Source organism: Bombina bombina, chromosome 1 (genome assembly GCF_027579735.1).
Source record: "Bombina bombina isolate aBomBom1 chromosome 1, aBomBom1.pri, whole genome shotgun sequence".
In the NCBI taxonomy this organism is placed as follows: Eukaryota; Metazoa; Chordata; class Amphibia; order Anura; family Bombinatoridae; genus Bombina; species Bombina bombina.
Genome location: NC_069499.1, coordinates 1352122514 through 1352266692, shown reverse-complemented (window position 1 = coordinate 1352266692; position 144179 = coordinate 1352122514). Strand labels below are relative to the sequence as shown.

Genomic DNA, 144179 nt, shown 5'->3' with positions numbered 1-144179 from the left:
ACAACTAAGCAAAACTAATTATAACTAAATAACAAATCAAGTGGAAAATAATACCCTATTACAATGTATGAGAGCAATGCTGCACAAAAAGTTCTCAAGAGGAACGACTGCAGCCAAAAGGCTGCACTCAAAGTCTTATTACTCACACAGTCTCCAGAGGATAGAAGTAGCTTGATATACCTCTTAACTTGAGGGAGCAAGTTGTAGCGCATCCACCATTCACCTTCTTTTCTCCGGTCCGTGCCAGTTCGTGACATAGAAAGTGGAAGCAGTAATCTTTTCACTCTCTTCTCCTTGATTGGTCAGTGTTCCGTACACTCTGTTTCATAGGTTGTAAGGATATCCAGCTGATGAATTTGTAAAGCTGTTGCCCGATACAAGAAACAGTGTAAATATTTGGATTTCCAAAATACAGTTCTGTATTTACATGCCAACAGGGATATGTCCGATCCAACCCTCTCAAGTATTACATTCTTTATAGGGTATACCACTTATTCCCAGAGGCTGTCTGAAACTGGAAACACCAAATACCAAGGGTCTTTTAACTTGTTCTTGTAAAAGTTAATGCTGGTAACGAAAGTCCCATACCAGCACTAGAATAACACACTGAATGCCAATGTACGTTTCACCCCACATCAAAACTGTGTGTCAGGGGCTTCATCAGGGCATAATTGGTTCACCGGAATCTCCTCTTTTATAGCACCTGTTCAGCTTCAGGTGATCTCGATTGAAATTACTTAAGGGGGGTTATACCACCTTAAGAGGATTCCTATACAAAAGCTGCCCATACTTTTAGCAGAAGTTTTAAACATAATGTATCAACATAATTGCTAATGCTTACATTAATTACTATTTCTGCATAATACATTGTTACAAATTTGTTGCTATTCTGTTTAATATGACATACACTCTAACATTACATATATATATGTAGCTACATAATTTCATATATAACTACAAAGGTCAGTTTATAGCAGGTTATAAAAAAGGGAGATTTTATTTACAGAAAACAAGCGTATTCTAGTTTGTCATTCAAGCCACATGGAAATCTAGTTCCCAGCCTAAAAATCCACTTCTTTTTTCTTCTTTTTAGAGTAAAACTTTATTGTTATCACCCTCTTCCAGAGGAGATGCCATTATCAATTACCACAAATCTGAGGGACTGTGCATCACTGTTATGTGCACAAGCAAAATGTCTTGCTACATTAGTATCCCTCAGCTTTGTGATGTCATCCCTATGTTCTTGTACCCGGTCCTTTATGGCTCTTTTGGTTTTCTCCACATAAAAAGCCGGACAAGAACAGCGCATACGGTATATAACCCCCTCAGAATTACAAATAAAAAATAATCTAATGTCATACATTTTGGAGCCATCAACTGAGAACCTTTTAGTGCTATCCATATGCACACAATAGACACAGTGGCCACAGGGGAAACTATCTTTCATCCCTTTATTCTTTCGTAACCAGTCAGAATCTGAGAGTCCCCTTATAAATTGGCTTTTGACTAATCTGTCTTTTAGGCTCTGAGTCTTTTTCACCACCATTACTGGTCCCATGCCTACCACCTCTCCAATTCTCTCATGCATAGTAAGGAGATGCCATTTATTACTCAGAACTGATCTAACGTCCTCCCATTGATTGTTAAAAGTCGTTATAAATCTTATCTGGCCCTGATTTACCTTCTCTTTCTTTTTATACAAGATATCCTCTCTAGAGGCCCCCCTAGCTCTCTAAAATGCTCTTTTTACACAGTTCTTTGAATAGCCTCTCTTGAGAAAACATTCCTTCATCAATGAGGCATAATGATCAAACTTTGTAAGTGATGAACAATTCCTTCTTAGACGCAGGAACTGGCCATACGGAATACCCCTTTTAAGATGGTCCGGATGGCCACTTCCTGCATGCAAGACACTATTGGTCATAGTTTCTTTTCTAAAATTCTCTGTGATTATTGTTTGTCCCTCCTTTTTAATTGTCAAATCAAAAAAAGCTAGTCCTATCTCACTAGTTTCAAAAGTTAGGAAAAGTCCTTAAAGGACCAGTCAACACAGTGGATTTGCATAATCAACAAATGCAAGATAACAAGACAATGCAATAGCACTTAGTCTGAACTTCAAATGAGTAGTAGATTTTTTTTCTGACAATTTTAAAAGTTATGTCTTTTTCCACTCCCCCTGTACCATGTGACAACCATCAGCCAATCACAAATGCATACACGTACCATGTGACAGCCATCAGCCATTTACAAATGCATACACACTTATTCTTGCACATGCTCAGTAGTAGCTGGAGACCCAAAATGTTTAAATAAAAAAAGACTGTGCACATTTTGTTAATGGAAGTAAACTGGAAAGTTGTTTAAAATAGCATGCTGTATCTGAATAATGAAAGTTTAATTTTGATTGAGTTTCCCTTTAAATTCATCCGTTGAGCCCTCCCAAAGGATGAGCACATCATTCACATATCGGACCCACATTTGAATGTGTTCATCACTTAAATCACTGTAGTTCTCAAAAATGTCAAAAACCTCCCAGGCCCCTAAATGTAAGCAGGCATAGGTTGAAGGACATAGAAAACAGACATTACCGGATGTTCAGGGTATAAGAAAAGAAACTCCTTTGGAGTAATTATCCCCCTGCTTTTTGCATCATTTAGAGGTTTAAACAGGGAGATTTGAATCTTACCCAAAGGATTTGTAATTTCTCATACTGGTGCTTATCATTTAATTGGTGTTTCACCTCATTCACATAGAGGCACTCATCTATCAGGACTAATTTGCCGCCCTTATCCGCCGGCTTTATGATCAAGTTCTTTGCAGTACTCAATTTCTTTAAAGCTTTTCTTTCCCTTGGTTTCAAATTGTCACATACCTGTCTCTCTCCAAGTGATTTAATCTCCTTTTCCACTTGTTTGACAAAGATGTTGACCAATGGAACCAGGGAAAGTGAGGGCATGTATGTTGACTTAGGTTTAAATGTCACCTTATCTCTATTTTCCTTGTGGGTGTTTAGAGCCTCTCCTTGCTCATTCTCAGCAAGGAGAGATTCCAGAGTCCTTATGGTTTCTGCATCATCTGTATTCACATTGGAAAGGGGAAATTTTGATTTTTTCATTGTTTGGGATGACAATTTTTCTTGCAAAAAGGTGAAGGTCTTTTATAGCCTCAAATTTGTCTAAATTAGCAGATGGAGAAAAATAAAGGCCTTTTTTCTCAAGAGATCAATATGTGCCAAGTTTAGAGAGAAGGATGACAAGTTTACAATCTGCAATTCCTCATCTTTGGGATTATCTAAAAGCCCCTGTGTGTTCCCCTCCCCCGGGGCCTCCCTCTGTTCGGACCATATTGATCCCTTCTCCCCCTCACTTGTTTTGTTTGATAATGTCTTTCTTTCATTGGCACCCCAAAATGTTCTTGTTCTTTTCCTCCTTCTCCTCCTCCTTTCGGGCCCATAGCAGAGGAGTTTTTTTGAGAAGTATTCGATTCTGAATCTGATGCGTCGGCCCCTGAGTCATACAACCCCTTTTGCGATTTATAGACCTATACCTTGTTATTTTTATAGTCTTCCTGATCCCTCCTAAACTTACGACACTTCCTGGTTTTAATTTCAGTTTTTAATCTAGCTATATTATTGCTAGTTTCCCCATGTACACCCAGATTACGAGTTTTGCGTTATGAGTCAAATAGCAGCGTTCTGGCCCATAACGCATAATTTTCCCTAACGCAGCCATTGCAAGTCTTGTCAGTATAGATGTACCACAAGCCTTTTAGCCTGTAACGCAACGTCAGTACCGCACTCCTAAAAATGACATTTTTTCATGGGATTCCCATAGCGCTGGTATTACGAGTTTTGCGGTGAGGCTAAAAAGCGAGCGTTACAGCCTAAAATGACAAGATCTTTAACGCCATCTAAAGTCATTAGTTATGAGTTTTAGGCAACAAAGCTGTAGCATAAAACTCATAACTTAAGTGTTCTAAAGTACACTAACACCCATAAACTACCTAGTAACCCCTAAACTGAGGCCCTCCCGCATTGCAAACACTATTTTAAAGTTTTTAACCCCTAATTTGCCGCTCCCGACATTGCTGCCACTATAATAAACTTATTAACCCCCTAAACCGCCGCCCTTCCGCATCGCAAACACTATTTAAATATTATTAACCCCTAATCTGTTGTCCGCCCACATCGCCCCCACTTTACTAAAGTTATTAAGCCCTACACTGCCGACACTATAATAAACCTATTAACCCCTAATCCGAAAGCCCCCCACATCGCAATAAACTAATTTAAACTGGTAACCCCTAAACTTAATCATAACCCTAACTTTATATTAAATTAAAACTTACCTGTCAAATAAAAAAAAACTAAGTTTAAACTAACAATTAAACTAATATAATTATTAAACTAAAATTAAACTAACTACCAATTAAATTAAACTAAACTACACATTAAAAAAATCCTAACACTACTCTAAAAATTACAAACTATCTAATTACAAAAAAAAATACTAAGTTACAATAAATAACAAACACTAAATTACAAAAAATAAAAAACATAATTATCCAAAATAAAAAAGTATTACACCTAATCTAATAGCCCTATCAAAATAAAAAAGCCCACCCAAAATAAAAATAAAAACCTAGCCTACAATAAACTACCAATAGCCCTTAAAAGGGCCTTTTGTGGGGCATTGCCCCAAAGATATCAGCTCTTTTACCTGTAAAAAAAACACAAAGACCCCCCAACAGTAAAACCCACTCCCCAAAATAAAAAACCTAATTCTAAAAAAACCTAAGCTACCCATTGCCCTGAAAAAGGCATTTGTATGGGCATTGCCCTTAAAAGGGCATTTATCTCTTTTACTGCCCAGACCCAAAACTAAAAATAAAACCCACCCAATAAACCCTTAAAAAGCCTAACACTAACCCCCTGATGATCCACTTACAGTTTTTTAATTCCCGCTTGAACGATCTTCATCCTAAATCCTAATCCAGGTGGGGAGAAGTCTTCATCCAGGCGGCCTCTTCAATCTTCATCCCGTTGGCTAAGTCCTGATTAATGCGAAGCGGCAAGAAGTCTTCATCCAGACGGCCTCTTCAATTTTCATCCAGGCGGCATCTTTTATCTTGATCCCGGAGGTGCGGAGCACGTCCATCCTGAAGACATCCGGCACGGAGCATCCTCTTCATACGGTCGCCGCCGTACACTGAATCTTCAATGCAAGGGACGCGATTCAAGATGGCGTCCCTTGCAATCGAATTAGCCAATAGAATGAGAGCTGCTTAAATCCTATTGGCTGATTCAAATAGCCAATAGGATTTTAGCAGCCCTAATTCCTATTGGCTGATTAAAAATTTTCAGCCAATCGGAATGCAAGGGACGCCATCTTGAGTCCTTTGCTTTGAAGATTCAGCGTACGGTGGCGACCATATGAAGAGGATGCTCTGTGCCGGATGTCTTCAGGATGGACCCGCTCCGCGCCTTCGGAATCAAGAGAGAAGTGCCGCCGGGATGAAGATTGAAGAGGCCCCCTGGATGAAGACTTCTCGCCGCTTAGATCAGGACTTTGCCGCCGGGATGAAGATTGAAGAGGCCCCCTGGATGAAAACTTCTCGCTGCCTGGATTAGGACTTCAACTCCGGGATGAAGATCGTTCAAGCGGGACTTCAAAAACTGTAAGTGGGGGGGAGGAGCTGGCTGGCACTTAAAATGGTGGCAGGCTTCTAGAGCTCCGAAGTGAGGTTTGCTAATAATCTACCCAGTGGATACCGGAATGTGATCAATGGGGCAATATTGTCTGCATTTGCCCCAAGGACATAAAGAGCTCTCTCAAACCCACATAAGAAGCAATTGTAAGCGGAAACGATCCGCCACAGCAGCAGTCAATGGCCTGCCACGAGGCTCCATTATACCTCTGTGTGACACAATTGCCGGACTCACAAGGCACGCAGCTAGCAAGCTTGTCAGCACTTGTGCCCCTGCGGTTGACCGGGCTTCATCACAGGAATAATCTCTTCTAACAGCACAACGGATCTCCGCGACAGGGATAATAACTGTGCAACGACACAGCGTGGGGATTCTGCCTTACTCACCTGGATCGTGAGTGCTTGGTACATGTAGCGCATTACTGCAGGCCCTATATAGGGGAATATGATTCACACTGACATTAGCAGTACATAAGGTGGACGTTGTTATACTTGTTGCTTTGGGGGGGGGGAATTGACCAACTTAAGGCCTCCTATACCCCACCATAATACCACAGAATGAAGGCCTATTACTAACTGTGCACTATGTTCTTATAACAGGGAGCATTTACCCTCTCTCTTGCCTATAACTTGCAAGCTGCATCAGCATTTTATATGATAATAGGCTGATAGCCTATCCTCACACCGGCTAACATATAGCACTACACCTGAAGACCTAGGCCTTGTTCCTATGACCAATTTTGACCGCAATCTGCAGTCCTATACAACAAGACGCAAGCACCCTAGGAACAATATTACACCCTCATGGCATCCAAGAAAGCACCCAGGTTAGACAAAGCCTGTAAAGGTTCTACAACAACAACCTCCAAGGTACACTCTTTCTTTAAAGCAATAGATAACACTGTTGCTGACACGTCGTCTACACATGAAAAGATACCTTTTATAACCACTGAAGTTGAAACAGCTACGGAAATGGAAACCATGCTCACTAAAGCTGACATACAAGTACTTCCTTCAAAAGAAGACTTTGCCAACTTTATAACTCAGGTGAGCTCAATGATAAAATCAAGTCTCTATGAAGTGAAAAAAGAGATCAACGAATTCGGCAACAGAATAATGCAACTAGAGGAAGATGCGGAGCAGATGAATAAACTCCTGGACCAACAGTCCCACCAAACCTCACATAACTCCACACTCATTCAACAACTCCAAGACCAGGTTGAAGACCTGGATAATAGGAGGAGACAACAAAATATCAGAATTAGGGGTATACTAGAAAACATCAAATCTGCTGAGTTGTTACCTTTTCTCCAAAAAGTATTCAACAAGCTAATGGGTAATGAAGAATCGATTGAATACCACCTAGATAGATATCATCGGGCCCTAAGACCGCCTCCTAAGGACTCAGCTACTCCACGAGATATCATTCTCAAATTCACAAGCTTTAGAGATAAAGAGAATATGCTGTTGATGGCCAGGAAAGAATCTCCTATCACATTTGAGCGCTGTTATCTACAATTCTATGCTGACCTTAGCCAACTAACCTTGTCCAAGAGGCGAGAGGCCAGATTCCTCACATTACACCTAAGGGACCTTGGTTTACCATACCACTGGGGATTCCCCTTTTGCCTTAAAGTAGTTAAAGACAACCTAACAGCCCTATACAGATCACCAAAAGATTTGAACACCTTCTGCTCCCAGTTGGGCATACAGCAACCTGGACTACCACCTAATCATGACTCCCATCAGGATAGCCAGCTGCCGAAACCACAACCTCAGGACTGGACACGAGTTACCCGCAGCAGAAGAAGCAAGGCGCCAGTGAAAAGTCCACAACCCACACCGCCAGAGGGATTTGAGCGGATCACTTGAGAAGGAACTTTCCCCTTCCTTGACAATATTGTTTAGGACTCACAAAATGTATTTCGGTATGTGCTCAGCGTATCTCAGATGCAGCCACTCTTAGCAAAATGTTTTACTTTGTAATGTTAGACAAGAGTGAAAAATCCACAAGTTTCTGTGGCAGGTTTTGCCCAATTTTGATGTAGTTGCAAGTTGAGTAAAATGTGCTAATTAGTTCAACATATTAAAAGCAGCCGCTCAAAGTTTATGATATTCTAGTAAGCTAGAGGAGAATGTTCTTGAATAGGCCCTGAGTATAAATGCTTGCCTTAATTAAGAAATGCATTCCTCCTAGTTAGATGTGACTAAAGCCGACCTGCTACCAAGAGTCGTAGCAGTCACTTTTACCCCCTCCTGCCTTACCCCTAGGGGTAATTAATGGTTAATGTTACAGTTTATGTTGTTTACATTGTTTTATATGTTGAAGTAGTTATATGTGTTCTTTACCATTCCAGATATGGTGTTTTTCTATATCCACCCTCCTCTTTCTTCTCCCTTCTCGGTCCTACTCACAAGCTGCGCAGAATATGACTGCCAGGTAAGCTTGATATTACACTCACCACTATGCCACTTCATTGATACACAAACCTCAAAATCTCAGACTATTGCATCTAATCCCGCAATTAATCTATTCAGTTCAATAGACTTCCCCACATGTTATACCCATGGGTCCCCACACAATTAATATAATCACACAGAATGCCAAGGGCCTAAACTCTCCAACCAAGCAATCAGTGGCCCTTGCCTGCTTTGAAAAATCTAAGGCCGATATAGTTTTTGTGCAGGAGACTCACTTCCCTAGAGAATGTCCACCTACATTTTCTAATAGAGTTTTTCCCATAGGTTACTTTTCCTCTAATGTCAGGAAAATTGGGGTGGGGGGAGATTTTATTCCATAGAGCAGTGCCTTTCCAGCTACATTCTGTAGAGGCAGGTACCAGGGGTAGATGGCTTATCATAACTGGTCTCCTTCATAATCGACCAATTACGTGGGCTAATATATATACACCCAACACCAAGCAAGCTAAATTTTTTCACAACGTTATGCTCTAAATACTTCAAATTCAAAAAGGTCCCTTGATACTTGCAGGGGATTTTAATATTGCGTTCAAACCTGCTATAGACTGTTCCACAGGCCACTGTAGTATTTCTTCTAAAACTCTTTCAGACATGACATATCATATTCACCGCTTAGCTTTGCTCGATACGTGGAGAGTAAAGCATCCAGGGCAACAAAACTATACTTTTTTTTCTAACCCCCACAGAAATTACTCTTGTATAGATTATATCTTCACAGACCATCTTATATACAATTTAATCAGAGATTCAGACATTGAACCAACTTGTTGGTCGGACCATGCTATGGTGTCAATTACATTGAAATGGACAGACACACCCTTATCTCCATGTGTGTGGAGGCTGGATGAATCTCTGCTTAAAAATCACACACTTGCCACACGATTGGCAGAAACAATAGAGGAATATTTTAGCCTTAACAACACAGCAGATATTTCCCCACACACTCTATGGGAGGCTCACAAATCAGTTATTAGAGGGGAGCTTATTAAACACAAGGTGCTTTGCACTAAACAGTATAGGGAAAAGTTTGCAACTGCGCTACAGGCTATACAAAACTTGGAAAACTTACACAAGGCGACCCCCAAGACAATTCTAAGTTGAGACAGGCAAGGAAAGAGCTGAATCACCTATAATATACAGACGCCCAAAATAAAGCACTTTACTTAAAAAAATCATACTTGGCCAAGTCCAACAAAATAGGCCCCTCCCTGGCTAGAATCCTCAAGGAGCGGAAGCTCAACGCATATATCCACAAATTAACGGATGCAGCTGGAAATCACATTGTAGGTAGCTCCCAAATTGCAGACCAATTTAAACAATTCTATAGCAAATTATATAATTTACTGGAACCGCCCTCTGCAGCAATCCCCTCAGCTACCGAACGATACATTTCAGAAGCCAAACTCCCCACCATTTCAAAAGAGCTGGCTGGAGTATTGGATGACCACATTAATACCCGAGAAGTATTCATGGCTATCAAATCTTTACCCTTGCACAAGAGCCCTGGCCCAGATGGCTTTTCTAATTTATATTATAAACATAACACACACTATTGTTGTTACACAATATTCAGGTAGCGCCACATCACATTACAAAAACAGTTGTAAATGAATATGTAAAATCACAGCCTGTAATCAGAAATACATCAATAGTAATAATATGCAATGTGCTCTTAAATGTCCATTCCAAGCACAGAGCGCACTAGCAAGATAACTAAAAGCAGTCTCTAAAACATAAAATATAAAATATAAAAAATAAAAATATAAAAAAAGGAACAGATACTTATATATATCTCTTGAAAAGTTTGTATCCTGTGTGTCCACCATGCAGCTCCCTTCCAAACACTGGTGTGATCTACGTGAAAAGGCAGCAGAAAAAAGGGAATCTGTAGATACAGAAAAAGGTGGAGCGCAGCCAGGGGGACACAGACAAATCTAAGTGCAGATTTATAAAAAGTTACACTTTATTGTTAGAAGTTTAAAAAGATGTACACTTACAGGATTCAACCTCAAACTTATGAGGTATGTAACGGCACAAACGTTATAGTTGTCCACAGAATGAGTGTAGCAGAAATCCACAATCTGTAATACGCTGTGACTCCAGAAATCCCTTATTAAGCTGTAAAACTACACACTGTATGTTGCCCACTAAAAGTGATTGGGGTTCAGATGGTATGCGCTATATATATATATAGCCTTCCCCCAATGTGTAGATGAATAATCAGGGCTGTAGTCACTAAGGGATTATAGTAAAAACCAAATGGAGGTGGTGTCACTGGGGCAGCGGCAGTGCTGTAATTAAGCTGGCTTCAGACCAACCGCTGCACTCCCTTTTTTATATTATAAACAGTTTAAGAACCTGTTGATTCTACACCTTAAATCGTTGTTCTAGTCCATTGATAGCGAGGCATCTTGATCCAAGTATATATTAGAAGCACACATTTCGGTCATACCAAAATCAGATAAAGACCCGACAAAAGTAGAAAATTACAGGCCAATATCCCTACTCAACACTGACCTCAAATTGTATGCTAAAATATTGGCCACATGCCTTAATATGATTCTCCCCCAAATCATACATGTTGACCAAACGGGCTTTATACCGAAAAGAGAGGCACGGGATAACACTATCAGGGTCATACAATTGATTGAACAGTCCAGCCGGTCAAACATACCCTCTATCCTAATCTCGACTGACGCTGAAAAAGCTTTTGACCGGCTGGACTGGAAATTTTTTAGACGTAGCCTTTGGATTTGGATCTAAGATGATTCAAAGAATATTCAGCCTTTACTCATTACCTACTGCAAGGGTTAGAACTAACGGATTTCTGTCGGATAGTTTTGGGATTTGGAATGGCATGAGACAGGGGTGCCCCCTGTCTCCTCTGCTTTTCGCAATCTTAATGGACGTTTTGGCTTCCCACATCAGGAACAACCCTAAAATCTCTGGTCTTCAGTTAGGCCCCAATAATTATAAACTTACCCTCTATGCTGACGATGTGTTAATGGGTGTAAGGGGTGATTAAAAGATATGACGCTCAAAAGCTAATCCCAAAGCAAGTGAACCAACCTCAAAGGTTCACCATTGGATCAAAACAGAAAATAAATAATTGGGATAGCGCTATGAATAGCTGAGAGTTAAAAGAAGGGGGCAAAATAAATATTAGACTATATAATGTTAGATTGTAAGTATATTGGTATAAGGTGGGCGCTGTATAAACAGCGATAATGAATAACTTGGTGATAAATTTATTAAAATCGCAATAAATATTTATAGTTTGGGTAAAATGTTAAAATGAAATTGTCCTAAATAGGGCTTGATGAGTATGATTCTATGGGTATAATCGTATATTCTCAAGGATGGTTAGGTGATCGTGACCATAAAACAACCTATAAAGCCAGTGAAGCCCAAAAAATTATTAGAAGTACATAGTATCAAATAAATTTATTGATTAACACTCAATATATGAAATTAATAGAATTACTAAATGAATAAAAAAAGTGATGCCGGCATCAGTAAAATACAAATACTAAATAACAAACATAAAATCAGCAATATGAAGAAAGTTCATAGGGCAATAGAGTTAAAAAATACAGCAGTGTGTATATATAAAAAGTAACCAGTAAATGTATCACACTAATATCGTAACTTATATATTAGAAACCTGTGTCCTGTTGGTTTTTGCAACAGTATTGTGTAGCAGTTTATATGGTCCGTATATAAGTTTAAATATATTCACTGGTTCCCGATAATAAAAACGACAAAGTTGGGACTGATGTGGAAAGGTGATATCCTCTCCGTGAACCTGCGCTTTCCTGTGCTCCGTCCAGCAGATTGAATAACTGTTCAGCGTTCTCGGTAAGCGGTTAGAATGGTGATCCTCACTGTGTTGATATCAGATCCGGGTTAGAGTTTAGGAGTAATTCCATTCATGTATACCTCTATTTCAAAAGGCTTTGTGTTATCCCAGTAATCGAATAAAGAATAATCACACAAGGTGGGTCTGTGTATGTAGGTCCTGGGGCAGGAATTACACATACAGATGTGTTAACCCTACTCAATTTCCCGTCTGACTCTCTCCCACACCTTTTAAGGGAATTTGAGAGATTTAGTACCCACTCAAACTTCTTAATTAATGCCCAAAAATCAGAAATTCTTAACATTAATATGAAGAAGGAGAACTTTGATGCCCTGTGAGAGTTCTGTCCATATAGATTGCATTATGACAAAATTAAATACTTAGGAATCCACCTTAACCCCTCTAGTAATAAGTTATTTAAATATAATTACCTGCCTCTCCTACATAAAATTAAAAAAAAGATTTTGACACATGGCAACAAAAACCCCTGTCCCGGTGGGGCAGGATACAGTCAGTTAAGATGACCACTCTCCCTCAAATACTTTATATCCTTCAAGCCGTCCCAATTCACTTGCCAATGATTTACCTGAACCAAGTGCAATCATAATTAAATACATTTTTAAACCACGCATTAACAAAAAGATGCTTATGAAACCACTAGGCAAGGGGGGAATGGGTATACCATCAATATCTCAGTACTACAAACTGGTAACACTGCAAAGGGTATCGGAATGGCATGAGTGCACATACACTAAGGCATGGGCCTCTATTGACTCTTTCTTATTAAATTTACCCACGATCGGCCCACTGTGTTGGATCAAACACACATGCAGACCCACCCTAGCTAAAACATCTCTTATGTACGCCCATATTTTTCATACCTGGGACGCGATACATACTAAGGTTAAAGGGATCTCCTCACCAATTTCCCCAATGACACCCATCTCCCTTAACGCAGAATTCACAAGGGGAATCATCTCTGATGAACTCATCTTCAAGGACATGGGTTATACTATATAATTTACTAGTTTGACAATGAATGGGACATTAAAATCACAGTCACAATTATCAGATATTGCCGGGGGGCGTTTTCTCCAAGTGGCTTAAATATGCACAATTAACACATTTAATAGGAATGTCACTCCACAAGTAAGATTATTGAGGGATCTAACAAATTTTGAGCGTCTATGTCACAAGGGTGTACTACCTCGGGGATCACTGTCGATTATGAATAAGATATTAGATGAATCCCTCCTACTCCCACCCTCCTCCTATGACTCACATTGGCAGGCAGACATAGGACTCCCCATCTCTAAAAAGCAATGGCAGAATATATATCATAATACCGCAAAGTCATCTTCCTACCCTAGAATTCTTGAATTAAACCACAAGATATTATTTTGATGGTACCTTACACCTGAAACAATTAAACATATATACCCCAATACTAATGCCTCCTGCTGGAGGGGGTGTGGGTCTCCTGGCACAATGATTCATATATGGTGGCCAAAAATTACATCCCTTTTGGAAAGATATCACAAATCACCTAAAAATTGTTATGGGTAACCAGTTCACATTGCCCCCTATAACCGCACTCCTCAACTTTAAACCAGGCACAATGTGCAAAATGAAGTGGAAAATGCTACAAATTAGCCTTAATAGCGCGTGACTACTTATAGCGCGTAAGTGGAAAGCATCAACTGTCCCCACACTACAGGAATTTTTACACAACACCTCTGAACTCCTCGCTGTGGAGGAAAACTCATACTTTAAGAATGTCAATTTGACATTCTTTCATGATATTCAGTTCTACTGGGAAACTCTACTACGCTCTCCACCACGGATAAGTTACGCACAGTAGTATCTTAGAATACAATTACCCCTTAGCCCAATCGGATCCCCCCCCCTCTTAAACCCACCTGGTCTCCCCCCTTCTTTATCTCTTTCTTACTCTGTAATATTCTTCTTTAGAGGAACACTAACAAGAATTAAATTGTATTATGCTTACTTTTTATATTGTACAATACAACAGCTTTTTATCCACTAAAATAAGCCTCTACTCCGTGAAAAAAGGTAATATATATCCTGAACTTGCCTTAACTGTTAACTTGTGAATCTAGATCACTTTACCAATACCCCGTGATGGATGAACAGCTACATATGATATGGGTAATTGAAGTGAGACTGAACCTACATATAGGTAATATCCACAAGAGACTCTTCCTTTTCTTTTTATCTACACAGACTGATAGGAAATATTGTATAACTTATGATGACGTACGAAATTCTGTGTTCAGATTATATTTTGAATATTGTATTGTAATTATCAATCAATAAAATTTAAATTGGAGCAGGAGCGAGCTGCATTAAGTGTGATGGCGCGGTCGGGCCGGAGCGAGCTGCATTAAGTGTAATGGCGCGGTTGGGCTGGGCTGTTACTAGACAGCTGGCCAGATGCGCTCTGAGGGAAAACTAGACCCGCTCAGTAGAGCACAGAGGGCGGGTCTGGAAAACCCTGTTTGTTTAGAAAAGTTTACCTGATATATTAGTTTTTATAAAGCTAGCACTCATATAATGTTATATAATTCTGCACCATGTGCAGAATTATATAACATTATTTTTTAGGTTTACTGGCCCTTTAAAGGACCAGTCAACACATTAGATTATCAACAAATGCAAGATAACAAGACAATGCAATAGCACTTAGTCTGAACTTCAAATGAGTAGTAGATTTTTTTATAACAACTTTCAAAGTTATGTATATTTCCACTCCCCTTGTACCATGTGATAGCAATCAGCCAATCACAAATGCATATACGTATAGTCTGTGAATTCTTGCACATGCTCAGTAGGATCTGGTGACTCAAAAAGTGTAAATATAAAAGACTGTGCACATTTTTTTTTAATGGAAGTAAATTGGAAAGTTGTTTAAAATTACATACTGTGTCTGAATCATGAAAATTGAATTTAACCTGAGTGTCCCTTTAAGATCTTCATCATTATTCACATTTGCCTCACTATCATTAGCCAAGGAATCTTTAAGTTCGGCCTCCCAGAGATCATCAGATAGAGTGTACGCCATACTTCAAAACCACCAAGGCCAAAACTGGTCGACAGTATATGTATATAAATATAACACCAAAAAACAGAAAAGAGGGAGGTGTTAATACTACTTAAAGTCTAAATCTGGTGCATTCCCTTTAAAAAGTTATATATATTACCAAGGAAAGAAAGAGAACAAAGTGACATAGGGTCCTGTCACTTTAAAGAAAGGGGCAATTGGACACAGGATATATATTAATAAAATGATCAGATTTGGCTCAGCAATCCTGAACAGAACAACAGGACCAACTTATAACACACAACTAAGCAAAACTAATTATAACTAAATAAAAAAGACAAGTGAAAAATAATACCCTATTACAATGTATGAGAGCAATGCTACACAAAAAGTTCTCAAGAGGAGCAACCGCAGCTAAAAGGCTGCACCCAAGGTCTTATTACTCACACAGTCCCCAGAGGATAGCAGTAGCTTGCAAGCTTTAGATCCAGAGATATACCTCTTAACTTGAGGGAGCAAGTTGTAGCGCATCCACCATTCACCTTCTTTTCCCCAGTCCATGCCGGTTTGTGACATAGAAGGTGGGAGTGGAAATCTTTTCACTTTCTTCTCCTTGATTAGTCAGTGTTCCGTACACTCTGTCTCATAGGTTGCAAGGATATCCAGCTGATGAATTTGTACTTCTTTTGCCCGATACAAGAGACAGCGTAAATATTCGGATTTCCAAAATACAGTTCTGTATTTACATGCCAACATGGATATGTCCGATCCAACCCTCTCAAGTATTACATTCTTTGTAGGGTATACCATGGATGTCCAGAAACTCTTCCCAGAGGCTGTCTGAAATTGGAAACACCAAATACCAAGGGTCTTTCAACTTGTTCAGGTAAAAGTTAATGCTGGTAATGAAAGTCCCATACCAGCCTTAGAATAACACATTGAGTGCCAACGTACCTTTCACCCCCACATCAAAACTGTGTGTCAGGGGCTTCATCAGGGCATAATTGGTTCACCGGAACCTCCTCATTTATAGCACCTGTTCAGCTTCAGGTGATCCCGATTGAAATTACTTAAGGGGGGTTATACCACCTTAAGAGGATTTCTATACAAAAGCTGCCCATACTTTTAGCAGAAGTTTTAAACATAATGTATCAACATAATTCCTAATGATTACATTAATTACTATTTCTGCATAATACATTGTTACAAATTTGTTGCTATTCTGTTTAATATGGCATACACTCTAACATTACATATATATATGTAGCTACATCATTTCATATATAACTACAAAGGTCAGTTTATAGCAGGCTAAAAAAAGAAAAGGGAGATTTTATTTACAGAAAACAAGCGTATTCTAGTTTGTCATTCAAGCCACATGGAAATCCAGTTCCCAGCCTACAAATCCACTTTGCTTCTTTTTGAAGTAAAACTTTATTGTTATCACCCTCTTCCAGAGGAGTTGCCATTATCAATTACCATAAATCTGAGGGACTGTGCATCACTGTTATGTGCACAAGCAAAATGTCTTGCTACAATAGTATCCCTCAGCTTTGTGATGTTGTCCCTATGTTCTTGTACCCGGTCCTTTATGGCTCTTTTGGTTTTCCCCACATAAAAAGCCGGACAAGAACAGCGCATACGGTATATAACCCACTCAGATTTACAAATAAAAAATAATCTGATGTCATACATTTTGGAGCCATCAACTGAGAACCTTTTAGTGCTATCCATATGCACACAATAGACACAGTGGCCACAGGGGAAACTATCTTTCATCCCTTTATTCTTTCATAACCAGTCAGAATCTGAGGGTCCGCTTATAAATTGGCTTTTGACTAATCTGTCTTTTAGGCTCTGAGTCTTTTTCACCACCATTGCTGGTCCCATGCCTACCACCTCTCCAATTCTCTCATCCATAGTAAGGAGATGCCATTTATTACTCAGAACTGATCTAACGTCCTCCCACTGATTGTTAAAAGTCGTTATCAATCTTATCTGGCCCTGATTTACCTTCTCTTTCTTTTTATACAAAATATCCTCTCTAGAGGCCCCCCTAGGCCTCTAAAATGCTCTTTTTACACAGTTCTTTGAATAGCCTATTTTGAGAAAACGTTCCGTCATCAATGATGCATGATGATCAAACTTTGTAAGTGATGAAAAATTCCTTCTTAGATGCAGGAACTGGCCATACGGAATACCCCTTTTAAGATGGTCCGGATGGCCATTTCCTGCATGCAATACACTATTGGTCGCAGTTTCTTTTCTAAAATTGTCTGTGACTATTGTTTGTCCTTCCTTTTTAATTGTCAAATCAAGAAAAGCTAGTCATATCTCACTAGTTTCAAAAGTTAGGAAAATGTTCCTATTGTTCTTGTTCAAGATGAATACAAAGTCCTTAAATTCATCCGTTGTGCCCTCCCAAAGGATGAGCACATCGTCCTCATATCGGACCCACATTTGAATGTGTTCATCAGTTATATCACTGTAGTTTTCAAAAATGTCAAAAAGCTCCCAGGCCCCTAAATGTAAGCAGGCATAGGTTGGGGCACAAACTGCCCCCATTGCCGTACCTCTCAATTGGCGATACACTTTACCATCAAACATGAACACATTATTTTCTAGAATGAATTTCAATAGAGATACTACAAAATCTGTGTGTTCTTTGTACTCAGGACCTCTAGTATCTAGAAAACTTTTTATAGCTGCAAGGCCTATGTCATGGGGTATGGAAGAGTATAGACTTTCTACATCCAACAATGCTAGAATTGTGGTCTTACTTACACATATACCATCTAACTTTCTTAGAAGGTCTGATGTGTCCTTTACGTATGATGGAAATGTTGATCTACATACTCACCAATTTTTTCAGTAACACTTCCAATCCCGGAGACTATCGGCTTACATGGAGGGCATTTCATGTTCTTGTGTAATTTAGGAAGGGCAAAGAAAACAGGCATTACCGGATGTTCAGGGCATAAGAAAAGAAACTCCTTTGGAGTAATTATCCCCCTGCTTTTTGCATCGTTTAGCAGTTTAAAGAGGGAGAGTTCAATCTTACCCAAAGGATTTGTATCTAATTTCTCATACTGGTGCTTATCATTTAATTGGCGTTTCACCTCGTTCACATAGAGGCACTCATCCATCAGGACTAAGTTGCCGCCCCTTATCCGCCGGCTTTATGATCAAGTTCTTTGCAGTACTCAATTTCTTTAAAGCTCTTTTTTCCCTTGGTTTCAAATTGTCACTTCCCTGTCTCTCTCCAAGTGATTGAATCTCCTTTTCCACTTGTTTGACAAAGATGTTGACTGATGGAGGGCTAGGGGGGCCTATAGAGAGGATATCTTGTATAAAAACAAAGAGAAGGTAAACGACTTTTAAAAATCAGTGGGAGGATGTTAGATCAGTTCTGAGTAATAACTAGCATCTCCTTTCTATTGATGAGAGAATTGGAGAGGCCGTAGGCATGGGACCAGCAATGGTGGCGAAAAAGACTCAGCGCTTAAAAGACAGACTAGTCAAAAGCCAATTTATAAGGGGACCCTCAGATTCTGACTGGTTACGAAAGAATAAAGGGATCAAAGGTAGTTTCCCCTGAGACCACTGTGTCTATTGTGTGCATATGGATAGCACTAAAAGGTTCTCAGTTGATGGCTCCAAAATGTATGACATCGGATTCTTTTTTAATTGTAATTCTGAGGGGGTTATATACCTTCTGCGCTGTTTTTGTCCGGCTTTTTATGTGGGGGAAAGCAAAAGAGCCATAAAGGACCGGATAATAGATCATAGGGACGACATCACAAAGCTGAGGGATACTAATGTAGCAAGGCATTTTGCTTGTGCACCTAACAGTAATGCACAGTCCCTCCGATTTGTGGTAATTAATAATGGCATCTCCTCTGGAAGAGTAGGTGATAACAATAAAGTTTTACTCCAAAAAGAAGCAAAGTGGATTTTTAGGCTGGGAACTGGATTTCCATGTGGCTTGAATGACAAACTACAATATGCTTGTTTTCTTTAAATAAAATCTCCCCTTTTTATAGCCTGCTATAATCTGACCTTTGTATTTATATATGAAATTATGTAGCTACATATATATGTAATGTTAGAGTGTATGCCATATTAAACAGAATAGCAACAAATTTGTAACAATGTATTATGCAGAAATAGTAATTAATGTAATCACTAGGAATTATGTTGATACATTATGTTTAAAACTTCTGCTAAAAGTATGGGCAGCTTTTGTATAGGAATCCTCTTAAGGTGGTATAACTTCCCTTAAGTTAATTCAATCAAAATCACCTGAAGCTGAACAGGTGCTATAAAAGAGGAGATTCCGGTGAACCAATTATGCCCTGATGAAGCCCCTGACACACAGTTTTGATGTGGGGGTGAAACGTACGTTGGCACTCAGTGTGTTATTCTAATGCTGGTATGGGACGTTCGTTACCAGCATTAACTTTTACCTGAACAAGTTGAAAGACCCTTGGTATTTGGTGTTTCCAGTTTCAGACAGCCTCTGGGAAGAGTTTCCGGACATCTGTGGTATACCCTACAAAGAATGTAATATTTTAGAGGGTTGGATTGGACATATCCCTGTTGGCATGTAAATACAGAACTGTATTTTGGAAATCCGAATATTTACACTGTTTCTTGTATTGGGCAAAAGCTGTACAAATTCATCAGCTGGATATCCTTGCAACCTATGAAACAGAGTGTACGGAACACTAACCAGTCAAGGAGAAGAGAGTGAAAAGATTACCACTCCCACCTTCTATGTCACGAACCGGCACGGACTGGGGAAAAGAAGGTGAGTGGTGGATGCGCTACAACTTGCTCCCTCAAGTTAAGAGGTATACCTCTGGATCTAAAGCTTGCAAGCTACTGCTATCCTCTGGGGACTGTGTGAGTAATAAGACCTTGAGTGCAGCCTTTTGGCTGCGTTCACTCCTCTTTAGGCCTTTTTGTGCAGCATTGCTGTCATACATTGTAATAGGGTAATATTTTTCACTTGTCTTGTTATTTAGTTATAATTAGTTTTGCTTAGTTGTGTGTTATAAGTTGGTACTGTTGTTCTGTTCAGGATTGCTGAGCCAAATCTGATCGATAGTTTCATGAAATAAAACATTTTATTAATATATATCCTGCATGCAATTGTCCCTTTCTTTAAAGTGACAGGACCCTATGTCACTTTGTTCTCTTTCTTTCCTTGGTAATAGATATACTTTGAAAGGAAAACCTATACATAAGAAAATAACCGCTAATTTAAAGTACAGTGAACGGGATACAGCATAATTTGATTTGTATTAGGTGTAATATTAAAGTTTAAACATACGCAGGGTTCTACCTATGTACTTAGTCCTCCATTGCACATTTTTAGATAGCATAGAGCTCTTGTTATTTCTATGGGAAGACATCTCGCCACTTGCAGAGACAGCCCCTGATCTTTGATAATTGCACGAGACTGCAAAGCCAAACGTGTTTTTTTTTATGTTTTTGTGAACAAACTTTTGATTATCAGGCCCTAACACACACAACACTCTGAAAAACTTGGAATATTGGGGGCGGAGCTGACTGATGAAGCGACAAGACGTGTTTTCATTGAGCTCCTGGCTCTCAGAGATACTAATAAGGAATAATGGAGATTTATTCACTAATTTAGACCTTACAAACATGTAACAATATCTCGGTCCTCAACCTCAGTCATAATTTAAGGGAAGCCGCAGCAATAAAACCTAAATTTGAAGATTAGCTACTAGCTTATAGCCTAAGATATCGCCACGTGGCTGGAGTCGACACCAAACATAGCATCCGCCCTCTACATATGCAAATAGCGGTATCATCAAGCCCAGACTATCGAAACCATAATCTGTCTCTCTCTCGGACATGGGTCAATAAAATAGTATACCACACTCTGGACATAAGAATTGATTGGGTGCTACATCTTCAGCCCTAAACGCAATACAAGTGGCAGTCAATTTACTACAATTTACAAGACGTGCATACACATCGAAGATCTTCTCATAATGGAGGCATTAGACGCCTGGGAACGGAGTACCCGGCAGCTTATATCACAGCATATGCACAGCTTGCAATCGAGCATGATGAGCCTACTATATTTTCTCTTACAGACACTGACCCGTGGAGCTACTAATACCAACCCAGAACGGGGAGGCGGAATTTGCATCCCACTTCTATCTACAGCTTGGATGCCACCGGGTACTATTTCCAGCGGCTCAGCAATGCATTCTCGTAGTGGAGACATAGCAGCCTTAAAAATATGGAAAGTATCTTGTTATGTCACTATCTCTACACAGAGTCACAGTTTCAGGCATTCAATCCAGTCCTCACTATTTAGCCCAGCGTAACGGGTCTTCTTTCAAGGGTGGAGACACTCTCTGGGGAAACCTGCACTATCTTACTGAGAATCTCCCTCACGGAGAGAGAACTGCTGCCCTAGACAAAAGATTGGAGACCTGGCTGAACGGCTTTTCCAATGTCAACGATTCTGTGCAGGCTAAAGGGTTGTCACTCATCAACTCTGCTTGGAGGAATTCATATCTAATTCAAGTATGAAGGCCCAATAATTGGCTCCGCACTGAACTTGACTTATTACGAAGTGGGTTAATTATAATAACAGTAGATTCTGCACCCTGAAATAATGGGCAATACACTGGACATTAACAATTACCCCACCTTAACATTCCTTATGCACAACCTTTCCTGTCTCTGATTCCGGATTTGAAAGAAGTTACAGATTTGGGTGGCTAATGAATATGCTCTCCTTTTTGAGTCTGAAAGAGTGCTTTTCCTTTATGTTCAGGGACTTACTTCTTCAGCTTACCCAATGGAAGGAGTTTGATAACCGTCACTGTTGATATTATGCATGCTAACCTGAGTTTTATATTTAAAATGTATTTATAGGTTTAATAGATATATGTTAAATATTTTCTCTAGACATTTAAATCTCTGCTGGTTTCATAATATGGCTTTATATTATATATGGGTTCAGACTATGTCATAGAAGGACCTCTTTTTTGCTTTAATCATCAGTCCATATATGTTATCCACCATTGGGTCCTGGCAATGGTCCATTTTAGAGCATTTGCCTCTTCCATATTTTCTCAATTTCTATAAAGAAACTTTTAAGTTATCTTTAACAACACAAATGCTGACTGCACCCACCCCTTAAGACTCTAGATTTTAGAAATGGAAAGTACCCTGTATTACCTTGAACCCATATTAAGAGCTCCCCATTGGCTCTAGTTACATCTTATATTTTATTTTATATATAACTCATTAAAGTAGCTTGCTGCCACGTAAGTGTAACTCTATGCTAGCTTTCCCTCCAGTTTTCTATTCTTACGATATCATTATATATCTATTTTAAAATAGCCTTCTGTTAATACAATTGCTCCATATGGTATAAGACTTAAGAGTGGCCTCCTGAAATGCAGAGAAGGCTTGCAAGTTTTAATTTGGAGGTCCTGTAGGCTATAGCTTATATATATTATGTTCCCTCTTAGAGCATATTAATAACTATTACTTGATGTTGAACTTTTTACTTAACTGGAGCTACCTTTGTCTCATGATAAGTAAGTCTCTGACTGTTACAAGATATAACGTTTGCAGTAGTATATGGATAAAGATATGGATATAGCAGCCGGCCTCAATGTGGTAGTGTTGCTTTACTATTTCATTTAGTTATTAGGTTAAATGTTTTGTATAATGTGAGGCTGAACGTAAGGCTGTACATAATTAATATGCTTATGATACTCTACTTATTATATTATTCTCCCCCCCCCCTATATTTACAGTGCTCTGGATGCATTTGTTAGACACCCGAGACTAAACCGCGGTTTCCCTCAATTAATCTTATTCCACGTCCTGTTTTAGCAATGATTGAAATTATGTTGATAGCATTAGGAAGATTCTGTATGAGTAGGGATTATCATATTCAGTTGTAATACACCTATAGTAGGGGGTTTCACACATTTGAATAAGTGAGCCTTTTATTTATTTATTTATTTTTATTTTTTGTTATCTTTGCTGGGGTCTAGTGTCAGCCCAAGGGCCCTGGGCGGCACCGGGCACGGCGGAGTGTACAATAGACTATGCTTCCTAGTTTTATATATACTTGCCCTATGTATATGTGTGTATGTATACATATATGTATATTTTGATAGTCTTGATTCCCTGCTGCCGGTCATAAGAATCTTATCATGTCGTTCCCTTCCGAATATTTAATCACCTAATATGTTGAAGGTGCTGCAACAGGTCCCTATCTTATTTTTTTTCTTATTTTTTCTTCTCCTCTTTTTACTTTATATATTTAAGTACACCATGAGTATGGCGATACTGCTACTAATTATGCTATGGCACGATATGTTTGCATAGGTTAGCTAAACGATATGCCCAGTTCATTTAGATTCTCACGGTATCGTGATGACATTTATTCATATATATATATATATATATATATATATATATATATATATATATATATATATACTAGGCATTATAGTTTTATTTCACTATTTCAGATTTATGCATTGTGCCAGTTTATATAATCGTGTATCTTGTACATCAACATGATTATTTGTATGTTTTGCATTAATCATTATTGTCAATGTTCAATATATTTGAAAAATTCAATAAAAATTTATTTAAAAAAAAAACACTTGGAATATTTAAATGGACAGTAAACACCTTGTAATTACAATGTTTGTATGATGTGTTGCTATAGAATATAATATCAGCCAACTTGTAACATTTTTAAAACAAATTAACATCCTTTTTACTGCAGTTATTTTTCAGAAGCCAAACTCCACCCACCATTTTCCTTATTTGGAAGAGCCAATCAGGGCTTTAGTCCACAACATCAAGGCTAATCACTGTCATAAAGTTAGTATAGAGTGCAGTGCTCTGCAGGTGTTAAAGCCAATTAGAGACAGATGTGTAGCAGAGTTAGCTTTGAGACGTCAGCAGCATTTCAAGTTCGGAGAATTAGAAATTGCTAAATTTTCAGAGCTAAATTACATGAAAATGGAGCAAAGTAAATACAGGAAAATATATTGCTAAGTTGTTTTCTTGTGCGTAATAACCAAACAGTTTATATAAAAATCTCAAGGTGTTTACCGTTCCTGTGTGCAACTACAAGCTTGGATATGAACAACTGTAAACGGGAGGATGAAAGAAAAAAATTAGGTTTTATGTCCCTTTAATGTGTTTCTAATGATTTGTTATACCGGCTGCAGAGTATAAAATGGTTTGGGAAACTGCTCCTGTTGGATTATGTTTTGTATATGAAATAGCTGTTTTTGCTAATTGGAAACACAAGGGGCCTATTTATCAAGCTCTGTATGGAGCTTGAAGGTCCGTGTTTCTGGCGGATGATCGGGTTGATTGACACCCTCTGCTAGCGGCCGATTGGCTGCGAATCTGCAGGGGGGCGGAGTTGCACCAGCAGTTCACAAGAGCTGCTGGTGCAATGCTGAATACGGAGAGCGTATTTCTCTCCGCATTCAGCGATGTCTGTCAGACATGATCCGCTGATCGGATCATGTCAGACAGAGGGTTGATAAATCGGCCCCAAACCGTATAAATCAGCTGATCTTTCATGCATGTTTCTCTATACACACATGCATCCTTATTGTATCTATTTACTTATTTATTTATTTATTTATATACTTGAAAATTAACATTTTATTTAATATCTTCCCGCACCCTGCTGATTCTTGTTTACATAGCTTTTCTTTCGAGAATACAAAAGTATTCATATTCGCAGAAAAGGCAGTAGTTTTAACAAAATCAGCTATATCAAATTACAAAATAAAGGTAAAAGAGCTACAATTTACTCCAGCAGGTAAAATGAATCATTGGGAAAACATTGGGCCAGATTACAAGGGATGCGCTAACTGCGCTCAAAGTAAACTTTTAACATGGGCGGGTTAGTGGGCGTATTGTACATTGAAAGTAAAAAGTTAACTCTAGAGCAAACCCTGATGCTTACTTCAGGACTTCAGATATCACAAACGCATTAAAGGTATATTAAACCTAAAAAAAAAAGGTTAATTTGAAATAGAAGATTAACTATGCCCCTTGACTGACGAGCAGTACGTTTATAAAATTATTATTACAGAATTCATTTTTATTAAAAACATTTATATTGTGTATGCACATTGTCCTCTTGCCAGAGGCTCAAATAAAAAATGAAATATATATATATATATATATATATATATATATATATATATATATATATATATATATATATATGTACATTTCTATTAAATTACATACCAAAGCTAATTCATATTGGAATTCATAAATATAATTATCAATTTTGATACATTGTATCTGACACAGCATTAGGTGTTTGTCCCTTTAAGAAACAGTAAGATAAATGTATGCACAGACACACCATCTGTATAAAAAGAACAAATTATATATTGATTGTATTCTATAAAATATACATGATAATGAATTCACTATAACACATCTGTATATATACTGTATATATATATATATATATATATATATATATATATATATATATATATATATATATATATATATATATATATATATATATATATATATATATATATATATATATATTGTATATACCTTATTATCAAGCCAACCATGAGTGAAACAGCTCTTCCAAAAATCAAATCCTACAGTGAAAACCAAGGCTGTTTTATGAGGAGCTGTTTAGATCACACGTGATTGGTGTGACTTGTAGTATGGACTAGATATGTAAACGTATCCATTGCTACCATTCAGGTGGCCATTGCAGCACTATATGTTTAATGTGCACATTAGCAATTCCTAGACCTACTTTGGTAAGCTGCTTCGTCATACTGCACATGCATGACGATGCTCACATTGCTATTATAAATATTCAAATGTATTGGCCGGGCAAATTCAGGAAAGAACATCTTCTTTTGTGGGATGGCTTAGTAAGGAATTTGGCAGTAAAAAAGGTGAGTTTTGATGCTGTATAATATATTTATCAGATTATGTACTTTTATTAGGTGTCCATTAGGTGTTTCGTAATCCTTTAACTTCTTCTCCCCATAGACTTCAATGGAGTGTTTTGTTAAAAAAAAAAAAAAAAAAAAAACCTGAACACTTATCACTCTCACGCTAACCCGACTGTGCTAAAATCAAAGGTAGTTATGCATATTTAACATTCCAAGGTTTTTACACAGAAGAATATGTTCTTTTTATTTTTAAACATTGTTTTCGATATATATCTGATTATATTTTGTAATATATATATATATGTACTTATATATCTATTTGAATATACGGTATACAGGTATAGAGATAGAGATATATACAGATATATATAAATAAACATTTTAAAATAAAAATAAAATTTTCTTCTAAGTGAAGAACATTGGAATGTTCAATATTTTTATTAAAAACAAAGTAAAACACCTTACAATATATAAAAAATGAATACAAATTATTTTTCATGTCTAAAGGTATTGGAGTGGAAAGGGCTCCAAACTGTGTGTGTCTGTGTATATATGTGTGTATATATGTATGTGTACTGTATATATATATTGGGTAAAGTCCTGGGTAAAATGGACTAAACTTGATGTATGATCATAAATCCCCTCAGAGAGCGGAGTCACTGCATCAAACATATAGAGCATGCACTGTAATTCCCCCATCTTCACTATCTTTTTTGCCTCCGCCTGGGGGGTTCACTTGGGGTGGATGACAGTTGCTTGGTGGGGCGCCTTCCTTGAACCCCTCATGCAGAGGCAAAAGAAAAAGTGTAGATGGGGGAATTACAGTACATCAAGCTTTACCCAAGTTGTGTTTGATGCAACTTTTTTTTGTGATTCTTACACTTTACACTAGGTCTTCATATGCACTAATCCATTTTTGCGCTTGAGTGCAGCCATTTACTTTAAACTTGTAATATGCATGCTAGTTAGCCTAGTTGCAATATTGGTTATAGCGTCTTGTGCTAAGAATAGCTCACCACTTGTAATGTATCCCATTAAAGGAGAGAACGTTTAACAGTACAATGTCCATTTAAATATATCACCTCCTCTCTTAAAGGGACATGTACATCGAAATTAAAGTTTCATGATTAAGAATAGAGTATAGAATTAAAAAAAAAAAAAAATTCTGTTACAAAAAGTTTTTCTTTCTATTCTACGTTAAAACTTAGCTGCTTTCCGTTGTAAGCTTTAGTAGCTCAGCCCTTTCATGAGCACTGTGGCAATAGTCTTTGCAACAATGTTTCAACCAAGAAATACATTTGGTTATAAAAGTAACTGGAAAGTTGTTTCTATTTTAATTTCACACTCTTGACTCTTGAAAGCATTGACTTATTTGTCCCTTTAACTTCTCTCTATATTGCTCTCATTTATAAATGTCTCCTCTAATAACTCATCACACTAGGTCTCTGCTATAATTACTCATTCCCTCTGAAGGGTTTTCTGTCTGATCCCAGCACAGTCCCTCTCCAGTCATAGATCATCTTTGACTTTCATAATAGCTCCCCTGTCTATTCTATAAACCATCTGAAGCAGCTCCAATCTCTACATCCTATGTCCTCTCTTTCCAATTCTTAAACAAATCCAGAACTAAACATTCACCTCTAGTCATGCACTTTCTCTCCATCACAATTATTTCGTTTCTTCTGTTTCTCACACAGTTCTCGTCCTCTTCAGTAATTAATCTCATCTCTCATCAGCCTCCCTCCTACCAGGCTTCCTCCGCCCGCCCCTCCTCCTCTCCCCTGCTCATCACACCTTATCTCTCCTTTTCTCTCTCTGCTGCTCTGTCCTTGGCGTCACAGTCCTCTGGTCTTCTCTTACCATTCGTGTTCCTCCTCCATCTCACACACCTCTCGCAAATCATCCTGTGGCTCTCTCCCGTCACAATTCCTTTTTTCTCGTCCCTTGGTTATTCCTCCCCTTTTCTCTCTGCCCTCCTTTAGCTTTGTAATGGTCCCCTCCTTCGCCTGCCATCCCTCCTTATTCTCTCCTCCCTGTCTCCTCACCTGGGTGTGAGCTAAACCTCCCTCATCCCGTTACCTCCTGCTAGAATATGTCATGGAGATAATAAGCTTATTTAGTGCTGCACTGAGCGGCGTAAAGAGCCGGCCAACACAAGGGAAGAGGCCGGAATCCTCCCAGTAGTCAGAGCATGGGGACCAGGGGAGGGACCAATACAATAAGCATCCCGAGCTCCTGAGCAGCATGGAGGCCAAGGATGGCCACAGCTCCCAGACCAACCACCTGATGGGGGATGGAAAGACCAGCATGGTCGGAGAGGAAAGGGTCCCACTGACAAGCGGCCAGAACTCAGCCTCAGGACCCATTCAGTATCCCACTGGCACCGTGTCCAGTCAAAAGCCTACTGGCACTGGATCCACTCAGCCTACTGGGCTCGGACAACCTCCACCTTCCGGATCCAGACAGTCACCTGTCCCAGTACCTATTCAGCCTCCACCCTCTGTAAGCTCTCGGACTCCTTCACCTGGACCAATGCGGCCTCCTCCTCCAGCACCTATTCAGCCTCCACCATCAGTACCCAGTCAGCCTCTACCACCTGGGTCAAGCCGGCCTGCTCTAGGGCCCATCCAGCAGCTTTCTTCTGTAACCTGTCCACCTCCACCACCTGGAATAATCAGGCCTCCTGCAACAGGACCGGTCCAACCTCCACAATTGGGATCCATCCACTCTTCCTCCCCTGGACCTATCCAGCCAATTCATACAGGACCAACTCAACTTCCACCACCAGGAACCAGCCATACTCCTGTCCCAGAACCTATTCATCCCCCTCCATCATTCCAGCCTCCTGTCTCAGGTCGCAGACATTCCCCAGTCCTTAAACCCATCCAATCGCCAAATCATGGATTTACTCAGCCTCCTTCCACGGGGCCCAGACAGTCACCTGTTCAAAAGCTCATCCAGCCTTCTTCTCCTGCATCCATTCAGACCCCTGGACCAGGACCCAGCCCTCTTCCTGCCTTAGAATCTAACCAGTCTGATATCTCTCTATTGGGTCAGCCTCCAGTTCCTGGATCCACACATCCCACTTCAGGACCTAAAACCCCTCCAGAACCCACTAAGCCTTCTGCCCCAGAGCCTAGCCAACCTACCATAGCGGAATTCAGCCAGATCCCAGCCTCTGAACCAAGTCAGCCTCCGGCCACTGAGACAAACCAGTATGCGTCTAACCAAGCACTTAGTTCTCTGCTTTCCAAGTCGGAAGCTCCGGAGCAGATGGGGTCGGATGAGGACCCTGGTGGGACCTTCATGCAGAGGCAGTTTGGTGCCCTCTTGCAACCGGCGGTTAACAAATTCTCGCTGCGGATGTTTGGGAGTCACAAGGCTGTAGAAATCGAGCAACAAAGGGTTAAATCAGCAGGTTCTTGGATTATCCACCCTTACAGCGACTTCAGGTCAGTTCCACTTTGTGGTGAAGTGCCAGTTGTACCATTGAGCAATGTCTGTGGGGACTGGGACTGTGTTGGATCAAAAATTCACTTCGTGTTTATTAAATGGGGACACAAATGTAAGGGATGTATGCGGTACGGTTATAAGAGAGCGAATGTCAGGGGGAAATAATGTGAGAGTGGACCGATATTGTTATGACAGGTACATGTGTTTGGAGGAAGGGTTGAGACCCCATGAATTTTTGAGTGGTAGAGATGACCGGGAGAAACAAGGAGACATATGGGGTAGTGAGGTCAGGTGTATATATTTATGTGTTTGTTTTGGGGTGGAAGCTATATAGGGGATCTGAGAACCAGGTGACCATTCAAATTGGGTGTGATGATTGAAGAGTTTAGGGTGTGCTATTTAGTTGCAAATGCATGTATAGTTACCTCATTGGAGGCTTGCCACAACCAGACCTTGTGTTTGATTAAACTAAAAATAAGAGGTTAAATAGAGGACATTGTGTGAATATGCTATTTTTACTTGTGGTTTTCATCAGAAGAGATGAATCAGCTCATCCCATGGGACACTACAGTTTCTTATAGGTGTTAGATAAGACTTAATCTGTCAGACAATACTTGGCCTATTCATATACTAGCATCAGTTGTCATTAATTGGTCCTTCCTAATCAGCAGAGCTACATTCTTTGGGATTTGGTGCCATATCCTTGATAAACTCTTTGCATAGGCCAAGACAGATAAATAAAATATATCTCATTATGGAAAGCCAGATTCCCACAGTCCACAAGGAAGCAAGATAACCTACAGTATGAATTGTTCGTAAATGCTTGGGCATGTGGTAAAGATAAAATGCTTTGCTTAGAGATAATGAACATGCTCAGGATATGACACACAATTCTCTTAATATTATTCACTGTCTTAACATAGCTATGCATTCAAAATATTTAAAACACAGTGTTCAGCATACAGGTGCATATTGCTCTGCATACCAGTACACACAAACTGACACATGTATCTACATAGTATAAATATAATGCTCTGCACATCATTTACACTGTTGTTCACAATGAACCATAATACTCTGTATCAATGTGCATTGTTTATGTTTAGAGACTGACAATGTGAATATATATGTACAGTTCGCTACATAATGGTGCTAATAAACAAAATACACAATTATATTCCATAGAAGTTCACAGTGCTGTACCTACTGACGCATAATACTCTTCCTACAGGTATACAACACTGAACTCTCCTGTACAGTACGCCCTCTGTGTAGCCACATTCAAATCATCATTCAAACTTACCTTGTTCTGGGCTGGTAAATAATGGGCATACATATTAAAAGTACTATATATTATGACTCTGCAGTTCTTACAAATTGTTCTACAGTATATGCACATTTATACTGGATGTGCGTTTGCTTACAGCTAAACATTGACCTGTAGAGTATAGGTATACAGCTAAATACAGATTTTTCTGCCACTAATATAGCTGCAGGTGTCCGCAGGCCTTGTTTTGCTGTTTCTGGTGTTATGACTCTAGTCCATGTGACATACACTCTGTATGTTAACTGAGGAGGGGTAACATCTGGATACTCATACACACCACTGGAAGATGATAATTAATTCTGTGTAAATTATACCAATACAGAAGGCATAAGCCTCGGAAATCTTCTCCACAAGCATAAAGAGATTAGTGTTTAAGTAGGCCAGGGAGGAATGGTGGCTCATTAGAGTGACCCTGTTGAGTAGATATGCTCAGATATAAAGAGTAAAAATGCAAGAATGGGGCATTTGCCTTCCCCCCTGTGCCATATGCCCATGACACACAACATACACACATCTTCACAATCTTGTATCTCTAAGATGTAGCGGGGAAAACCTGGTACCTCTTTGTTTTAAATTCCCATATACCCTGAAGTATCAATCATTTTCCATTGTCTTCCATTTGAGCACTATTATGCATTGCTGCTTTATAACAAACATAACATAATACATTCATAGGGCTGAATTCATGAGTAGGAATGAAGAAACCAATTTATAGGAAAAATGCAGATACATACAAAAATACTAAATATACCATATTAATACAGATTTATACAGGAGGAGAAGATCTATCTAGCTATCCATCTATCTATCCATCATCCATCCATCTATCTATCTATTTATCTATCTTTCTGTCTCTCTGTCTATTTTCTTGTCCATGATGTAGTTAACTGCTGCTGACATGTTTGCAGACTAGTATTGCAGCTGCTGTCCAGGGTGCTAAACCATCTGAATGACAAAGACTAGAGGATTGCTTTATACTCAGTAGTTAGGGGGAGAAATATGAAAGAGGCTGGACAGTTCTGTTCTATTCACAGAAGGAAGCAGAAACACGAAGGGAACATAAATTAATTTTAAAAGGAAGATATGTCAAATCACATGAAAATGGGATTATATGTTGTAGTTCTATGTTTATGGTGGGTCTATAGTCTATGGTTTTCCTACAAACAAGTTATTCTTGTACACACCTGTTTATACTCCATTTATGTATTAAAAAGGTCCCTGGTGCCTCAGATTTATAGCACACCAGATATAAGACAACAAGGAATAGATTGTACTGGTGTGAATGCACACCTAATGTGTCAAATGATAAATACATTCCTGTACATGGGTGAGTGAGAAATATGTTTTATGTTTTATATACAAAGAAGCAGGTGATTAGATATTATACTGAGAAGGAAAAAGAGTGCTATGGTGTATACACAGGAGGTGGGGAGTTATATGAACCTATATCCTCCCTTGAAAGGGTAGGTTGGGCCACAGGGTCATAGTTTGATTTAATTAGATTGCTACCAAAATTAATCTGTTTTCTTAGAGGAAGATAACTGATTATGAAGATTTAGGGTAAATATATTGTTTACCAATAAGATATACTTATTTACAAATAGGCTGAGGAAAATGTACCTAGGGATGGAAAGAAATGCTGTCCACACAGTAATGATATATGTTACATGACAAGAAGGTAAAAATATATTATGCACACAGGAGATTGGCCCATTTGCAAAAATATGTTTCACAAACAGAAATATAGGTGACTAAAACCTTTTGTGAAATCTATACTTGGTGCTCTGCAGCTCACTTTATATGTCAGAATGCAGAGACAGCCCCAGAGGTAGGCCAAATAGGTGACCTTTCCAAGAAGGACAACTTCATGGTTCACTGGTAACAGACATTTCAAAAAGGTCACGGCCATATTTGGATGAGTAGCCTGTCCACAAGTTGCCACAGTGAGAATTAGGTAAGTGCCACCACTATCTAGTGAAATATAAGCAAAGACAAAAAGAGATTAAAGGGATATAAAACACTCAGTTTCATTGTTGTAATAATAAAAAAAAAACTAAGTAGTGGCTTATACTTAATAGATTTATCATATGTATTATTTATCATTTCAAAAGGATTTTAACGGTTATGTCTTTTTTTTAACTTCATTTGTGCAGTTTCCATTACTTCCTGTCACAGCTCCACAAGGGGGCTGACGTCTCTACAGGAACACATATTTAGCTTGATTATATAAAACTTCTAGAGCAACATGAGCTGGGTTACAGATTAGTGAATGCTAGAGAAACAGGAAGTCAGTTTCTTTCCATGCTCAGAAGAGACTGAATGCAACTTTAGTTCTCAGCATGTCTGCTCCATTATCTAGCTGCAGGCAGTGGCTGCACTGAGAATTTCTAAGTGTCATTTTGCAAGAAAACAAGTAAGTTGTTTGCTGTTTTTTTAACAATCTGTTTATGTTTAATTTGATTTAACATATTTTTTTACTAGATTAGCACTGTTTCATATATCTTTAGGGGGCAAATTTTTGAACTGTGTACATTACTGATTGTAAGAAAAGGAACATAAGGTTTGGGTTGGTGGGAAATGGGGCAAATGACAGCTCCTGGCCATAAAAATGGGTCAACTAGATAGTTTCCAGGTAAGGTATATTTTTGTTTTGGTACTAGTCCAGAGAATATTTACCATTCTCTCTGGACTAGTATTTTTTTCCCTCTGACTTGTAAATAATAATGATATTTTTCCACTCCTGTATGTATTTGGTTGTGTGTTTGTGTGTATGTTTGAGAAGCATAAATACATAGGGCCAAGGGGAATATACATACACATATGCATGAATGAACATACACATATACTGTATGTGCGAATTTAAAGTTGTTTAGGACAATTAATGCTACAAACCACATTGAAGCAGAGATATGCACAAGTTTAAAGAGGGGAACTTTTATAGCCAATAATGTTTAGAAGAGATTATTTACATGTTACACAGTAACAACAGATGCTACATCTTGTTACTTTGTAGCAAAGAGAATAGACAGATAGAATAAAGAGTTACATTTTACTATTGTTTTACTATATTCTACTGAGAACAGAAAAATATGATGTAGTATTTCACCGAGAACAAACGGACAGCATTTTTTGTTACAGCATGAGGCTTTTATTGGTTCTACTACTAGTAGAATTATTCCTTAGCTTAGTTAGAATGCATACTTTGTTATACTATTTTACTGAGAACACAAAGCATAAACTGGGAAGAAAAGATAAGATTTATACTGCTACTTTTTTATTGCAAGGTGGTACATAGTATGAATTATACTTTGTTATTGTTTAAAAAATAAATAATCCCTTTTGTTACAAATTCCCCAGTTTTGCATTACCAACACTGTTATATTATAATACAATTTTTTCCTCTGTGATTATCTGGTATCTAAGCCTCTGCAGACTATCCCCTTATATCAGTTCTTTTGACAGACTTGCAGACTCATAAATAACTCCACGGGAATGAGCACAATGTTATCTGTATGGCCCATAATAAATAGCACTGTCTAGCTGTGAAAAACTGTCAAAATACACTGAGATAAGAAGCGGCCTTGTAGGACTTAGCACTTGAGCCTACCTAGGTTTAGCTTTCAACAAAGGATACAAAGAGAACAAAGCAAGTTTGATTATAAAAGTAAATTGGAAAATTCTTTAAAATTGCATTCCTTATAGAAATCATGAAAATTTAATTTTGACTTGACTGTCCCTTTAATGTGAAAAACTGATACAAAAATATACCTTAGTACTATATGATCAAATAAAAGGAAATAATTGTATAAAAATATTTTAATCTATTTTACTTAGGGCACAAAATGTAGACACATTATTAATACTGACAGCATACATAAGGAATAATATGTTAATCTATATTGGACCAGATTACAAGCGGAAAGCAATTGATTAGGGGTTTATTCAGGGGTTGGCGCTTGTCAGGCTTACCGCTGGTATTATGAGTTGAAAGTAAATTCTATCGCTTGAGTGCAACAGCGATTTGCGCTAGAACGATTACTGCGACTTCAGAGCTCTGGTTAACTGTTTCGCAATACAAAAAAGTTGCACAAAGCACATGAAAAATACATTACAAAGTACAGTTACACTCATAATAACTATCTAATAAAAAAAAGTTTAAAAAAATATTGCACACAAAAGTTATAAGGTCTGAAAGATATGAGATCTCAGGTGTTATATACGTATATATATGTGTGTGTGTCTATATATGTGTACATCTGTATTTATGTGTGTATATATATATATTTACAGACATATACACATATAAAAACATAAATGCATATGTACACATATATAGACTTAGATATTAGTGCATTGGAACTCTTTGCAGTTAAAAGGATAGTAAATCCAAATATTTTCTTTCATGATTCAGATAGAGCATGCACTTTTAAGCAAGCTTTCATTCTTGCTTTTTCAAATAAAGATAGCAAGAGAACAAAGCAAAATTCATAATACTAGTAAATTAGAATGTTGCTTGCAATTGCATGCTCTGTATGAATCATGAAAGAAAAAAAATATGGGTTTACTATATTGCTGAAAATATGAAAAGAACATTTTCAGCAATATTCATATTTAAATGACCTTTAAAGGGACAGTTAAGTCATAAATAGACATTCATAATTCAGATAGAGCATACAATTTTAAACAACTTTCCAATTTACTTCTATTATTTAATTTGTTTCTTCTCTTGTTATCCTTTGCTGAAAGGCTTATCTAGGTAAGCTAAAAGAAATTCGGGACAAATATGACAAAGTACATCTCTTAACATCACATTTCTCCTGAACTTCTGAAGGAGTAATATATGTACTAAAATGCCCATGTAATTTGTTATATGCTGGTATGACAACAAGACAGATAAGAACGCAAATAATGGAACAGAGCAGAGTCATACGCAATGCCAAAAAAGTAATGGAAAAGGGCAAAATTATAACTAGTGAAGCAAGACACTTTTATAATAGACATAACAGCTATAATGACACTTTCAAATTTGCAGTAATCCAACACGCCACTCTATGTATAAGAGGAGGGAACATGAGCAAACACTAATAAAAATGGAATGCATTGTCAAACCTGTTGGAATAAATGATAACAGTGTCAAATCTTTTGGAATAAAGTATAACAATAATTATAATGTATATTTATAAATAACATCCTCTATTCTGTCGATAATATATGATAATACCATATATTTAAACCAGATATGTAGCACTTGGCACTATATATCGACTAATGATCATTTGTATGTATACAACTACATAATACAGAAAGAACATAATATCAATGGTCAATCAGAATAGCATAAAATACCAAGGTCGGCACATGAGGCACACTGACAAAATAAAAACTACATATTTATACAAAGTGCAATCATGAAGGCACAATATTCACACTATATCCTTTTTACTTTTTTTTCACAAATTGTATCTCTCCTGGAATTCTGCAGGACAAACATTCTTTTAACATTTTCATTATGCACCACCTATCCACATCATGTTTTTTTGCACGTTTTTCATCTGATTATGATTTATCCTTGAAAAACTTTTTTTAGCATATCAGCACCAATGATAAGTTATTTTGGTTACATAGCGCACCTTAATATAAAAATATATATAAAAATGATGTCTATTATGTACATATTTACACTTGACCCTTTATCCATCACCCTATGGCAAGATATACAGCACACTTACAGCAAGTCCCTCCCCCTTTATACAAATAATATTTTCTTATTCATCACCCCATGGTATGAAATACTGCACACGCATTGCACTGTCACCCCCCTTTTATAGAAAAATATAAAAAATTAAAAAAATATAAAAAATAATTTCATAGTATTCAATAATATCACAAAAGCACTCTTTTGAATCATACATAAGCCATTTAACTCCTTATTAGGATCTGACTATATCAATATTATCATCAGTTAAACATGAGATCAAACAGCAGATATATATTAGCCAATGTATAATTGTGAATATATTATCTTTAATATTCAGACAGAATTATTATCCATACACACTAATACATAAGTGGACCTATTGGCGTTAAAATCAGATGTACTGACATGAAACACCCAAACTCAAGGTGTCAATATAGCCGCACACTTTTGCCAACACTAAGGGGGCGATTTATTAATGTGCAGACGGACATGATCCGCTGTAGCGATCATGTCCGCCGCACATCGATAAATGCAGACAGCATATTCTGTCGGCATTTATCATTGCACAAGCATTTCACTAGAACCAATCGTATGCGATAAATGTTGCCCTGATGCAGAAGGGCAAGATTTATCAATGTTCACAAGATTCACAAGTTGTGAACCTGTCCGCACTGGATCACAAATTATAGAGCGGATATGTTCCCCATATTTATTACCCTCACCCATTGCGTGAGAGTAAGGCTTGTCAATTAGCCCGGTTGAATGAATCTGTGTGATTTTCATCTGCCAACTTCAGTTTGGTGGAGAGAGATTATGAAGCAGCGGTTTAAACCGCTGCTTAATAAATATCAGTTGCAGGCTCGAATGAGTGAGTCTTCAAGCGATCGGGGCATTCGCCTCATGATAAATCTTGCCCTATATCACAGATACTGCACTAAAAGAATGTTAAACAGTAAATATGTAATATTGAAGATTTAAGTTTAAAGCTTTAGTTTATAAAAAGTACTCTAGTTTCTATAAAGTAATTGGCACCACAGTGTTTAAACTTTTTTTCTCTTATCCATCTTTCTTGATGATGATGGCAGAGATAATACAAAGGTTTACACCAATATATCCTGCTAAATTGAATTGTATCATAGTGAAATTAGTAGGATAAGCAGTATGTCAAAATAAAGACACATTAATTAAATATTTTCTTCTATATGAATACAACAGATAAACATAATACAAATAACTTTTAGCATAAAAAAGGGTCAAGTAAAAGCTCTTTAAAGGGACATGAAACCCCCAAAAATTATTTCATGATTTAGGTAGAATATACAATTTTAAACAACTTTCAAATGTATTTCTATTATTAAATTTGCTTCATTCTCTTGGTATTATTTGTTAAAGGAGAATCAATGTTCTACTGGTTTTTAACTGAACACATGGGTGAGCCAATGTCAATTGGTATATATATATATATGCAGCCACCAATCAGTAGCTAGAACCTAGGTTCTTTGCTGCTCCTGAGCTTACCTGGATACACCTTTCAGCAATGGATAACAAGAGAAGGAAGCAAATTAAATAAAAGAAGTAAATTGGAAAGTTGTTTAAAATTGCATGCTCTTTCTAAATCATGACAGAAAAAAATGTGGGTTTTATGTCCCTTTAAGGAAAAACAGGAAGGGCATGATTATGTATAACTGGGCCATGGGACTCTACTGTTCACTGGCTGACAAGGACAACTCCTGTTCATGCTTTTTTATGAGGCGTTAGATCAGACAGCCTCAAACTTGGCCCTCCAGAGGTTTTGGAACTACATTTCCCATGATGCTCAGCCAGCATATCAGCTGGCTGAGCATCATGGAGAAATGTAGTTCCAAAAGCTCTGGAGGGCCAAGTTTGAGGATGTCTGAATTAGGTTATCAATGCATGTGTGTGTATATTTATATATAGTATGTTTGCATGTTGCTTTATTGTTTTTTAAAAAGATTTTGCTGTGGATGCAATTGATAATAGTGAACTTTATAACAAAAAACAGAACAATGTGTTTGACTATTTTTTAAACATTCAAAGCAAATGTGTCAGTATCTATAATATCTATAATTCCGAAAGCAATTTTTTTTAACATATGAAAGCTTTTAATGAGATGTAAAAGTCAAAATTGAACATTCATGATTCAGAGAATTCTGTTTTAAGATACTTTACAATTTACCTCCGTTACCAAATTTAACCTCTTGCTATCCTTTGTTGAAAAGCACAATTATATTGACTCGGGAGCAGCAAAGTGCTACTGAAAGCTAGGGATTGGTGGCTACACACATATGCCTATTTTCATTGGCTCACCAGATGTGTTTAGCTAAGTCTAAGTTTTGCATTGCTGCTCTGGAATTGAACTTAAAGGGAGAGTATACTGTAAAGTTGGTTTCCCCTAAATGTCTTTCCAACTACTTGTTATACTAGCTTCAAAGTATAAAATGTATTGGACATAACTCCTTCCAGTATATTTTTGTATATGAAATAGCTGCTTCTGTTAATTGAAAACTCAATGAAATTGGCTGAGTTTGCAGGGAAAGCAGACCAAATTAGCTTATTTATCTATAGTTACACACAATCCTTACCTTAATATACACAGTGAGACCAACACTTAGGGCCTAATTCTCTAAAGCTCTCTGGTCTTGCAAGATTCTATAAGATGTCTTGTCAGTATCACGAGACCCCTCAGGGATTGTTTCAAAGGCAATTTTAACCTTGAGAACTGTGTACCTCATTAGGAGGAGGTGGCTAATATGCTTAATATTGAGGAAAGACACCTTCTTCAGATTATAATGATCAGTAAAATAATCAGATGATTTCTCTCCATGCTGCTGAGTTTGCTTGTTTTTTATCATTATCTCTCCCTGGAAGTGTGTTTTTTTTCTAAGCCTTCTTGTTTACATACATTTTCTATAACCAGTAATGACATTTTCAGTATAGGTGCGGATACAACAGACAAAAGCAGCTATTTCAAATGATAAATTCAAGGTAAAGGAACTATCTTTAAAAATGTAATTAAAGGGACATAAAACCCAAAGTTTTTCTTTCATGATTCAGATAGAACATACAATTTTCAATAACATTCCAATTTACTTATTTTATTAAATTTTCTTTGTTTTCTTTTAATCCTTTGTTGAAAAGCAGGGCTGTAAGCATAGAAGTGTGCATGTGTCTGCAAAACTATATGGCAGCAGTTTTGCAGCAATGTTATACATTAGGGGGGATATTTATCAAAGGTCTGGCGGACCTGATCTGACAGTGCGGATCAGGTCCGCCAGACCTCGCTGAATGCGGAGAGCAATACGCTCTCCGTATTCAGCATTGCACCAGCAGCTCACAAGAGCTGCTGGTGCAACGCAGCCCCCTGCAGATTTGTGGCCTATCGGCCACCAGCAGGAGGTGTCAATTAACCCGATCGTACTCGATCGGGTTAAATTGTACTTGATCGGGTTAAATTGCAGCAATGTCTGTCCGCCTGCTCAGAGCAGGCTCGCCAGAAACACAGGCCCTCAAGCTCCATCTGGACTTGATCGTAGCGCTACTTCCTGTCATGTAGTGCTCCAGGCATGTGCACGCTACCTACCTAGGTATCTCTTCAACAAAGACAACATAAGAATGAAGCAAATTTGATAATAGAAGTAAATTGGATTTTTTTTTTAAATTGTATTGTCTATCTGAATAATGAAAGAAACATTTTGGGTTTCATGTCCCTTTAACTAAAACAGGTAAAACGGATCACTGGGAACATGTTAAATGAGAGACAGAAAACACAGTGCAATGTCCCTTTAAAGGGACAGTTCACCCAAAAACTTTCTCCCCTTTAAATTATTCCCAATGATCCTTTTTACCTGCTAAAGTGTATTAAATTGGTTGCAAGTAGCTCCTTTACTCATATTTCAGCATTTGAAATAGCTGATTTAGCTTGTGGTTTCCCAACCTATACTGAAAGTTTTGAAACTGGCGTATACGCTATTGACAAGCCTAAGTAAACACAGCCAGCAGAAGAGATTACACCCTCAGTGGGGGGCATGATAGTTAAGTAATAAAATGATACATTTCCATTATTCTCTCTATGTATTGAGCTTTGGTGTTCCAGACAAATATAAGATAAGGAAGCAAGTCTGTGTACATAAAAGTGATAACATAATGAGATCTGTTATTACCTGAAGCTCAACCCATTGTAATAGGCTGTGGTTTCAAAGCACAAAACCAGCTACTTCAGATACACAAATAAACCCGAAAATGCAATTTCTCAAATATTTTATACTCTGCAGTTGGTATAACAAGTCAATTAAAATACATTTATGGAAAAACAATTTTACAGTGTACTGTCCCTTTAACTATGTGTTTAACCCATTTGCAAACACATAATATATGCAAGTAACAGAGCAATAATAAAAGGCTTTACCGCACGTGTTTTGTACTTTTATGTTCCTTTATGTCAATACCATGTGTGTGTTGTAGATAAACATACAAGATGTATTGCCTATTCCTTGTTTGTATCACCTATATCAGTAGGGTTTCTCCTTTTGCAATATGTTACTGATAGGACTTTTTATTGCTGACATGAGTAGAAAATATAGTGTGTGTATATTATAAATATGGTAGAAAAAGAAAGAAAGCGCCTCCTGTTTTACGGTTTTCATTTAGCCTTTTTTGTGTATATATATATATTGTTTTCCAAACCAATTCACGATATCCCAGTACCATATGTTTTATTATTCACCATATTATGAACACATATATACGATTCCTTTTGTTTCCACATATTTTATATGTATTCACATAGGTCTGTGTGCCACTAAACACATTTGCACATACCACCAGTGCACAATTTCTTTTATATTTTGAGGCCAATTTCAACTTATCGGCCCTATTTTATATTTAAAGAGACAGTACTGTCTTATATCTTTTGCATTATTCACATCTTTTTCACATTCAATACACTCAGACCACCCAACACTGGGTATCCATAAACATCACTTGGTTCTCCTCATCAATTTTTTTGTTGTTGTTTTTTTTTTTTAACAAGGAATAATCACACAAAAAAAAATTCTTTGAATTTTTAATATTTTTATACCCGATTGGCGCACATTATTTCTATACATTCGGTATAGTATTTTTAATTGTATATTATAAATACTAATTAGATATTAAACAATTGATTCATTTTATATTACTGAGTGCAAAAACTGTATAATGTGCTGCAAATTGCTCAAATCAGATCGAAGGCATGATGTGTTATCCCTATGTATTAATGGAAAATAATACACATATGCTAAGTCACTTGAAACTGATGCAGTATAACTGTAAAAAGCTGACCGGAAAATATCACCTGAGCATCTCGATGTAAAAAAGGAAGATATTTTACCTCACAATTTCCTCAGCTCAGCAGAGTAAGTTCTGTGTAAAAAGTTATACTCAGCTGCTGCCCAGCTGCAGGTAAAAAAAAAATGAAGAAATGAACAGCAGCCAATCAGCATCAACAGTGCTGAGGTCATGAACTCTTTTACTGTGATCTCATGAGATTTCACTTAAGTTTCAAGAGATTTCATAGTAAACATTTTTAAACTGAATAGGGAAATAAGATGAGTGTGCACATAAGCTCGCTCCTTCCGCTGTGCCGGGACAGACATACTGATTTGCTGCTTAAAATCCTTTACAATGTGGTTTGAATACTTAGAACATTTTGAGGTAAAATATCTTTCTTTTTTACATAGATGTTCAGGTGATATTTTCTAGTCAGCTTTTTACAGCTATGCTGCATCACTTTCCAGTGTTTCAACATTTGGGTATAATGGCCCTCTAATGAGAGTAAAATGCACAGAACCGATTATTGTGTATTAATAAGAAGAGCATGTGTTACATTGATACTATATAATGGGTTAATTTTTATATCCATGGGACCAAATAGTGCAGAAATTCAGTTGCGATTTGTTGTTGAGAGCAGATAAGATGTCTTAATTACACATCTTGTATACAAGGAAAACATGTTACAGTCTATTACTGAGAGCAGATTAAAGGGATACATTGCTAATTTATTACTTAGTACGGAAGGAAGGGATACATTGTCACTCTATATTTAGGTAATTAGATAAAAGGCTTGCCTCTTAGCTCTATATTATTGAGATTGGATAGAAAGGATATCTTGTTACTTTGTTAGTGAGTTCAGATATAAAGGGTATCGTCTTGCAGAGGTCTGGATTCAATAAACCTCACTCAATCAGCCAGTTAGCAGCTCACACATCTTTCATCACTGAATACAAATAAGTAAATACATAAATAAATAACTAAATCAGTAAGTAAATAAAGTTTGTAAGTAATTGGTAGAGAGATCAAGTGATCTTACAGATAATTGAATATCTAAATTCTCATGTTCCTTCTTCTCTAGTTATAAGTGACTACAGCCTTTAGAAAAGTCTAAGGTGACATTAGCAGGCCGATAGGGGGACTTTTTAAATTGTCATCTGCCCAAAATGGTTTCTTGCAACTGGGGCATCAAAATATCCATCCTACTCCTATTATTATTTTTTTATTCGTTCTCTTGCTATCTTTATTTGAAAAGCAGGAATTTAAAGCTTAGGAGCCTGACCATTTTTGGTTCAGAACCCTGGATAGCGCTTACTTATTGGTGGCTACATTTAGAAACCAATCAGCAAGCGCTACCCAGGGTCTGAACCAAAAATGGTCCAGCTCCTAAGCTTTACATTCCTGCTTTTCAAATAAAGATAACTAGAATGATGAAAATTGATAATAGGAGTAAATTAGAAAGTTGCTTAAAATTGTGTGCTCTATCTGAATCATGCAAGAAAAAAAATGTGGGTTTAGTATTCCTTTAAATATGAATTAAACATCAAAATACAATGATAAATCGTATGTATAAAAAAACTCTACAATATACTTTCATTATTTATTTTGTCCTCTTTTCCTGTAATTTCATTCTGAAATTGTGAGCTTTTCAGTTCATGTTAGAAATGGAAGTGCAGACCAGTTATATTCCACACAGCCATTGGCTGCACACTCTAGTGTCCTTTTTATAACTGTCCCTAATTGGCCACTACAGAGAAAGTAACCTAAGTTACAACATGGCAGCTCCCATTGCTTTACAGACACTAAAAGTTTACACTTAGTTTGTCAATATTTATACAACTAATGATACTAAAAAAATACATCTACATGTTATTCTCAGACTAATCTTTCCTTGAATGCATCGTTCTATCTATCATTTATTTAGTGTCTAATGTCCCTTTAAACATTTTTCAAATTACTCCACTCTAGTGTAAACTGGTCAGATCATTTCCACTGTTAACAACCCCCCCCCAAACAGTGGTTTTGCAATCCACCTGAAAACGTTTCCCCCCCCCCAGCATTTTTCTAAAATATCTTTCATGACCTTTTATCTTTTGAAAACCAAAAGATATCCTGACTTTTTTTTTATATATTAATTTTTATTAGATTTTACAACATTACAACAACAATAAAGGCAGAGTTCAAGTGAGATGTAATACAATCACATGATTGATATGCACATTGATACAAAATAAAAAAAATTTTCGGGATGCCCCTGGTTTCAAGTCTCTACACATTGTTGCTAAGGACCTGGGGGCCTCAGAGTATCCAAGTCCAAGTGTATTCAGTTTATACTTTCCCAGGTTTTCAAAATGGGAGGGCATCCGTAGTTCAATTCTCAGCAGTTCAGTGCCATGAATGTAATTTGAGATTATATATCTGTGGTATTTTGTCTCATGCTCTTTGTAATAAATAGAAATAGAATGAAAAGAGAGAAAAGAAAAGGAAAAGAAAGAAGGTGGATATAGCTTAATGATACTGTCATTTTATGCCCTCAAGAATCAGTAGTGGCGCCTTCAAGTAATGTTACATGTGCTATCTACTGAATTTGTATGATTCCCATATAAACATCAAGTCCAGGTAGAGTGATAATTGGTTTAGTTTTAAGTAGTGAAATCTTTCTAGCATAAGATTTTTTTCTACCAAGGCTATCCATTCTGATATGGTGGGAGTGATTGCTGACTTCCATTTTCTCGGTATTAGCTGGTTGGCTGCGTTGAGTAATATGTGGAACAGATGCTTTCTTATTTTACAGGTGATTTCAGCGGGGTGGCTCAACATTATAAGCTCTGGACTAGGTAGAAGTTGGGTGTTTAAAATTTTGTTAATATGTGTGAAAATAGACATCCAGTAAGTTTTAATATTATCACAATCCCACCAAATATGAGAGAGATGACCGTCTTGAGAGCACCCTCTCCAGCAGGATCCTGAGGAGTGTTTATATATGTATTTAATTCTGGCGAGTAAAAGGTACCACCTCATCATTAGTTTAATATTTGTTTCCTTAGCTTGGGCCGAGTGTCCTGAGTGCATAAGATTGGAGAATCTATTTTTCCAGGACCCTGCAGAAGAATGAATATGTAGCTCATTATCCCATTTTTTGGTATAAGAAGGAATATCTGGGTAGTGATGTTGTACAGCTAGTTTGTATATTTTGGAAATTACTCCCTTCACTGTCACTTGGGAAGTACATATTTGCTCATATGATGTAAGTGGGCAGGTCAGCTCTCTTCTAAACCTATGTGACATTATGTAATGTCTCATTTGGTGTACACGGAACCAAGATGTTAGGAATGGGTGTCCTAGTAAGTCCAATTGGGATTTGTCTTTGATGTTGCCCACCTCATCTAGTAGGAGATGGATAGGAAGGAGCTTCAGGGGGTCTACAGTAGAGCTATATTCCAGTGTGATACCTGGTTTGAACTCTGAGTTAAACAGTAATGTGGTAAGGGGTGAGTAACGGGATGATATTTTATTTGGTGTTTTGCAGATTTGTTTCCAATCAGACCAAGTCCCATTGGAAAGTGAGGATGATGAGATGGAGTGTTTGTTAAAAAAAAAGCTGGATTCCAGCAGACAGAGTGTAAATTACATGTCGTTGCTAGGTCAGATTCAATTTGCACCCAACTTTTCTGGGGAGATGTATCTAGTTTATACCATTCATGTATTCTTTGTAGGGATATGGCAAGTTTATAGGATCTGAGATGTGGAACACCCAGACCTCCTTCAGTAGGGGATTTAAAAAACGTGTTTTTATTTATCCGTGGGGGCCTGCGTTTCCAGATATAGTCGTTTATAATTCGTTGCATGGTTTCTAAATCTTTTTGTGTACCTGGTATTGGAACAATCTGGAGAATATATAGGATTTTTGGTAGAAGGGTCATTTTTGTAGCTTGTATTCTACCTAGCCAAGATATGTTTTTTGGGAGCCATTGGGATGTAAGGGTTTGGAGTTCTGTGATTAGACTACCATAGTTATATCTACATAGATCTGACATTTTTGGGGTAATGCAAATGCCAAGGTATTTCAGGAATTTAGATTGTTGTTTAAAGGGGCATGTTGATTTCAATATATTGAGGGTGTGAGTTGTTAAATTTAGGGGTAAATATTCTGATTTGGTCATGTTAACTAGGAAGTTGAAATTGTCCCAAATTGTGTTATTTCAGGGATCACTTGTTGTAGAGACATTATGGGGTCTGTAAGGGTCAAAAGGATATCGTCTGCAAAGACGGCCAATTTATGTGTTTGGTTAGCAAAAGTTATTCCTTGGATTTGGTTGTTTAAATGTATTTTGATAGCCAGAGGTTCAAGGGAAAGAACGAAAAGAAGCGGTGAGAGGGGACAGCCCTGTCTAGAGCCATTGCGAATCTCAAAGGGCTCTGAAAGGGTGCCATTAATCCTGATCTGTGCTGTGGGGTTATAGTATAATGCAAGAATTTTTTGGATAAAAGAATCTGGGATATGGAAATGTTGTAGGGTCGAAAGTAAGTATGTCCAGTCCAGTCAGTCAAAGGCTTTTTCAGCGTCTGTGGATAAAAAAACAGTCGGTGTCTTGGTCTGAGTAGCGTATTCCAGTAGGCTAAGAACTTTGACAGTGTTGTCTCTTGCTTCTCTATGAGGTATAAAACCCACTTGGTCCTGGTGTACAATGGATGGTAGAATTTGGTTGAGGCGGGAGGCCAATATCTTTGCATAAAGTTTGAGGTCTATGTTCAACAGAGATATTGGCCTAAAATTCGCCGGAGTGTTTGGGGGTTTGCCAGGTTTAGCTATAACCAAAATATTGGCCTGCATCATGGTGTCAGGGAAAGGTGACTCTTCTGCTATGGAATTAAAAAAGTTTGTTAAATGTGGGATTAGTAGCAGAGCAAAAGTTTTGTAATATAGGCCTGTAAATCCATCGGGTCCCGGGGCTTTGTTTTGTTTTAATTGTTTTATAGTTTCTAGGACTTCTGATGTCTGGATGGGATGGTCTAAGTGTTTACGTTGATCGTCGTTTAGTTTGGGAATGGGTAGATTATCTAAGTATTTATTACAACATAATATATGGTTTTGGGGGTCTCTTTGTGGGAAAAGGTTATATAATTTGTGATAGAATTTTTTGAATTCTCTGGCTATGGATTTGGTGTCTTCTAACTGTTTATTATCTGACGATTTAATGGTGTGGATATAGGTTTTTTGTTGTTGTTGTTTTAATGCCCTGGCTAGGAGTCTGCCAGATTTGTTTCCTTCTCGGTAAAAGTTTTGTTGTAGATGTAGAAGTTGTTTTTGTGATCTAATATGTAACATAGAATTGGGTTTTTCTCATTTAGAAGTGAGTTGTTCTAGAGTGGAATTATCATCGGGGTTAGATTTGTGTTTAAGATCTAGATCTGCAATTTCTGTGGCTAAGAGATGGATCTCTTCTCGACTTTTCCTTTTAATTTGGGCGGCAGTTTTAATAAACTCACCTCTTATTGTACTCTTGTGAGCTTCCCAGAGGGTGCCCAATGCAATGTCTGGAGTCGCATTTATGGAGAAGTAAGAGGATATATGTTCCGTAAATAATTCTTTTTGAGCAGGGTCTAATAGAAGGGAGTCATTAAGTCTCCATTGGAAATCCCCGAGAGGGGCTGTTGGCCAGTGTATGGTGCAGGTAACAAGGGAGTGATCCGACCATGTTGTGTGACTTATGGATGAGTGTATGGTATGTGACAGGATTAGGTGGTCTACTAGAATATAGTCCAGTCTAGAATAGTTACGGTTGGGGTGAGAAAAGAAGGTGAAGTCTAGTTTATGGGGGTTAAAGTATCTCCAAGTATTGTGTAAGCCGAGAAGTTTCAGTTTCTGCCAGATTTTATGCAGGTTTGGTGTTTTAGCTCTAGTAATAGGGTTTGAACAGTCCACTGTAGGGTCAAGGGGAAAGTTTAAATCTCCTGATACTATCAGGGACCCCCTAGCATCTTTAAGGGCTAAGTCAACTACAGAGGTTATGAATTTATCTTGGTGTGAGTTTGGAGCGTAGACATTGATTAGAGTTATTGGCTTGCCGTATAGGAGGCCTTTTAGACATAAATACCTGCCTTCTTTATCGCCTACAACTTGTGTCTTGATAAAAGGAATCGATTTGTGAATTAAAATACTAACCCCATTGATTTTTTTGTGTGGATTAGTGCTGTGGAAATGTTGAGGGTAGTGCGGGGAGAAATATTTTGGGATACACTTCCCCCTAAAATGGGTTTCCTGTAGAAATAATATATGCCCTCCTCTTTTTTGCAAGTCTAGAATAGCTATTCTTCTTTTATTGGGGCAATTTAGGCCTTTGGTATTTTGCATGAAAATGTTAAATTTTTGTCGTGCGCGACTATCCATTAAATTCTAAAGTGTTGGTGAACCTGATATGTAGTGATATACGTAACATTCTGAGGCATTCAAAAATGGCAGTTTGAGCTTATATAAGAGAAGAGGGGAATATAGAGAAAGAAAGAGGGGAGGTAATAGGTATAAAAGGAAGAGAGAATAGAACACAGTAGTTAGAGACAGCAGTGAAAACAACATATCTCTAACGATAGGGAGATATACTCCCAACTAAGTGAGAACAATAACATTAAAAATCAATATCAGATAACAATAAACAGTCTAACCTTAACCTTAAATAAGCCGTGTTAGCAGCTCTAGGAGCTCTAAGATACAAAATATATAGGTTTACCAGAACCTTTTTCAGGTCAATTTCTTCCTCATAAGAGTTGTGAGCAGGCAAAGATATGTCCAAACGAAAGCTGGGGTTTCATCACCCCTTGTCATCAAGTGTTGGTGATTCTGATTGTGGGGGTTTACGTGTTTTTCTCTGGGAGGCCTGTCTCCATTCCCCCCGTTGAGGCAATGGTGGTGTTTTCCTTGGGTTAGTGCCATCTTCTTGAGGTGTGGAGGTGTCATCCATTTGAGGCCTTGGAATGTCCAGGTCTTTACAGATGTTTGGGATGTCTTTAGTGGAAGAGCAGGTGATGCGTCTCCCCTTCCAGAGGACCTGTAGGTGAAAGGGGAAGCCCCACCTATATGGGATATTAAATTTCCTCAGTAGCATTGTAAGCGGTTTGAGCTCCCTCCTTTTTGTGAGGGTTCTTTGTGATAGGTCTGCAAACATTTGGATTTCAGCATTTTCATACTTAATAGGTTGCTGCTCTCTGACTAACCTCATCAGCTCCTCTTTTTCTTGAAAATTCGTGATGCGGGTTATAACCTCCCTTGGTGGTTGCCCAGCCAGCGGCTTGGGGCGTAATGCCCTGTGTGCTCTGTCCAAGCTGATTTTTGAGGGGGTGTCTTCTTTTTTAAGTGCACTGAAAAATTCCTGGAGATATTGTTCGATGTCAGATGGTGAAATAGACTCAGGTATTCCCCGCAGCCTAATATTATGATGTCTACTGCGATTTTCCACATCATCTATCTTATCTTCAAGCTGATTGATGGTGGTGTCTTGTTTATGTATAGTATTTTGGAGTTCAGAGATAGCCTCCGCCTGTGAGTCCTGTATATTTTCAAGTGACTCAACTCTATTGCCTATATCTGATATGTCCTTTTTGAGCTCTGATATTTCTTCTTTAATGCATTGCTTGACCTCAGCTACAATGGAAGAAAAATCCTTCTTTGATGGAATTGATCTGAACAGAGCTGAACGTATTGTGATATTATCTGGAACATGGTCACTTTCAGAATCAGATTTCACTGTGATTGCACATAAAATGCGGTATTTGTAGTGTTCATACTATTTACCGTTATTGTGGGCTTTCTACTTAAGCTTCTTATCTACTGGTTTCAGATATCCCCTTTTTAGAGGGTGCTTTACTGGTTTGTCCTTTTCGCTCCTTGATGTATTTTTGCTATTGTGGGGACACCGCATCGAAACTTGTTGTTGTTGTTGCGCAACAAACTCTAGCGCAGGATGCGGCCTGCTACGGATCTGCCGTCGCTCTGTATAAGCCTCCGGTTGCAAAAGGGTAGGTGTTGTATGTGTTCAGTGATCTTACCGGAGCTGCCCTTTTATGAAGCCTCACATTCTTGTTGTCCTAGGTAGCTAGAGCTGTGCGGTTATCTTCCGATGAGGCCCGGTATGCATTGGGCCTGCGTGTGCTGGAGCGTCGACTGTGCAGGTTAAACTTTTGTGGTCGGCAAAGTAAGGGCTACAAATCAAAGTCCATGATAAGCGGGACACATCGTAAGGGTTTATAGTCCAGTAGTGCAAAGTGGCTATCGCCAATTACGTTCTCACTTAGCAAGGGATCAGGAGCTCAGTCACACAGCAGCCATCTCCCAGGCTGGCTAGCTCCGCCCTCCGATATCCTGACTTTTAACTATGTGTGCTGTATATCTCATTTATGCTTAATTTGTGTTAAGAAATACAACTTCATTATAATGCTAAAATACTGAACTAATTATAAACTAATGAAAGGAAATTGTTAACTGCATGCATGCCATATTTTGAGCTTATTAAAGGGACATGAAACCCAATTTTTCTTTCATAATTCAGATAGAGAATACAATTTTTAAAAAAAGTTTCCAATTTACTTCAATTATCAAATTGGCTTCATTCTCATGTTTTTCTTTCTGAAAATATACCTAGGTAGGTAGCAGTACTGCCATCTAGTGCTCTTGCTAATGTATAACATTGCTGCAAAACTGCTGCCATATAGTGCTGTCAACACATGCACACTCCTGAACTTACCTTCCTGCTGTTCAACAAAGGATAACAAAAAAACGGAAATAAATGATCACAGAAGTATATTGGAAAGTTTTTTTTTAAATGTTATGCTCTATCTGAACCATGAAAGAAAATGTTGGGGTTTTACGTCCCTTTAAGAGACTACCTATAATCAAACATACATGCAATCTCGGCACTAACAAATCTTTTTAATGACACTTTGGTTCTCCATTGGCTACTTATTTTCTGATTCCTGTGCTGATCTACAAAAATACCTTTTAAACCCTTTAAGGCGGTGCTATAGTGTTCCCATCAGAACAAAGTTGTGTAACAAATGTAAACTCTATTAGTAAAAGTAAAATCACGCGATCGCCAATGCGATTATTGATACGTTCGTGTGATTTCAAGGCCGGGATCAAGGGGGCTCCTACGCTGCTAGGCACGTCCCCCAGGCCAGTCCTTGCCTACATCTAAAGAGGGAAGTTGCAGAATGCCGTATATGGTAAGACGTTTCATGCCGTCCTAACATCATTAAAGCATAGCGCTGTTAGGATGGCATGGAACATCCTAATGGTGTCAATAGGTTAAAGGGACACTGAACCCAATTTTTTTCTTTCATGATTCAGATAGAGCATGCAATTTTAAGCAACTTTCTAATTTACTCCTATTATCAAATTGTCTTCATTCTCTTGGTATCTTTATTTGAATTTCAAAAATGTAAGTTTAGATGCCGGCCCATTTTTGGTGAACAACCTGGGTTGTTCTTGCTGATTGGTGGATAAATGTATCCACCAATGAACAAGTGCTTTCCATGGTACTGAACCAAACAAATAGCTTAGATGCCTTCTTTTTCAAATAAAGATAGCAAGAGAACAAAGAAAAATTGATAATAGGAGTAAATTACAAAGTTTGCTTAAAATTGCATGCTCTATCTGGATCATGCAAGAAAAAAAATTGGGTTCAGTTTCCATTTAAATATGTATTTTTGCTTATTTACTTGATCCCAATGAAGGAACTATGTATTAGTGCTGGTCTCATCACCGATGAGAAGGTGTGTGAGCTCAGAAATTTAAAGTAGGTGGAACACTGCTGCTGGTATCAAGGCCATACAATAACCAAACTGAAAATATTGGAATCTAGGCCATAATTAGACAAGCAAATCGACAAACCTGTTGGGTTAATCGTTCCATCAAAATCTATGTATGTAATTATCTCCATTGGATTTTACACCTGACTGCAGCCGTGCATCTGAAAATAACGAGGATATACCAAGATAATTATACCCAGGAGTCATATAGTCATCTCACACGGCATTCTCCTGGCTATATTTAAATTCTTCTCCACTTGAACGAGTTTATTTAAAAGGCAAATTTATTGGTATTTGAAACACACCTCAGTGCACTTTAAATGTAAACACACTCATTTTTACAACAGGTGACATTTGAAGAATGTAAGGGAGGCGAAATCAGATGCATAGTACCTATACTTAAAGGGACAGTAAAATCAAAATTAAATAAATGGATTGGAGAGAACATTACCTTTTTAACAACTTTACAATGCACTTCTTTTATAATTTTTGCTTAGTTCTCTTGGTATATTTTGTTAATAAGTAATCCTAGGTGAGCTCAGGAGCGTGCACGTATCTTTTGTCATCTGGCAGCAGTGTTTGCAACAATGAGAGATGTTATACATAGTTGCAAACACTGCTGCCATATAATGGCACGTTCACAATATAAAGCTCCTATAAACCTACCTAGCGTGACTCTTCAACAAATGACGCGGAGAGAACAAACCAAATTTCATAACAGACGTAAATTGGAAAGTTGTTAAAAAAAATTGTATGCTTTGCCACAGTGGGTCACTTTCTTGTTTAAAGTGATGGTAAATCTGAGTGTTTCAAAAAGGCTAGGATTTACCATCGCTAAAACAAAATGGACTTTCAGTGATAAGTTTGTAAAAAAAAAAAGGGTGCTAAACTCACCCCTTCTGTGCCACGGTCTCCTCGCAGTGTTGTTCAGTCCCTGGTCATACCCTGATAAAAGCCCATTTTCTCCTCTGCTTTGTCCAGTTAGGGACACACATAGATGAGTTACTACAGGGATCAGACAATCACTATATAAAATGTAACAAGAATGGACTTGTGAACTCTTTAGTATGGACTACAAATTCTCCCAGGATTTGTAAAACCCACAATCTGTGGAGTTAATTTACATAAAAGGGGGTAAATAATACAAGTTTTAGAAAGGGGGGCAATAAATAACAAAAGAATACTATATTTTATTTAAAGAAAAGAGTGGCAAAATAAAGTATACTACATTTTTTTACAATGCATAACTAAACATTTTATATGAATTCTCTAAGGGGTTCATGTGCTTGTAAAGGGACATGGTAACTTAAACATTTTCTAGTAAGTATGAAAAAAACAGCAGTTAAATATGTCACAAATATTTTTTTCATTGACGTTAAATAAAGTGGATTAAATTTCAGGCTAACAGGAAGTGCCTGATTATCGACAAATGAGTCCTGGGACTTTACAACTTACTACCTGAAAGACAACTCCCATTACCCAGTTTGCCCCCAAAAATGTTTTTTTTTTCTGTAGTGTAGCTGCACCCCCTCCCCCCAGATCCCTTGGGCAATATTTAACATCCCCCTCCATTTCACTCCTTTATGTCCATTCTTGAATGTGCGTGCGCACACACAGCCCCCCCGTCCCCCCTGCCACGGCCGCAAGTGAACACGCACACATTGGTGTGCAGAGGAACAGGAACCACCAATTGGTGGGCCACCCACCCACCTCCCTGCTGCTGCTCAGACCCACCAAAGATCGGAGTGGCTCTCTCTGCATCAGTGGTTTAAAAACGGTATTGCAGTGATGCCTCAGTATCAAGGCATCACTACAATACCCTGCAGGCGGCTGGAAGCAATCACGAACGCTTCCTTTGCTTCAAAACCCAGAGGACATGCCAGCTTGGTCATTAAGGGTAGTTTTTTGGAGGACGTACCTGGCACGTCCTCGGTCGTTAAAGGGATACTAAACCCAAATTGTTTTCTTTCGTGATTCGGATAGAGCATGCAATTTTAAGCTGCTTTCTAATTTACTTCTATTATCAATTTTTCTTCGTTCTCTTGCTATCTTTATTTAAAAAAGCAGGATTAAAAGCTTTGGACTTGGCCCATTTTAGGTTCAGAACCTGGGTTGCACTTGCTGATTGGATGGCTAAATGCAGGCACCAATCAGCAAGCCCTATCCAGGGTACTGAACAAAAAATAGGCCGGCTCCAAAGCTTTCATTCCTACCTTTTCAAGTAAAGATAGCAATAGAACAAAGAAGAAATGATAATAGGAGTAAATTAGAAAGTTGCTTAAAATTGCATGATCTATCTGAATCATAAAAGAAAAAAAATTGGGTTTACTATCCCTTTAAGTCTTATTGACACCACCAGAGCCCCCCAAGGAAATATTTGTATTGAGAAAGGGGAAAAATCTCTTGGTGCTATTCTTTTCCTACATAGCATGGGACTATTTCTTCATCAGTGGTCCTCAGTAGCAATTTCCTATCATTCTTACTTTAACCCCTATGGTGCTGCATATGTTGAGAACTCCGTGTTGACATTTAGACAGGATATAATTTCAAAGCCTCAAGAGGAAAGATATCACATTCCACTTGTTAACCAAAGGCAGTTTCTGTGATCTGCACAGCACTGCTGTGAATCAATTAATCCAGACTGTACCTAACACAAGGATCCCAATGGGAAGGGGTGTTAAACACACGGTGGTGGTTAATGTTCAGTGGACCCTGGAAAATGGACATTAAAAGAGCTTTATGTAAACATTTTAAAAGCTGTTTGATTATCTAAGAGGAAACTCATCACATACTTTGTGTGCAGCTCATCAATAAGAATATACTGGCTGATAAGACCCCCCCCCCCCCCCCCCTACAGTACTGGACAGCATAAAAGTAAAATAATACTACATAAATACTTCTTAAAATACCATAATTTACATGCAACAATTTAATGTTTATTCAAAGTGCTATGAAAGTCAAAATAAAAGGTACATGCTCTAATTAGTTAGACCCTGCAATGCTATGTGTTTAAACCCTGCAAATGGGTTAAACACAGTTAAAGGGATATGATACCCAAATGTTGAAGCACTTGAAAGTGATGCAACATAGCTGTAAAAAGCCGACTAGAAAATATTATCTGAGCATCTCTAAGAAAAAAATGAAGATATTTTGCCTCAAACTTTCTTAAGTAGCCAGATCCCAGTGTAAAGGGACTTTAAGCAGCCAATCATGATGCTAGTCCCAGGACTTACAAGGGAGCGTGCATCTGGCATGTGCGGGCACAGTCATGTTATTATCCTCCTCAGTCTACTATGAAATTTCACACAATTTCAATGAAATCTCATGAGATTACTGCAAAGTGTGATATCAGCACTGATGAAGCTGATTTGCTGTTGTTTTTATTTTTTTCTAACATGCAGCTGGACAGTAGCTGAAGTATAAATGTTCACAGAGCACTTATTATTGTGAGCTGAAGAACTTTTGAGGTTCGGGTAACATTTTCTTGCCAGCCTTTTACAGTTATGCATCACATTCAAGGGATTTAGCATATGGGTAATATCTCCCTTTTAAACACCACTCTGGAGATGCAGAGAACTGTTGGTCCCCAGCCACTGAGCCCTCAGTAGTACCAGTCGCACAGCTGGGGGTCGATCCGATAAAAATCGTCGCCCGCAAAAGCTGGCAACGCCAATATTTGCGCGGGTTTGGTATCCTATATACGGCGTAACCTAGAAGTTACGCGCGTATATTTCTGCCGTCGCCCGTAGTTTTTTGGGCCATAGGCAGGTATACCAAACCCGCGCAGTTTGGTATCCAATATACAGCGCAAGGACTGATTGGTTCAGCCAATCGGATTGAACTTGAATCTGATTGGCTGATTCAATCAGCCAATCAGATTTTTCTACCTTAATTCAGATTGGCTGATAGAATCCTATCAGCCAATCGGAATTCGGCGGACGCCATCTTGGATGACGTCATTTAAAGGAACCTCATTCGTCGGGAAGTCGTCATGCCGGAAGGATGCTCCGCGGCGGAGGAGCGAAGGAAGAAGATTGAAGATGCCGATTTGCTTGAAGACATCGCCGATGGAAGAAGACTCTCTGCCGCTTGCTGGAACACATCGCCCGGATGGAAGAGGACTTCACTGCCGCTTGCTGGAACACATCGCCCGGATCGGATGAGGAGTTCAGCCTGGTGTGGTGAAGACAAGGTAGGGAGATCTTCAGGGGGGTAGTGTTAGGTTTATTTAAGGGGGGTTTGGGTTAGATTAGGGGTATGTGGGTGGTGGGTTGTAATGTTGGGGGGTGGTATTGTGTGTTTTTTTGCAGGCAAAAGAGCAGTTTTCTTTGAGCATGCCCCCACAAAAGGCCCTTTTAAGGGCTGGTAAGGTAAAAGAGCTTTGAACTTTTTTTAATTTAGAATAGGGTAGGGAATTTTTTTATTTTGGGGGGCTTTATTATTTTATTAGGGGGCTTAGAATAGGTGTAATTAGCTTAAAAATCTTGTAATCTTTTTTTTATTTTTTGTAATTTAGTGTTTGTTTTTTTTGTAATTTAGTTTAGTTTATTTAATTGTATTTTTAGATAGATATTTGTAGTTTCTTTAATTTATTGATAGTGTAGGTGTATTTGTAACTTAGGTTAGGATTTATTTTACAGGTAATTGGGTAATTATTTTAACTAGGTAGCTATTAAATAGTTAATAACTATTTAATAGCTATTATACCTAGTTAAAATAATTAACAATTTACCTGTAAAATAAATATAAACCCTAACATAGCTATAATGTAATGATTAATTATATTGTAGCTATCTTAGGGTTTATTTTATAGGTAAGTATTTAGATTTAAATAGGAATATTTTAATTAATAATATTAATATTAGATTTATTTTAATAAGAGTTTAGTTAGGATGTTAGAGTTAGATAGGGTTATTATACTTAATATATATATAATATAATAACGATATTAACTATATTAACCCTAATATAATTAGGGTTAATATAGTTAATATAGCTGGCGGTGGTGTAGGGGGATTAGATTAGGGGTTAATACATTTATTATAGGTGGCCGCGGTGTAGGGGGATGTAGATTGTAGGCAAAAGAGCAGTTTACTTTGTGACAAAGCCCCGCCAAAAGCCCTTTTAAGGGCTGGCAAAAGAGCTGTTACTTTGGGGCATGCCCCGCAAAAAGCCCTTTTAAGGGCTGGCAAAAGAGCTGTTACTTTGGGGCAATGCCACGCAAAAAGCCCTTTTCAGGGCTATTTGTAGGGTTAGACTTAGGTTTAGTGGTAGGGATAGTTTAGTATTTTAGGGGTTAAATAATTTAATATAGATGGCGGGGCGGTAGGGGGATAAGATTAGGGGTTAATAATTTTAAAATAGATAGCGGCGGGGTAGGGGCTCACTTTAGGGGGTAGTTAAGGTAGATGGCGGCGGTGTTAGGGGCTCACTTTAGGGGGTTATAGATTTAGTATAGCTGGCGGCGGTTTAGGGGTTAATAATTTTATTAGGTTGCGGCGGGCTCCGGGAGCGGCGGTTTAGGGGTTAATACATATTTTATTGTTAGGCTAGTGAGGGGGGATAGCGGATAGAGGGTTAGACGTGTCGGGCTATGTTAGGGAGGCGTGTTAGACTTGTCGGGCTATGTTAGGGAGGCGTGTTAGACAGTGCGGGTGATTTAGACTTTAGTCAGGTTTTGTAGGCGCCGGCAGTTTCTAACGTGCCGCAAGTCACTGGCGACACCAGAAATTTGTACTTGCGCAGATTTTTGCACATCGCTGGTTTATCAGACTTACGGCACGTTAGCATCTGACGGCGACATATATGGGATAGCTTGAGTTGCGAGCTGAAACTGCGGGCGACGCGGGTTCCCTCGCTTGCGCCGCAAACTACGATCTATATCGGATCGACCCCCTGGTGTTTTCTACTGCATCTGTATCCGCTACAAATCATCAGTTCTCTGCTTTCACACACAGAATTTTAGAGAAATGTAAGTGTCTGGTGCATTATACTAGCTTCATATAGTATCTGGAGGGATCAGGGGGTAGCTAACTGGGGTTTTATTTTAAATTATATGTACCATATTATATGTATCAGTATTTCCAATGTTACATACCAGTGTGCTTTATTTTCAAGCATTTGCTCTTTTTAAACTAAAAGAGAATTTTACCATCTTCAGTAGAGCTCAGTACAGATGTTTTAACTAGAACATCATGTACACGATTTGTTAATCATATCTCAGCTGGATTGGAATATTGAGATAGCAGATCAAGAACTATAAATGCATAATATGAAGCATGTAAGCTGGTACTCTTGAGATAAACTGCAACAAGCACTGAGCACAGCTAAAATCTACTTTTTTCACCATTTTTGTCTGAAATGTGGTTATTTTACCCACAAAAAGAGTCTCAATTTACATGACCTCATGCGTTAACTACCCAGCAAATTTATTTTCATCAGTACTCTTTGGTTTGGTTATAAAACGACAGCTGTTAGCCTAAACTGTATGTAGGTTATCTTTATTGAAATACTTAAAGGACCACTCAATGCAGTAGAATTTAATCATTAACAAGTGCATAAAAAGACAAAGCAATAACACCTACTCTGAATTTCAAATAAGCCATAGTTTTTATTCTGGCAAATGTATTTTTTCTCCAATTTTCTGGCCCCCTGAATCATGTAACAGACATCAGCCAGTCACAGACTAGTATACGTATACCATGTGAGCTTGTGCACATGCTCAGTAGGAGCTTGTTCCCGAGAAAGTGTGCATATATTCTGTGCAACATTTGATAATGGAAGTAAACTGGAAAGTGTCTTAAAAAGGCATGCTCTATCTGAATCATAAAAGTTTATTTTGACTTGAGTGTCCCTTTAAAGGATAACTGATAAAACACATGTATATTTTGTAAGCTGTTTAGCCATACCTGTATTTATGTATATCATATATTTATATATATACCTTTCCTTGTTACTAAACCTGAAATAGACAAACGCAGAACCAGTAGAGGACACACCCTTTATCACCACACATCACTTAAAGGGACACTGAACCCACATTTTTTAATTAATTATAGAGCATGCAATTTTAAGCAACTTTCTAATTTACTCCTATTATCAAATTTTCTTCATTCTCTTGGTATCTTTATTTGAAATGCAAGAATGTAAGTCTAGATGCCGGCCCATTTTGTTGAACAACCTGGGTTGTTCTTGCCGATTGGTGGATAAATTCATCCACCAATAAAAAAGTGCTGTCCATAGTGTTGAACCAAAAAAAAGCTTAGATGCCTTCTTTTTCAAATCAAGATAGCAAGAGAACGAAGAAAAATTGATAATATGAGTAAATTAGAAAGTTGCTTAAAATTGCATGCTCTATCTGAATCACGAAAGAAAAAAAATTTTGGTTCAGTGTCCCTTTAATATATACTTAGAATAACAACACCATGACTATTCCTGGATGCGTAACACACAGGTCACTTGGTATGTAACTTTACCCAAACTGATCGCTTTCATAGGAACACGTGTTAATCTGGGTGTAGCTAGGGATTTAGTTCTTTTTTTAAAAGAAAACCAACAATCCTGAGCATTTATTTATCTGGCTTCGCAATCTCTCTAGGGACTGGAGCCATCATTTCCTAAGATGTGCTGTGATCAGGGAACCTTCAGGTGCGTGTGTGCTCAAGTGAGCCGTTACTAAGGAGAAGTGTGTCTCAGCACAGAGGGACCAGGGAGCTGGATTATTAAACATTTATCAGTCAGGAAAAACGTCATTTCCTCTCAACAGTTGTTTTTGACATGTTTCTATTTTATGCTGACTAACACAGCACCCTCTGCCTCCGTCTTACTTCATCCTTTTCCACTTCCCTCTCTCTCTGCTTCATTTACACCTTTGTATTCTCCCCCCTCTCTCTGTTTCATTTCACATCCTCTGTTATATATAATCCTGACTATATTTCACTACATTATTTTTCCTCCCTGACTCCTCCTGAAGATTCCTACTTTTTATACACAGGCTGCAATACCTCAATATGAAATTCTCCCTGCAGCTATCATTGAAAGGGATGACAAACCATGTAACATCTATTGATGCACTCACTGCTACTCCCTGTCTTCTTGAAGGTCAGTTTCCAGCTACTAAGTCATATTTAGTTTCTTCAAGGTCATATGCTGCCCACAAGGTCATCTCTCATTTGAAAGCCAATCTCTAATGTAGGTTTGTCTCCCAGCCACAATGTCACATCACTCCTACAAGGTAACTTAATAGCTACAAGGATTTCACCCATTTAAAGGAAGGACCCTGCTAAAGAAACAGAATGTTAATACACATTAAAGCTCTAAGCACAGATTTCCCTCAATTGTTTTTTCAACCATTTTTTAAAAAAATAATACAGATTTGTAACATGCAATTTTAGAACACTAAGGGTTACATATGTTGTATATTTTTCAGCGCAAATGCTGAAACCCAAGTCGCCCGTAAGTTCACCTCGCACATCGGGTAAATCACATAACACACGTCGCATTATGATAAACTGCCGTAAGTTGGAACTTACGCCAGTATATTGCAAGCGTAACTAAAAAATAAAGACTAATTTTATTCTTATGTTAAAATCACACTTAAAAATTGAAAGCGAAATACATTTTAAAAAAATACACATAAAAACACCATTCAAAACCCCTAAACCGCCATTCCCCCACATCACAATTGCTAATAAAATGTATTAACCCCTAAACGGCCATCCTCCACATCGCAACTACTAGCTAAACATATTAACGCCTAAACCACCATCCTCCACATCGCAACTACTAAATAAACATATTAACCCCTAAACCACCACCCCCCACAATGCAAAGTATCTAATTAAACTATTAACACCTAAACCGCCACCACCCACAATGCAAACATTGATAATAGGAGTAAATTAGAAAGTTGCTTAAAATTGCATGCTGTATCTGAATCGTGAAAGTTAAATTTTGACTAGACTATTCCTTTCAACTATTATCACCTAAACCTCCATCCCCCCACAACGCAAAGTATCTTATTGAACTATTAGCACCTAAACCGCATCCCCCCCACAGCGTAAACTATTAAAGGACCAGTCAACACAGTAGATTTGCATAATCAACAAATGCAAGATAACAAGACAATGCAATAGCACTTAGTCTGAACTTCAAATGAGTAGTAGATTTTTTTTCTGACAATTTTAAAAGTTATGTCTATTTCCACTCCCCCTGTACCATGTGACAGCCATCAGCCAATCACAAATGCATACATGTACCATGTGACAGCCATCAGCCAATAACAAATGCACACACACTTATTCTTGCACATGCTCAGTAGGAGCTGGTGACTGAAAAAGTTTAAATATAAAATGACTGTGCACATTTAGTTAATGGAAGTAAATTGGAAAGTTGTTTAAAATGACATGCTCTATCTGAATAATGAAAGTTTAATTTTGATTGAGTGTCCCTTTAAATTAATAACTAAACCCCCTAACCTAACATTCCCTAACTTAACCCCAATTAAAATACACTTAAATAAAATTAAAAAGATACTAACTACCTAAAAAAAATGAAAAATTACAAAAAATAAAAAAATCTACATTACCAAAAAACCCTAACATTACAGAAAATAAAAAAACCTAAGTTTACTGAAAATAAAAAAACTAACATTATAGAAAATAAAAAAAATATCCTTACAAAAAAACAAAACCCACAGTAAAGAAAAATTTAAAAAAAACTACCCTTACAAAAAATAAACGAAATTATCCAAAATAATAAAAAATATTCATTTTCTAATACCCATGTTTAAAAAAAAAAGCACCCCAAAATAAAAAAAAATCCTAATCTAGAAATAAACTACCAATAGACCATAAAATGGCCTTTTGTATGGCATTGCACTAAAGTTAACAGCTCTTTTGCAAAAAAAATAAACAAATTACCCCCTAACATTACAACCCCCAACCCCCCAAAATAAAAAACCTAACTAAAAAAAACTAATCTACCCATTGCCCTGAAAAGGGCATTTGTTCGGGCATAGCCCTTAAAACTTAAAAGGGCATTCAGCTCTTTTTCAACCATTAAAAATAAAAAAAGCCGTAATCTAAACCCCCCCCCCAAAAAAAAAACCTAACACTAACCACAAAATTGGTACTCACCATTAATGAAGGGCCGCGGTCCATCTTCATCCTATTGGCGGAGGCTCTGAGGCGGAGAGGTAATCTGCGACGTAGATCCTTATCTTCATCCAGGCGACACAGAGCTCCTCTTCATGTGGTATCTAACCGCACACTGAAGATTGAATGCCAGGTACCCCTTTTATATGGGAGTACCCTTGCATTCCTATTGGATGACAAATTCAAATCAGCCAATAGTATGAAAGTTGCTTACATCCTATTGGCTGATTTGACTTTGATTCTTCAAAGGTTTTATTTTTTTATTTTGGGGTGGGTTATTTATTTAAACAGGGGTATTAGAATAGGAATATTTTTTATAATTTTGGATTATTTTGTTTGTTATTTTCTCTGTACTGTTAGGTTATTGTGTTTTTTGTAAGGGTGTTTTTTATGTTCAGTAATAGGCTTTTTTAGTAATGTAGATTTTTTTATTGTTTTGTAATTTTTTCATTTTTTTAGGTAGTATCTTTTTAATTTTATTTAAGTGTATTTTAATTGGGGTTAAGTTAGGGGGTGTTAGGTTAGGGGGTTTAGTTATTAGTTTAATACTTTACGTTGTGGAGGGTGGCGGTTTAGTAGTTAGTAGTTTAATTAGATACTTTGAGTTGTGGGGAGGGGTGGCGGTTTAGGTGATAATAGTCTAGTCAAAATTAAACTTTCACGATTCAGATAAAGCTTGCAATTTTAAGCAACTTTCTAATTTACTCCTATTATCAATTTTTCTTTGTTCTCTTGGTATCGTTATTTGAAAAAGCAGGAATGTAAGCATAGGAGCCGGCCTATTTTTGGTTCAGCACCTGACTAGCACTTTCTGATTGGTGTCTACATGTAGCCACCAATCAGGAAACGCTACCCAGGTGCTGAACCAAAAATGGGCCGGCTCCTAAGCATACATTCAAATAAAGATAGCAAGAGAACAAAGAATAATTGATGAGTAAATTGGAAAGTTGCTTTAATTGCATGCCCTATCTGAATCATGAAAGTTTAATTTTGACTAGACTATCCCTTTAATTAGATACTTTGCGTTGTGGGGGTTGTCGGTTCAGGTGTTAATAGTTTAATTAGATATTTTGTGTTGTGGGGGTTGTCGGTTTAGGTGTTAATAATTTAATTAGGTACTTTACGCTGTGGGAGGGGTGGCAGTTTAGGGTTAATAGTTTAATTATGTGTTTGCAATGTGGGGGGATGGCGGTTTAGGTGTTAATTACTTTTATTAGTGATTACAATGTGGGAGGATGGCGGTTTAGGGGTTGGTAACTTTTATTAGTGATTGCGATGTGGGGGGATGGCGGTTTAGGGGTTGATATTGCTCATGTGTTTGGTGTTTGTTAAGGTTTCCAGAGAAGTTATGGTGCTTTTTTTACGGTGCATATGGGTTGCTGCTCCTGCCTATGTATGAGGAGCTGAAAATGGAGTAAAATATCTACATTCTGCGCACATAAGTCTTTGCACTGCCTTTGTGACACTGACTGGCGACGCCAGTTCTATGTTAGTTTATGGGAGTAAAAAATGTGCACGCCATCAAAAATCAACACACGTTGATCACTTGATTAAACAAAAATTTGGCAACACTCATTTTTGTGCACGTCGCCAAGTATGTGATCGAGGCCTAAGTAGTTTTCCAGGCAGAATTCAGTGCACGGCCAATAAAATGTTAAGGAAAGTAAATGTTTAGAGGGGCATTACATGGACACTGGACTGTAACATCTATCTTTATGTGTCCCAAATTACTTGTTTTACTAACTCCAGAGTATTAAATGTATGGGAAAATCATCCATTTATGTTTATTTTTGTATTTGAAATAGCACATTTTGCTAATCAAGACAATCATCTATTGTTCACAAGGATGTGCTCATTTAAAAGGACAAACCCTGCAGAAAGAGCAGACCTGCTCATGTTACCTCTTTTTTGTACAATAGCTCGGAATTTAAATGCTGATTAAGACCACTGAATATAGTAGAATTGCATGATTAACAAGTGCATAATAAAAAGAAAATGTAATAATACTTAATCTGAATTTCACAAAAGCAGGAAGTTTTTTTCTGGCAAATTTATTTTTTCTCACATTTAACAGCCCACTGTATCATGTGACAGACATCAGCCAATCACAGATGAACTCCAATATATTTTCTATAATTTTGGGTTTTGCTAAAAACAAAGGGGCCCATTTATCATAGGTCTTGCGGACCTGATCCGACAGTGCGGATCAGGTCCGCAAGACCTCGCTGAATGCAGAGAGCAATACGCTCTCCGTATTCAGCATTTCACCAGCAGCTCACAAGAGCTGCTGGTGCAACGCCGCCCCCTGCAGACTCGCGGACAATTGGGTTGATTTCCGCGGCCAATCGGGTTGATTTCCGACGATTACTGTCCACCTCATCAAAGCAGACGGACAGGGTTATGGAGCAGCGGTCTTTAGACCACTGCTTCATAACTGCTGTTTCTGGCAAGACTGAAGACTCGCCAGAAACACGGGCCCACAAGCTCCGTTCGGAGATTGATAAATGGGCCCCAAAGTGTTCTTATTTCCATGTTCCAAAAAAAAATTTTTTATCACCTATGTTTCCCTCAAAACTCAAAATTGCCTAAACCTGATATACACCAAGATTACAAGTTGTGCACTAAACACGGTGCATGGCTAACACTTAACTAAACCTATTAACCCCTAAACCCCTGCCCCGACATTGCCAAAACGAAATAAAGTGATTAACCCCTAAACCGCCATCCCCCATCACTAACACCTAAATAAACCTATTAACCCCTAAACAGCCGTCCGACATCGCCAACACTAAATAAAGTTATTAAACCCTAAACCACCACCCCCCGACCTCCCCACATTGCAACTACTATAATAAACCTATTAACCCCTAACATAGAAAATACTAAACTAAACCTATTAACCCCTAAACTACCGGCCCCCGACATTGTGACACAATATTCTATTAACCCCTAAACCTAACACTCCCTAACTTTAAATTAAAGCTACAATATACTAACTACCTTAAAATAAATAACGACTTACCTGTGAAATAAAAAGAAACCTAAGCTTAAACTATAAATTAACCTAACATTACTATTTAAAAAAAAGAAAAGAAAAATAATAAACCTAAATTACAAAATTACAAAATCCTAACACTACGAAAAAATATTAAGGTGACAGAAAATAATTAACACAATTATCCAAAATAATATAAATTAAACCTAATCTAATACCCCTATAAAACAAAAAAGCCACCCTAAAATAAAAACACCCCATAATCTAACAATTAACTACTAATAGCCTTTAAAAGGACCTTTTGCAGGGCATTGCCCTTAGTTAAACAGCTCTTTTGCATAAAAACAAATTACAAAGTACCCCCAAACAGTAACCCCCCCCCCCAAAAAAAAAACTAAGTCTAAAAAAAAAGCCTAAGCTACCCATTGCCCCTAAAGGGACATTTGTATGGGTGGGGGGTTTTTTAGATTAGGGATTTGTTTATTTTTTAATGGGCACTAAAGAGCTGAATGCCCATACAAAATAGTTTTTTTTGGGGGGGTTGGTGGTGTGGGGGGTTTTACTGTTGGGGTACTTTGTAATTTTTGTATGTAAAAGAGCTGTTTAACTTAGAGCAATGCCCTACAAAAGGCCCTTTTAAGGGCTATTGGTAGTTTATTGTTAGATTAGGGGGTGTTTTAATTTTGGGGTGTTTTTATAGGGGTATTAGATTAGGTTTAATTTTTATTATTTTGGATAATTTCTTCTATTATTTTTAGAAATGTTAGATGTTTTTATTTTTCGTAATTTTAGTGTATTTTTTTTGTAATGTTAGTTTTTTTTTAAAAAATTCGTAGTGTTAGGATTTTTTAATCTTGTAATTTAGGCTTTTTATTTTTCTTTTATTTAAATTTTTTTAAAATAGTAATTTAAGGTTAATTTATGGTTTAAGCTTAGGTTTTTTTTATACTTTAAGGTTAATTTATAGTTTAAAGTGATGGTAAATCCTCGCGTTTGCAAAACACTAGGATTTACCATCGTAACAAATAAAGGGGACTTTCATTCATGAAGTATAAAATAAAGGGGCTTTCAGAATTAAGTTACGATGGTCAATCCTATCGTTTCGCAAACGCTAGGATTTACCATCACTTTAAGCTTAGTGTTTTTTTTAATTTCACAGATATTTTATTTATTTTAAGGTAGTTAGTATATTGAAATTTTAATTTAAAGGTATGGGGTGTTAGGTTTAGGGGTTAATAGTTTAATCTAGTATGTTGCAATGTGGGGGGCCAGCAGTTTAGAGGTTAACAGACTTATTATAGTAGTTGCGATGTGATGGGCTGGCGGTTAAGGGGTTAATAGGTTTATTATAATAGTTAAGATGTGGGGGGTTAGCGGTTTAGGAGTTAATAGGTTTAGTTCGTGTTGGTGATGTGGGGGTCGGCAGTTTAGGGGTTAATAGATTTATTTAGTGTTGGCGAAGTGGGGGGTCGGTGGTTTAGGGGGTCAATACTTTATTTTAGTGTTGGCTATGTGGGTGGGCAGCGGATTAGGGGTTAATAAGTTTAATATAGTATTTGCGATGCAGGGGATTGCGGTTTAGTGGTTAATAGTGTCCTTTATGGGTGTTAGTGTACTTTGTAACATTTTTGTTATGAGTTTTGTGAAACATTTTTGTTTCACAAAATCCATAACTACTGGTCTCTGATAGCCAGGGCCGGTGCTAGACTATTTTGAGCCCTAGGCAAGACCAGCTACTTGCGCTCCCCCACCAAAAAAAACTCCCCCCTCCCCTGCATATGAAAAGATCCATTATACGAACAGAAGCAGTCTGAAGTCTGTGTACATCAGTATACATCTAAAACGTTGGGGCTTGGTTAGGAGTCTGAAAATCAGCGCCATACTATTTAAAAATAGACAAAACTATACATTTTTACAAAAACACACCCAGATGGGCTATATAAATGGATCATCTACAAAACATTTATGTGAAGGAAAATCTAGTGTATAATGTCCCTTTAAGTTGGGGCTTGGTTAGGAGTCTGAAAATCAGCACAATGCTATTTAAAAATAGGTAAAACGAGGCGGAGTTTGACCGCAGACGAAGATGGAAGCATAACCGCTTAGCTCCGTGCAGGATAATACAAAAAGGGGATTTTAGACCTGCAAAAGATGACCAACCTGCCATAGGCAGGCAGAGACAGACCTCCAGGATAATCGGAAGGTGATATTGAAACTTTTAGTGGCCGCAATTAAGAATAACCATGAGACACAGTAAAGAGGCCGTTCTGAGAGCAGCTAAAGGCAGCGCCATATTGCCAGACCACGTGGAGTAGCGTGTTGGTAACGAAAGCAGCAATTCAGAGCAAATGTACTACAAATTCCACGGAGGTAATATGTAAAATCCTGGCTAGTTATATATGAAGATAGAGGCGGCAGAGCTGTTTGAAAGCTACCGGGGTAGGGAAAGGGGATTCCCCTTATTAACCACGTTATCAGACACGCTGTCACCCTACCCTGATGACAGAGTTACTAAGTAGAATAACGGAATGGAAATAAGTCCCTTTCCTAGCATTAGAAGCTCCCTTATTTGAAGCGGAACCCAAATGGTGATTACATTAACACTGTGATTGCTGTTAGGAGGAAAATATAACAGGATGCAAGGGACCAAAATGGTATATGAGCAAATAAAGCCCACGCTGACTACAACAGAAGTTTGGAATACATTATAACTGCTGAGATCTGACCTTAGGAACTCTGATACAGACACCCCTATTATATTTACACAGCCACTACTTCACGCATTATACTATATAAGGGGACAGTTTGTTTCACTATTGAAGTAAATTCTGGGCCCATACATAATGGCGGCCAGAAAGATGAACAAACCATCTGCAGCAGGAAAATCGGCAGCGGCTAGTTTATTTTTTAAATCTTCCAAGGGGGAGAAAGCAATGGCACCCCAAGATGTAGAACAAGAGGAGGAGTCAGATGTAGAACAAGGGACACAGGTTAGCACTGATGATACCACACCGGTCACGAAAGCAGATATTCTGTCCCTAGTTTCAAAAACGGACATAGACAAGAACTTTGAAAAAATGTGGCATAAGATGGATTCCTTCCAAACCACCATCACCAACAGTCTAGCGGAATTAAAACATGAGATGCTTGACTTAGGCACTAGAGTGTCCGCTTTGGAGGACAATGAAAACAACGTAGAGGAGATGGTGACCACATTAGCACAAAAGTCACAAGATCATCAACAAGAGCTAGATACTCTCCAGGATAAACTGGAGGATCTAGAGAATCGCTCACGCCGAAGCAACCTGAGAATCAAAGGAGTCCCAGAAAGCATACCACAGTCCGATCTGCAGAATTACCTAAAGCAATTATTTAAGGCTATCACAGGATGTACAGAAGAAGACTCTTTTCAGATGGAAAGGGCACACAGGGCCCTTAAGGCAAAGCCGAAGGGAGACTACCCCCCCCGTGATGTAATAGTTAAATTGCTCCGATTCCCGGAAAAAGAAGCAATTCTTCAAGCTTCAAGAAAGAGTCCTACTTTCAAATACCAAGGGGTGGTAGTACAATTCTATCAAGATCTATGCATCCGTACTTTACAAAGGAGAGGTGCACTCAGACCTCTCACCTCACTGCTCAGGAAAAATCAAATAACTTATCGTTGGGGATTCCCTTTTGCATTATACATCCTCCACGAGGGGAAAACTCTGACAATAAAGGACAGACAAGACATCCCAGAAATATGCTCATATATTGGATTAGATACACCAGATCTACCTAAAGAAAATGGCGACCCCGAAGAGGAGCGACACCCCCGAGGTGAAGACAACAATAAAAGAATAAAGTGGACCAAAGTAGCAAAGAAGAAACCAAAATGACATCAGAAAGAAAAGGGGACTGATGCTTAGCCTACTGCCGTATCCGCAGGCCTTTCGGACTGACAAGTAACAGATAAGTACTTAAAGTGATGTTTGGGTAATAATTGTACATGCTTTAAAGACTGCAAAATGGCTACGGGACTCTAGAAAGATCATAAGAGGGATTAAGTAAGCCATGCTGCCATAAGACTGGACACTAAGAAAGGTCTTCAGGACTCACACCATGATAGAGTCAGGTTGAAATAACCTTTGTTATTTTAGCTTAATCTATATAATACTACTATCCTGCACGTAGTATTTAACTGTTTTTTCTTTTTGTTGTGTTTCTCTCTATTATTTTTCATCTTACTTCCTGTGCTAGTAAGATATATAAGGAAACCAAGTGTAGTATACAGGCGTTAAGCCTAGTTAGTTATTGTTATAAGTTCAAAATGTTCAAAATTTCTTTGTGTTGTTCTTTCTATGTGGTCAGCTGGGTTACTGATTTTTCAATGAAACTATGTCAGTTTAAGATAATGAAACATATGGTATGGTTTAAGAGATTGAAAATTTTTACCATTGTATGCAATGTCCTCCACACTTACTATTCTCTCGCATAATGTGAGAGGCCTAAACACAAATGTCAAACGCAAAATAGCCCTTACTCAATATTTACGAATGAAAGCCAAGATTATTTTCCTTCAGGAAACTCATTTCACACAAACATTAACCCCAAACTTCTGGCATAAATCCTTTCCCACACACTTCCACTCCACCATTGATCAAAAAAAAAGAGGGGTCACTATTCTTATTCACTCATCCCTAGATTTTGTAAAAGAAGAAGTTATAACTGACCCAGAAGGTAGATTTCTTATAGTTAGGGGTAGAATACACAACACGAAGGTTACACTCTGCAATGTCTATGCCCCGAATGAGCAACAACACTCCTTTTTTAAAAAGATCTCTCACCACCTCACTCAATGGTCCCAATCCAGAACAATCATAGCTGGAGACTTTAATATTTCTTTGCCATCACATAAAAGGAACACAGAGCAAACATTTACAAAAAAACAACAGAGACAAAACTCGATTGCCAAATCAGTGAAAGATTCTTTAGACTCTCACAACTTAGTGGACACTTGGGAGATACTCTACGGTCAGACGTCAGACCACACTTTCTACTCACATGCACACAAAACGTACACTAGACTAGATTATGTGATGATTAGCCAGATCATGGTCCCCAATCTCATAAGCGCGTTCATACACCCATGTGTATGGTCAGATCATTCGGTGGTGCAGGTAGACCTGACAGACATACTCAACTTTAACAGACAGAGATCGTGGACGTATGACCCAAATACACTTAATAACGAACATACACGTAACCAAACTATTAAATTAATAGGGGAATATTGGCAGCGTAATGAGCATTCCACCAACAATCCACTGTCCTCTTGGGCTGCGCACAAACCTTATGTAAGAGGGATTCTCATACAGGAAAAATCAAAGCTCATTAGAACCTCTCACAAACATATAGATCAGTTACAAGCAGAAATACGCACATTAGAGGCTATGCATAAACAAAATCTGTCAGGAACCACCTTCAGACAACTTCAGACTAAAAGAATGCTTCTTGAAAAGTTATTAAATGATTCGGCGCTGAGAGCAATCCAGAGACTGAAAACAACTTACTTCATACATTCAAACAAGCCTGACAGATATTTAGCCAACAAACTCAGAGAAAGAACTAAAATGCACTCTATCCCATATATACAGATCCAGGGGGGGAAACAGACCTCTAACCCACAAGAAATAGCAGATACGTTTGCAAATTTTTACGAAACATTATACGATGGTAGAAAAGTTATAAGATCAGATCAGACACAGAGACTGTTGACGAGATTTCTACAACAAACCAAAGGTAAGACTCTTGGTGTTACTGATATAGAGGGACTGAATGCAGAGATCTCAGAGCAGGAAATAGTTAACGTGATCAAGGAGATCAAGACAGGCAAAGCAGCAGGACCGGATGGCCTGCCTGGCGAGTATTACAAATTATTCAAGATGGCATTAGTTCCCCATTTTAAGAAATTCTGTAATGACATTATGAAAGGGGCAGAGATCCCAATAGATATTCTAAGAGCCAAGATAATTGTTATCCCAAAGCCAGGGAAAGACCCCACACAGTGCAAAAACTATAGACCGATTTCCTTGATCAATCAAGATGTAAAAATCCTTACGAAAGTATTAGCCAATAGACTCAAATTAGTACTCCCAGACATTATACACCCTGACCAGGTGGGGTTCATTCAGGGGAGAGAGGCCCCGGATAACATCAGAAGGACCATAGATTTAACGGAATACTTGAAGATGACAGGGACGCCTTCTCTGCTCCTATCACTGGACGCGGAGAAGGCGTTCGATAGAATAGATTGGACCTACATGTTTGAAGTTTTATCACATTATGGTTTCAAGGGAGAGTTCATACAGGCAGTGAAGGGAATCTATTCGGCACCCTCAGCAACAGTCAGTGCTGCTGGCTACCAATCCAGATCCATAAGTATTTTAAATGGTACGCGACAGGGCTGCCCCTTATCCCCATTGCTGTTCGCAATTTGCATCGAGCCGTTGGCAGCTCGAATAAGACAGTCAGAGGATATTAAAGGAGTTAGATTAAGTGGTTCTGAATACAAGCTCTCGCTGTTTGCAGATGATGTCTTGCTGACATTAACTAAGCCCTTAGACTCCTTGACACACTTATATCAGATTCTGCAGGAATTCTCGGAAATCTCAGGATACAAGGTTAACCTAGACAAATGCGAGGCCCTGCCATTGTCGATCCCCTCTCATACAAAAAAACTAATAGAAACTAATTTTGAGATCACATGGGCTAAACACTCACTTCCCTATCTGGGAACCAAATTAGCAGACTCAATAGATAAATTATATAAACTAAATTATATTCCACTATATCAAATTATTAGACAGGACCTAAAAAAGTGGAAAACGGGAAAGTTTTCATGGTATGGTCGTCTGTCCATTATTAAAATGAATGTATTCCCCAGGCTGCTGTATTTGTTCAGGGCACTACCTATCACTATACCCCCCCTGGATCTGCAGAAATTACAATCCGACCTTCACTCCTTTCTACGAGGAGATAGAGGGGCGAGAATAGCATCCCATGTCCTGGCCCAGCACAGACAATTGGGAGGAGTTGGGATGCCAAATTTGACAGATTATTACAGAGCCTCAAGGATATCTCAAGCCTCGCTTTTAAGCAAGCAGACACATAATGTTGTCTGGACAACAATAGAGAAAGAACTACTTGGCCAAGGCAACTCAGATAGTATACTATGGGACTCTGGACTGAAACTGAAACGAGACAGTAGCGGGACTCCCATTATCTCAGACACAATATCCCTGTGGAAATCCCTCACAAAGACCCAAGAACTTTTGCCTACACATACGTGGGTTAAACCCTTGAGATACCTTCTACCCAAAGAAACAAAGAGACAGATAGGTAAATGGATAAACAAAGGGCTTTATAGAGTAGCAGACTTTATGATAAGTGGTCGTATAATCACCTTCAATCAGCTACAAGAAATCCTACAACCAGATAAATTACACTGGTACATTTATTTACAGATTACATCAGCCCTAACTACATACATTAAACATTATACACGACAACCAAATACAAATCTTGAAAGGGCCTGCAAGTCGACGGATAGGGAAAAACATATGATATCCAAACTCTATATTGACATTCAGGTAGGCAAATATAAACCTAAGCCCGACATAGTCTTAAAATGGGAAGAGGATTTAGGAATTATACTCTCAGAGGAGGAGTGGTGCCAGACTTTTTATGAATCATGTAGAGGCTTGATAAGTGCTGACCTTAAGGAAAATGCTATCAAAACCACATTCAGATGGTACCTGACCCCGTTACATACATCCCATTACTCCAATAATAAAACCAATCTATGTTATAGGGGCTGTGGAGAGAGAGGCACATATAAGCATATGTGGTGGGAATGCAGGTTAATTAGACCCACGTGGAACAAGTTAAATGAACTACTGAGCCAATTACTAGAAGAAAACATAACTTTGACCATGTTTCAGGCACTTCTAAATAGAGGGCATCCGAAGTTTATACCACCAATTAATAAATTTATTAAAATTATATGTACAATAACTAGAGTCTGCATAGCTCGTTATTGGAAAGAGGGGGCCCCTACATGGAAGGAAGTAAGAGATAAGATCCAAGATGTTTACACAATGTCAGAGGGAGCCTCAAGGATTCAGGGCACAGCAGACCAGTTCCAGAAGATCTGGTATTATTGGAGCTTAAATGGTGCCACAAGGATCAGGTGAACTAGGAATAAGATGGGTAGACATAAAATAGTGGGACAGATGGACGGACGTGTGAATTGAGTTACTGGTTTAGAAACCCAGATGAAGATATTCACAAGAGGCTGTAAAATGAGAGATGACCACATAGAATAGTTGCATTAGTTTATTCTTCCTTTTTTTTTATTTATTTATTTTCTTTTTTTCAGTGTTGTTAATTTACATAGTTCACCGTTTAATTGGTTAAAATTGGAATAATAATCCTAAGGTATGATCCCGTGTGTATAGAAGGGGCATAAACCCAACTAGATTGTAAGTCACATCAGAAAAGACAGGGTATTAGAAACATTTATGGGTGTTAATCACCAACTAAGATTGAGATGACCCTAAAAGGATAATCAGAAAACTGTTTCAATGTATATGATTATTGTATTGATTTATTATGCATCTGAAATACAACCTGAGCTAGATCAAAAGAAACAATGTGATTGCTCATGAATGTAAACTGTATTTGCCTTATGGATTGAAATAAAAATTCTTTTAACATAAAAATAGGTAAAACTATACCTTTTTACAAAAACACAACTAGATGGGCTGTATAAATGGATCATCTACAAAATATTTATGCAAAGGAAAATCTAGTGTACAATGTCCCTTTAACATAATGATTAATCATGTGGAGTAAATAAATATTTGTATACATGGTTTGGTTCAGGGTTTTCAAAGCCTTGCTGTATAAATGTATGAGAAACAAAGAGAGAGAGAAAGAGAGAGAGAGGGGGAGAGAGAGCAGAAGGAGAGAGAGACAGAGAGGGGGAAACAGAGAGGGAAAGAAGAGAGAGAGAGATGGGGGGAGAAGAGACAGAGAGACAGTGAGGGGAGAAGAGACAGAGAGGGGAGAAGAGAGAGAGAGAGACAGAGACAGAGAGGGGAGAAGAGAGAGAGGGGGAGAAGAGAGAGAAAAAGAGGGGGAGAATAGAGAGAGAGAGGGGGGAGAAGAGAGAGAGAAAGGGGGAGAATAGAGAGAGAGGGGGGGAGAAGAGAGAGAGAGAGAGAAAGAGACAGAGAGAGGGACAGAGAGAGACACACATAGGGGAGAGAGACACAGAGGGGAGAGAGAGACACAGAGGGGAGAGAGAGACAGAGAGGGGGTAGAGAGAGAAAGAGAGGAGGATAGAGAGAGACAGAAAGGGGGATGCAGATACAGAGAGGGGTGAGAGAGAGACAGAGAGGGGAGAGAGAGACAGAGATGGGAGAGAGAGAGACAGAGAGGGGAGGGAGAGAGACAGACAGAGGGGGAGAGAGACAGACAGAGGGGAGGGAGAGAGGCAGACAGACAGAGGGGGGAGAGACAGACAGAGGGGGAAAGAGACAGATGGGGGGGAGAGTGGGACAGAGAGAAACAGATGGGGAGAGAGAAAGCAGAGCAGAGGTAGTATATACTGTACGCATGGAATATACTGCAATAGTCTGCTTCCCCAAATCACATATTCATGTAACATAAAACTGCTGATAATCAGATCTATTTTATTTGTTTGTGAAGTCTTCAAACACCCTATAAAAAATACTTGGTATATCTAAAATGCTTGTTTAAGTTAGGTGCTGCATCAGCCTATTTTGCACTAAAAGGGTTAATACTTAAACATGGGTTCTGGATAAAAGTGCACCCTATTGCTTCATCAAGCCCAGCAATTTTGATGTTACAGAGTCCCTCCCTCGTACTTCACACTTCTACAGCTCTGTCTGTTGTCCTACCTTGTTTGTGTCTTGAAGGTCACAAAAGTGTGATCATCCTCTCTGCTGCCTCATAGCCCTTTAGGCTGCAGCCACACAAGTCACCGGGACGCCGGTGTGTAGTGACCGACTGCATATCTCCACCATCAGCACTTAGCTGCACACCCCACTCTTGCCGCTCTTTTACTGATCCTGGCTCCAGGGAGTGATGTCATCAGCCTGTGCTGCTTAAGGTGGTAACTCAGGGATAGCAGCTGCCTTAAGGTGGATTGGATACACAATCCATAGATATTGGCGGCACCCAGAATTTGACAGCACGGTGCACCCAGTTTGACAATATCACTTACTTTTTTTTTAGCCCACTCCCGACCTGCAGGCTGCTGACTCTGACATATTTGTTGTAGCATGCTGCAAGTTGGGGAACCCGGGTCGTGGCCGGCTGCGCCCTAGGCGGCAGTGCACCCTAGGCGGATGCCTAGCTTGCCTAGTGGGAGCGCCGGCCCTGCTGATAGCGGAATGGATTGTGGTGGTATAAGCTATAATGCTAGCATTATAGCTGGACCTCACAACCTGTAATACAGGCGCAATGAAAATTCCACACTCAAACCATTTTTTGAGTGCGGAATGGAGAGTTGCGGTACAGGCTAAAACAATAGCGGTATAGCTGTATATCCGCGACTTGTAATACAGGAGACCTGCCATTCAAAGCACAAAGGCCAATTTTTCGGCAGTATAGTTGTACCGCAAAACTTGTAATTTTGCCCAAAGTCATTTACAGCTAGTCCTAATTGGCCACAATTTAAGGGACAGTAAACACCTTCAGATATTTATTTTAAAATGTTTAGTTATGTATAATGAAACAACTGTGCATTATATTTTCATGATTTATTTTGCTTCCTTTTCATGTAATTTATCTCTGAAAATAGAGCAATTTCTAACTGATAACAACTGCAAACTAATTCAATTTTTACTAACTTTACTATAGTAGTTTTGTTATCTACAGACTAAAGCCCGGATTGACTCCTCAAAATAAGGCAAATGGTTCGTGGAGTTTGACTTTTTAACTTCTTTTGCCAAATAGATGTAGGTACTACATCACACAGTACTTTTCCCAGTGAACTGTGTTTATGCAATACCTACAGTGGGGCAAAAAAGTATTTAGTCAGCCACCAATTGTGCAAATTCTCGCACTTAAGAAGATGAGAGAAGCCTGTAATTTTAATCATAGGTATACCTCAACTATGAGAGACAAAATTCGGAAACAAATCCAGACAATCACATTGTCTGATTTGGAAAGAATTTATTTGCATATTATGGTGGAAAATAAGTATTTGGTCACCTACAAACAAGCAAGATTTCTGGCTCTCACAGACCTGTATCTTCTTCTTTAAGAGGCTCCTCTGTTCTCCACTCATTACCTGTATTAATGGCACCTGTTTGAACTTGTTATCAGTATAAAAGACACCTGTCCACAACCTCAAACAGTCACACTCCAAACTCCACTATGGTGAAGACCAAAGAGCTGTTGAAGGACACCAGAAACAAAATTGTAGACCTGCACCAGGCTGGGAAGACTGAATCTGCAATAGGCAAGCAGCTTGGTGTGAAGAAATCAACTGTGGGAGCAATAATTAGAAAATGGAAGACATACAAGACCACTGATAATCTCCCTCGATCTGGGGCTCCACGCAAGATCTCACCCCGTGGGGTCAAAATGATCACAAGAACGGTGAGCAAACATCCCAGAACCACACTGGGGGACCTAATTAATGACCTGCAGAGAGCTGGGACCAACGTAACAAAGGTTACCATCAGTAACACACTACGCCGCCAGGGACTCAGATCCTGCAGTGCCAGACGTAACCCCCTGCTTAAGCCAGTACATGTCCGGGCCCGTCTGAAGTATGATAGAGAGCATTTGGATGATCCAGAAGTGGATTGGGAGAATGTCATATGGTCAGATGAAACCAAAGTAGAACTGTTTGGTAGAAACACAACTCGTCGTGTTTGGAGGATAGAGAATGCTGAGTTGCAACCAAAGAACACCATACCTACTGTAAAGCATGGGGGTGGCAACATCATGCATTGGGGCTGTTTCTCTGCAAAGGGAACAGGACGACTGATCTGTGTATATATAAGAATAAATGGGGCCATGTATTGTGAGATTTTGAGCACAAACCTCCTTCCATCAGCAAGGGCATTGAAGATGAAACGTGGCTGGGTCTTTCCCAAACACACCACCCGGGCAACGAAGGAGTTGCTTCGTAAGAAGCATTTCAAGGTCCTGGAGTGGCCTAGCCAGTCTCCAGATCCAACCCCATACAAAAACCTTTGGAGGGAGTTGAAAGTGTGTGTTGCCCAGCGACATCCCAAAAACATCACTGCTCTAGAGGAAATCTGCATGCAGGAATGGGCCAACATACCAGCAACAGTGTGTGACAACCTTCTGAAGACTTACAGAAAACGTTTGACCTCTGTCATTACCAACAAAGGATATATAACAAAGTATTGAGATGAACTTTTGATATTGACCAAATACTTATTTTCCACCATAATTTGCAAATAAATTCTTTCCAAATCACACAATGTGATTGTCTGGATTTGTTTCCACATTTTGTCTCTCATAGTTGAGGTATACCTATGATGAAAATTACAGGCCTCTCTCATCTTCTTAACTTGCACAATTGGTGGCTGACTAAATACTTTTTTTCCCCACTGTATGTCCAACACTGTAACACATAACAGCAGCTGGGGGCAGAAGGCATCTGCCTTCATATGGTAAGGTTTTACTAAATTAAGCCAGATCACTGAAACAGACAGTGACACTGTCTGTATCTGCTGTGGTGGTTCAGTGGGTGGTATGGGAAGGAAGGCAGGTAGGCGGATCATCACCAAAGAGGGGCAAGGGGGGGAAGAAGGGGAGGGTTCCCTACGTAATAGGAAAGAAGGGAGTGGGAGGGATACCGCAAAGTTTTTTTTAAAAAAAAAGTTCACAATTCACTTTGCTGTGATCTTGTAGACTTTTATCATAATCATGTGGGATTTCTCAGTGAGCTCTTAAGATTTCAGAATAAACTTCCTTGAAATTAAAAATAAAAGTACCAAATTCAAGCCCCTTGTTAGCATTGTGACAAGCAACTGGATTGGATGAAGACCCTGTATTCATGCAACATTTTCTACATAGCTTTTCATGTATGTGATGCATCACTTTCATGTAATATAGCATTCTTCAAAACACTTAATTGCGGTGATGAATGAATGTTTAGGTGATTGTATTCCATTTTTGTAGTTAAAAAGTGTGATTTTAACATTATTTTAACTTTTTATTAAATGAAAAAGCAATGGTGTTAATTAAAGGGGTGGTGTACTGTACCCATTAATATGTTCACAATCATTTATTTTACCTATTTACAAATAACTCTTGCGTTTATTTTTGTATTTGAAATAATTGCTTTTGCTCGAAACCACCACAAATGTCAGTACTACAGTAATGGTTACAGAAAAGCTCTGTAAACAAGAGACAGTTGTTGCAGTCCTACTCCCAGTGGGGGATAAGAGAGATACATTGGGCTTTGTGTATAAAGTAAGGATGCCTATGTGTATATAGAGAGTGATAAGATAAGGATGACTGCTGTCCTGGCAAAATGAAGGAAAGAAGAGGGCGACCCCTAGTGCAGATCAATCAGAGTGATAGTGGATATCAGCTTTGCACGACAAAAGGATACTCACAAATTGGGTTGCACACTGTGGTGCAGATGAAGCATACTAGGTATATTACAGTGACCTAGTAGTGCACATATAAACCCAGGTGGTGTTCTGCTGCAACTGTAGATGCACTCCAGGTGAGGCAATGTAATGATCATTTGCCTGAGGAAAAAGCGTGGTTAGCGCTTAGAAACGCGTAGCATTTTTATACTGATCACAGGTTCATTGTATATCTGTGTATTGTTTTTAACATTTTTTATTAAATACAGTTTTTTTATATACTGGAGTCTCCTTTTGTTTATCGTTTTACATTGCCTCCCCTGGAGTGCATCTACAGTTGCAGCAGAACACCACCTGGGTTTATATGTGCACTACTAGGTCACTGTAATATACCTAGTATGCTTCATCTGCACCACAGTGTGCAACCCAATTTGTGAGTATCCTTTTGTCTTGCAAAGCTGATATCCACTATCACTCTGATTGATCTGCACTAGGGGTCGCCCTCTTCTTTCCTACATTTTTCCAGATTGCAGAATTTCATTCTGACTTCAGGAGGAGCAGCCTTGGCACGGGTGCACAGTTTGCTGGGACACTGTGGAGTTCCCAGATCGTTTTCCTAGGCATTATCTATGCCTTCATACATTGTGAGTATGTTTTAATCTTAAATATATCGCTTGTGACGTATTGGCTACACTAGGAGGCGCCCTTTTTATCTTCTTTGCTGTCCTGGCAAGCTCAGCCCACTAAAATGGGTTGAGTTTCCAGACCTAAAAAACCCACAACAATTTCACACACAAAATAAACCTAAAGGAGTAATTGCTAATGCATTTTAAACTCGCAGTTGGTATAATAAGTAGGCATGTGCATTCATTTGTATTCAGCATTAATTTTAGAAACAAATGTTGAATATGGTTGCAGGCAGCAGCATCATTTGGCTCTTTTCAGATCTGGATTTATTAGTGAAAAAGTGGATTTGCACAGATATTTGTATGTTGCACTTTTACACTAATAAATCCATCACTGGAAAGAACCAGCAATGAATGACAAATACTAATTATCCCACCCAAGGCATAGAGGACGTTTTCATTGCAAGAAAAAAAGATTAATATGTTTTTGTTTTTTTAACAAATTGTAATGGGTTTGAATTAAAAAACCCACAAAATGCCACTTCACAAGGTAATTCTGATTCCCTGGAATGGAGCCCTATGTTGCTACGGTACCTAGTAACGGTAACAGACAGACTTACAGAACCTCTGGAGAGGCAGGAATGTAAAGTAATAGATCTGTGCATGTGCCAAAAAGCTTGCTGAGTGACCTGAATGATAAGGCAAAATAGTTTGATAGATTTGTATGAGGACCATCTGCCTCCTGTGTCTTCCTGCTAGTTTCAAAGTAGTTTTAACTTTAAAGTGATGGTGAAGTTTATATAAAGTCTAAGTGGATTCTGACACTTTTTTTTTTTTAATGGTGCTTTCATTTATAACATGTTGTTATAGATGCTTCAATTTATATTAATAATTATGATTTAGTACAATTTTTTTCTCTCTCTGTGTGACGTTTTAATCCCTTATCCAATCAGTTGTGTTGCCATATGGCAACGAGCATGAGCAGCTCTGCAACGCCTGCTTTTTTTTTTTGCAGAGCTGTATGGCAGAGTAGCAGATTGGATAAGGGGTCAAAACATCACAGAGAAAGGAAAAAAATGAGTTTTGCAGAGAGCGGACGGATGGGGATTATAATGGTACTAGATCATAATCAATAATATAAATTGAAACATCTATGATAACATGTTATAAATGAAAGTACTATTAGAAAATAGTATTCTTTTCATATATAACGTATATATTTTTTATTAATGACCCTTTAACCCCTTGAGTGCTAACGACTGCTCTGAGCCATCGCAAAGTTTCCCTCTCGGGAGCCAACGACGGCTCAGAGCCGTCACTAGCACTCCCCCACCTTTGTGGAGTTCTGGGGACCTCCATCCACTTCCACCCCAGCGATCTGTCCTGTATAGTGACAGGCATCGTCAGGTCTTGACGTTTTGTGCAGTGATGCCACGCGCAATGATGTGATGACGTCACTGCGCAACTTTATTTAAAACTGACAATTTTCAGTTTTAGGGAAATGGGGGCATGCTGCTTAGATGCCTGTATCTCAGGCATCTAAGCAGCTACAGACCCCCAAGACCTATCATTGGGTGAACAGTAAAAAATAAAAAAAAGTGGGGGGAAAAATATTAAAAAAAAGTGAAAAAAAAAGGATTTGGGGGTCTCTAAAGGAACATAAATAAAGATCAAAATTGCCTAGAGACCCCCAAAAAACTTGTTTATTTTTGAACAATAAATATCAGTTTACGTATTATAGTTAAATGATAACCATGGTAACCAGCGTTAGCGCAGTGATCACCTAGCTGAGAAATGTCGCATTCCCTATTACAATACTGACCAATATCATATTTGTAATCCCATGATCACCTGGATAATGTGGTTACAAATTAATAAATGGTAGAGGAATGCTATTTATAAAAATATTATTATTATTTTTTTAATCAGCTTTTAGCGTGCATGGGAGATGAGTAAAACACCCTCTTTATGCCGCTCTCTCCATCTTTTAAAACTTCTGTATTTTTTTGCAAAGAAGCTTATTTTTTTGCAATAAAAAATATATATTTTCTAGCGACAATTCCTTTATTTTGTAAAGATAATAAAAAAAATACATTGAAAGTAATTGTCTCATAGCCGGATGCTATTACTAATCTCTTAGCTACTTCTTCATTAAGGAGATCAGATCAGTACAAAGCTGAAATCTCTGCCCTGGGTTCACCTTGTGATACCCAGCGAATCACAGTATAGGAGGGGAGAGGTGAGCTGACTTACATTCTATGAAAGGGATACTAAAACAAAGCAATGATTATTGTTACAGTACCAACTGTATACCAAGGGTTAATACCAGATGAACAATGTCCTGCATACAGAATCAGCACTTCCCAACCTTGATCAGTTTCCCTGCAAACATGAGACCAAGCTCCACATTTCAGGTTTAAAACAGGATAATAATTTTATTTGAAGGCAGCACACAGATTTATACAGGTTTTTGACCCCCCCACAGATGGGGGTTGAAAGAATGTTGTACATTAGATAAAAGGGAGAAGCGCCCTTGACCTGATACAATAGGATTATATTACTTAAACACTTCAACCACAGGACACTCTTGACTCTCCTTATCACTTAGGCGTTTTTCTCTCTGGAGGTGATCAAACAATAGAATGCTAAGCATTAATTAGATTGTAGCTGGAGCCAGCCACTTGTGGTTAGAAAATAAAGTTAACACTTTCAGTCCTGACCGAAGGGTCTGTCACATAGCTCCCCCCTTGTGGAACACTCCGGCAGACCCGGCTTGACCCTTTGGCGGGTCAACTTGGGGATGACCGGACTGGGTGGTGGTAGACATATCAGTTTGCCGGGACAATCCATCGGCATTCCCGTTTAGCTTACCGGGCCGGTAGCTGATGGTGAAGTTATAGGGCTGGAGGGCTACGTGGGATTCCGCCGGCGGGTCTCCTCCAGGACTGTGCTTGGTTGGCCGTGTTGAGGGGACACTCCGACCTTTTGTGTCCGATTTGCTTACATCCAAAGCACCGGATAGGCTGGGAGTAATCCCGTGAGGTGAACCGGGCTGTCTGAGGGTAGTTCGTGACTGGAGGCTGTGTGGCATAGCGGTGCGCCGGGGGTTGGTAAATGGCAGCTGCTGGGGTGGCCGGGGGTCTGTACTCCACTTTAGCAGGGGGCTTAGTGGTAGCAGTGTCCAGTTTGCGGGCATCCGTATACTCATCTGCCAAGCGAGCAGCTTCATGCAGGGTGGAGGGTTTACGGTCCCGAACCCACTCCCTAACTCCTGCTGATAACTTGTCAAAGCAATGTTCCAACAGGAATAGCTGCAGCACCTCTTCCCCAGACACGGCTTGGCACCCCGCCATCCAGTGCGATGCTGTGCGGTGCACCTTACATGCCCACTCAACGTAGGAATCGCCAGCCAATTTAACAGTGTCTCTGAACCGCCTCCGGTATGCCTCCGGTGTAACCGCATACCTGGAGAGCAGAGCCTCTTTCACAGTATTATAATCCCCAACTTCCTCATCTGGAATGGCCCGAAAAGCCTCACTGGCCCGGCCGGATAATTTTCCGGATAATATCGTGACCCAGTCCTCTGCGGGTACCTGGTGTAGTGCACATTGTCTCTCAAAATCCGCAAGGTACCCATCAATCTCTCCTTCTGTTTCCAGAAAGTTTTTAAAAGCGGTAAAATGCACTTTTCTCTTTTCCACTGGGGTTGCGGTGACTTGGACTGCTGCAGCGCCGCTTTGGCGAAGTAGGTTGGCCTCCACAGCTGCTATGACCCGGTCGATAATTTCCGCAGATGGGTTGGGGCCATAGTGTGCCAGTCTTATTTTGACCGCCCGGTCAAAGCTTGCTTCTTCGGGGGTTCTGTCTGACATGCTGGGCTCATTGGTTCCTTCGTGCCCTGATACTCCGTCCATCTCGGTCAGTCTTGCAATAATCTCCCTCTTCCTGAGGTTACTGGTTTGTTGGCCCCGTTGCTCTAGCAGGTCTTTAAGGGTAGCTCTTTTTAGCCTTTCATACGGTGTTCCCATTCGGTCTGGATCCGTAGTTGCTCCTTTGGGCGATAAGGATTCTCCCGTCGCTTGCCACCAATGTTACAGTACCAACTGTATACCAAGGGTTAATACCAGATGAACAATGTCCTGCATACAGAATCAGCACTTCCCAACCTTGATCAGTTTCCCTGCAAACATGAGACCAAGCTCCACATTTCAGGTTTAAAACAGGATAATAATTTTATTTGAAGGCAGCACACAGATTTATACAGGTTTTTGACCCCCCCACAGATGGGGGTTGAAAGAATGTTGTACATTAGATAAAAGGGAGAAGCGCCCTTGACCTGATACAATAGGATTATATTACTTAAACACTTCAACCACAGGACACTCTTGACTCTCCTTATCACTTAGGCGTTTTTCTCTCTGGAGGTGATCAAACAATAGAATGCTAAGCATTAATTAGATTGTAGCTGGAGCCAGCCACTTGTGGTTAGAAAATAAAGTTAACACTTTCAGTCCTGACCGAAGGGTCTGTCACAATTATACATTAGGCAGTACTTATTTTGGAGTGGTTAATTGTATTCACCGGTAGGTAGGTAGACTACTGTAATCACACATAGGAGGAACTCCATCTCATCAGGTGACAAACACATTGTGGAAGATGTTTCAGCAAAGTTTCTTCTCAACAAGTATCTAATTCTATGTTCAGGCTTTAGTCTGCTATGTTGCCACTGGAGACCTTCTAGAGGTTTGTCAATTCATTAAACCTCCTTTCATCCCTATGGGCGAGACTGTATATAGTCAACAGGGAACACATTTACATATGTATAGGGACATAGATATTTGTAGATGTGATGACTATATGATATCTTGTACAGCTAAGGGCATCTTCAGGAAAATCCACAGGACAAACAACATGGACAAATGGCGTGATTTCATTTTCATTTTTCATATTTGATTGTATTGTCACTAATAGTACTAAGCAATCACCAGTAAAAAAAAAATGTTTTTAATAACACCTGTACTGTTAGCGAAAGTGCAAGTGAGAAATACATTCAAGTATGAAAAATGAAATATAAAATCACACCATTTGTAGATGTAGGTGTCCTGAAGTGCCTTCAGAACAGGGATGAGCAGTTATGGGAGGCAATGCCTCACCTGTCATGAAACGAAAAATAATGTTAAAGTATAATTTAAAAAAAAGGACCACATTTTCTGACCATAGCTGCAAATACATGGAGAGAGTCAGCCACTAGCTCAGCCTCCCTCAATTGAGCAACAACTTTGAAGGTGCTGTATAGAGCGCCTGCCCACTGTCTGTCAGGAGTTACAATTTAACATTAAACCAATCAGGAAAAAGTCCCAAGGGAGGCAGCTTGACAGTGTTAGTGTAAGAGATGCACTGACAATCTGTGCTGTGGGAGGGAACTAATATAGAAATATAGTGCTGCAAATTCCTTTCCACTTAAAATTGTGCACAGCAATTTTTGTTTTCAGTGCATAGTCTGCAGCATCAGCAGCAGGAGATGTATTTATTTTAGGGCCTCTCTCTGCTCTGCACTGCGTATCCTGTGTGGGCGGGGCTGGATTCCACTTATACAGTTCCTTATGTAGAGGGCTAGTGGGGCGTGCAATGCAAGGCAGCAGCAGTCTTTGCTCTATATTGGCTGCCTGGCTGTGCTTTTTTACAAACTTAAGCAAGCAGCAAACAGCAGACGTGGATTTAAGAGGACAGAACTGTCAGCCTTTCACTTCCTCCCTTTACTAGGCAGAACGTCAGTGCATTACTGGGATGTGCTACTCTTAGCTCTCACTGCTGCTAGGATAGCTCTCACGTGAATGTGCTAAGGAGCCTTAGTAAAGTATTTATTTTACAATCATCTAACCCCTTATGCTCAGAGTGCATTTGTTGTTTATAACATTTGTGTTAAAAAGCCTTTATAAACAATGTAATATAATTACAATAAACATATTTATTTATACTTTTGATTTCTGAGTGGCAGAAAATTGTGGTAGAGATCCAGAACCGACAGCATTAAAAAAATGCCTGCATTAGTTAAAAAATACCAGGTGTCACCTTTCTAAGCCATCTCTCTCCATCTTATCTTAAAAAAAAAGCCATGTGCCTCTATTATCTAACTAATCGCATTTTAACAATTACTTTAGGGACATATTTTACTATTTATTTACTTTTAAAACTGATTGTGTTGGAATAATATTGTTTTTAATCATAACGTTTATTTATTATTTGTAAAACAGAGGATGACATGTTCTTGCATCTTTTTTTTATTAATAAAGTAAATCATGTCCCCAGCTAATGGGTTAATATAGGTGACAATAAATTAGCTAAAGGCCTAGGTTTCTCTGAAAGAGCGATAAACTAAAAAAAATTCTATTAAGCATGCAAATGTACAGAATTTTCCTTTTCACCTTAAAAAAATGTTAACATGTTTCAGTAAAACCATTTAAATTAATACAGGGAATAAAAAGAAATGCAAAGTTGTGCACAACTGATTTCTGAAGGTTTATAGTTCACTGGGGCTGATTAGGACAACTGCCACATCTGTGATGGTGATCAGGGATATGACTCCACAGCATGAAAACACACAGGGCAAGATTATATATGTGACATCACCCGCAAAAGCCAGCAATGCCGGTTTTTATGCAACTTTACGCGTATATTTCACCTGTCGCCCACAATTTTTATTCCCATAAGCTAACATAGAACTGCGTCGCAAATCGGTATCACATATTCAGCGCAAGGACTTACGCAGTGAAAATGGAGACATTTTACTCCATTTTCACCTCGTCACACATAGGCAGACGCAGCAAGACTTGCGCTGAGTATGTAAGGACCGTAACCCCCTTAAAATAGTAACTAACACCAAACGCATGCGCAATATCTATCTACCTGTCAACCGCCAACCCGCATCGCAATAACTAATAAACTATGTTAACCCCTAATCCGCCAACCCCCACATCGCAAAACATCTAATTAACCTATTAACCCCTAATCCGCCAACCCCCCACAACGCTATATACCTAATAAAGTGATTAAACCCTAAACCGCCATCACCACACAAAGCAATATACCTTAATAAAATATGAACCCCTAATCAGCCATTCACCCATATCGCAAAGTACCTATTAAAACTATTAACCCCTAAACCCCCAACCCCCACTAACATAATAAACTTAATTAACCCCTTAAGGACCAACGACGTATGGGGTACGTCCTGCAAAAAAATGCAGTTAACGACCAAGGACGTACCCCGTACGTCGTTGGTGTTTGAAAGCCCTGGAAGCGATCCTGATCGCTTCCAGCCGCTTTCATGTTATTGCAGTGATGCCTCGATATTGAGGCATCCTGCAATAACAGTTTTGAGCAGTCCGATTTAGAGAGAGTCACTCTGTGGCCCTCTCTGCATCGGCCATTGATCGCGGTGTTCGTTGGTGGGTGGGAGCTTATCCAGGGAGGCGGGTGGGCGGCGATCAATGGAGGAGGGGGGCAGGATCGCGTGTGGGGTGCGTGCCAGAATGCGCGCGCGTGCACGAGGGTGGGTGCGCGTGCGTGCGGGTGGGAACCCTACACTATGGAACAATTATAAGGACTCAGTGGGAGAGAGGGTATAAATAAATAAAATTAGTAATCTGGGAGAGGGTTGGGGGTTGTGGGGGGGGCAGCTACACTACAGAAAATAGTTGTTTTTTTTAATAAAAAATAAACAAAAACGTTTTTAATTTCAAACTGGGTACTGGCAGACAGCTGCCAGTACCCAATATGGCGCACAATAAGGTGGGGGGGGGGGTTAGAGAGCTGTTTGGGGGGGATCAGGGAGGTTGGGGGCTAAGGGGGGATCCTACATAGCAGCATATGTAAATATGCTCAAAAAAAATAATAAAAAAATAAAAGATAGCTTTTATTTTAGTACTGGCAGACTTTCTGCCAGTACTTAAGATGGCGGGGACAATTGTGGGGTTGGGGATGGAAGAGAGCTGTTTGGGAGGGATCAGGGGGTGTGATGTGTCAGGTGGGAGGCTGATCTCTACACTAAAGCTAAAATTAACCCTGCAAGCTCCCTACAAGCTACCTAATTAACCCCTTCACTGCTAGCCATAATACTCGTGTGATGCGCAGTGGCATTTAGCGGCCTTCTAATTACCAAAAAGCAACGCCAAAGCCATATATGTCTGCTATTTCTGAACAAAGGGGATCCCAGAGAAGCATTTACAACCATTTGTGCCATAATTGCACAAACTGTTTGTAAATGATTTCAGTGAGAAACCTAAAATTGTGAAAAATTTAAAGTTTTTTTTAATTTGATCGCATTTGGCGGTGAAATGGTGGCATGAAATATACCAAAATTGGCCTAGATCAATACTTGGGGTTGTCTACTACACTACACTAAAGCTAAAATTATCCCTAAAAGCTCCCTACATGCTCCATAATTAACCCCTTCACTGCTGGGCATAATACATGTGTAGTGGGCAGTGGCATTTAGCAGCCTTCTAATTACTAAAAAGCAACGCCAAAGCCATATATGTCTGCTATTTCTGAACAAAGGGGATCCCAGAGAAGAATTTACAACCATTTAAGCCATAATTGCACAAGCTGTTTGTAAATAATTTCAGTGAGAAACCAAAAGTTTGTGGAAAAATTAGTAAAAAAGTGAACGATTTTTTGTATTTAATCGCATTTGGCGGTGAAATGGTGGCATGAAATATACCAAAATGGGCCTAGATGAATACTTTGGGATGTCTACTAAAAAAAAATATATACATGTCAATGGATATTCAGAGATTCCTGAAAGATATTAGTGTTCTAATGTAACTAGCGCTAATTTTGAAAAATAATGGTTTGGAAATAGCAAAGTGCTACTTGTACTTATTGCCCTATAACTTACAAAAAAAGCAAAGAACATGTAAACATTGGGTATTTCTAAACTCAGGACAACATTTAGAAACTATTTAGCATGGGTGTTTTTTGGTGGTTGTAGATGTGTAACAGATTTTGGGGTCATAGTTAGAAAAAGTGTGTTTTTTTCAATTTTTTCCTCATATTTTATAAAAAAAATTTATAGTAAATTATAAGATATGATGAAAATAATGGTATCTTTAGAAAGTCCATTTAATGGCGAGAAAAACGGTATATAATATGTGTGGGTACAGTAAATGAGTAAGAGGAAAATTAAAGCTAAACACAAACACCGCAGAAATGTAAAAATAGCCTTGGTCCCAAACGGACAGAAAATGGAAAAGTGCTGTGGTCATTAAGGGGTTAACCTTAAACTACATCACAACAAACCTAATAAATCTATTAATCACTAATCCGCCAAACCCCCAAATCCCCACAATGAAAATAACTAATTAAATTACTAAGCCCCAGAACCTAACACCCCCTAAATTAACCCCAATTACCTAAATTAAAAAATACAAACAATTAAAAGAAAAAAGCTAACATTACTTAAAATTAAAAAAAAAATAAGATTAAATTAATCTAAGATTACAAAAAAATTATAACATTACATAAAATAATAAACCAAATTATCAAAAATAAAATAAATTGAAGCTAATCCCTATGAAAATAAAAAAGCCCCCGCAAAATAAAAACACCCCCTAATCTAATGCTAAACTACCAATAGCCCTTAAAATTGCCTTTTGTAGGGCATTGCCCTAAGTTAAACGGCTCTTTTACCTTAAAAAATACTAAGTCCCCCCTCTAACAGTAAAACCCCCCACCCACCAACCCCCCCAAATAAAAAAACTAACACTTAAAAGGGCATTTAGCTCTTTTTCAAAGGCCCATATAATTCCTAAATCTAACCCCTATATAGGTACTCACAGTTCCTGAAGTCCGGCGGATATGAACAGCCAATAGGATTTCAGTAGCTCTCATCCTATTGGCTGATTTGAATTTGAAGACTCAAATCAGCCAATAGGAATGCAAGGTACTCTATATTTAAACGCGTACCGTGAATTCAATCCTCAGTGTGCGGCGGTAATCGTGCGAAGAGGATCTCCCAGCACCATGGCTCCGTGGTTGCCGGTCTTCAGTTTTGCGCTCCCCTCTGTGCCGGCTTGTTCCTGGAAGAAGATAGAAGATATTGTCGCTTGGAAGAAGACTTCACTGCCGGACTTCAGGAGCCGTGAGTACCTATCTTGGAGTTGGACTTAGGCATTTTTTTATTTTTTTTTAAGGGCAGTAAAATAGCTGAATGCCCTTTTAAGGTCAATGCCCATAAAATACCCATTAGGGGCAATGGGTATTTTAGGATTTTTTAGTGTTAGGTTTTTTATTTTGGGGGGTTTGGTGGGTGGGAGGTTTTACTGTTAGAGGGGGGACTTCAGTATTTTTGAAGGTAAAAGAGCTGTTTAACTTAGGGCAATGCCCTACAAAAGGCCCTTCTAAGGGCTATTGGTAGTTTAGCATTCGATTAGGGGGTATTTTTTTGGGGGGAGGGGCTTTTTTATTTTTATAGGGATGAGGTTTAATTTTTTTATTTTAGATAATTTGGTTTATTATTTTATGTAATGTTAGAACTTTTTATTTTTTGTAATCTTAGATTAATTTTATTTTATTTTAGGATTTTTTTTATTTTTAAGTAATGTAAGCTTATTTATTTTAATTGTTTGTAACTTAGTATTTTTTAATTTAGGTAATTGGGGTTAATTTAGGAGGTGTTAGGTTAGGGGTGTTAGGTTAGGGGGCTTAGTAATTTAACTAGTTATTGGCGTTGTGGGGGTTTGGTGGTTAAGGGGTTAATAGTTTTATTAGGATTATTGTGTTGTGTTTGTTTGGCGGTTTAGGGGTTAATAGTTTTATTAGGATTATTGCGTTGTGTGGGTTTGGCAGATTAGTGGTTAATAGATTTATAAGGTTTGTTGCGATGTGGGTGAATAGCGGATTAGGGGTTAATAGTTTTAATAGGTACTTTGCGATGTGGGTTAATGGCAGATTAGGAGTTAATAGTTTTAATAGGGACTTTGTGATGTGGGTTAATGGCGGATTGGGGTTGAAACATTTATTAGGAAGTTTGCGATGTTGTGGTTGGCGATTTAGGGGTTAATACTTTTATAAGGAAGATTGCGATGTGGGTGAATGGCATATTAGGGGTTAATAGTTTTATTAGGCATATTGCGTTGTGGGGGTTGTCGGTTTAGCGGTTAATACTTTTATTATTAGTTCCGATGTGGGTTTGATGGCGGATATAGGGGTTTTACGTGTCGGGTTTATTTTTGGGAAGGGGGATAGACTTTTACTGGAGATTTGATATATTTTTTTTATTTTCTTAGGCGCCGGCAGTTTCTAAAGTTTCGTAAGTAGCTGGCGACTCCAGAAATGTGTATTTACACACATTTCTGGACATCGCTAGTTTATCCGACTTACGGCACTTTATGAACTGCCTGCGGGGTTTATGTGATACCCCAATGTGTGAGCTGAAATTACGTGCAGCTCAGGTTTCAGCAGTTGCGCTGAAGCTTGTGTTGTATATGTAATCTTGCCCAAAGTAGTTTTATTCAAGAGAGGAGCATCCATTTAATACAACTCCAAGGATTTTTGTCAGAGAAAATCACTCCAAAATCCCTAGGTAGCTGTGCATTGTGAGCCATAAGGAACAGTGTGTTGCCTAAGGTTGCTGACAAATATTGCTAAAGTGTTGCTTAATGGTAAAAATAGCAATAGCATTATAAGTATGTGATAAAATATTCAAAATGGATTCAGTACTCCTAACAGACTATACAAGCAGTATAGATAGATTATAAAGCATAGTACAGATGCATGATAGGCACTTCCTGGATTTGTAGAAAAAATAATAATAGACAATAACAAAATATGATTTAATCTTTTTGCTATAAATTCAATGAGTATGAGTGCATATTATTGTGCATCTATATATACAGCTTTTTTCTTTTTGTTTATTAGTCTGCATTTCTTTGTCTGTATGTGTAAGTGTAAGTATTTGAGTCTTACTATGTGAGTGTCTGTGAATGTTTTTGTTTCTTTGAATGTGTGTGTCTCAGGAGTGTTTGTGTGTGTCTGAGTTTTTTTGTGTTATCCTTAACAAAGATCGCACAAAGGGTCCTTAGAACAGTATGAAGAGAGTTATCTGCATCTGATAGGCTTTCTGTAAGCGATCAGTTGTAAAGAGGCCACGCTTTATCCATAAGCTTTGATATGCTATAAGTCCATGTGACTACCTAAAATCAATTTTTTTATTTTTACATATTACAAACTTTCTTTAACTAAAACAACAAATAACAAAACATAAAATGTAACACAGTTAAACATTAAAACATTGGTGCCTGGGACAGAGTAGGCACCGAAGGTCCGGGGGCCAGCCCACAAAAGCCGCACATGGATAGGGTTTCCCTGTCTATAAAGTTAGCCCTCAATCAATATCTCCTCCCAACTAGTATAAGGAGTGGCCCCGCCATCTACAGGGTCAGGGATAGACCAGTTTCCCCTAAGGGATGCCCCCAAAAGTACTTCATGTTATAAGAAGGGTCTCAATATCTGTAGTTGTAGGGCACGGGGAAGTGACTGTATGTAGGGTTGCCATTTTTTTAAAAATTGTTTAAGTCTACTGTTCACATCAAGCTTGGTGTCAACTTGTTCTGTAAAAAGTTGCTTAACTAGTCTACGCTTAAATTGAGGTAGTGAGGGAGATTTGGTAGAGATTCAAAGGGACAAGATACATTGTCGGGCCAATATGGTGCAGAGAGTAAGCATAGGATGCATGGTGCAGTTTTGATTGTCCCACATATTTAGGTATATGATTTTTAAGTCAAAGCTAACATTGATTTTGAATGTAATTTTAAACCAGTATTGCAGCTGTCTCCAACAGCTTTTAATATATGGGCAGTTGAAGAAGTAGTGTACGAGTGTAGGTTTAGGCATACTGCATTTGATGCATTTATTTGGACAAGTGGGGTTCCAGTGAGCTAAGCGTGCTGGGGTAATATAGTTGCCATTAAGTATTCTAACCTGCATCTCTCTGTGAGGAACAGCTAAACTAGCTTGTTTGGTTTTAATTAAGCTTTTTTAACATTATCTATTGTAATGTCCTCAATGCCCCCTCTTGCTGACTAGTCAGGATGTCTCCCATGGTATTATCTGAGGTGTGGTTGATCAGTCTCTGGTAGATCGGAGACATTGAGAAAGGACCCAATTTAAAGGTAGTGTGAATAATGGCGAAGGGGGAGAGGTCCCAGAAATCCGAGCTATGAGAGATTAGTGAGTTTATATAATGCCTACTTTGTAGGTATGCGTAGAAGTGAGAATTGGGCAGATTATATTTATTTTTTAGATCTTGGAATGATCTAACCATATGTGACAAGGGGTCCAAGAGCGCCCTTACTGAGTCCATGCACATGGAATGGAGCAGTTTCGCTTCCAGCTGGGAAGTCCTTGTTTCCCAGTAGCGGGATGAGCCTGGGTGAAGGGGATTGCTTGCCAAGATGTCGTATAGTTAACCACCATGCCCTCAATACATCCCTGTACATCAGGTTACTTTTAATTTCTAAAGACAAATCCCGGAATGGAATATATGGGAGATAGGCTAGGGAGTGAGGCGCCACCAGCGCCTCCTCTAGTGCTGGAGTGGTGAAATGTGCTGTGTGAACCTGCCAGTCTTAGGTTAGACGCATCAGAGCTGCCCAATTATAAAGTTTTAGGTTTGGGAGTGCTAGGCCTCCCTTAAGATAGGGCTGCTGCAGTTTAGTAGTGGCTATACGCGTCTTTTTACCTTTCCAAATTAATAATTGAATCGCTTTGTTGACAAATGCTAGGTCCGCTTCAGTAAGGAGAAAGGGTAACATTAGTAATGGGTACAGAAGTTTAGGAAGGATTGACATTTTCACAAGGTTAATGTGGCCAGAGAGGCCAAGGGGAAGTTTCGACCAGGCTTTCAGCTAAGACATTAACTGATTGCACTGTTTTGCAAGATTAAGTTCATAAATTTTGTGTGGGTTACGATGTATCTTAATTCCAAGGTAGGTCAGGGAGGTAGGTTGTACAACAAAAGGACAGCATGGTTGATCATCTTTGTGGCCCGTTAACTACAGTATCTCAGATTTGTTAATATTGGTTTTGTAACCTGAAAAATCCCCAAACGTGTTTAGCACCTCTATAATCTTTGGGACATATACTGCAGGGTTAGAGATAAAAAGAAGCATATCATCCGCATAGAAAGCCATATGCATGCAGTGATTGTTAATTGGTAAACCCGGGTAGGTTTCAGTTTGAGGGCAAGTGGTTCCAATGCCAGGTCAAAGAATAGAGGGTATAGCGGACAGCCCTGGAGAGCACCTCTCTGGAACATAAAAGTGGGGGAGAGAAGACCATTAACCAGGATATTAGCAGATGGGGAGGAGTATATCTTACCCAGAACATTTAGAAAAGGGCCTTCGAACTGAAATTGCCTAAGGGTATGAAATAGATGCAGCCACTTGACTCTATCAAAGGCCTTCTCTGCATCAAGAGATAGCAGGAAGGCCTCTTGACCTCTCCCCAGTCGCGAACCCCTCGCCCCCAGCCAGTTTCATAAGAATTTTGTAATCAGTGTTTAAAAGAGATATGGGGCGATATGACTCTGGAAGAGTATGGTCCTTTCCAGGTTTTGGGATCACAGTAATGTGTGTGGAGACAAAAGATTTTTAGGGGGTGCCACCTGCAAGAAAAAGCGCATTATATACTCTAGAGAGGATGAGGGACACCTGGGGAGACAGTAGTCTGAAAATTTTTACAGGAAGGCCATCCGGGCCTGAAGTATTTCCCAATGCCAAGGATTGAATAGTGAAGCGAATCTCCTCAGCAGACACCGGGGCATTCAGAGCCTCAACTTGGTCAGGTGTGAGCTTCAGTAGCGTGAGGGATTACCAGAATTGTTGGTGTAATTCTGGATTGTTAGACTTTTGTTTTGAATATAATTGGGTATAATAGTGTGTCAAACACTGCACGAGTTCCGTGGGATATTTATACGTTCTTCCTCCATATCTGAGTGCTGCAATATCCCTCCTTGAAGTATGTGTTTTTACTAATGTGGCCAGCAGCCTACCCGATTTGTTCCCAAAGCGGTAGTATTTGCTTGCGGTCTTAAGTAAACCAGCAGCTGATTTTTGCCAAACAAAGGCATCTAATTCCGCTTTGGCCACGATGTAAAGGTCATATGAAGCTTGTGTTTTGTGGGTACAATAATCTAAGTAAGTATGACCTAGCATGGTTTGTAAGGTATTATGCTTGTCATGAGTTTTGCGCATAGGGTCAGCTAAATAAGAAATAATATGGCCTGTAAGTACTGCCTTGGCAGCCTCCCAGAAGAGCAACGAATAATCTATCGGCTAGATTACGAGTTTTGCGGTATGAGTGAAAAAGCAGCGTTAAGGCTCATACCGCTGCTTTTTCACTACCGCTGGTATTACGAGTCTTGCAGGTTTAGGGGCACGCACACTTTTTTGGCCTTAACGCAAATTAACTTACGCAATTTGCGTAAAGTCTTTTTTCAATGGGACTTCCATAGCACTGATATTACAAGCTTTTTCTGGGAGGCCAAAAAGTGAGCGGTACAGCCGATCCCGCAAGATTCGTAACGCAATCTAAAGTAAGTAGTTATGAGTTTTATGCTACAAAGCTGTAGCATAAAACTCATAACTAAAGTGTTAAAAAGTACACTAACACCCATAAACTACCTATTAACCCCTAAACCGAGGCCCTCCCGTATTGCAAACACTAAAATAAAATTATTAACCCCTAATCTGCCGCTCCCGACATCGCCACCACTATAATAAACATATTAACCCCTAAACCACCGCACTCCCGCATCGCAAACACTAGTTAAATATTATTAACCCCTAATCTGCCGCCCCTAACATCGCTGCCACCTACCTACATTTATTAAGCCCTAATCTGCCACCCCCAACGTCGCCGCCACTATACTAAATTTATTAACCCCTAAACCTAAGTCTAAACCTAACCCTAACACCCCCAAACTTAAATATAATTAAAATAAATCTAAATTCAAAATTGCTATCATTACCTAAATAATTCCTATTTAAAACTAAATATTTACCTATAAAATAAACCCTAAGCTAGCTACAATATAACTAATAGTTACATTGTATCTAGCTTAGGGTTTATTTTTATTTTACAGGCAAGTTTGTATTTATTTTAACTAGGTAGACTAGTTACTAAATAGTTATTAACTATTTACTAACTACCTAGCTAAAATAAATACAAATTTACCTGTAAAATAAAACCTAACCTGAGTTACACTAACACCTAACCTTACACTACAATTAAATAAATTACCTAAATTAAATACAATTACCTAAATTACAAAAACAAACACTAAATTACAAAAAATAAAAAAGAAATGATCAGATATTTAAACTAATTACACATAATCTAATAGCCCTATCAAAATATAAAAGCCCCCCCCCCCCCCAAAAAAAAACCCTAGCCTAAACTAAACTACCAATAGCCCTTGAAAGGGCCTTTTGCAGGGCATTGCCCCAAAGAAATCAGCTCTTTTATCTGTAAAAAAAATACAAACACCCCCCAACAGTAAAACCCACCACCCACACAACCAACCCCCCAAATAAAATCCTAACTAAAAATACCTAAGCTCCCCATTGCCATGAAAAAGGCATTTGGATGGGCATTGCCCTTAAAAGGACATTTAGCTCTTTTTCAATTGCCCAAACCCTAATATAAATCTAAAACCCATCCAATAAACCCTTAAAAAAACACTAACCCTTGAAGATCCACTTACAGTTTTGAAGACCGGACATCCATCCTCAACAAAGCCGGGAGAAGTCCTCAGTGAAGCGGCAAGAAGTCCTCAACGAAGCTGGGAGAAGTCTTCATCCAAGTTGGCAGAAGTGGTCCTCCAGACAGGCAGAAGTCTTCATCCAGACAGCATCTTCTATCTTCATCCATCCGGCGCGGAGCGGGTCCATCTTCAAGACACCCGGCGCGGAGCATCCTCTTCAATCGAAGTCTTCCCGAATGAAAGTTCCTTTAAGTGACGTCATCCAAGATGGCGTCCCTTGAATTCCAATTGGCTGATAGAATTCAGCCAATCGGAATTAAAGGTGAAAAAATCCTATTGGCTGATACAATCAGCCAATAGGATTGTGCTTCAATCATATTGGCTGATCCAATCAGCCAATAGGATTGAGCTTGCATTCTATTGGATTCTGATTGGATCAGCCAATAGGATTGATGCTAAATCCTATTGGCTGATTGCATCAGCCAATAGGATTTTATCACCTTTAATTCTGATTGGCTGATAGAATTCTATCAGCCAATCGGAATTCAAGGGACACCATCTTGGATGATGTCACTTAAAGGAACCTTCATTCCGGAAGAAGACTCCGTTCCGGATGGATGAAGATTGAAGATGCCGTCTGGATTAAAACTTCTGCCCGTCTGGAGGACCAATTCTGCCGGCTTGGATGAATGAAGACTTCTCCCGGCTTTGTTGAGGACTTCTTGCTGCTTCACTGAGGACTTCTCCCGGCTTCGTTGAGGATGGATGTCCAATCTTCAAAACTGTAAGTGGATCTTCGGGGGTTAGTGTTAGGTTTTTTTAAGGGTTTATTGGGTGGGTTTTAGTTTTAGATTAGGGTTTGGGCAATTGAAAAAGAGATAAATGCCCTTTTAAGGGCAATGCCCATCCAAATGCCCCTTTCAGGGCGATGGGGAGCTTAGGTTTTTTTAGTTAGGATTTTATTTAGGGGTTTGGTTGTGTGGGTCTTACTGTTGGGGGAGGTGTTTTTTTTTTTTTAATAGGTAAAAGAGGTGATTTCTTTGGGGCAATGCCCGGCAAAAAGCCCTTTTAAGGGCTATTGGTAGTTTAGTTTAGGCTAGGGTTTATTTTTTATTTTTGAGGGGCTTTTTTATTTTGATAGGGCTATTAGATTAGGTGTAATTAGTTTAAATATCTGATAACTTCTTTTTTATTTTGTGTAATTTAGTGTTTGTTTTTGTAATTTAGGTAATTGTTTTTAATTTATGTAATTTATTTAATTGTAGTGTAACTCAGGTTAGGTTTTATTTTACAGGTAAATTTGTATTTATTTTAGCTAGGTAGTTAGAAAATAGTTAATAACTATTTACTAACTATTCTACCTAGTTAAAATAAATACAAACTTGCCTGTAAAATAAAGATAAACCCTAAGCTAGATACAATGTAACTATTAGCTATATTGTAGCTAGCTTAGGGTTTATTTTATAGGTAAGTATTTAGTTTTAAATAGGAATTATTTAGGTAATGATAGCAATTTTTATTTAGATTTATTTTAATTATATTTAAGTTAGGGGGTTTTAGGGTTTGACTTAGGTTTAGGGGTTAATAAATTTAGTATAGTGGCGGCAACGTTGGGGGCGGCAGATTAGGGATTAATAAATGAAGGTAGGTGACGGCGATGTTAGGGGCGGCAGATTAGGGGTTAATAATATTTAACTAGTGTTTGCGATGCGGGAGTGCAGCGGTTTAGGAGTTAATATGTTTATTATAGTGGCGGCGATGTCCAGAGCGGCAGATTAGGGGTTAATAAGTATAATGTAGGTGTCGGCGATGTCGGGGGCGGCAGATTAGGGGTTGTAACTTCTATGGGGGTATATGTGAATGTGGACACAATATTCTAACTTCTTATTTTTGCGCACATCGAATTAGCGCTCGTGCGAAAACTGTTTACTTTCAACCATTAATACAAGCGCTACCCATTGAATGCAAAAAGCTTACTTCTAGCAGAGTTAGTGTGCGATCGGATGCGTTAACGCTCCACTTGTAATCTGGCTCTATAAAATTTTTTCCTCAAAGCAAAGAAAAAGACAACTTTATTATTTACTAATACTTTAACTATATGATTCATTATTTATGTATGGAATCATGACAAATTTCTATCCCTCACAGTACTTTTATCCATGGATCACACATTCTTGTAATTAATGCAACGCTACTATATGCACACTATTTTGCAATGATTATGTACACTTTTATTAAGCTGCTTAACTGGAAATGGATTTCAGTCTTAAATGTTTGTAATTTAAATAAAGTGTACAGTTTAAAATAAAACTTTTCAATTTACTTCTTTTATCAAATCTATTACTTTAGAGCAGGGGTGTCAAGCTCATTGTATCCGAGGGCCAATGGCCAAGTATTCTTCTCCCATGTGGGCCACTTGAACAGTGAGTGCTCTGGAACTGGATATACTAGAAACTGGAAGTGACATTTACCCAGGTAGCAGTGCATGGAAGGATCTGTAGTCCACAATAGACATAGTGTATATTTATCTTGTGAGTGCCAAGTGAAGTGATCATTATGAAACTGAATAGAAAGTGTCATTTATCCAAGCAGTGCATAATTGAAGTCTACCCTGGACAATGCATGCTTGTCTTTGTAATTATCTTGTGAGTGCCCATATAGATGAGCTTGTTACACCTCTTAAAACCCTAAAAAAATAGATGGGGTCAAATTAATAATTTACCTAATAAACAGTGGAGGGCCACATTAAACTATCTTGAGGGCTGCATATGGCCCCAGGGCCAGTACTTTGAGACCACTGCTTTAGAGCATATCTATATAGGGTCAGTATTATGAATGTCTAGAACCCTGTATGGTAGTAGTGTTTCCAACAATGTTATATATAGAATGCTACTGAGCCTACTGCAGTGTGGTGGATTTTTTTGCTGTATATGAATTATCATTTATGTGTATGAGTCATGTTCTTTTATTCCCTTTTCTGCTCTCCCCTCATTCTCTATTTCATTTTCTTTTGTGACTTTTCTTCCCATGCCCCTAACAGAACTTTCTTCATCTGCTCTCTGTTACCTTCAGGTTTTATTGGGACCTTATAATGCTTCTTCTTATGGTGGGGAATTTAATCATTCTTCCAGTGGGAATAACATTCTTCAAGGATGAGAACACCCCTCCATGGATTGTGTTTAATGTCCTTTCTGACACTTTTTTCCTGGCGGACTTGGTCTTGAATTTTCGCACTGGCATAGTGGTTGAGGATAATACAGAAATTATCCTGGACCCTCATACCATTAAGATGAAGTATCTTAAAAGCTGGTTTCTAGTGGACTTTGTGTCTTCTATTCCCGTGGATTATATCTTCCTGATTGTAGATTTGGAGACACAAGTGGACTCTGATGTATATAAGACTGCCCGGGCCCTACGGATTGTGCGATTCACCAAGATCCTCAGTCTCCTGAGACTTCTGCGACTTTCTCGCCTGATTCGCTATATTCACCAGTGGGAGGAGGTGAGACCAACATTAAAAGCTACTTCATAGTTAGGAGTAAGGTATCTCTATCTGAAATGGTCAATTAGACAAGAGTAACATCATAGTAATTACAGTACCATAACAGGAATGACTCCTCTGTCCAAAATGAGAGTTCTGATGTTTTAGACCAGGACTATAGTTTCCAAACCTGCCTGCTGTGAACTCCATAGGTAAGAATTTTAGTGCTTCCATATCTAAGCACATGTGGGTTAAAAAGTGGATTTTGACAGAACTATCTGTACACTTGTAAACTTGAAAGGAAATACTCAAACCCTTCTAAGATAATAAGATAATGAGTTTATTGGATAGGTGTTTTTTGTTTTGTTTTTTTCTAATGTGACCAGGATGGTATAAGCCCCTCTGAGAGAAGCTATCATGACCAGGTTATATGTTTCTATGCCATATATCTAGTGAGGAGATCAGTTACCTATAGACATTTATGTTTCCAGTTTTCTGACACTGTGCTCATGTTTTACTGATCAGATTTTCCACATGACGTATGACCTTGCCAGTGCTGTTGTTCGAATATTTAACCTTATTGGGATGATGCTGTTGCTATGTCACTGGGATGGATGTCTGCAGTTTCTTGTCCCCATGCTTCAAGATTTCCCAGAGGACTGTTGGGTCTCTATTAATCATATGGTGGTGAGTAGGATATAAACTACTAGCTGTCCGCTATCTGAGCCCCCTGAACGCCATTTACTGCTAGGAAGATCACAAGAAACATGAGCCAGCTTACCTTTAAAGATCTCTGGCAGTAAAAGTGTTTTCAGAAATTCCCTATACTCTAGTAAGATACACATAATAACTTTATACAGGAAACAACAAGGGTCTGCTGTACAATTATTTATTCAGATATATATCGACTTTGACTGACCAAACAAGTTAGTAAAGTGATCACAAGTTAATAAGCTCCAGTTGAGAGAAATAAATAATGTGAGGCAAAGCCAAGGTATTACGCATCTAACTTTGTTCTCTCATAGAACAGAATACTTCTTAGAGATTAAACTAAGGCAGATGTCTCCCCCTCCGCTCTTCTATATTTCTGGCTCTGTGTCCAATATCCCTCAGTGCCTCATGACTCAGACACACAATGTTCCTGAGTCTGTTGATAGTGACACAGGATGTACCCCAGAATCTACAGCTCTCTCAATAAAATCACAGATCATATTGCTCACACAAATCAGTCCCAATAGCTTCCTCTCCATTAGATTTGCCTATTCCTAGACAGGAGTCATCCATCTTCTCAGATTTCACTGTGATGTGTTCTCCTAGATCAGGCCAACCTATTACCTGATTCTTCAAAACCCTACCAAGGTTTGTCAACTTTCTTGGAATAAACAAAATTCCTGCCATGTTAATTAGCATAAATTATCAAAAATAAAGATGCAGCATAATTCAGTAACGAAGCTGATAGCTTATTACCATTTATTTCCAATTAGACTCCAACACAATTAAAAAAAATTCACCAATACAGGCCATTTATTTTTTACATTGACCTTAACCTTAAAAATATTCATAATGCTAGTAAAATATTGTATGGCTTGCAAACCTAATTGTACCATTTCTTTTCTAAACAAAGCACTCATATAACTGCCCCATCTTTGCGCTAATAAACCAAATCAGCCCTCCTTGTCCCATCAGAGTTACCTGTTTGCCCACCTGAAGCTGATAAGATGAGACATATTTAAGCAATAACTGCACTTCAGCTCCTTATAATCCCCTGAGCTCAGCTGCTAAACTGCAGACCTTTAACCCTTTATCTCCAGAGATGGAGGGAAACTGGGAAATATGACAGAGCTCATCTCATGAACAGACACGTAGCAAATGGAAACTAATTAATATAAAACAGCTGAGACTAATTCATTGGTGGTGATAATAAGCAGCATATGCTGTTGTTTAGAGCCCCCACATTTTCTTGAGGCACTTATAAGTAATTAAGCATAACACAGTTACAGCAGAAAGAGAGATATGATCTAATAAATCAATACAGTGTAGGTTCAACAAAGTGCGGCGGAAAGTAAATAGTGAAATAAATCCACTAAGATTGATAGATGGCGGAGTACAAGAATTGTAAGAATTACAGTGGGAGCAAGAAAAGGTAACATGTAATTTCATATATTACTCTTTATGACTTTAACCTATATACCTCATTTTATATTATGACCCCTATAACTCTGCCTGCTGAACCAGATTATACTGTTCTATAACAGGTCATGATGCTTCATATGAGGTCACAAAATAACACTTCATAATGCATCATAGTGCACCATCATGTGTGACCATTTATTGTCAAATATAATCTCTTCCTATAATTATAGCAAAATGTTTTAATTGCTCCTATAGCCTTATTGTGATCAATATAATGGGCCAAATAGGATAATATATATATATATGTATATACAGTGACCAACTTTACTTGTTTTACTGCTAAGAGCTATGACCTAAGTGCATCCATAATAGCTTTAGCTGTCTAGTATATCAGATGTGCAGAACACATGATTTTTCATGGCATTACATACAAGTCAAATTATGATGGTGCCTCGGCCATGGACTCTTTGTTCCAAATCAGGATATTGCCACAGTTTGCTAGATACGGTAGTAGCATATTAACCTTCTCTATTCTTCCTATTTCTCAACCCCTCCCAAAAACTAGTGTCCCTTTTTATTCCATCTATCCATCATCCAATTGTGTATAACCCAACACTAAAACTCTGCCTATTACCACATACAATTTCCCTCAACTTCTATTGCTTGATCACATCCTAAAACTTCATGATTTTTCCTTCTCCTTTTTTCCATATATCCCCAAAATAGAACTCATCCTCATACTGCTTCCTATCCCCTCGCCCCGATATATATATAGCTCTGTATCCCATAGCTCATGCAACAAACCTTGTGGAATAGGCATAACAACATACCATAGCATAAAGCTCATTAGACCCCTCTCAGCATTTAAAAGCTTTTATAATATAACAGAAATGTGCACACATACATATTAGTAACTATATTCACGTCTCAAACTGTATGAGAAAGCATTGAACATAACTCAGTAGCATCTTAAAATGGAAAGGTCACTCGTGAATTTTGAAATCTAAACCACATCCTGCTATAATCCTATAACTCCTCTTATTGCTTTTTTTAAAGGTCTGCTTCATTTAATTCCTTTGTATATTTCTTTCTATTGCGCTAGGCAAATTCTTCTTCATCTGTTTCATACACCTCACTATAACTCCTAATGATCTACATTGTTGAGCCAATAAAGTTCACTACATGTTGTTATATTGTTCCATGTAAAACATATATAATATACAGGGGTGTGCAGATAATAGTATTATATTCTACATGTGGGACAGATTGACAGACAGACTAACTGACTTGCAAAGCAGTTTAAAACTGATGAGTAAATTAATGGGATGAATTTTTCGAACCTCAGCTGCGCCGAGGTTTGTTTCCATTTCATGTCAGCTGTAGGTATGGTAACTTGTTCCCTCATTGCAAGGTGCTTGAGTACAGGAGCACACATGCATGTAATGTGTGCAAAGGCATGTCTGCTGCATGCACAATGTGCAGGCGCATGTCTGCTACATGTAATAATTTCAACAGCATGTCTGATACATGCATCATATGCAAAATATTTCAATTGCATGTGGAATGTTCAAATGTTTATCTGCTGTTTATCTGCTTTTAGAAAGTGCACAGGAGTATACCTATTGCATGTGATATATGCAGTTGTCTGCGGCTTAGGACATTTATCAAAGAACATTGGTTTGTTTACTCAGTTTGCAGACACTTGAATATTGATATATATTATACCTCGTTAACAACAAACTTATATTATGATGTATTTTCAAGAACATTATTGTTATTTTGTGTAGTTATGTAGCTATCAAGTGATATTAATTTATATATAGACTGTATAAAACATAAGGACCCCCATTTATGAAGCTGTCAACCATCAATTTGTATATACATTCATGTCAAATTTGAAGTGAGAACAATTATTCAAAGTTATTAAACGATCATCTCTATGCAAATAAAAGGCCATAACTTATAGCAAATATTATCATGTATGTCATTCATGATTAATCAATTGAATTACAGTTGAATGTGTATATAGCCCTGTGGGCCTATTAATGCACCAGATTTCACATTTACCATTGTTGTAATTACAGTGTTCATTTTACAAACCACATAGAGATTATTATTTTACTTTTGGCACCTTGGAGGTGGCAGACGTCATAGGAAACAAGAAGGGTTCAGAGACTTATCTGAAAAAACAAATAGAGAGATACACAAATGTTTGTGAATCACTGTTTGCAGTGTTTTACTGACTTAGTATATGACCCTTTTGCGGATATATCCTGACTTTTCTTCTTCTTTCTGGCAATTATCTTTGTATTCATCTGGTAGCAGAACTGTATGTTTCTCCAACTTTTAGTTGCGCCAAATTAGGCGCAACCACTTATAGATGCCATTACAAAACTTTCGGCTAGATTACAAGTTTTGTGGTATGAGTGAAAAAGCAGCCTTAAAGGGACATAATACTCATATGCTAAATCACTTGAAACTGATGCAGTATAACTGTAAAAAGCTGACAGGAAAATATCACCTGAGCATCTCTATGTAAAAAAGGAAGATATTTTACCTCACAATTTCCTCAGCTCAGCAGAGTAAGTTCTGTGTAAAAAGTTATACTCAGCTGCTCCCAGCTGCAGAAAAAAAAAAAAAAATTAAGAAATGAACAGCAGCCAATCAGCATCAGCAGTGCTGAGGTCATGAACTCTTACTGTGATCTCATGAGATTTGACTTAACTCTCATGAGATTTCATAGTAAGCTTCCTTTACCTGATTGGTGCTTAGAAATCCATTACAATGGGATGTGGCTACTGAGGAACTTTTGAAGTAAAATATCTTTCTTTTTTACATAGAGATGTTCAGGAGATATTTTCTAGTCAGCTTTTTACATCTATGCTACATCACTTTCAAGTGTTTAAACATTTGGGTATTATGGCCCTTTAAGGCTCATAACGCTGCTTTTTCACTACCGCTGGTATTACGAGTCTTGCAGGTTTAGGGGCACCGCACACTTTTAACTTACGCAATTTGCGTAAAGTCTTTTTTCAATGGGACTTCCATAGCACCGATATTACAAGTTTTTTCTGGGAGGCCAAAAAGTGAGCGGTGCAGCCTATCCCGCAAGATTCGTAACGCAATCTAAAGTCAGTAGTAATGAGTTTTACGCTACAAAGCTGTACAAACCGAGGCCCTCCCGCATTGCAAACACTAAAATAAAATTATTAACCCCTAATCTGCTGCTCCCGACATCGCCGCCACTATAATAAACATATTAACCCCTAAACCGCCGCACTCCCGCATCGCAAACACTAGTTAAATATTATTAACCCCTAATCTTCCGCCCCTAACATCGCCGCCACCTACCTACATTTATTAACCCCTAATCTGCCGCCCCCAACGTCGCCGCCACTATACTAAATGTATTAACCCCTAAACCTAAGTCTAACCCTAACACCCCTAACTTAAATATAATTAAAATAAATCTAAATATAAATTGCTATCATTACCTAAATAATTCCTATTTAAAACTAAATACTCACCTATACAATAAACCCTTAGATAGCTACAATATAACTAATAGTTACATTGTAGCTATCTTAGGTTTTATTTTTATTTCACAGGCAAGTTTGTATTTGTTTTAACTAGGTAGACTAGTTAGTAAATAGTTATTAACTATTTACTAACTACCTAGCTAAAATAAATACAAATTTACCTAAAAAATAAAACCTAACCTGAGTTACACTAACACCTAACCTTACACTACAATTAAATAAATTACCTAAATTAAATACAATTACCTAAATTACAAAAAAAAACAAACACTAAATTACACAAAATAAAAAAGAAATGATGAGATATTTAAACTAATTACACCTAATCTAATAGCCCTATCAAAATAAAAATGCCCCCCCAAAATAAAAATAAAAAACCCTAGCCTAAACTAAACTACCAATAGCCCTTAAAAGGGCCTTTTGCGGGGCATTGCCCCAAAGAAATCAGCTCTTTTACCTGTAAAAAAAAATACAAACACCCCCCAACAGTAAAACCCACCACCCACACAACCAACCCCCCAAATAAAATCCTAACTAAAAAAATCTAAGCTCCCCATTGCCCTGAAAAGGGCATTTGAATGGGCATTGCCCTTTAAAGGGCATTTAGCTCTTTTTCAATTGCCCAAACCCTAATCTAAAACTAAAACCCACCCAATAAACCCTTAAAAAAACCTAACACTAACCCCTGAAGATCCACTTACAGTTTTGAAGACCAGACATCCATCCTCAACAAAGCCGAGAGAAGTCCTCAGCGAAGCGGCAAGAAGTCCTCAACGAAGCCAGGAGAAGTCTTCATCCAACCCGGCAGAAGTGGTCCTCCAGACGGGCAAAAGTCTTCATCCAGACGGCATCTTCTATTTTCATCCATCCGGCACGGAGCGGCTCCATCTTCAAGACATCCGGCGTGGAGCATCCTATTCAATCGAAGTCTTCTTCCCGAATGAAGGTTCCTTTAAGTGACGTCATCCAAGATGGCGTCCCTTGATTTCCGATTGGCTGATAGAATTCTATCAGCCAATCGGAATTAAAGGTGAAAAAATCCTATTGGCTGATGCTTTGCTGAGGACTTCTCCTGGCTTTGTTGAGGATGAATGTCCGGTCTTCAAAACTGTAAGTGGATCTTCGGGGGTTAGTGTTAGGTTTTTTAAGGGTTTATTGGTGTTTGTATTTTTTTTTTACAGGTAAAAGAGCTGATTTCTTTGGGGGAATGCCCCGCAAAAGACCCTTTTAAGGGCTATTGGTAGTTTAGTTTAGGCTAGGGTTTTTTTATTGGGGGGGGGGGCTTTTTTATTTTGATAGGGCTACTAGATTAGGTTTAGGGGTTAATAAATTTTAGTATAGTGGAGGCGACGTTGGGGGCGGCAGATTAGAGGTTAATAAATGAAGGTAGGTGGCGGCGATGTTAGGGGCGGTAGATTAGGGGTTAATAATATTTAACTAGTGTTTGCGATGCGGGAGTGCAGCGGTTTAGGGGTTAATATGTTTATTATTGTGACGGCGATGTCCGGAGTGGCAGATTAGGGGTTAATAAATATAATGTAGGTTTTGGTGATGTCGGGGGTGGCAGATTAGGGGTTAATAAGTGTAAGATTAGGGGTGTTTAGACTCGGGGTTCATGTTAGGGTGTTAGGTGTAAACATAAATTTTGTTTCCCCATAATAATCAATGAGGCTGCGTTACTGAGTTTTACGCTGCTTTTTTGCAGGTGTTAGACCTTTTTTCAGCCGTCTCTTCCCATTGATGTCTATGGGGAAATCGTGCATGAGCACGTAAAACCAGCTCACCACGGCTTTCAGCAGCGCTGGTATTGGAGTGCGGTATGGAGCTCAATTTTTCTCTACGCTCACTTCTTGCCTGATAACGCCGGGTTTATGAAAACCTGTAATACCAGCACTGTAGGGAAGTGAGCGGTGACAATAACGTGTACTTAGTACCGCACCGCTCTTACCGCAAAACTCGTAATCTAGCCGCTTATTTGGTAGCAAAAAAAGTGAAAAACAACCCAAATTCGCTTTATATGGCTGTCTCTGCCTCAAGTTTACCGTGAGAATTATATTCTTTATGTACTTTGGATTAATTTGCTGAGCACATTTGCGTATCTTGTTAAATTCGCTTATTTGTACTAAAATAATAATCAGTTACATCACTTATCATCAAGATAAGATCATGAAGACTTCAATACAATAGACAAGGTTACAGACATCAAAAATAGTTTCAATTCAAAAGTCCAAATATGTATTTTACACTAATAAATAACAATCATGTCCAACGTCATACTGACATAGATCTGACGTGTTTACTGCGCCACAGATTATTTGTACTAGAATGTATTTATACTTTAAATAAACTTCAAAGTTATATCACTGATCTTCGAGTTCAACTAAATTTTTTTATAAATTAGAGCATTGAGGGGCTACTTGGAACATGCAATACACAGCGGTTATATTCCCATCGTGGGAAGTTAATTAGGTCACTACTTCATAAATGGGGCCTACTAAGGGCATGACTCCTCTATATTAGCACGTTGAGTTGCAAGAGATAGCTATAGGAAGCATGGTTTGCATGTTACAAATGAACATAATAGAACATTTATGGGTAATGTATGATATATTTTGTGGCACAGCACTTATGTTAAATGTTACTAGCATGTTTTATTTGTCTTTTATAAGGAGTTGAAGCAACATGTAAAAGTATTGTTAGAAAATGTATTGCCATGGTAAAGACATTGCCCAGAACATTTGTATAATCGTAATTTTACTTGGAAGGGGGTAATTATATAGTATATGCACACACTTTTCTGTCAATATATACTAATCAGAGGCTTAAAGGGACAGTCTACAACAGAAATGTTATTGTTTTAAAAGATATATATTCCCTTTATTACCCATTCCCCAGTTCTGCATATCCAACATGGTTATATTAATATACTTTTTACCTCTGTGATTACCTTGTATCTAAGCCTCTTCAGACTGCCCCCTTATTTTAGTTTTTTTGACAGACTTGCATTTTAGCTAATCAGTGCTAAGTCATAAATAACGCTACAGGAGTGAGCACGATGTTATCTATATGACGCACATGAACTAACACCCTCTAGCTGCGAAAAACTGTCCAAATGCATTGAGAAAAAGGCGGTCTTCAAGGGCTTAGAAATTAGCAAATGAGCCTCCCTAGGTTTAGCTTTAACTAACAATACTAAGAGAACAAAGAAAATTTGATGAGAAAAGTGAATTGGAAAAGTTGTTACCTTATTGAAAATTGCTTGCCTTATCTAAATCATGAAAGTTTAAATTTGACTAGACTGTCCCTTTTATATCCATTCAGCCATTATTACAAAAGCTCCTCATCATTGTACAGAACAGCTTTTGCATTACACATGACTATACTGCAATTATGCAGTCACTTTCTGCTCCTTTCGCACATGCCACATTTAGTGGAGTAGCCAGGACGTACCACATGACACATTACTTCTCATCCTCTAGAATGAGTCATGGGGGAAGCAGTATTCTCACGCCATCTTCAAAGCTATGAGCCACATGCTCTGCATTGGATATGGACAGCAAGCACCAGAGGGAATGACTGATGTGTGGCTCACCATGCTCAGTATGATTGTGGGCGCCACCTGCTACGCCATGTTTATTGGCCATGCCACAGCGCTCATTCAGTCACTGGACTCATCTCGTCGTCAGTATCAAGAGAAGGTAAGCAAATCTTTGTAAACTAGAGCTCAGCCAAAGAGGTAAATAGTTTATTCTTAATATATATTGAGCATCCCTTTAAAGTAATAATGACATTGGTTGAACAATGAGCACCTTACGAGCTACATTCCACAGAAAGTAAATAGGCTAAATTGAAAAAAGCACCTCTCAGGGGATGTGAGGTGTAACACCGTATTGCAGTTATTTCCAGCAACTGTATTTCAATCCATTAGCTCCTCCTTTTATGTTTTTTTTTATCATGACCAATCATCTTGAACAAACAAATCCGATAAATGCTTTACACATTTATTTTGTCTCCTGTAGTACAAGCAAGTGGAACAGTATATGTCCTTTCATAAGCTGCCCCCTGACACACGCCAGAGGATACATGAGTATTATGAACATCGATATCAGGGCAAGATGTTTGACGAAGAGAATATCCTGGGAGAGCTTAGCGAGCCCTTAAAGGAGGCAAGTAGACACTCGTCATGTATGTTTCTTATCACCAAACTTCCTAAAATATCTTCATTGTGTCTTGAGTTTAGGTAACCATTAACTGTAGCCATTGCCTCCTACATCCTTTCTGGATATCCATGTATCTATTTGCCCCTTTGCTATTTTTGACTTTTCCTTTTCTCACTTACTGAGTTCCCTTTAACCCATGTCTGCACCAAAATTCTTGAACCCTTTCTACCTGGCTACCACACTTGACCTTCCTGATGGATTCTGCTACATTGAATTCCATTACCACTTCTGGATCTATTTTATCCCTTTATAACACATTTCTATAACCTTCCCACCAAATTCCTTCCTGATGTCTCATGTCTGTTTCTACCATTTTATCTCTATCATCCCTTCCTGAGACTCATTTTCCCCTTACCAACACACTTTGCTCATCCCTTTCTGATCCCTTGATCAAACCTTTCCACTTAATCCTACAGTAAGTTCCCTTGCAATTCCCGGTCTTGAGAATATTTGCTTTATACCCTTATCTTGTCATTTTAATTAATGCTTTATCCACTGTCTTTATTAGGAGATCGTTAACTTTAACTGCAGGAATCTTGTTGCCAACATGCCACTCTTTGCCAATGCTGATCCAAATTTTGTAACGGCCATGCTGACAAAGCTGCGTTTTGAGGTCTTCCAACCAGCAGATTACATAATTCGTGAGGGCACTGTGGGCAAGAAGATGTACTTCATTCAGCACGGTGTTGTCAGCATCCTCACCAGGGGCAGCAAGGAGACCAAACTTTCTGATGGATCCTACTTTGGAGGTGAATGGCAGGGAGAGAACAGCTGTGCATGCTAAGTGCTAGAATAAACCCATGTTTTTTTTATGAACCCACACAGATTTATTAAAACACTTACATTAAACATAAAGTTTTTGAGTAACAACACAATATTTGACTTTACATATTCTGCTCTCAATTTCTTGATTACAGAGATTTGTTTGTTGACCCGAGGTCGGCGAACTGCTAGTGTCCGTGCTGACACGTACTGCCGCTTGTACTCACTCTCTGTCGATAATTTTAATGAAGTGCTGGAAGAATATCCAATGATGAGACGTGCATTTGAAACTGTTGCAATGGATCGCCTAGACCGGATTGGTGAGTTATTGCCCAGTATTGTCCTATACTGGCTAGGTAGCTAATTACTCACACATTAAGGGCTAGATTACTAGTGGAGCATTTTTATTTTTTTTTAAATCTCCCGCTCAAGCGTTAACTGCGCTATAAGTAAGCTTTTTGCTTGTGTCAGGTTGCGCTCGTATTATGAGTTGAAAGTTAACTGTTTTCACTTGCGCAATAACCTGGCGAGCCTAAAAACTTACAATATAACACACGTGATAACCTATTCCCCCATAAAAGTCAAACGAGAGAAAAAGTGGGGGGAAAACTATAACACCCAACCCGTGCGCAAACCCAATTGCATATTCTCATGTGCACTAGCCCAACATGATTATATGAATATTTCACTTTCCAATGTTTTTTACATATAAGAATATGTTCTATTTATTTATAAATAAATATTTTTTTAAATATCTGATGGTATTTTGGTACAATATATATATATACAGTATATATATATATATATATATATATATATATATATATATATGATTAAATATAGGTATCGCTATATAAAGATATATATAGGAATATCTATAAAAACTTAGAACATATTCTGACTGCTATAAAGATGTATATGTAAATATCTCTATGTTAAAGCCCTTTGACTGCTTTTTTTTCCTCTAACACCCGAGACCTTATATCTTTGAGCCCTTATAACTTTTTTGTGCAATATTTTTTTAAAATATTTTTTATTAGATAGTGTTATTATGAGTGTACTTTGTAATGCATTTTTGATGAGTTTTGCAACACTTTTTTGTTTCGCGAAACAGTTAGAGCTCTAAAGACGCAGTAATCATTCTTTACTTTCAACTTGTAATACAATCGGAAAACCCGATGCGCACAAACACCCGCAATATACCCCTTATCGCTCGTGCGTAATTGTTAGCGCTTCATAATACGGTGCTTTATGTCTGGAGAGCTACCAGTTTGCTTAATGTAAGCTGTACATATTTCTGTGGGAAATTATTGTAGTCATAGTTTACTTTCCACACATTTTTCTTTCCAGTATTCCAATCCAAGATTATGATACCAAAAAAATATCCAAAATTTTAATTTCCTGGTTATTTTCTATAGCAGTAAATCAATAAAAGGATGAGTTATTTTCTAACCTGTATTACAGGGCACAAGACATAGGTTCTGTCTCTATTGCACAGCTTTACTTTAAAGGGATACTAAACCCAAATTTGTTCTTTTATGATTTGGATAGAGTTTGCAATTTTAAGCAACTTTCTAATTTACTCCTATTATCAATTTTTCATCGTTCTCTTGGTATCTTTATTTGAAAAAGCCAGAATGAAAGCTTAGGAGTCGGCACGTTTTTGGTTCAGACCCTGGATAGCGCTTGCTGATTGGTGGCTACCAATCAGCAAGCAGTTCCCAGGTGCTGAACCTAAAATGGGCCGGCTCCTAAGCTTTCATTCCTGCTTTTCAAATAATGATACCAAGAGAACGAAGACAATTTGATAATAGGAGTAAAATAGAAAGTTGCTTAAAATTGCATGGTCTATCTGAATCATGAAAGAAAACTTTGGGTTTAGTATCCCTTTAAATCCTAACCACGTCTGTCAGATCCTGGGAGATATCTAGCAAATTAGAATTCCTGGTAGAAGCTATTTTTATCTCTCATGGCAGCATTCCATCGATGGCAGCAAATAATAATGGGAAGTGACTCAATCAATTATCTATAAAAAACACTATGATATTTTACATTGGATCAAAGATCAATCTTTTTCACAGCCATCAAAACTGTAGTGTAGAGGAAATTATTCATTGTGTATTAGACTGTTGCTTTTCTTACATTGCCTCAATTAACTTCTGCTTTCCATGAAAATGCAATAGTCCTTGTGAATTGTGTTTGGAGACTTTTAATAAGTTGTTTGCTATTAATAAGATAAACTTTGAATATCCTTAGACTGCTAGCAGGAGACATTATCCCAGTGATCATTGTGTTTTGGGGGAGCTTCCTTTAATCCCTAACCCTCAAAGGTGGCATCATCCCTAAAATTGAAAGTCAATTTTGTGTTTACATATTTGCTATACTTTCACTTCTAAAGCTTCTTTATTCCTTTTAAAGGGACACTAAACCCAATTTTTATTTCATGATTCAGATAGAGTAAGCAATTTTAAGCGACTTTCTAATTTACTCCTGTTATCAATTTTCTTTCTTCATTTTCTTGGTATCTTTACATTTAGCCACCAATCAGCAACCTAAAATGGACTGGCTCTTAAGCTTTCATTCCTGCTTTTCAAATAAAGATACCAAGAGAACAAAGAAACACTAATAGGGAGCCGATTTATCACGGCCCATATTGAGGGAAATGTAATTGTTTCCGTGCAAGCCTTCAGGCTCACCAGAAACAGGAGTTAAAAAGCAGCGGTTTTAAGACCGCGTCTACTTAAATTGTACACCACCTCTGAAGCTGCGTACAGCAATCACCACGATCAAATACGATCGGGTTGATTGACACCCCCTGCTAGCGGCCGATTGGCCGCGAATCTGCAGGGGACTGCATTGCACAAGCAGTTTACTAGAAATGCTTGTGCAATGATGAATGCCGACAGCATATGCTGTCGGCATTTATCGATATCTGGCGGAAATGATCATGTCCGCCAGACATTGATAAATCGTCCCCTAGGAGTAAATTAGAAAGTTGCTTAAAATTGCATGTTCTATCTGAATCATGAAAGAAAGAAAAAAATTAGGTTTAGTATCCCTTTAATTAATCCTTCTAAACATATTAATCTATGACATTTTAGCATATTGGGGACAAAGGCATCTATGTTTTATTAGTTCATATAGGTGATAAATAAGAATGTCATATGTGCTACATGATAGAATTATACACATTAGGGGAGCCAATGGTAAGCAGCATAAAAGTGCAGCCACCAATCAGCAGCTAGCTCCCATTAGTGCTACACATGGGCCTACCTAAGAATGCTTTTCAGCAAATGATAAGAAGAGAATTAAACAGATTAGACAATGAGTAAATTGAATAATTGTTTTAAATTGCATGTCTTTTCTAAATCTTGAAAGACATTTTTGGGGATTTATGTCCCTATAAGCACAGCACTATCAACCTCAGTTCTACAATAAATGATCTGCCAAGTAGACTGTCATTAAATAAAACTTTCAGCAGCTTTCATTCAGAATTTCTACAAGAGAATGCCTTGGGGTGTGCTAAATACTATTGAAAACAACAAAATTGCATTGAAACTAATTGGAAATACATATTTCCTGCCACAGCTTCTACTGAAGTATCCACTGCTACTGACAGACAAACCTCCAGAGATATTAAAGGGACATGAAACCCAAATTTTTTCTTTCATGATTTAGAAAGAGTATGCATTGTTAAACAACTTTCTAATTTACTTCTATTATCTATTTTGCTTCATTCTCTTGATATCCGTTGAAAAGCATATTTAGATCAGTAGCTGCTGATTGGTAGCTGCACATAGATGCCTCGTGTGTTTGGCTCACCCATGTGCATTGCCATTTCTTCAGAAAAGGATATCTAAAGAATGAAGCAAATTAGATGATAGAAGTAAATTGGAAATATCTTTAAAATTGTATTCTCTACCTGAATCATGAAATAAAAATGTTTGGTTTAGTGTCCCTTTAAAAGTAAAATGAAACTTTCATAATTCAGATAGGGCATGCAATTTTAAACAACTTTCAAATTTACTTTTATCATCAAATTTGCTTTGTTCTTTTGGTGTTCTTTGTGGAAAGTTAAACCTATGTAGGCTCATGAACGGATTTAAAAGACGTTGAATGCTGCCTCTTATCTCAGTGCATTTTGTCAGTTTTTCACAGTTATACAGCGCTAGTTCATGTGTACAATATAGATAACAATGTGCTCACTCCCGTGGAGTTATTTATGAGTCAGCACTGATTGGCTAAAAAGCAAATCTGTCAAAAGAACTGAGATAAGGGGGCAGTCAGCAGAGGCTTAGATGCAAGGTAATCACAGAGGTAAAAAGTCTATTAATATAACAATGTTATTTATGCAAAACATTATTACAAGTCACAAAAATATAACACATTTTAAACTCATATTCCTGTCTTTTTTAGGCAGTGTTTTTCAGTCCCACTAATGGATCAGATTTAAAGGGACATAAAACCCCAAAATTTTAAGATTGAGTGTAAAATATTAAAATTCTTTACAATTTACTGCTATTATCAATTTTACCTTATTCTTTTTGAATTCCTTTGTTGAAAAGCAGGAAGGTGTAGGAGCCTGCATGTGACCCTTCTAATCCATTAGAATTGCCATGCAGAGTGTTTGTCTGCCATTTTGTAGCATTTTTAAGTTCAAAATCATTTCTGTCAATGGGGAAACTAATTTTATAACAGTTTTCAAGAACCTTCATGTAGCATTTTTATCCCTTATGCTTTTGCTTGGGGACAATTCAACAGCAATATTTCAATTAATCAAGAACATTTTTCTAGTAACATTTTTGCAGGACTTTTGATTTATCTAATACAACAGCATTGATATCTTGAAACAGCTTATATCCAGTGCTAACTTTTCTTCTCATACTCATTTCACATGTTAAAGAGACATGAAACACAAAAATTTCATTTCATGTTACAGATAGAGCATACAGCTTTCCACAACTTTCCAATTCACTTCTATTATCAATTTTGCTTAATTCTCTCTGTATCCTTTGTTGTAGGTGCAACAATCCACTACTGGGAGCTAGCTGAACACATTGGTAAGCCAATGACAAGGGGTATATATGTACAGCCACCAATCAGCAGCTAGCTCCCAGCTTCTGAGCCTGTCTAGCTATGGTTTTAAATTTGGAAATATGTTTAAAAATACATACTCTATCTGAATCATGAAGGAGAAATATTGTGTTACATGTCCCTTTAAAGAAAACAAAAATGTTCTGATTTAATAAAAAATATTGCTAAAATCACACTTGAACATACCTAAAAAACACACACTTAAAGGGATAGGAAAGTCAACATTAAACTTGCATGGTTCAGATAGAGCATGCCATTTTAAGACACTTTTCAATTCACTTCTATTTTCAAATGGGCTTCGCTCTCTTGTTAAAAAAAGAATATGCACATATCATACACTAGTGGGAGCTGCTGCTAATTGGTGCCTGCACACATTTGTCTCTTGTGATTGGCTAAATAGATATTTTCAGCTTCCTGTCAGTAGTGCAATGCTGTCCCTTCAGCAATGGATAACAAGAGACTGAAGAAAATTTGATAATAGAATTAAATTGGAAAGTTGTTTAAAATTGTATGTTCTATCTAAATCATAAAAGAAAATGTTGGGGTTTACTATCCCTTTAAACTAAGGAATTCATACACAAAGTAAATATGGACATAATTGTAACAAATTGTTTCAGTGTTTATAAAAAAAAAACATAATTTATGCAAGAACTTACCTGATAAATTCATTTCTTTCATATTAGCAAGAGTCCATGAGCTAGTGACGTATGGGATATACAGTCCTACCAGGAGGGGCAAAGTTTCCCAAACTTCAAAATGCCTATAAATACACCCCTCACCACACCCACAATTCAGTTTAACCAATAGCCAAGTAGTGGAGTGATAAAATAAGGAGTAAAAAAGCATACAAAAAGAGGAACTGGAAATATAATTGTGCTTTTATACCAAAATCATAACCACCATAAAAAGGGTGGACCCCATGGACACTTGCCAATATGAAAGAAATGAATTTATGAGGTAAGTTCTTACATAAATTATGTTTTCTTTCATGTAATTGGCAAGAGTCCATGAGCTAGTGACGTATGGGATAGAAATACCCAAGATGTGGAAGTCCACAAAAGAGTCACTAGAGAGGGAGGGATAAAATAAAAACAGCTATTTTCGCTGAAAAAAATAAATCCACAAAAAAATAAGTCTTTCTCATAAATTTCACATAAATTTCAAGGAAAAAACTTAAATCATAAGCAGAAGAAGAATAAGCAAATACATCGAAATGGTAAAATTTAGTAAATGTATGCAAAGAAGACAAAGTTGCTGCTTTGCAAATCTGATCAACCGAAGCTTCATTCTTAAAAGCCCAAGAAGTGGCGACTGATCTAGTAGAATGAGCTGTAATTCTCTGAGGCGGAGACTGCCCCACCTCCAAATAAGCCTTGTGAATCAAAAGTCCGTAAAACAGCCTTATCCTGATGGAAAATCAGAAAAGAAGACTCACAAGAGAGGGCAGACAATTCAGAAACTCTTCTAGCTGAAGAGATAGCAAAAAAACAATACTTTCCAAGAAAGTAGTTTAATATCCAGAGAATGCATAGGCTCAAACGGAGGAGCCTGCAATGCCTTTAAAACCAAATTAAGAATCCAAGGAGGAGAAATTGATTTAATAACAGGCTTGATACGAACCAAAGCCTGAACAAAACTGTGAATGTCAGGAAGATTAGCAATCTTTCTATGAAATAAAACAGAAAGAGCAGAGATTTGTCCCTTCAAAGTACTCGCAGACACCATGAACACCATGAAATATAGGTTTTCCAAACCCGATAATAAATCTTCCTAGAAACAGACTTACGAGCCTGTAGCATAGTATTAATCACTGAGTCAGAGAAACCTCTATGACTGAGCACTAAGCGTTCAATTTCCATACCTTCAAATTTAGCGATTTGAGATCCTGATGGAAAAACGTCCCTTGAGACAGAAGGTCTGGCCTTAAAGGAAGTGGCCAAGGTTGGCAACTGGACATCCGAACAAGATCTGCATACCAAAACCTCTGAGGCCATGCTGGTGCTATGAGAAACACATGCGATTGTTCCATTATGATCTTGGAGATCACCCTTGGAAGAAGAACCAGAGGCGGAAAAATGTAAGCAGGTTGGTAAAACCAAGGAGCCCTTAAAATAGCACAGAGTTCTAAAATATTGATTGGTAACCTCGCCTCTTGAGGATTCCAAACTCCTTGTGCTGTCAGAGACCCCCAAACAGCTCCCCAACCTGTGAGACTTGCATCTGTTGAAATCACAGTCCAGGAAGGACGAACAAAAGAGGCCCCTTGAATAATCCGACGATGGTCTAACCACCAAGTCAGAGAGAGTTGAATGTTGGGATTTAAGTATATCAGTTGGGATATCTGAGTATAATCCCTGCACCATTGATTCAACATGCAAATCTGAAGAGGTCTCATATGAAAACGAGCAAAGGGGATCACGTCTGATGTTGCAGTCCGGATACCTAAAACTTCCATGCACATAGCCACTGAAGGGAATGATCGAGACTGAAGGTTTCAAAAGACAGAAACCAATTGCATTCATCTCTTGTCTGTTAAAGACAGAGTCATAGACACTGAATCTATCTGGAAACCTAAAAAGGTGACCCTTGTCTGAGGAATCAAGAAACTCTTTGGTAAATTGCTCCTCCAACCATGTCTTTGAAGAAACAACGCAAGTTGATTCGTGTGAGATTCTGCTAAATGAAAAGATTGAGCCAATACCAAGATATTGTCCAAATAAGGAAATACCGCAATACCCTGCTCTCTGATTACAGCTAGAAGGGCACCTAGAACCTTCGAAAACATTCTTGGAGCTGTCGCTAGGCCAAATGGAAGAGCGACAAATTGGTAATGCTTGTCTAGAAAAGAGAATCTCAGAAACAGATAGTGGTCTGGATGAATCGGAATGTGAAGCTATGCATCCTGTAAGTCTATTGAGGACATGTAATGACCTTGCTGAACAAAAGGCAGAATAGTCCTTATAGTCACCATCTTGAAAGTTGGGACCTTACAAATTGATTCAAAAACATGGTCTGAATGAATTTTCCTTCTTTGGGAGAAATGAACAGATTTGAATAAAAACCCAGACCCTGTTCCAGAAGTGGAACTGGTACAATTACCCCTGAAAGCTCCAGATCTGAAACACACCTCAGAAGGGCCTGAGCTTTCACAGGATTTGATGGAACGTGAGAGAGAAAAAAATCTCCTTACAGGAGGTCTTATTCTGAAATTTATTCGATACCCCTGAGAAACAATATTCTGAATCCAATTATTTTGAACGGAATCTGTCCAAATGTCTTGAAATCATTTCAATCTGCCCCCCACCAGTAGAACTGGATTGAGGGCCGCACCTTCATGCAGTCTTGGGGGCTGGCTTTGACTTCTTATAAGGCTTGGATTTATTCCAACTCGAAGATGGCTTCCAATTGGTTCCTTAGAGCAAGGAGTGTTTTTTTGTTCTCTATTCTGATGAAAGGAACAAAACCGATTAGAAGCTTTAGATTTACCCTTAGACTTTTTATCTTGGGGCAAAAAAACTCCCTTCCCTCCAGTAATAGTGGAAATAATAGAATCCAATTGGGAACCAAATAAATTATTACCCTGGAATGATAGAAATAGCAACCTAGATTTAGATACCATGTCAGCATTCCATGATTTAAGCCATACAGCTCTTCTAGCTAAAATAGCCAAAGACATAGATTTAACATCAATCTTGATAATATCAAATATAGCATCACAGATAAAATAATTAGCATGTTGAAGCAAACGAACAATGCTATGCAAATCAGGATCTTTTTCCGGTTGTGCTAAGCTATCCAACCAAAAAGTTGATGTAGCCGCAACATCAGCCATAGAAATTGCCGGTCTGAGAATATAGCCAGAATGTAAATAAGCTTACCTTAAATAAGATTCAATTTTCCTATCTCAAAGGATCCTTAAAAGAAGTACTATCTTCCATAGGAATAGTAGTAAGTTTAGCAAAAGTAGAAATAGCCCCATCAATCTTATGGAATTTTTCCCAAAACTCTAATTAAGCCACTGGCAAAGGATACAACTTTTTAAACCTTGAAGAAGGAACAAAAGAAGTACCAAGTTTAGACCATTCCTTAGCAATCACATCAGAAATAGCATCAGGAATAGGAAAAACCTCAGGAGTAGACACAGGAGGTTTATAGATAGAATTTAAACGTTTACTGGATTTATTATCAAGAGGACCAGACTCCTCAATATCCAAAGTTATCAACACTTCTTTTAATAAGGAATGAATATACTCAATCTTAAAGGTATAAGATGATTTATCAGGGTCAATGTATGAAGTAGGATCTTCTGAATAAGAGAGATCCTCATCAGAGGTGGATACATCAGTATGTTGTCGATCATTACAAATTTCATCAGTAGTATGAGAAGTTTTAAAAGACCTTTTATGTTTATTTGAAGGCGGAATAGCAGACATAGCCTTCTGTATCGCATCTGCAATATATTTTTTCATATCAACAGGGATATCATGTACTTTAGATGTTGAAGGAACAACAGATACTGTACTAGCACTAATAGAAACCTTTTTCTGCATGCAAAAGCTTATCATGACAACTGTTACATACTACAGATGGAGATATAATCTCCACTAGTTTACAACAGATACACTTAGCTTTGGTAGCATAGTTCCTATAGCAGCTTCTGAGACAGGATCAGATTGAGACATCTTGTAAAATGTAAGAAAAAATAACATTTAAACAAAAATAACTTATTTCCACATATAGCAGTTTGAGGAATGGGATAAAATGCAAATGCTAAAATTGACAGAAAAGCAAATAGAATAGCCCTCTGAGCATAAAGAATGCAAGAAGCATATAGGAATTGAGGTAAAATAAACTAAATTTTTTGGCGCCAAGTATCACGCACGACGCAAAAGGAAGTTGAAATTTTTTTTGGCGCCAAGAAACATCCGGAAATGACGCAACTTGCGTCATAACAAACACAATTTCGCGCCAAACAACCTGGCATCAATTAAGAAGCAGGAAATTACGAACTTGCGTAATAATAGATGCATATTCGCGCCAAAAAAATTATCGCGCCAAGAATGATGCAATAAATAACAGCATTTTGCGCCCTTGCGAGCCTAATTGCCAGCAAGTTTTCAAAAGAAAAAACAAGTCAAATTGGAAAAAAGACTATACCCCAAGTAAGAAAAACGTCCTAAAACATGATTCCCATAATGAAACTGCCAGACTGCAAAGCGAAATACACATATACCTGACTCATGGCAAATATAAGTAAAATACATATATTTAAAACTTTATATTAATACATAAATCGCCAAACTATAGCTGAGAGTGTCTTAAATAATGATACATAGTTACCGAAAGACACCCATCCACATATAGCAGATAGCCAAACCAGTACTGAAAACTAACAGCAGAGGTAATGGTATATAAGAGTATATTGTCGATCTGAAAAGGGAGGTAGGAGATGAATCCCTACGACCGATAACAGAGAACCCTTGAAAGATTTTCCGTGAGGGAAACCATTAGAAGTCAATAGGCGATACTCTCTTTACATCCCTCTGACAAACACTGTACTCTGATAGGAATTCGGCTTCAGAATGCTTAGAAGGGCTTATCATAGAAGAAATCATAAAAATCAAGCACAAACTTACTTCACCACCTCCATAGGGGTAAAAGTTTGTAAAACTGAATTGTGGGTGTGGTGAGGGGTGTATTTATAGGCATTTTGAGGTTTGGGAAACATTGCCCCTCCTGATAGGATTGTATATCCCATACGTCACTAGCTCATGGACTCTTGCCAATTACATGAAAGAAAGCAAATTATACATTTACTCAACATATTAAATTGTTAATTACTTACTTGCTTAATTATGCATATTAAAACATATTAAAACAATGTTGCTTTACACTTTCATTTTTTTTATTTGTGGGACAGGATCAAATCTGGAACGAAACAGATCAGGACAGAAAGGTCATATAATTAGTTAAATTATTAAAACAATAGTAGAAAGTTTGAAAGATCCGTTTTGTAAAAGTGATTTTTGCACTCCACTGAGTAATACCAAGAACTAGCGCAGCAAAGGGGGTAAGTCGTGCAGCGGTGGCAGCAAATTGTAAATATATATGTATATGATTATATAGATAAATATTTATGTGTTATGTGTATATACATATATATTTACTAGGAACACACAGTTCCCATAGACCGCAATGTAAAGGCACTTTTCAGTGACTTTTTTTTTCTTCTAACACCCCACTCCCACCATCTTTAGACCCCAAAAACTGACTTGTGCAGTAATTTTAATAAAAAATAAAAATAATACAATTTTTATTTTTAATAAAATACACACCACTGTATTTTTGGGGCATTTGGGGCACATTTAAAAAATTAACCAGAGATCTGATCTCTGGTTAATTTTATAAGCGCTAATTGCTACAGCAAGCTCATGGTTATAATAACCAGCTACTTGTAATGGATGATAATTTATTGCGCCCAGCCCGAAAATGGACAAATCCACTTGTAATCTAGCCCAATATTTTTTATTATCCCCTTTATAGCCAAGATGAATATAGAGAGGCACTGGAACAGCACGCAACAGCCATGAATGCCTACTTCCCAAGTAGCCATACCAAACAAATTCACCCGTTCTACAAGGCTAGGTGAGAGAAAGTGAGCAACACACACCAAATAATCTACATCGGTAGCCATTCCAGTAAAAAAAATTTTTGTATAAAACACCCAATACCCAAGTAGCTACACCAGTCAAATTCACTGGTTCCTTATTTGCACAAAAACTTTTTTGTTTTTTTACTGGATTATGTGGAGGGCTTGTGGCTCATTGTCTTTCTCCTACCAAGCCTTGTGGATTTTATTGGTGTGACTACTTGGGAAGTGGATGTTCCAGGCTGTTCTGGACTGTTCCATATTCACCAGGGCTATGAAGGGGTTAATAAAAATATTAGTTGAATTTTTTAAACTATAACATATTGTTCTGAAGGTTCTTTCAAACTTTTTTAAGCTTTTTAATAATTTGACTAATTATATGGCTGTTCCATTCCATTCCGGGTTTTACTCTGTCCCTTTCCATTCCGGGTTTTACTCTGTCCCTTTATTTTGCTACTGTAATTTTAGCCTGCAAATTATGAATTTTCTAATCCTGAAAGCTAAAAGGGCATAGATATGACAGGCTTCACAAGTATACCCCTGCCTCAAATGTCTCCCTAATTTGCAGTTTATCTTATATTTTCTGCTAAAAAACAAACAATTCTGATTTTGTTAATATAAAGACAGTGGCAAGCACGGCCTTCTCCAGACGCTAGCCCAGAACCATTAATATAGCCCTATGTTTCAGCATAAAAATTGTGATGAACTGAAAGACTGACAGAAATGATACACCTCTCTGGAGTGTGAGTAAAAACTTGGCACAGGTTACATAAATTGACCATTTTTTTCTTTTTCATTAAACATTTAAAGGATTTGAATAATTACAAGCACCACTTTTTGAGATTGCGATTGCATATCAAAGACATTTAGTGATATGGGGGCTGATTTATCAAGCTCCGTATGGAGCTTGATGCCCCTTGTTTCCGGCGAGCCGGAAGCATAAGTTATGAAGCAGCGGTCTAAAGACCACTGCTCCATAACTTATCTGCCTGCTCTGAGGCTGCGGACAGAAATCAATCCAGTCGAATACGATCGGGTTGATTGACACCCCCTGCTAGTGGATCCGCACCCCCTGGTCGCGAATCTGCAGGGGACGGCATTGCACCAGCAGTTCACAAGAACTGCTGGTGCAATGATAAATGCTGACAGCGTATGCTGTCGCCATTTATCGATGTGCAGCGGACATGATACACTACATCGTATCATGTCCGCTCGCACTATGATAAATATACCCCATAGTCTTTATTTATTATTTATTTACTTCCATAAGGCAGGGAGAGGCCACAACTTAATTCCTTACTGTTGGGAAATACAACACCTGGCCACCAGGAGGAGGCAAAGACACCCCAGCCAAAGGCTTAAATATCCCTCCCACTTCCCCTATCCCCCAGTCATTCTTTGCTTTTCATCACTATTGGAGGTGGCAGAGAAGTGCCGGAAGATTTGGATAGTCCTGTATCCAGTCCTGTAAAGGACTGGAGTTTTAAGTAATCATGTCAACCTCTCAGTGAGAGTATTAATGAAAGTTAGAGTCTGGAGATGCAGGGAAAGTTTTTCTGCGAACCCATCCAGACTGTAACTCACAGCTGACGAGTTTCACTGCTTACTGCTACACACTCAAGTCCATGTCAGAAGCGCTGGCTGTGCCTGTTCCACAGCATGGATCCTGGAGGGTAAGACCGTTTTTTATATATACATTGTAAAATGCTATACAGGGTCACAGTGTGGCTCCTTTATACCTCGATAGGATCAAGGGTTAACAGGTTTCACTTTAGTTTTTGAAGTGTTGCACAGCTCATAATATCTTGGCACCCTTTTTCATAGCAAGGGAAGTCCTGTCTTACGTACCACGTGACCGGGTGCAGTCTCTTTCATTTCCTAAGATCCTGCTGCAGACAGACATCACTCCTGAGGAGAGCGTTTTCACTGTTAGCTGTCTGGGTCTAGGAGGTGGGAAGTGCCCCATCCATTGGGAGTATTAAGGTGCCTTTTTATTAAATAAAAGCGTTTCTTTTTGGTTGTCCTTCTGTGGGTTTATACAACGCTATGGAGGACTCTGATACTACATTAGAAGGTTATGCTCCTTCTGTACTGATTAATTATTCCTGTTTATATTCTGAGGAGGCTGTAGTTTGCCTGTCTGCTCAATTTTGTTTGCTTTGCTTAAACACAGTTCTAAAGTCTAAGAAGGGAGACAAGCCTGCTAATACTCATAGCGCTATTAGACCTTCTGAGCCATCTTCTTCTCAGGATTCTGAGTCTCGAGAAACTACTACTCTCTCTACATTACCAGCTCCACATGCAGTTCCCCACAGCTCAACTAATCCTCCATCTGGAAGGGGCTTTTTTCCAGCGGACTTTACCGCGTAGTTACAATTGGCGGTGTCTGCGGCCCTGAGTGCCTTACCTCGCTCTAGTCTAACAAACGCAAGAGAAAGGTTAAACATAGTTCTCCTGACCTAGAGTCATCTAAATATTTGTCAGATTTAGCTACTATATCCCAGCTATCAGAGGATAAGTTAACCTCTGTAGCTTTATAGAGTGAACTTTTTGAGTCGGAGATTTCAGTTATTAAATCTTCTTCAGTGGAGGAACTCTCCTTTAGATTTAAAATTGAGCATCTGCGTTTTTTATTAAAGGAGGTTCTGTCTACTCTAGAGGTTCCAGAGGCTACACTCCCCGAGGAGCCTAAGATCCCTAAATTAGACAGGGTTTATGAAGATAGGAAGGTCCCTCTGACTTGCAAACATTATTAGTAACAAATGGGAAACAGTAGAAACTTCTATTTTCCCCTTGTCTACTTTTAAAAAATGATTCCCAGTCCCTAGCTCTCAATTACATTTGTGGGGATCCATCCAGAAGGTGGATGGTGCTGTTTCCATGCTGGCTAAGCATACTACTATCCCTCTGGAAGATAGTTCTTCATTTAGAGAGCTTATGGATAAAAAAATGGAAACTTTTCTGAGGAAGATGTTTCAACATACAGGGTTTTTATTTCAACCAGCGGTAGCCGTAGTTTCTGGAGCAGCTACCTACTGGTGCAACACTCTGTTGGAGCTCATTGGGGTAGAGACTCCCCTTGATGATATTCAGGAGATAATTAAGGCACTGAGAATTGCTAACTCCTTCATCTGTGATGCAAATATGCATATTATTCACATAAATGCATAGGCTGCTGGCTTTGCGGTTCTAGCCCGCCGGGCTCTCTGATTGATGTCTTGGTCTACAAATATGACTTCTTAATCCAGACTCCTTTCTCTTCCCTTCAAGGGGAAGATTTTATTCAGTCCAGGGCTGGACTCCATTATCTCTACGGTTACCGGAGGGAAAGGTGCCTTCGTACCGCAAGAAAAGAAGAATAGGCCTAAGGGACAGGAACTGTCTAATTTTCGTTTCTTTCGTGCTGACAAGTCACAACGACAGCAGTCCTCTTCCAAGTCTGAGCAGCCCAAGAGTACTTGGAAGCCCACTCACTCCTGGAATAAGTCCAAACAGAAGGGTCGGCCCCCCAATCCTTGATCGGATCGAGTAGGGGCAGACTGTCTCTTTTTTCAGACACTTGGTTCCAGGATGTACAGGATCTTTGGGTCCTGGAGGTTGTATCTCAAGGATACAGGATAGGATTCAAGTCTCATCTTCCCAGGGGCAGATTCCTACTCTCCAGTCTTTCAACAAGACCAGAAAAAAGAGCTGCCTTCTTAGGTTGCGTACAGGATTTGTCCTCTCTAGGAGTAATTGTCCTGGTACCTACAGCAGAAAGAGGTTTGGGGTTTTATTCAAACCTTTTTGTGGTTCCAAAGAAGGAGGAAACTTTTTGTCCAATTCTGGACTTAAAGTGCCTAAACAAGTTTCTGAGTGTTCCTTCTTACAAGATGGAAACAATATGGTCAATCCTGCCTCTGGTTCAGGAACGACAGTTTATGACCACAATAGACCTGAAGGATGCATACCTTCACATCCCGATTCACAGGGAACATTTTCAGTTCCTGAGGTTTGCTTTTCTGGATCAGCACTTCCAGTTCATATCTCTTCCGTTTGGCCTAGCTACTGCTCAAAGGATATTTACAAAGGTTCTAGAGGCTCTTCTAGCCGTTGCCAGAACATGAGGTATTGCAGTAGTGCCTTACCTGGATGATATCTTGGTGCAGGCACCATCTTTTCATCTAGCGGAAGAACATTCTGAGTCCCCTCTCAGTCTTCTTTGATCAAATGCATGGAAGATCAACTTGGAAAAGAGTTCTCTTACTCCAAGTACAAAGGTGAATATCCTGGGAACTATAATAGACTCCATATCCATGAGCATATTCCTCACAGATCAGAGACGTTGCTAGCTAACTTCTGCATGTCTTGCCCTCCAGGCCTCCTCAAGACCCTCAGTGGCTCAATGTATGGAGGTGCATGAACATCATTCCTTTTGCCAGATTCCATCTCTGACCCTTACAACTATGCATGCTGAGACAATGAAACAGCAACCATTCAGATCTGTATCAACAGATTGTGCTGGACAGCCTGTCGAGAGACTCACTCTCCTGGTGGCTCTGTCCAGATCATCTGTCCCAAGGCACGTGCTTTTTGAGACCGTCCTGGGAGATTGTGACTAAGGACGCAAGCCTTTCCAGCTGGGGAGCCGTTTGAGGTGCCAAGAAGGCACAAGGTCTGTGGACTCAAGAGAACTCCTCCCTTCCAATCAATATTTTGCAACTCCAGGCAATCTTCAATACCTTGAAGGCTTGGCCCCTTCTGGCTTTGTCCCACTTTATCAGATTCCAATCAGACAATATAACCTTGGTTGCCTATATCAACCATCAAGGGGGAACGAGAAGTTCTTTGGCGATTAGAGAAGTATCTCAAATACTAGAGTGGGTGGGGTCTTACAAATGTATGCTGTCAGCGATCCACATTCCGGATGTGGACAACTGGGAAGTGGACTTTCTCGGCAGGCAATCCTTTCACCCAGCAGAATGGTCTCTTCACCCCGAGGTGTTTGTAGAAATATGCAGCGAGTAGGGAACACCGGAGATAGATCTCATGGCATCCCGCCTCAATACCAAGCTACTAAGGTACAGGTCGAGGGATCCTCAGACGGAATTGGTAGATGCCCTATCAGTACCATGGAGGTTCAGTCTCATATATCTTTCTCCTCCATTACCACTTCTCCCTTGTGTGAGGGCTCACATCAAGCAAGAGCAAGTATCTGTGATTCCGATTGCTCCGTCGTGGTCATGAAGGAAGTGGTTTGCGGATCTGGTGGGGATGTCCTCATCTCCTCAGTGGAGGTTACCTTGTCTCAGAGATCTGCTGGGTCCCTTCATTCATCAAAATCTAGATTCTCTGAGGCTGACTGCGTGGAGTTTAAATGCTTAGTCTTAGCCAAAAGAGGGTTCTCTGAGAGTGTTATCGACACTCTGGTTCAAGCTTGTAAGCTGGTTACTCGTCGTACCTACCATAAAGTGTGGAGGACTTACCTGTACTGGTGTGAAGAGTGTGGCTTTTCCTGGCATAAGGTTAAGGTTGCCAGATTTTTAGTTTTCCTCCAGGATGGACTGGAAAAGGGCCTATCTGCTGGTTCCCTGAAGGGACAAATATCAGCCCTGTCGGTGTTACTGCACAAAATATTGGCTGAGCTTCCAGATGTGCAATCCTTTGTTAAGGCTCTGGCTAGGATCAGACCCGTGTTTTGATCTGGGGCTCTGCCTTGGAGCCTCAATCTTGTTCTTAGTGTTTTGCAGCAGGCTCCGTTTGAGCCTATACATTCTGTTGACATTAAATTGTTATCTTGGAAGGTTCTTTTTATGTTGGCTATTTGCAATTTGATCCCCCTTATCTGTTTTTTCATGCTGATAAGGCGGTTTTAGGCACTAAACTAGGGTTCCTCCATAAGGTGGTATCAAATCGTAACATTAATCAAGAAATTGTTGTTCCTTCCTTGTGTTCTAATTCTTCTTCACAATCTAGATGTGGTTCATGCCTTGAATTTCTATCTTCAGGCTACTAAGGAGTTCAGACAATCTTTCTCTTTGTTTGTCATCTATACGGGGAAGCGTAAGGGGCAGAAGGCTACTACGACTTCTTCCTCTTTCTGGTTCAGGAGTGTCATCCACTTAGCTTGTGAGACAGCGGGACGACAGCCTCCTGAGAGGATAATGGCTCATTCCACTAGAGCAGTGGCTTCCTCTTGGGCTTTTAAGAACAAAGCCTCAATGGATCAGATTTGGAAGGTGGCTACCTGGTCCTCCTTATACACTTTTTCTAAATTTTACAAGTTTTTATGTGTTTGCTTTGGCTGAAGCAGCTTTAATGAGAAAAGTTTTGCAGGCTGTGGTGCCCTCAGAATAGGGTCCGCCTCTTTTTCTGTTCCCTCCTGTTAGTCATTCAGTGTCCTCTGGAGCTTGGTTATAGTTTTCCCAACAGTAGGGAATGAAGTCATGGACTCTCACTGCCTTATGGAAGGAAAACATAATTTATGCTTACCAGATAAATTCCTTTCCTTCCTGGCAGGGAGAGTCCACGACCCCACCTGAAATTTATTTTTTTTATGTGCGGCTCCCTTTTTATATTATTTCTTCTGGCACCTTTTATACCCTTATGTTTCTCCTACTTCTCCTTGTTCCCTCGGCAGAATGACTGGGGGATAGGGGAAGTGGGAGGGATATTTAAGCCTTTGACTGGGGCGTCTTTGCCTCCTCCTGGTGGCCAGGTGTTATATTTCCCAACAGTAAGGAATTAAGTAGTGGACTCTCCCTGCCAGGAAGGAAAGGAATTTATCTGGTAAGCATGAATTATGTTTTCTTGCTTGCATTGAGGTTTGCAATTTAAAAACATTGCTTTAAGGGATTTGGAGGTGAATTTTCTCATGGAATGATTCAGAGTTCTCCATGTTGGAATGCTGTCATAGAGGTTCAGGAGATCCATATTGCAGTGATGTATGATCTGACAGGTATTACAAATGGAAATTGTCAAGAGACATAGAGTACCAATTAGATTTAAACCTGGGAAAATCAATCAGTATTTACTATGCACTTTCATCCTGCTCTTCCCTGCATCTTACAGTGACTTACAAATATGCACCTATCAAAACTTCCCTTCCTGTACTTCCCAGTGACACAAGACCTGTCCTCATATTCATCGCTTGCAACTATAATACCAGCCATCTACCTGCAGATGCTAATTACTCACCATGCACCCTCCTTACCAACTAACCTCTCTTAACACATACCAACAATATATATATATATATATATATATATATATATATATATATATATATATATATATATATATATATATATATATATTACAAACAATCACTGATCTTTCTGCACCTGACAACCTTTCTCCCTTTGAATGAACCAATAAAAATCATCTCCCACTGCATGCTACCTTCACCTGCCAACTACTCACTTGCCTGCTCCTAACAGCTGCACGTCACCCATATTCCCTCGCTCTCTTATTTTTTCTCTTTGCTCCCTCCATCTCATTTTTTCACTAATCGCTTTCTCTATCTAACCTGTATGAATTCTAATAATGCTTCAATGTTTTATCTAAAAAGCTCTTCAATTCCTCTTAATGCATCTCCATGTCTCTTCTATCTACGTATATTTAATCCTCTCTGTACTGTCCTATCCTGTTTCAGTATCTCTTTCTCTCTGCACCACTTTCCCTACTCTTTTCCCTTTTCCCCACCCTCTGTCATTCTCCTTGTGTAATTCTCCCACTCCACAGGTAAGAAGAACTCCATCCTTCTGCGGAAACGAGCTGAGAACAGTACTGGTTCAGTGAATAATGAAATGATTCAACAGATAGTAAAACATGATAGGGACATGGCCCACAACATTCAAGACCTTAAATCTGTGGGTGCTACACGAGACCATGGCTATAACAAGCCCCTTATCTGGGAGCCCCTGGTTCATGCTCCCCTGCAGACAGCTGCAGCTACAACAAATGTGGCTATTGCTCTAACACATCAGCAGAACCAGCAGGCGCATGTCTTCCTTCCACCCTCCTCCCTCACAGAGACTGCCTATGTGACCCGCCAAGCAAGAAGATCTCAACCAAGCCTAGTTGGATCCCGCCCATCCTCTGTCAGCTCCCCATCTGGTGCTCAATCTCACTTGCAGACTCCTGTTGGTGTATCTCCCTCTTCCCCATGTGGGGTCCAGAAGCAAAGCATTGCTGGTCAGTGCCTTCAGACCCCTGGAAGACTCGGGCAAACTCAGCGAGGTGAACCTTCTGTTTTGACAAGACCCCCACTAATGACATCACAAGTGCAGCTGTCCCGATCTCGTGGAACTTCTGCATCCACCTCTGTCCTGCAGCAGTCAACAGGCCTTTCCAGCTCTCCTGCTGTCTTAGGACATCTTTCTGGGAGGACTCTGCACTATAGTTTGTCTAGAGCTAGTGGCTCCCATATATCCCTCCTAATGCAACAGGCTGCCAACTCACCCCAGCAGCTGGTCAAGCACAGAAGCATACAGGGACTTCCTTTTAGAAGACTTTCACAAGATGTCCGACTGCTGTCAGCCTCTCAGCCATCTCTTCCTGACAAACAGATGGACAGCTCTCCTTCTCCCCATGCTGCAGGTTCCCCAGGGGCTGGCAGTTATAAGTCTGCTCCCTCTGAACCTGCTTTACTGCCCAAACCTCCCCAAATATCCCCTTCTGCTCAACCACAGCAGGTGCCTTCAGGGTCCCTGATCCAGCCTGGACACTCAGTGTGTGCTCCAGTCACTCTACAGTCACCAGTATCTGTTCCAAGGCAGTCAGCACCATCTCGGAAGGGTTCTGTAGTATTTAGCCCTGATGTGGATGTTGGAAAACCGAAGCTTCCTTCCAACATGTGAGCAGTTTTGATATAGGAAGGAATACTTATGTCCTCTTCTTCAGGATGTAAAACTACAATATGAGTTGTTGGTATCATAAAAGAGCACAGGAGAGCAGGTGACAGTGAGAGGAACATTGTCAGTGAAAAGGCTTCACTCAAAAGATCATCATGCCTTACACCTCCATCCAAGCTTTAGAGTAGTGGTGATTAGTCCACAGACCCTATATCTAGTTTAATCTAGGGGGCAGTGGGATGTAAGTACTGAACTTGTGAGTGTATTAGAATATAGGATCCAAGACTCTAGGTAGTTTTCACTAATACCGTAGGGAGAACACCTAAGGGAGAACATATTGGACAGTTATAAGACATAACTCCAATTAAGCAATAGCGAATGGACCTGCAAAATGCAAATGCGTGGGCTGGGGGGTGGGTTCATTGCTGTGGACAAGCAATATGGGAAAAGAGGTACCTTTGCCCGCATCTGTGCCTCAACAAAAAAGAGAAGAGAATGGAGATCCATTGTAAATGATGTGCCAAGGTGGAAATCTCTGCAAAACCAAATCTGATAAGATGGAGTGAATGTACCCTACACATAAACCTGTATCTTGCCTTTCCAGCCCCCCTGTGTAATCCCTAGTATTTTGGCCCTCTCTGCACTTAATGTCTCAATTATCTCTCCTTGTCTGAAAGTAGAAATATTTTTGTTAAAAATGATCTATTTTGACTAGTGATTTTACAATAATTTTGTCAGTATGAATATCTCATTGATGAACACAGTCAGAAGCCACAAGAACAGCATATTCTACCCCATTTCTTGCTTTTTTATATTTAAGGTTTGCTATTTTTCTCTTTATACTCTTTCATATGGATTTTCCTTATTTAAGTCTTTCTAGTATTTAATCTCCCATCATATATATTTATATGTGCTCTCCAATGCCTCTTATATGGCCTCCATATTGATCTCCAATTTGTTCATTTCTCTAACTTATTTATATGGGAATTCCAAGCTCACCACATTGTGTCCTCAATTTGCTTTTTATATTTTTATATAAGCTCTTCTTTCTACTATTTTTTTAAAGATCTTCTTAGCTTCTACCACATTAGATTATTTCAAACATAATCTCTCCACTCATTTAAAGAGGGAATCTCCCATCTACCCTCATATTATCCCACCATGTTTTATAGATCCCTCAAAATCTCATAGCTACCCACATTCAGAGTCTTGTTGCTACCATCCTTCATAAACTTTCTTACTTCCCCTTAAATTGGGGTATCATAGTACCCATCATACTATCCCAATGAAATACTATATTTTCCTCATATGGAAATCATTTAGGACTTCTTATCTCTCCTCATATGGAGTCTCATAGGCCCCTTGGATGTTGTTTCTAAGTTGATCCCTCATATTGGCTCTGTTATGGAAGGCTACCTACCTCTACTTAAAAGCACAGTAATGCTAATTTGGGCATATATCTTATAGCCCTGCACAGTGTGTGGTAGTGCTAATGTCACTCTGCAAATCATTATCAAATAAGAAATTTTAGTTCCCCAGTAGGTGCTTGTTTTGCAGCCAATAGCTCAAATCTATTTTTTCTTAACTTGTCATCAAGGAGTACAGCCAAATAAAAGCTAGTCAGCACCCACTCCTCTTATTCAGAAGCTTGAAACAAAATAAGTAAACAACCACCCATGGGATGCTAAAAGTTAATTTATATAATGATTTGAGTAGTAGTATTAGCTTTATCACCGTATCTGCATTGTTATAAAGAACGTGAGTTTAAAAAGCAGTTAAAGGAACTTTAAAGGGATGTGAAACCCCAAAATTTTCTTTTGTGATTCAGACAGAGCATGCAATTAAAAAAATAAAAGTTTCCAATCAACTTAAATTATCCAATTTGCTTTGTTCCCATATTATTCTTTGGTGAAAGTTAGGTGTCTGTTGCACTACATGACAGGAAATAGTGCTGCCATCTAGTGCCATTCTTGCAAATCTGCTGCCATATAGTGCTGCAGACCCGTGAACGCTCCTGAGCTTCCGTCTCTGCTTTCAACAATAGATTCCAAGAGAATGAAGAAAATTTGATAATAGAATAAATTAGAATATACAGTAGTATAAAAGTGCATGCTCTTTCTCAATCATGAAAGAAAAGGTTTGGGTTTCATGTCTCTTTAAAATCATTATTTATTTGCTTTGGCCAGTCATAACTATCTCTCATTCCAACAAATTAGTAGCTTATTTTATCAACAATATGTTCTATGATTGGTGTCACTTAAATGTTTTATAAGTTGTCTGATCTTATATACCATTTTTCTTCATTTTTTTCTTATTTCTCTTTTATTGAGTGGGTCTCCTTTTGTATGATATCATAGATGCCTTATATATCAGTCATGTCCAGTCCTTGATGAGAGGGGCCCTATCCTTTTTTTTTTTACTTCTAGCACCTTAGAGCAAATTTCTTGGCGGTGTGGTGCAATGATATATCTTTGTTACTGTGCATTAGCCGCTTGAAACATAATATTACTATTTAAGATGAAAGCGCAACAAGACCCCTGCCTGAGTCAGCAATACAGTATTACGTTTGGAGGGCAAAATGCAAAGCACTGAAGGGTTACATTGTAGCACTTGGGTCTTAGGTTGGACAAGCTTGTTATATACGTTCTCCAAGCCTCCCTGTATTTTAACATCTTCGATCCTCTATCTTATCCCTACTTTACTCACAAGGGGAGTTCTAAATTCACCCATGTAGTATATTTTAGTTACTAATGTATTTTGGTTCCTGCAGCTCATGCAAAGGTTTTAGAAGCATTCTCACCGGTTTTCCTCTATGAGTAAACTTTCCTTCATCAACTTCTCAATATAGAGATCTCCAAGTTTCCTCCTTTCACTGACAATACCCCAGTTCCTTTTGCTTGGCACCTACTTGTTCTCAACTTGATGCCCCATTGTGAGGTGTCTTATTTCCTCCCTTTCATGTTGCCCATGAGGTCAGTACCCACTTAATGGACATTTCAATATCCAGAGATGGAGCATGTTGGGTTCCTCTAATATCAGAGAGTTTACAACATGGTACATTCTTCCACTTGCAGATCGCTCTCTGGGCCTACAAGAGAAGATAAGAACAATCTCAGTCAGCCTGAGTAACCTTCATCACTCTAGAGAAAAGGAGCATGCCAGCAGTTGTGCATGATGAGAAAATCATCTCCTCCTGAATGTGCTACATTGTACAGTAATACTGGGTATCACAGCAAGCCAAAATCACATTCAAACATAGGCAACTGGTAGCTGTTCTCTCTGGCAAGTAAAATGTTACCGAAACCTGCAACTAGGCACTTTTTAGCCTAAAGAAGACAGGGCAGTTATTGTATGACTGTAGAGTGGACAAAATAAAAGGGTACTTTTTTTAGATCAGTTGCTGCGGTGCACTGAAAATGCAATAAATAGAAAGTCTGCCATCTAATGCTTTCTCTGCTGACAATCACTTTAAATATTCATGTTTAACACCAAAAAATAATAGGGACTGTCAAAATCCTGTTTAGTTTGTATTGACATAAGAATGCAGTACAAAGTTTTTCTTTTTATGATGAGTGTATGATGCTCAATTCCACGTGGTTTAACATGTAAGTGTATCACTGGCTCCAAACCACCAATTGCTTTGCTAGAGAACTATCAGTGTGTAAAATGGATGTGCAAGTCAGTGTATGAACGGTTTAAAGGGACACTAAACCCCAATTTTTTCTTTCATGATTCAGATAGAGCATGCAATTTTAAGCAACTTTCTAATTTACTCCTATTATCAATTTTTCTTCATTCTCTTGCTATCTTTATTTAAAAAGCAAGAATGTGATGCATAGGAGCCAGCCCATTTTTGGTTGAGAACCTGGCTTATGCTTGCTTATTGGTGGGTAAATGTAAGCCTCCAATAAGAAAGCACTATACATGGTGCTGAACCTAAAATGGGCTGGCTGCTAAGATTTATATTCCTGCTTTTAAAATAAAGATAGCAAGAGTACGAAGAGAAACTGATAATAGGAGTAAACTAGAAAGTTGCTTAAAACGTCATGCTCTATCTGAACCATGAAATAAAAAAATTGGGTTCAGTGTCCCTTTAAGCACAAAGTGTGTAGTGGATTAAAGGGACACTGAACCCAAAAAAATTTCTTTCGTGATTCAGATAGAGCATGCAATTTTCAGCAACTTTCTAATTTACTCCTATTATCATCTTTTCTTCATTCTCTTGCTATCTTTATTTGAAAAAGAAGGCATCTAAGCTTTTTTTTTTTTTTGTTCAGAACTCTGGACAGCACTTTTTTATTGGTGGGTGCATTTATCCACCAATCAGCAAGAACAACCCAGGTTGTTCACCAAAAATGGGCTGACATCTAAACTTACATTCTTGCATATCAAATAAAGATACCAAGAGAATGAAGAAAATGTGATAATAGGAGTAAATTAGAAAGTTGCTTAAAATGTCATGCTCTATCTGAATTACAGTGTCCCTTTAAAGTATCTGCCTTATTTTCTGTAGCCATGGGACATCAAACATCACTTTTAATCCATACATTTATGCATTTCACTTCTACCACTGTAGCTCGGTACTTGATCTAACTACCAAGTACTGGTTGATAACATGCTAAAATGGAAAAAAAAACTCATAGGTTATTATAATTCAGTTAAAAAAATATTAGATGTTGTTCAATAATCTACAGTGCAGGGACAAAAGATATATATAATAGATAGATAGATAGATAGATAGATAGATAGATAGATAGATAGATAGATGATAGAGAGATATGCAAAATTGTCATTATAAAAGATTTAAAATACAGTAAACTACACATTCATCTGTAGTAGAGAACTCTATATTAAATGCAGTATTCCATCCCTTACACCATAGCAACTTGAAATAAGATGTTAGTATTCTTTAATAGAAAAAAATATACTTTTAAATCATAGCTGTCCAATTAGGGGCACACAAGGGAGCAAATGCCCCCTTCCAACTTTTACTCATGTCTAGTGTCTGATTCAGGGGTTGGACAGCAAATGAGCCCATAACTTTTTTGACATACAGAGGAGTATAAGACAATCATGAAAGAAGAGAGTCTCCTCTTTTAAATTAGAGGTTCATTTAATATCTGTTTAGCACATGGTTGCTGCGAAAATGAAAAATTCCTGACCCATTGTACAGCCCATTTAGTATAATAAACTGGAATATTAAGGCTCTTAGCCAAAAATAAATTAATTTACCCAGTAGTCCCTTTATTCGAAAGAAAGGCAATATGGTCTTTATATATCAGAATATTGTTGAAAAATGGTATATACTTAATGCACTTTACACCACATTTATATTAATAAAATTGCTCTGCAATGTTTCTTTGCCCACTCAGAGTCTCTTTTATTACGGGTTACATTGTGACCCACTTTATATCATATGATAGATGCGAAAAACACTTTAGTCCACTAGACACCAAGTTCAGAGACATTAAATCAAGTGGGCAAATGCGCTGTGTCAACCTTTCTATAAAAGAATAAAAAAAAAACACTTTAGACCATTAACAATGAGAGGGGTCTTTTGTTTTAATGTGACAGTTGAGATATTATTTACTGACAATCATTTACTTTGCTAGACACGTGCGTTGGAGTTAAAAAATTGTAAATCTATATTATATGTGTTTGTGTATATAGGAATTATTATTTTAGGTACATTATTATTGCCAACCCCATCCCCCAAAAAATCCTGCACACTCCCATGAATTGAGTTACAATAATAATGTTTTTTTGTTTGTTTTTTGTTTTTGCACACAAAAAAAAAAAATAAAACATAATTTTTTTATTTTTTTTATTAAACGTTTTATCAATTGCGTAATTTCAAAAGAATAATTAAAATCCATGAAAATTATTGTGAGGTGGTTTAATGCCAAAGCATATATCTAAGTTCTGGAATAATGGATTTTATGTATTTGCTACAATGCAAAGGTCCACAATTATACTTGGTATAAAATGTATTACATCAATAAAAATACAAATATTTACCCCACAAGTAACAGAGACTAAAAAGGTTAAGATGCACAATATTATCCAGGGGATAAAAATGAAAGAAAAAATTGCACTACACAGACATCAGATATTTGCTTGTGAAGATGTAGATATTTCTAAAACTGTTTAGTGTATATAATAAAGCTCATTAGCATGAGCAGTTAGGGCTTTTGAATTTTGTAACTGTATTCAGTTTCTGAGATATTTAACTCCCTTTTAAGGGGCTGAATGCTCCTGTTTCCACACAAGCCTTCAGGCTCACCATAAACAGCAGTTATGAAGCAGCGGTCTTAAGACCACTGCTCCATAAATGTTCCCCCTTTCTGATGCTGCGGACATCAATCCACCGGTCCAATGCGATCAGGCTGATTGACACACCCTGCAGGGGGCAGCATTGCAAAAGCAGATCCCCAGAACTGCTTGTGCAATGATTAATGCCGACAGTGTATGCTGTCGGCACTCATCGATGTCTGTCGGACATAATCCGCTGAGCGGATCATGTCGGACAGACGATGATAAATCGGCCCCTAAGTGTGTTTTCTGTATGCGAGGATCCTAAGCACAGCAATTGAAAAACGAATAGGTGGTCATGGAGTTTGCAGAAAATAAATTGAGTTGAGTGGGCAGACAATTACCTCAAAAATCTCTTTGCAGCTTAGGAAGCTGGGAACAAAGTCATGGAGGTCTGTGGGTGCAGTTACAGGTGTTCTATAGGCAGAGTCAGGAAGCATATAAAAGTAAAGGATGAGTAAAGGTGGAGTCGTAGGTGTTTTGTAAACAGGACTGGGCAGTCAGGGGCAGAGCTCGGAGGTCCAGGGAGGGATAGTTTTTTTTAGCCAAACAAGCCTGATGGGGTGCAAAAGAAAAGACTGGTGTTTTTGCACCCCCATAGATCTGCCACTGCTTGCAAGTGACCATTATATCCAGACTAACAGAGCTGTATTTAGTAGTGGTGAGGAAGTGTCTTTTCAATTTAGTAATGTAGGATTTTCTCTTTGTAGTGAGAGGCTACTTTTGATGCTTCTCTTAGTAATAATATCATTTTATCCTCACCTTTCCCTACAAAGTTAGTGTTCTGGCTTTAACAATTTTGGTAAATAACATAAAGCAAACTCTGCAAAGTAATAGTGTTAAAAAGAGAGAAAAAAAAAAGATATATCATATTTCTAAAAACAAATCCATGGTTGTGGAGGGGTGTGGCCTGGGGTGCTTTGCATGAGGACTGATACTAAGGTTCTTATAGAGAAAGCAGGACAAAAAAATGGGAAAGAGGGACTTACTTTCCAGTGCAGGGTAGGGTTCATCAGAAGGTATAAGAGCAAGGGTCCTTATACTTTAGTGAGATGGGATTTATTGTTTTGTGAAATTTGTCAGACCTAAGGATACATAGAATTGTATAATATTCTTGTGCTGATTTGACACTTATTTATGCAAAATACATGTTATTTTATTATAGACCACTGCTGTGGGGCAGAATATACTTGTATAAAACACAGCTCTTTTACCTTAAGCCCATAATATACTGGCCGAGGAAAAAATGGGAAATCACAATATGATCTTGACAGCTACTGTTTAAAGTAGTACCTGGTATCTTGTCACTGTGTATGTGTGCAATATGGTTGTATCTCAACATACTGGTTTTGATGGAATGGCTTCCCTACATTATATATGCATAATAACAATTGAGTCTAACCGAAAAATCAAACGTACATGGATTAGGAAGGCAGCTGAATACTAGTACTTTGGTCTGAGTCCAGCTTATGCAAGGGCGATTATATTTTCACCAAGGTCACAAACAGGCAGAAGAACAACGCTGGGACAGTGGCAGACAGAGCTCAGATGTATTTGTAAAATAAAACAAAAGGTCAAGCAAGAGCATAGCGAGAAGAGCAATCTGACAGATGTCCAAGGTCATACGGCAAATCAGATCCTGTATTGTGGAGGGAACAAACACAAAATGCTGACTAATATAGGTCCCAGCAATCCCATCCATTAGAAGTGGCGTGTAAATACAATGTATGCAAGCATGGGGCGCTTTTATTTTATGTTTTACTTTTTTATTTTCAGCCTTTTTAGTACATGAAATAAGTTGTCCTCTAAATCAGGAAAATCACTGGAATGATATACATACAAACATACAAAACCTATTAATAAAAAACGTCATTTCAGAAGCTTATCAAAGGGGTTTTCACAGACCTCCACAGAGGTACATGGTCAAAGCAAATATTAAACGCTACATGGTCAAAGCAAATATTAAACGCTACATGGTCAAAGCAAATATTAAACGCTACATGGTCAAAGCAAATATTAAACATGGCAGCTAATTGAGTCAATGTTGATGATTGATGATGACAGGCTGATGTTTTTGAATGCAGGATTCTTTACATATAAAGTTATATCATTTTAAGATGTGTCGAATTTGATGACATTTTATAGTATAAATGCTTAAAATGTTGATACACTTTATTGCAATCATAAATGGACATTTATATTTCAGTTGTGAAATAGTTCAGTTGTCATAGTTTTAATGTGTGATTTGAGCTATATTTTTTATTAAACCGTGACACAATCTTGTTTATTTACATGTGAACTGATCATACACCAGAAATGTAACATTGACAAAAGCTGTGCTAAAAATTGGTTTTCAAAAGAAATGTCTAATTCTATGAATACTACCAGGGAGGTGTTTTCGGAATCAGTAGACAACAACCAAGGCTTTTTATTGTGGGGGTAACTCACCGGTGCAGAATAAAACCACCTCTGCCATCTTATAACAGGTAATATTGTAATTGTCACGTGAATACTCTAGTTTTCACAAGAGGGGGCTGCAAAATATATCAAGTATTGTAAATAACTTTGTCTCTTTGCTTTTCTCAAACTTGCTGAGAACAAAAAAAGCCCTGCTTATCAAATTATCTCAAGGAAAAGTATTTGTGAAGTTAAAGGTACACTGTACTTTAATGTGTTTTTAATGACTGTTTATACCAAATGTAGACTATTAAATGGACATAAAGTGCAAAAAGAAATGTTCTTATGTGTTAGAACATTTTATTATCGCACTATTGCTTGCATTTAACTATGTGTTTAACACCTGCTTGCACTTTCCGAACAACAAAATGTAATTTAGATTTTCATGTCTATATAAATGTAAAGGAACTTGTTCTTTTAGGTTTATTTTTGTATTTTAAATAACTGGCTTTAGTCACTGAAACCACCCTCGTCTGTTCTAAAGGACATGCCTTTTCAAATGGTCTGAGCCTGCAAAAAAAGCATAACTGCTTATCTGTCACTCTCTATACACAAACAAGGTATTCAATTGCAAGAGTAAACCTAAAGGAGCACTAGCCCATACAGTAACCACTAAATACATTATATAAGTATAGTATTGTGGTTATTCCCTCTAGTCATGGGTGCCTCTATGTTGAAATCTAGGTTTCACAGCATTCCAGTGCTGATTAGTTTGCACATATGCAGCAACCCTCCTTCAGATACATGCAGTGAAACCTAAATTCCAAAATGGTATCACCCATAATCAGATGGAGGGTACATGAAGGAAATGTATTTGGTGTTTAATGTTCAATTAATAACAAGTTATTGGGAACACATTAAGGGGAACACTTTGAGATTGTAAAATAAGACATTTAATTATGCAAAGAAAAACTACTTTGCAATATACTATAATTATCTATTTGGCCCCTTTTTCCTTAAAAAAAACTATGCATACTGAAGCCTCCATAAGCCAAACCTTGCCACATAGCTGTTCCTAACTGGCTTTAACAGAGATGACAACATAAGGAACTTAAAACAAAGGGTATTTTGTTAACAAAATGACAGATTTTAACACATTAAACAAATCATACTCTTCTAGTACGTTAATTGATCACATGGCTGCAAAAATTAGTGTAATTACTAGCGCCTAGATTTTGAGTTCTGCGGCCAAAGGGGTGCGTTAGCTACGCGTGCTTTTTTCTGGCCGTACCTTTTAAATACCGCTGGTATTGAGAATTCACAGAATGGCTGCGTTAGGCTCCAAAAAAGGAGCGTAGAGCATATTTAACGCAACATCAACTCTCGATACCAGCGGTGCTTACGGACGCGGCCAGCTTCAAAAACGTGCTCGTGCACGATTCCCCCATAGAAAACAATGGGGCTGTTTGAGCTGAAAAAAAACCTAACACCTGCAAAAAAGCCGCGTTCAGCTCCTAACGCAGCCCCATTGTTTTCTATGGGGAAACACTTCCTAAGTCTGCACCTAACGCTCTAACATGAACCCGAGTCTAAACACCCCTAACCTTACACTTATTAACCCCTAACCTGCCGCCCCGCTATCGCTGACACCTGCATATTATTATTAACCCCTAATCTGCCGCTCCGTACACCCCCGCAACATACATTATAGTTATGTACCCCTAAACTGCTGCCCCTAACACCGCCGACCCCTATATTATATTAATTAACCCCTAATCTGCCCCCCACAATGTCGCCTCCACCTGCCTACACTTATTAACCCCTAATCTGCCGTCCGCACACCGCCGCCAGCTACATTATAGCTATGTACCCCTAATCTGCTGCCCCTAACACCGCCGACCCCTATATTATATTTATTAACCCCTAATTTGCCCCCCACAACGTCGCCTCCACCTGCCTCCACTTATTAATCCCTAATCTGCGGAGCGGACCGCACCGCTATTATAATAAAGTTATTAACCCCTAATCTGCCTCACTCCCGCCTCAATAACCCTATAATAAATAGTATTAACCCCTAATCTGCCCTCCCTAACATCGCCGACACCTAACTTCAAGTATTAACCCCTAATCTGCCGATCGGAGCTCACCGCTACTCTAATAAATTTTTTAACCCCCTAAAGCTAATTTTAACCCTAACCCTAACACCCCCCTAAGTTAAATATAATTTTATTCTAACGAAATAAATTAACTCTTATTAAATAAATTATTCCTATTTAAATCTAAATACTTACCTGTAAAATAAACCCTAATATAGCTACAATATAAATTATAATTATATTATAGCTATTTTAGGATTAATATTTATTTTGCAGGCAACTTTGTATTTATTTTAACCAGGTACAAAAGCTATTAAATAGTTAAGAACTATTTAATAGCTAAAATAGTTAAAATAATTACAAAATTACCTGTAAAATAAATCCTAACCTAAGTTACAATTAAACCTAACACTACACTATCAATAAATTAATTAAATACAATATCTACAATTATCTACAATTAAACCTAACACTACACTATAAATAAATTATTTAAATACAATATCTACAATTATCTACAATTAAACCTAACACTACACTATCAATAAATTAATTAAATACAATACCTACAAATAACTACAATTAAATAAACTAACTAAAGTACAAAAAATAAAAAAGAACTAAGTTACAAAAAATAAAAAAATATTTACAAACATTAGAAAAATATTACAACAATTTTAAACTAATTACACCTACTCTAAGCCCCCTAATAAAATAACAAAGCCCCCCAAAATAAAAAAATGCCCTACCCTATTCTAAATTAAAAAAGTTCAAAGCTCTTTTACCTTACCAGCCCTGAACAGGGCCCTTTGCGGGGCATGCCCCAAAGAATTCAGCTCTTTTGCCTGTAAAAAAACACATACAATACCCCCCCAACATTACAACCCACCACCCACATACCCCTAATCTAACCCAAACCCCCCTTAAATAAACCTAACACTAAGCCCCTGAAGATCTTCCTACCTTATCTTCACCATACCAGGTTCACCGATCGGTCCTCGGAACTGTTGATCCAAGCCAAAGCGGGGGGCTGAAGAGTGACGTCCATCCTCGGGCTGAAGTCTGGATCCAAGCGGCGGCTGAAGAAATCCATCATCGGGCTGAAGTCGGAAGTCCATCATCGGGATGAAGTCTTCTATCAAGCCGCATCTTCAATCTTCTTTCTTCTGGAGCGGAGCGGAGCCATCTTCTTCCAAGCCGACGCAGAACATCCTCTTCAACCGACGCCTACTCGCCGAATGACGGTTACGATCAGCCAATAGAATGCGAGCTCAATCAGATTGGCTGATTGGATCAGACAATGGGATTGAACTTGATTCTGATTGGCTGATTCCATCAGCCAATCAGAATATTCCTACCTTAATTCCGATTGGCTGATAGAATCCTATCAGCCAATCGGAATTCAAGGGACGCCATCTTGGATGACGTCATTTAAAGGAACCGTCATTCAGCGAGTAGGCGTCGGTTGAAGAGGATGTTCCGCGTCGGCTTGGAAGAAGATGGCTCCGCTCCGCTCCAGAAGAAAGAAGATTGAAGATGCGGCTTGATAGAAGACTTCATCCCGATGATGGACTTCCGACTTCAGCCCGATGATGGATTTCTTCAGCCGCCGCTTGGATCCAGACTTCAGCCCGAGGATGGACGTCACTCTTCAGCCCCCCGCTAGGGCTTGGATCAACACTTCCGAGGACCGATCGGTGAACCTGGTATGGTGAAGATAAGGTAGGAAGATCTTCAGGGGCTTAGTGTTAGGTTTATTTAAGGGGGGTTTGGGTTAGATTAGGGGTATGTGGGTTGTGGGTTGTAATGTTGGGGGGGGTATTGTATGTGTTTTTTTTACAGGCAAAAGAGCTGAATTCTTTGGGGCATGCCCCGCAAAGGGCCCTGTTCAGTGCTGGTAAGGTAAAAGAGCTTTGAACTTTTTTAATTTAGAATAGGGTAGGGCATTTTTTATTTGGGGGGCTTTGTTATTTTATTAGGGGACTTAGAGTAGGTGTAATTAGTTTAAAATTGTTGTAATATTTTTCTAATGTTTGTAAATATTTTTTTATTTTTTGTAACTTAGTTCTTTTTTATTTTTTGTACTTTAGTTAGTTTATTTAATTGTAGTTATTTGTAGGTATTGTATTTAATTAATTAATTGATAGTGTAGTGTTAGGTTTAATTGTAGATAATTGTAGATATTGTATTTAAATAATTTATTGATAGTGTAGTGTTAGGTTTAATTGTAGATAATTGTAGATATTGTATTTAATTAATTTATTGATAGTGTAGTGTTAGGTTTAATTGTAACTTAGGATAGGATTTATTTTACAGGTAATTTTGTAATTATTTTAACTATTTTAGCTATTAAATAGTTCTAAACTATTTAATAGCTATTGTACCTGGTTAAAATAAATACAAAGTTGCCTGTAAAATAAATATTAATCCTAAAATAGCTATAATATAATTATATTTTATATTGTAGCTATATTAGGGTTTATTTTACAGGTAAGTATTTAGATTTAAATAGGAATAATTTATTTAATAAGAGTTCATTTATTTCGTTAGAATAAAATTATATTTAACTTAGGGGGGTGTTAGGGTTAGGGTTAATATTAGCTTTAGGGGTTAAAAAAATTATTAGAGTAGCGGTGAGCTCCGATCGGCAGATTAGGGGTTAATACTTGAAGTTAGGTGTCGGTGATGTTAGGGAGGGCAGATTAGGGGTTAATACTATTTATTATAGGGTTATTGAGGCGGGAGTGAGGCGGATTAGGGGTTAATAACTT

General features: G+C 38.4%; 1 protein-coding gene across 1 annotated transcript; it reads left to right on the top strand.

The window, feature by feature from the left end:
• The first annotated feature begins 29359 nt into the window (after positions 1–29359).
• HCN3 (hyperpolarization activated cyclic nucleotide gated potassium channel 3) lies at positions 29360–130788 on the top strand. Its single transcript, XM_053695413.1, has 8 exons — positions 29360–29547; positions 98964–99393; positions 99898–100059; positions 108524–108742; positions 109064–109210; positions 109773–110013; positions 110182–110346; positions 129492–130788. The coding sequence occupies exons 1-8, from the start codon at positions 29369–29371 to the stop codon at positions 130607–130609; spliced, it is 2661 nt and encodes an 886-aa protein (XP_053551388.1). The 5' UTR covers positions 29360–29368; the 3' UTR covers positions 130610–130788.
• Positions 130789–144179: the final 13391 nt, after the last annotated feature.

What these genes read in the sequence shown, in the direction of transcription:
- HCN3 (XM_053695413.1), top strand. Translation starts at nt 29,369, where the DNA reads ATGGGGTCGGATGAGGACCCTGGTGGGACCTTCATGCAGAGGCAGTTT. An exon ending in ATATTCACCAGTGGGAGGAG is followed by an intron (nt 99,394 to 99,897) that starts GTGAGACCAACA and finishes TTTACTGATCAG; the next exon opens with ATTTTCCACATGACGTATGA. An exon ending in GGATCGCCTAGACCGGATTG is followed by an intron (nt 110,347 to 129,491) that starts GTGAGTTATTGC and finishes CCCACTCCACAG; the next exon opens with GTAAGAAGAACTCCATCCTT.